Source organism: Microtus pennsylvanicus, chromosome 1, assembly GCF_037038515.1.
Source record: "Microtus pennsylvanicus isolate mMicPen1 chromosome 1, mMicPen1.hap1, whole genome shotgun sequence".
In the NCBI taxonomy this organism is placed as follows: domain Eukaryota; kingdom Metazoa; phylum Chordata; class Mammalia; order Rodentia; family Cricetidae; genus Microtus; species Microtus pennsylvanicus.
This window is the reverse complement of record NC_134579.1, coordinates 19,408,204-19,552,382: the sequence shown is the minus strand read 5'-3', so window position 1 is coordinate 19,552,382 and position 144,179 is coordinate 19,408,204.

Genomic DNA, 144,179 nt, shown 5'->3' with positions numbered 1-144,179 from the left:
TCTATTTCAGTTATATGCCGTCCTCCGACTGAAAAAGAAGATTAATGAAATCTAGCTCTGCTCTCTGAGGAAATGTAAGCTCAGGATTGGGAAAAATTATATTAGTCAATACAATACGTTGTAAATCAGAATTGCTCTTGAGTTTATTTAGTTGAAATTTATTTTAATTATGTTGAAAGAAATTGTTCCCAGCCTGTATCCAATACCGAGTTCAATCTTCTCTACAGTTAGCTTTACAGTTCAGTGGGAAATTGGATTAATTGTTACATGAATAACACATAACAATTTTAATACTAAACACATTAAAGTTAAGCTGTGGGCTTTGAAGAGTCATTTCTACAAATAGAATTGTGGTATTTAAGCATGTAACAGATAAAAATTAATATGATAAATAAAAAACTAATTACAATAGTGTATATGTCAAACAAACAATGGTGATTTGAAATAATTGTATATAATTCAGAATTATTTTTCTACTGAAAGAGGTAAAATTCATTCTTGTGGTCAATTTATATGAATTCTTAACTATATAATTCTCAAAGGGTATTCACTCCCGTTAGTGAATAATTTGCTTTCTTTTTTATTTACCTCAATAAACTGCAACATTTGAAACCCTATGGATTACTTTACACAGAAAACTGTCATCTAAGGCAGGAATATAAAGTAGTTCTGAATAATTCTTGAACTGAAAATGCATAAAACCACAAGCATGTGTGTAAATGAAGGGCTGTAAGGTGAATGATATCTCCTAACAACTTCTGAAATATTTAACTGTCGCTGGTAATAATTTATAAAGTAAGTATGTAGACATTCGCCTGATAGATCTGAGGGGCATGTTAATGGGGTCCAATGAAGACAGATAGCTTCATTCTGGTACCACTGAGCAGACAGCCGCCTCCTGAAACACTTCTCTGCCAAGGCCCATCAATCTCCCGCCTATGGCTCCTCGGATTAGACAGGGAGGCATACTTCCGTGAATCTTAAAAGGCCATTTCTGTCTCCTGTGAAGTTGTTTAACTTTGTTTTCATTTTACGCAGCCTGCCTGAGCTCTAACACACAATGGATTTGACAGATCAATCTTTATAAGATACCTAGGAGTGAATGATTTTTATGGAAGCATAAATTACTAATCTCATTGAGTAAACTTTACCTGGCACTAACTGGAGATATGATAAAATTATCTTCATTATTTATAACTTTGTTCATATATTTTTATAAGTAGATTCACATTTTTGTGACATTATTTGATTTGTTGCAATTTAAACTTTGATCTTTGTCAGTAAGAATTTTCAGAACACATGTGTAATTATTGTGAAACTATTTTATATGGTTTATGAATCACTGAAATTATTATACTCCCCAAGAAAAACACAGAACACAGTCAATAAAATCATGCATTGCCTTGCTGAATGCAGCAACCAGATCCATTCTGACATCTTTCATTCATTGTCGTCATTGACATAGCACAATGTATGGTACCTCTGATTTTCAGAATTAATTTATCACTAGGATTTATAAGCCACAACATCATAATTCAAGGTGTAAAATGTCATGGTGATACTATGTCCATGCATCATATCTGTAAGCAAGTGGAATATATTACTAAAAATCAGAGTTTCATGATTCAGCTCATATAGATAAACCACACTATATTATGTGTTTTACTATTTGGTTTGACTTAAAAACCCAATCACTTAAACTGAGTGAATATCCATTTATACATATATTCATTGTATACACACACACACACTCACACACAGACGAGCTTTAAGGCCTTTGCCTTAGATTTTAAGAAGTCTGTTTTGTTGTTATTCTTGTTTTGTTTTTTATTTGTTTTGCTGAAGAATAGCAACCAAATTTCTTAGAATTGTCTCTATTTCATAATTTCTGGTCCATAATATTTAATCAATAGCACCAGACAAACTCCTCAAGCCTCTAAGCCTCTCCACCACCCCACTCCACTTCAAACCTCATATACTAACACTTTGTGTGCCAGCTCAGGCCACTCCGAATTCCTTGTCCGTTTGTGTTGAAGGGGAGACATTTGTTAGTTCTTGGCTGCTCAGGCCCCAAATAACCACTAAGAAACTGTATTAATTAAATCACAGTTGGCCCATTAGCTCTAGCTTCTTATTGCCTAACTCATACATATTAATTTAACCCATCTCCAATAATATGTAATCTGTGTATTGCCACGTGACAGTGGCTTACCAGCAAAGTTCTAGTGTCCTTCTCTGGCAGGGCTACATGGCTTCTCTCTTACTCTTCCTTCTTTCTCCCAGCATTCAGTTTAGCTTTCCTGCCTACCTCTATTCCATGAATTTGAGGTGTGGCAACTGAAATGCTTGAAACACTCCCATTTCTCTGATTCAGAAAGGCCAGCTTTTAGATCATATCTACTTAGGAATTAGAACGCTAAGGATTATTAGTAACTGTTGTAGGGAATCTTTCAGCCAGTAGCCTTTAAGTTACACACCCACTTGGGCATGCTCTCTTATAATATAAATGCCAATGTAAAGCTGTGTTAAATTATAGATATAGATATATAGGTAGATAGATAGATAGATAGATAGATAGATAGATAGATAGATAGATAGATAGATAGATTAGATAGATAGATAGATAGATAGATAGATAGATAGATAGATAGATAGATAGATAGATAGATAGATCTCTTTCATTAGCATTAAGAAAATTTAAGGTTAATAAAGTATTATGTAATCTATCTATTTCTGGAAATATTTTTCATTCCTTTCTGTTTGTTCAGCATGTTTTTTGTAGTATGATTTGACCTTTTTATAACTGCCTGACCCGTAGGATTATTTGGTATACCTGTAATGTGCTTTATATTATAATAAGAAAAAAAGTTTCATTTTCTTAGATACATATGCTGGACCATTGTCTGTCTTTATTGGCGCTGGTATACCCATGATGGCCATAAGTGTTGTAATAGGAGTGGCGAGGCTGCATCCCCAGCACCCCGGCCGCCTGGTTAGCTTATGCCCCAAAATAACAACACGCAAATTGTATTCTTTTAAACACTGCTTGGCCCGTTATATCTAGCCTCTTCTCAGCTAACTCTCGCACCTGGACTAGCCCATTTCTAATAATCTGTTTAGCATCAGTCTTACCGGGAAATATTCAGCATGTCTAACCTGGCAGCTTGCTTCATGGCATCTGCCAGGGAGAGGGGAGCATGGCCTCTGAGCTCACTTCCTCTTCCTCCCAGCATTCTGTTCTGTTTACTCCTCCCACCTATGTTTTAACCTATGAGAACCAAAAAGTTTCTTTATTATAATTAACCAATGACCTTTCCATGAAGAAGGAAATTTCAAAGGCAGTTCAGTCACTATCTGTTGTGTCCTGCAGAATGTCTCGCAGACTCTTTCATAAGTCAGGAACCCCAAAAGATCATATCACCTTTAGGCAAGTTCAGCAGTCCTCTCTCTGTGGGTTCTCTGTGTCCAGTTTATGCAATAGTCCAGGCAAGAACAGTTTCTTGCCCAAATGGCTTTCAAACTCCATAAGGATCCTCTTTGATGCCCATCTTCCTCTTGAAGTAGATTGGTGCTGCCAGGAGCAGAATGTCTCATTGTCATGAAAAGCCCTAAGTTATTAAAACATTTAAAAATGCCATATTCTGTAGTCTTTGAAAGATATGAAAAATGTCTATCTAAAATATATCTATGTACATCTAGAAAATCTAACTAACATAACTACAAGCTTGACTATTATTGATGATTATTCATTAACAACCTATATACATTACATTTTTAAGTGAACTACACAATCACAATTCCTTAATAAAGATCAGAAATACATATACATATAACAAAATTTACCTTAAATATCTATCAATAAAGCAAAATCTATACTAATGCAAATTATTCATATCTATATCATATCCCCCTTTAAATGTAACAGAACATTTATAAACCATATTTGGGAACATGGGTGCATGTTTTTCTCTCCAAGCTGCTTCCTGCTGAATGGGGGCATCATTAATTAGGTATTTCATGGTATAACCTGTGTGCTAGTTTCATCTCAGTTGGCAGTTGAGCGAAGCAATTTTCTAAAGGTGTTCACAGCAACCCTTCAGGAGGGCGTGGTCCATCATACCATGTCGGGATAAATGCAATCCACAAGGTCTGATCCTCTGTGAAAATAAAAGAAGAATCTCTTTTCCAAAGTATCATGTCCTTAGATCCCAATTTCAAAGTCAAGGCATTTTCAAAATATCTATGTTGGATTAGTTCAGCAGCATTTATAAACAAATATCTTTTAGCAGCTGTTGCTCCTTCCTCAGCATTCAAACAATTCAAAGAGAGCATAATAGCATACAGTATTAAGATTCTTTTTGTATTTTCCATCTTTGTGTGCTTTATTTTAACCTCTATTTTGTTTATTTTTACTTTTATTTTTTTGCTTTTTGAGACAGGTTCTCTGTATCTTTGACCTGGAATAACTCTGTAGACCAGGCTGTCCTTGAACTCTCAGAGATCCCCATGGCTCTGCCTCCCAGGCATTGGGATTAAAGGTGTTTGCTACTACACCTTGAAATCACAGAGATCTGTTTGTCCCTGCCTTCTAGGCACTGGGATTAAAGTCATGTGCTACCACACCTTGAAGTCACAGAAGTCAATCTCCCTCTGCCTCCCAAGTGTTGGGATTAAAGATGTGTACTACCACACCCAACTACTCTCTTTCTTTCATTTTTTACTTTTAAGAAGTTTAACTTTTAGTTTGCATATATTTTTAACACACTGTAAATCATTTGAACATTTTCTTTGACTTTGAATCTTTCTTTTACTGTATATGTCTCTTTTTTGACCACATGAGTCTTTAATTTACCAAGCAATATTGGTAGGACTAAAGCTGTTGCTTGTTGGCTGGATCCAGCCCATTCCTTAGCTTTCCAGCCTCATGGCGGAGATACAGGCTGTCGCCATGTTTATCGCCACAACTCTATGGCATTTCAAGGTCCCTGCCAGCAAGCGAGCTTCAGCAGCCTGAGCTTGCAAACCACACAAACTGCCTGAGTAAAAGAGTCAGAGTTTTCCCTGGCAGGACAGCCCAGAAAGCTGGCATTTTTAAACAGCACAGCTGTTTTCCTGCTATGGCTGAAAACTGAAAAGCATGCATTCAGCTTTTCGTCAACACCATTTAAGTGTTTCATGGCAGGACCTCTTAATGAGCTGCAGGGTTTTGCAGCTAAAGCTGAGTCAGGAAGCCTCTCTTAGATGAGAGTGCTTGCTTGCCTCTAGCAAGCAGAGTAGACCCAAGAAATTGTTGCTACCAAGAAAACATGCTTTACTCTTTCCCAAGCTTTCTCAGGCTTTTAGTGGATTCAGTTGTGTCCTATGTTGGGTGCCATTCTATTGTAATAGGAGCAGTGGGGCTGCGTCCCCAGCACCCCGGCCGCCTGGCTAGCTTATACCCCGAAATAACAACACACAAACTGTATTCTTTTAAATACTGCTTGGCCCATTATATCTAGCCTCTTCTCGGCTAACTCTCGCACCTGGACTAGCCCATTTCTAATAATCTGTGTAGCATCAGTCTTACCGGGAAATATTCAGCATATCTGACCTGGCAGCTTGCTTCATGGCGTCTGCCAGGGAGAGGGGAGCATGGCCTCTGAGCTCACTTCCTCTTCCTCCCAGCATTCTGTTCTGTTTACTCCTCCCACCTATGTTTTAACCTGTGAGGGCCAATCAGTTTTTTTATTATAATTAACCAATGAAGTTTCTCTATCACATAACTTCCAGTAAATGTGTGAGTACCAAATCAACATTTTCTGAGCTCAAGGCAGTTGCCCATTAAAATCCTGAATACGTTTCTATGCTGTGGTGTACATATTTTAATTTACCAAATTCCATTAAGTGGAATACATCCAACAGATTTTATTCCTTTGAGTACTTTTAGAATTACTCCCTGCAGAGAATGGTGTTTGATTATAGAAAGAGCAAGTAGTACACATCTTTATAATCTTCTTAGCTTGTTGCCATATGATAAAAAACTCTTTCTTTAAACCTTGGCTATTGACCTGATGTTTTTTATGAAATTCAGAAGCCTGAAACACACTTCCAATTGATCAATTTCTGCATTACATTGAGTTAAAGGACCTGGCAGACCCATATGGGATCAGACGTGTGTTACATATATAGGACAAAGCCTATTCCTGATTATGTCTTGCATCTAGATGAATAATGAAGTCAACTCAGTATCATCTGGTATGGATTCAGCAGTTTCAATATGCAAGACAACTCTTTCTGCATACTGTGAATCAGTAACTATACTGAGTGTTTCTTTAAAATCTTTTAGCACCATAAGAATAGCATATAATTTTGCTTTCTGGTTTAGAACTCTCTTATTTAAACAAAAGGTACAGGTGCTGTTGGAAATCTTTCAGCCAGTAACCTTTAAGTTACCCACCCACTTGGGCATTCTTTTCTATACTCTAAATGCCAATGTTTAGTAACCTAAGATTAAGTGAAATACTAGGAAAGCAATAGTATTTTGTTTCATCAGCTTCATCCCAATCCATAACACCTTGTTTGAATTGACTAACTTTTTACAGAACTTAAAGTCTAACTCCTTAATTTGTGTCAGCAGTCTCTGAAGGGTATATTGAACAATGGCTCCAGGAAGTAAGTAAGTACTGCAGATGAAAGGGAAGTGAACATGGGAGCACAGCATTTTAATTTCTACCTCTTTCTCTCAACACAGTACTTAGGAATTGTCACCTAGAGAGAAATTTCAAATGGCTTCCTGATATAACTTCTGTGTATGCAACTTTCTAAAATTTCCCCATCTGTGATGATTCTGTCTGAATCTGTGCTTTTATTTAGTATCCTGAAAAGAATATTTGTTTTCTATCATAAGCATTACCATGAAGAATAATTTTACATTATTACTATGAGGATTTGTTATTTTCTGTATAAACCCAGCACTCATGTATGTTATCTTTTCCTCTATGTTATTCCCAGGATGTAGAGCACTAATTGAAATTTGATAGGTGTTCTGTGAAAATGTAGGAAGTAACAATTTTATTGAGTTTAGGAGAAATGGAGCTTCTCAAACTACTTGCTCAGTCTCTCAGGATTACACAATGAGACCCAACTTCAAAAGTAAGTAAAGTAAGCATTAATTAACAAAGCTTCTATTTATTTCAACATATCCTATTTAATAAAATTTAGGTGCTATAAATTTTTTCATAATATTGATGATATGATCTATATTACATTACAGGTAGAACTGAAAATTAAGTAAAATTTTATGTTGTTAATTTTGATATGTGTCTAAACAGCAGGGTTATTAAAAAGCAGGGATTTGACAATGCTTGTGTATGTTAAGTGTAAGAATAAATTTTTATCCATTTATGTCCCCTGAAGAGATATCAAGGTAGGTAACATTGTAAGGCACTTTAGGAAACTTGCAGTGTTTGACTGTTACCAAAAGAAGAAAAATTCAACCCTATGGAGAATTGACTGTGCCTAGGAGAGTACTCTCCATTACAATGACAGTAAATACATTTTTCTATTGAGGTTTATGTCATTCTGAATAAATTATCATGTTTTGCCTTAAGCATGGTAATGGGTGATTAAAGAACAGTGTGATAGAATATTTGAAATTGAAAGGAAAGTTCATATTTTTCTGAAGGATGGCAACACAAACTGAAACTTATAGTAAGTGCACAAATACATAAAAGATACATTTAAGTCAGTTGTTACAAATCTAGGAATTACTCCAGCTCTGTGTGTTACATACAGAATTAACTCTCTTTGAGGTCTCTCTCTCCTCTTGATTTTAAGAATGTTTTTCAAAATAAAGTTCTGCTTAAGTTCATGAACAGCAAATATTTTTACTCTTTTCAAACAAAGCTTTGGGTATAAAATAGATATACAATATTTTCATTGAATGCCATTTTAATGTAAAATTTAAGATTTCCCCAATTATATTTTTAAATTTATTTTGTAACAGTGTATTTTGGCCAAAGAATTTACATTTCCAAGAATATTATTCTCCAGATGTCCTATGGTGCTGCCAAAGTCATTTCTAATACAGATATGCAAGACCTGGCTAAGAAATTTTGACCATAACTTATCCTTAATTAATTATGCTTTCGGGTGTCTCCACACATTTAGTAACCACACAAGCCAGAAAACACATATTTCACATAAAATCAGAAATACTATTCTCAGTTTTAGCTGTATCTGAAGAAAACGATAGTGGACAAACTGAAATATTGTTTTTATCTGCTTTAAACATCTTCATTCAGAGATAATTTTATTTAACATCCTCCTCATTGTGTTTGACTATTACAACCTCTTGGCATAGTCTAATCTATAGAGTGAGTCCAGAGAAAAATCAATGTCTTGGTCAATAACTTAAATTCTTTTCTCTGGAAATATAGAATCAATTATTATTCTTCACAGTGAACTTACTTTTGCACCTGTTTCACAGCCAGAAAATTGCCTAAGAAACTGTAGCGAGTATACTGAGAAACTCCATTTCTCCTAAACTCAATATGATTGTTACTTCCTACACTTTCACAGAATACCTACCAAATTCCAATGAGTGCCCTACATCCTGGGAATAACATGGAAGAAATGATACCACACACGAGTACTGGGTTTATACAGAAGATAGCAAATCCTCATGGTAATAATGTAAAATTATTCTTCCTGGTATTGCTTATGATAGAAAACAATTATTCTGTTCATCATACTAAGGAAATGCACAGAGATTCAAACAGAGACCTCACAGATGGGAAACTTTGATTAAGTTGGGTACACAGTTAGGAAGCCATTTGAAATTTTGAAATTTCTTTATAGGCTGCTATTCCCATGTACTGAGCTGAGAGAAAGAGGAAACTTGTAACTAAACAATGGTGCATTGTGTCTGAACTCTATCATGCTAGCATGCTCTCCTACATCTATAGGACTAGCTTAGTTCCTGGAGCCATCTGAGACTGCTGAAACAAATCTAACAGACTCCAGCTTCTGTAGAGAGTTAAGCAACTCAAAACTAAGACACAAGGTGTTAGGGACAGAAATAAAAATAATGAAATGAAATATTGTTTTGATGAAGTTCAGTAGCTATAGTTTAGGGGTTTAATTTCCATTATTCTCCTTCGTTAGTAAAACTATAGTATTATTTGGATACTGAAAATCCTATAATGCTCAATTTTGTATCTTGAAGTTGGGCAGCTTACATTTTTTGTACAGGAGGTTTTTTCTAATTGTTCAAATTTGACTTTCTGAAAGCAAAAATCATTCAAACTCATGATTTCTTTACCTACCTGAATGTTATTTTGGATAATATATTTAAAATGATCTTCTTTCCATACTTTACATTATTCCTTTGTTTTACCTGTATAACCAGACAACTATCATACATTAATAAAAAAGGAGGTCTGCTTTAATACTCAACATTACTAGTCTCTCCTAACTACACTTTTAAATATTCCTTTCACCATTACTATGATCATATGATTGTAAGAACGCTACAATAATTGTATAATTATTTATTTCATAAGCATTCTTAATACTGTTATTGCTAAATTTCAAAATCAAATATGTAGAAGAGCTTAATGATATTGCATGATTTGAGCACTAAGTCACCAAAGTTTAAAAGCAGTATCAGTTCCCATAATAATTGTATTTGTCTTTAACAACAGAGATTCCTTTCTCAAGAAATTAAATTTGCAATTGCCTTTAATTTCTGTGATTCATGACAAGGTTCTTAGTAAATATCTATTGATTCCATGAGCTAACTAAGCCATTCTTATTTCATAATACTTAACTATATTATATGGCTATTGTATCCACATTTATATTTTACAGTTTTATAATTAATAATGTAATAAAATTAGAGATTGTACTAAATTCAATACTGTAGCACATATATGTCATAATTACTAGACAAAATGTTTTTGTGTTAAGCAAAATTATATAGCCAAGTTTTACTAAGAAAAATGTTCAGAATAAGAACTTCTTCTTGCAAATGAAATTTTTAAATTATCAATTTAAATTTTAATAATTAATCTTACCATGTTAAGTAAATGATGACATAAATATAAAATCTTGTGCTCAAGCTTTACAATAAATAATTCGCGTAAAACCCCCAAAAGTAAAACTTGTAAACAATGTAATGCTTAAATGTAACTAAAATAACCTAGCTTTTTGTTTGAATTTTCAGAAAAAAATGTACTATTACATTGAATCAAACAAATGCTTTGTGGTATTATTTTAACTTAAAAATATATAATAAAACTAACCTATATATCTTACATCTTTGAATTCTGCTATTTTTTGTCTCTGAAGTAGTTACAAATTATATGGCCAGCTGTAGAAAAGTATCACAAAAGCTAAAAAATGAATCTTTCTGATTACATACATCAACATTGCTTTACCTGACTAAAATATTCCACATGATTTCATACATACTAATTTCTGAAGACTTTGCCTGATAATTGAAACTTAATAGATGACAGGGATTTAACTGAATCATTTATTTGTCGACTGTTGAGTACTTTAGGCAACAAAACTTTGTAATTATTGTCACTTTTTCTACACCAGTCCTGCTACCAATTAATGGGATAATCATCATTGTCCATGTTTGTGATCTATGAATGGTTGTCACGAAATAATGAGCTATGATCAATCAAATAGTTTTTGTCACATGTAAGTAAAAAAATATGAGAAGTATGATTGCATTAACCCAAGAGGCAGGCAATACTCATTTAGAAGTGCAAATCTTTTGCCAGGTTAGGAAATCATGCTAGAAGCTATAGAACTGAGGATCGCCAATTTTATTGTTGATTGGGGATAACTGGGAAGATTAAACAAATCAAAATGAGAGCTGGAATATTCAATGCAGTCTGCTGTGTAATGACTTGAATTTCATTGTTAATCTGATTATTATAACTATTTACTAGATCATATTCAAGTTCTTTATTTTTCAGGGCAAGTACTTTGGATCACACCAATTACCAAGTAATATGAGCTAAGGTTCATTTAAGCATCACATCATTAAGAATAAGAATGATGATACAAAGTCTATAAAATCGAAAGACAGGGAGGTCTTTTGGTAAGATTAGTACAAAACTAATTTGGGCAGACTGAGGTTACAGGTGGCTCAAAGCCATCAGGTGTTTCTTTAGAATTCAAAGGCTTCTCAGAATCACAAAGTGGGTGTGCCTTCCTAAAGAGTGCCCAGCTTTCTTCAGTGTAAGAACAGTTTACTGCTGAAATGTATTGCTAAATCATTGGAAGGGTGTATTAGAATGAACATTTGTACTTTAAATGTGCAGAAAAACTTTAGTCTGAGGCCAATTGTTGATTTCTCAAATGAGAAATAGTCTCTGGTAAATTTTTTCTTATTAAAAGATCAAAATACTAAAGCACTTAGTATTTTTTTGTAAGAGGCAAATTATGAAAAGTAAACGCCCACCACGATTTATGTTAGCTCACCCTAGAGTGTGCTTCTTTGACTCTAACAAATCCTATTTATTGAGAGTGTGTGCCCTGTGATTTAAAACACACACACATGAAGAGCGGGTCAACTGCTACAGTGGATTTTATAAAAATGACTATATACTTTCCAACATTTTTCATCTCTATTAAAAAAATTGAAAGGGAATAAAGTGTCACTGGTGTGAAAGATCCTCTAGGGATAGTGATCTCACTAGAGTTTCCTAAGTTTTCCCTTCCAAATGGAGCATTTCTATTTTTATTTTTTTTCATATCCTCCAGCCATTTATATGCAAGTGTATAGTGAATGTCCATTCAAGTTCTTAAATGAGATTATAAAAGGTATCCTTAATCATATTTATTTGGTTAATTAAACATTGTCGTGTTATTTTACGACTGATTAAAACTTAAAATGTCCTTACAACTCCTCTTATTAAACTGCAGAGTCTCTTTATTTACTCCTAAATCTGCCCTGGCTTTACTTTTAATAGTTTAGATTATAACATAATTACAGCATTCCTCCTGCTTTCCATTCCCTACCCCCAAATTCTCCTATATATTCCTCCCTGTTCTCCCTCAAATTCATGGCCTCTTTTTCACTAATTATTACTTCATGTGTAGATGTATGCAATATGTGTGTGTATGTGTACATATTCCTAAATATAAGCTGTATGTTTTGTATAATGTTACTTCTATGTAAACTTTAAGGTTGACCATTTGTGATTTTCTTTATTTTTTATTTTAATATTTTTGTATTTATTTATTTTAATTACATATCAACAAAAGTTTTCCCTTCTTACTCTCCTCCATCCCCTCTCCTCTATCCCTTCCACCCCCACCAACTCTTGCACCTCTGATTTTCTTCAGAAATGGGTGTGCTTCCCATGGATATCGACCAGTCATGGAATAGCAATTTGCAGAGAACTAGGCACCTTCTCTTCTACTAAAACTGGATGAGGCAATCTGGTCAGAGAAATGGGTCCCAAAAAGCATTCAACAAAGTCAGAGACAGCCCCTGCTCCCACTGTTCGGAGTCCCACAAGCAGACAAAGCTTCACAACTGTTCCATATGTGCAGACGGTCTGGATCAGTCCTATGCAAACTCTATGGTTGTCAGTTCAGTCTCTTTGAGCCTTTCTGAGCCCAGGTTACTTGATTCTCTAGGTTTTCTTGTGGGACCCTTGACCCTACTGGCTCCTGTAATTCTTCCTTCTCCTCTGCAGGAATGGCCAAACTTTGCCAATCTAATCTTTAAACAATCTCTAATGTTTGGCTGTGGATCTCTGCATGTCTCCATCAGTTGCAGGGTGAAACCTCTCTCATGACAGGTAGTTGAGGCACCAATCACTTATAGCAGAAGAGTTTTAGAAAATCATTTTCTTGATTTTTTTTGTCTTCTGCCATTCATATTTGGTTCTATCCTAAGTCTCTGGGGTATTATGCCCCTGGGTCCTAACCCTCAGAGATGAACTTCCTCTCATGACATGGGTTTCCAGCTGGGCTTCTCATTAGTTGGTTACTCTAATTTCTCTGTTATCTTTATCCCAGAACATTTGCGGAAAGGACAAATTGTAAGTGGAAGCATTTGTGGTTGTATTGATGTCCCCATCCCTACACTGTAAGACTTGTCCGGTTAGAAAGGATGGTTGGTTCAGACTCTTTATGCCCCATTGTGACGAATTTTAGCAAGGATCACCATCGTAAATTCCTGGGAGTTTCCATTGCACTAGGTTTTTAGTTCATCCCATAAGCCCCCAGATTCTACTTGTCTTTTCCAATACTCTCTCCCTCCCTCCTCCCTCCTCAACTGATCCCTCTTGTTCCCATCCCCACCCCAGTTCACTCTCTTTCCCTTTACAGTTAGATTTGTGCTTACCCATTGAGCTCTCCTTGTTACTCAGCTTATCTAGGCCTGTGAATTGTAAAAATAGGATGTGACAGCCACTTACACTGCAGGAGTTTTAGATTCCAATCTTGTGACATTTTGTGGTTTATAACCCCATCCTTCTGCAATACTATCACAATAAATGGGCTAGATCACAAGACAGTGTCCAGACTTCTGTCATCCAACACTAATTCTAGAGTACAACATTGTATAAGAAACGAAATAAAAAAAAAAAAACGAAGTAAAAGACCAACAGAAGAACCAAGTCCATTGCTAGACGTACAACAAATAAACTGAGTTTTAGTGTATTTACAGTACACACACACACACACACAAATATGTGTGTGTGCGTGTATATTTATATGTATATAATATATAATGTATGTTTTTTTTTCAAAATAGAGAGTTTAAAACTAAACAATCTTAGTAATCTAGGCAAAGGCAGAACAGGAAAGTTATAGTAAAGGGGGATTAATATGGTCTAATCTATGAGATTTGGAGGTATACGAGGAAGCCTAACTTACTAAAAAGTCATCAATAGAAGTGATAACAACAGAAAATACTGGCATATCAAAAGCTTTGAGACAACATCATTAATTCTACATGTAATGAGTTTGTATTCATGATAGAAAACTGGGGATTAAAACACATTTCAAGGCCACAGCAATCATCTAGTATTAGAAAAGTAAGTTTTGCCTTTTCTGTGTTCCAGATTTAAGTCAGTTGACTTAATTGAAATCTTTGACCCAAAATCAATTTTATCCCAATCATTCTCTTATACATTTGTCACGGTAATTAAAAACTAACAGAGTATACAAATTGCTTTTCTAATACCGAGTGATTAACACTGGAAATCCATACTAATAATATTGTACATATTGAACAGGGAGTATTCAAGAGCAGATAGTATTATGTAGTAACCCCATTCATCTCTCTATATATGTATGAATGTATGACTGTAGCAATTAATGAAAACGAGAGGCCTTGAATTTGAAGAAGAACAAGGATGACCATCTAGGAGGGTTTAATGGAAAGAAGGAAAGAAAAAATCATGTAATTATAATCTCAAAACATGAAAGAAATTTTACATATTTGGAAATATGGTTTATATATGCTCATTAGTATTACATTGCAAAATCTTGACAAATATATTTATTTGTCAAAAGATGTATTTACACCAGTTTCTGTAAAATTTTCTGTATTTATAATTATGAATAATTATGGCTTTTTTGTTTTGGTTTTGAAGACAGGATTTTTCCATAGTTTAAGAGCCTCTCCTGGAAATTTCTTTGTATACCAGACCTCAAACTCACAGAGCTCAGCTAGTCTCTAGCTCCTAATAGCTAGGATTAGCACATGTGCCATGACCACCTAAGTATTCTTTTATAGCTTATTTTATTTCTTCTTTTTCAATGTAATCTATTTAATACTGTGCTGTAACTTCTCTGACTATTATTCTCTACATAATGTTGAGTTTAAATAATGAAATAGGAATTTTCTATTTATCATCTTTTTTTCTTACTTAGTTTTTGTTCATAATCACAAACTTAACTCTGCAATCCAGCTAGACTTGAAGGGGAATGAGGAAAATATGGAACCCAAGGGCTCTCTATCATCTTATTTTAGAAGGAAAGCATTCGTTTTTCCTGTTTAATATTGTAATTGTAAAACGGGGTGATGGTGATGCACACCTTTAATCCCAGAACTTGGGAGACAGAGACAGGCAGATTTTGTGAGTGAGGTCAGCCTGGTCTACAACAACTAGTTTCAGGACAGTTAGGGCTATTATACAGAGAAACCCCGTCTCAAAACACCAAAACCAACAGCAGCAACAACAATACTGTAATTGTCATTGAGTTAATCAATTTTGTCTGTTCCTTGGTTTGTTGAATGTTTGAATTCTTAAGAAATATTTAGACAAAGTAAACATATTTTACTTTATCTATTGAACTATTTTATAATTTATTCTACTAGTAAATTGAATTGTATTATTTGATTTTGTGGTAGGAAGATAGCATTGCATTTCTTGGATAAAGATCTCTTTTGTGATAGTTTTGCCTTTGTAGCTTATATGTATTTATAAATGAGTTTGCACATGCACCCTTATATACATGCATATAGCTTCATTTGATTTAGTATATTTTGTTAAGGAAAGATTTACGTATGTTAATAAAACCTAGGTTTATACGTCATTTCTGTTATGTTGCTATTTTTTGGTAATTATTAAAACAACAAAGTGTAGCTTGAAGTATCACCTGTTTTATACTTTAAGTTTTTTATGAGAAATTAATTCTAAGTGACCTAATTAGTGTTCTTTTGCTGTAAAGAGACACTATGACATAGTCATATCTTCTAAAGGAAAACATCCAATTGGGGCTTGTTTATAGTTTAGCCCATCATCCTCATGGCAGAGAGCATGGTGGCACTCAATCAGACATCTAACTAGGAGTGCCACATCAACAAGTAATGGGAAGACAGAGACTCAGGGCTTTGAATGGACTATTTAAAACCTCAAAGCCCATGACACACTTCTTCCAACAAGACCGAACCATCTAAACCTTTCCTAGAGCTGACTGATGACCAAGCATTCAAATATTTGAGCCTATGGGGGCTGTTCTTATTCAAACCACCACATCGCTTTCATTAAAAACAAGCAAGAGATTTTCAGGACTAGAGTCACCACTGCTTGACATTTTTTTTTTCTAATACATTTACTTGGATTGCATGCTTCTTTGTGATTTCCAAACAGACAGAAATAATTACTAACACTGCAATTATATTTAATACTGTGGTAGCACTACATATGCTTTTACAATTTCATATTTCTTTTTAAGGTAAACAACTTTTTATGGTAAAAATGAGATGATGTTCTCTAATTTCTCAATATTTTTTAATTAATGTGTATTAATCTTCTTTAAGTCAGACTATGAATATTTATCAATATTTACTTGTGCAATGAGCAAAATTAAAGATGAATTTATTATTCTCTATGTTTTCTAATTTATATGTGATTGATTTACTCATTAGTATTTATCAACTTCTTTTAACTTATTTTGATTTTAATTTACTTTTTACTGTGTAAGACAGTAAAAATTAAATTATTCATTTAGGAATGTAATAACCGAGGGTAGCATACTGATGTACATAAAATAAATTAATTTCACAATTCAAAAATACTGTAGCCCAAGATAAAATGTTAATAGAATTGATATCACAATTGCTTCTTGTCTTATACTTGCTCTCTTCATTGCTATATGTTGTAGCAACAAAACATGTGTTGCTTTTATTTGTAATTCATGACACTATAATTTTTAATATATAAAATACAAGTTTGTATTTAAGGAGCTTATGTATTAACCATCATGTTTGAGATTTTAGATTTCCTCTTTTTGAATCCTTGTCATCATTGGAAGATAATGGTTTGGGTGGGTTTTCTTTGACTCTGTCCATCAATCTGTTAAATTGCTAACAGTATATCCAGAATGCCTAGGTAGAGCTCCTGAGGTGAATGTAGTTTCTTTTTTTTCTAATATGTCTACATAGATTCTACATATTTGGATATTTGTAGTTAAGATGGTGTGAGTGTCTATAAATAACAGAAAGCAAGAATAAAGCAATGAGAAAAGGAGGTGTGGAAGGTAAGAGATGAGGTGTGAAGAAGTGGTTAGTAAAACATGTGCTATAAAACTAACGAGAGGTGACACATAGGAATGGGAGTAGGGGATGGAGGGAATGTTTTGTAAGGGGAGAAATAAGTAAAATTAATGATGCATTTAAAAGGTAGCCAATTGTTTTCTGATTGAGTGCAATACATGTCTGGTGCTATAAATTTTGTCAAAAATGCATGAGGGACCAGTGAAATGGTTTAGAGATTAAAGGAGCCTGCTATAATTCCTTAATACCTGTTTGAATTCCCAGGACCCACATGGTGTATGAATAAGAAGAACCCATATAAGTAGTCTTCTGATCTGTACATGTCACACACAAACAAACAACAATCATTAAAAGGTAATGAAAAATTAAATCTTATGGTTTGGAAAGGATATGACTATATGACAATAATTTAATATTTTCCAAAATGCTCATGTAACCAAAATTTATGTGTGTGTGTTTATATTCTATTCATAATAAAACAGTTCTCAGTCTTATTCTGAGCAGATATTTTTGTCAATGGTTTATAGTTAAGGCTGTGACTCTTAGCTGTTGAAAGTGTTAAGAACTAATGACGGTTCAGTGCTCAACACTAGTGGATGTCTATACCAAACATGGAAAGTCAAAGAAATTTCACTGAAGAGGGGATACAAAGGTTGTAAGAGTCTTAAGTTGGAGCCAATATTGGGACTTCTGTGACTGACAATTTTATGAATTTATCATGAACACTGTAGTCATGAACATGTGACCACAACCTAAACAACATACACACAAAAAAACAGACAGACTGAAACACACAAAAATATAAACAGATACACACAAACATACATAGGCATAGAAACAACCACACACAGGTACAACTACACAAACATATCTACATGGACACTAACATATACAGTCACATGGAGACACAGACACACAGACAGATGAAAACATATACACAAAGACATTTAAACAGAGATTCAGAGATACACATGGCAATACAAAGAGTCACACTCAGAGACACAGAAACATTCACTCACAGATACACAAACATAGAAATACAGACCGAGAAACACACACACACACACACACACGGTCACACACAGGATGTGTAAATATGAAGATTAATCATTTAGAAGAAGTTAGTAACCAGTCATAGGAGGAGGATAAAATAAGCAAACAATAAAAAAATTGTTTTATATAAGGTACACAGAAAATCTAACACCATTTATTCTTATGTATTTAATAGGTAAATCTTGGCTTGAAATAGAAATTAAAACCAAACCTTGGATTAATTAGAAAAGAGATTACATCATACAAAGCCTCCAATATTCTAAAATCACAAGTTTTATTCCAAAATTAGAACTAACAAGAAAATCTTTAAAAGTTCTGTTCGCTGTGCCTTGCTTTTTCATCCAAATCTCCCCCGAGTCAGCATCACTTGCGATGCTTTTCGTATTCACATATCTTATACTTCACATGAGAACTGATGATTAAGATGAGAAGAAAAAATAGTACGAAATATCTATTCATCAGAATGCTGACTGTTTATTGTGGTGGCACAAAACTAGCACAATTAAAATTCTTTAGCTATGTTTGTAACAGTGATATAAAAACAGCATGGGAAGTCAATGCAAGTATATGAACAAAGGCAACTTTCTTCCTCCGCTTTGGTTCTGGATTCAAAGAAAATGTGAGTGGAAAATTTTAAGTATATTTTAAAAATGGTGATGACATCTCTTTAGTCAGTCCTGGAATTTAAATAACAGCCTTAGGAAGCAAACGTTGTATCTCAAAACCTATGATTTAGCTGTGTCCTATCTAGTAATGGACTTCACAATAATATGACTTTCATAAATATTACAGTAATAACTTCACCTTGAAGCAGGTGGATTTAACAACTTAAGTTAATGGAGAAATGAAAAAATGCCATCGTTTTTGTATTGTGTCATGTCCACAGGGTTCAGAGTGAATGAGGTTAAAGCATTTCAAGTTCACGATATTTTGATCAACCATTACTAAGGTATTCAGCAAATATTGTCATATCCCAAATTAGATCTTACTGTTAATAGCAGAGCATTCAGTGTGTGTGTGTGTGTGTGTGTGTGTGTGTGTGTGTGTGTAGAATTAGGACTTAAGTGAGACACCAAGAGAATCTTTTCATTTTGAATACTTAAGAGTAAATATACTACTCCTGACATAATTAAAATTTAAAAAAAGAACCAAATTGAAATAAATACTCTAGGAAATACCTTAACCAAACTAGTATTTGTGGGAAAATAAGTATAACCAATAACACATTTTCTGGTATATTTAAATTTTTTGAGATTATAATTTAATTACAATATTTATCTATTACCTTCCCTCCTTCCAAACCTTCCATATAGTTCTCCCTTCTCTTTTGCAAATGCATAGGCTCTTTCTTTTGCTGGTGTTATATGTGTGTGTTTCTGTGTACATAAACATACATATATATGTATACACAAACACACACACACACACATATATATATATATATTCCTAAGTATAACACACTTTACTTCTTGTCATGTTACTTGTATGTATTTTTAACAGCATATAGCTCACTGATCCTATACACTATTATTCAAGTCAAAGATAAAATACCATTGATGTGAAATATATATATATATATATATATATATATATATATATATATTCTCATGATGGATAATATCATATTATTTTTCAAAATCTTAATATACATAAACACCTTAGGTATTCTATTGCTGTCAAGAGACACCATGACCACAGTAACTGTTAAAAAAGAAAACATTTAACTGAGTGATTTACAGTATCAGAGATTTAGTCCATTAACATCATGGTAGGAAAAAACAGCATGCTGGTAGATATGGCAATGGAGAAGGAGCTGAAAGTTGTATATCTTGCAGGAAACAGAAAGTAAACTGAGACACTTGATATGTCTTGAGCACATTGAGACATCAATAATATCCAATAAGGTCATCCCCATTCTAAAACAGTCACACCTCATAATAATACCACTCCCTTTGAGTATCATCTTCTTTCAATCCACCAAAATAAATATAAGAACAATTTAAGAAAAAGGTTACTCAAAGTAGGAAATCTGCTTGGAATCACTAAGAATCTCTCTACCCACATACACAGTTAGTAGTATCTGTCAAATATTTTTTAATTAGATTTTTGGAATTTCACAGATATAGCTGGACAATCACAAGAGAATTAACATAAATTTCAAAATTGAGCTCTGTAACTCTCATCTATATGCATATCCAATACTGGTGAAGGATTTTCCTCTGCTGTGGGAAGTCCTTATGTCAATGTGTTGGATTTATTGGTTGATTAATAAATCTGTTTTTGGCAGTGGCTTAGCAGAATAGGGCAAGGCAGGAGTTCCAAGCATATAGGAAAGAAGAGAGTAGGCAGAGTCAGGGAAAAGACATATAGTTGCTGCCAGAGACAGATGCCTCTCTGTTGGAGACTGCCAAAAGTTTGCTGGTAATCCACAGCCATGTGGTGATACACAGATTAATAGAAATGGGTTAATTTAAGATGTAAGAGTAAGCCCGAAATACATTTAAGCTATTGGCCAAACAATATTGTAAATAATATAGTTCCTAAGTGATTATTTCATGGTCTGGGCAGCCAGAAACAAACAAGCAGCCTCCAACAACAGCCCTGTGTATGCTGTGAATGTGTTTTATTGCCATTAGTTAATAAAGAAGATGCTTTGACCTATGTCAGGGCAAAATATAGCCCAACAGTAAATCTTAATTATATATATATATATATATATATATATATATATATATATATATATAGAGAGAGAGAGAGAGAGAGAGAGAGAGAGAGAGAGAGAGAGTAGGCAGAATCAAGAAGATACCAGTTAGCTGCCAAAGGAGGCAGATGCCAGAGCATTGCTGGAAACATACTAGTTGGCCACACCCTCATGGCAATACATAGATTAATAGAATTGGATTAATATAAGATTTAATAGCTAACTAGAAAAATGCCTAAGCTATTGGTCAAACATGGTTATAATTAATAGTCCTGTGTGATTATTTCGAGTATGGGCAGCTGTGAAACAAATGAGAAGCCTCTGTTTACAAAAATGGTGTACCAGCTGGGTCAACTACATCCACATAAAAACTGAGAGAACTTGGGAAGGAATTATAGATACAAAAGAACAGAGTTAAGCACTGCCTCCTGGCAGGATGAGCATCTTTTGGATATATACCCAAAAGTGATGTTACTGGGTCTCGAGGAAGGTTATTTCCTAATTTTCTAAGAAATTGCCACACTGACATTGAAAGGGGCTATACCAAGACCATTATCCCACAGCACACACACACACACACACACACACACACACACACACACACACGCCTTGAGAGATAGCCAGGTATTAAGAATGCATATTGCTTTCATAGAAAACCTGTTAAGAAACTGAGAAATTATTGTAATGTTTTCTTTTTTTGTAAAAGAAAGAAAAATGAAGTTTAGGTAAGGGAAAGTTGGGTGGGTGAAAAGAAAAGAATATTACCAAAATGTTGGAAATTGTTTAACTTTAAATAAAATAATAAATAAAAAGGGGGTGTGATAAAAATAAATAGTATGATTTATAAGAAACAAAAATTTGTCATATTTCATTTAAACAATCCTTTATTTTAATAGCTGATGGGTACAAATATAGGTGTCAATTTCTGTACTACATTACCTGAGGAGAATTAGCTCATTTCAGTTTGCATTCCAGACTGTGGCTTGGTTCAGATTCGCCCTTTACTTACTTGAACTTCTTAGGTATAAGGTGGGGAAAATGACTAAACAAGTCAATAGCTTTGAAACAAATGTCTCAAAGGTGACAACGTTTTTCAATATGTTATGACATAAATTTTCACTTTTCTCCTGTGATTTTTTGTTAAGATGGCTAAATAAAATGACTAGTGTTCAAGAGTCTATTCACTATTGCTAAAAGACTCTTTAGGGAGGATGTTCATTGTGTTCTGTGATAGGAATTCAGCTAAAAATTACTCAGAGCACTCAGGGGCTTAGATTCTATTGATATGTGTGACTATGAATAGATAATTGGACTGGTAGAAAATCTTAACAATGACATTTATGAAAGTGCTTTAATATAATCAGATTCATGAAATTTGTCTTCAGCTTCAAAAAATTTCCTCTAGGAATTTGCCTCTGAACTGGCATTATTAAGTGACTGAGAATATGTAAGAACAAGGATTGGAGTAAATTACAAGTAAATATGAAAATCAACACTTTTACTTCTATAAAATACATACCATTAGCATATGTAATGTTACTGAAATAACAAGGGTGAGAGGGAAATTGTAGAAAGGTGTGAAACAAAGTCATTTGGGGACAGCTAAAGGAGATTATCTAGCAAAACTAAGGCTGTGACAATCTCCTGACAGAAGCAGAAATGAAGTTAGTCTAAAAAAAGACAATTGGGTCTCATCCCTCCCTTTAGCTATCACAGTGTTCATTCCATGGATGCCCTAAAACTGTAATTATCTGAGGAGTCTCCTAAAGATAGAATAAAATGTCTGAAGTCTAATACCAGCCAGAGGGTGAACATGACTCCAGGAAAGAGCCTTTGCATAGTTCTGACAACTTGTAATGTCTATCTCTTTGTAGGAAAGACTAGACAATAATAGTGACCAGGGCCTCACCTTGTCAGGACTGCTTACATATGAAAATCCCTTATTTCTATTTACAATATATGGTATTATTTTTAATATTTAAAGTTAATGTTCAAAGTAATGTTCCATTGTGGTAATTTTGTACACAAATTGTTCTTATTCATCTCCTTTTTGTCTCCCGAGCTACTTATACCATCTTTTCTCCTTTCTTACAGTCTCTCCATATTTCTTGTTGTGATTACTTTTTCTTTCTTCTGCTTCTTTGACCATGTTTAAAAGTGAAAATCTTAGTGAAACCCAGTTTAAGTTTATGAACACATGTTATCTCCTCTCTCTGTCTCTCTCTGTGTTTCTGTCTCTCTCTCTCTCTCTCACACACACACACACACACTTTCTCTGTCTGTCTGTCTGTCTGTCTGTCTGTCTGTCTGTCTCTCTCTCTCTCTCTCTCTCTCTCTCTCTCTCTCTCACACACACACACACACACTTTGTCTGTCTGTCTGTCTGTCTGTCTGTCTGTCTCTCTCTCTCTCCCTCTCTCTGTCTCTCTGTCTCTCTCTCTCTCTCTCTGTCTCTCTCTCTCTCTCTCTCTCTCTCTCTCTCTCTCACACACACACAAGACAGGGTATTATTTAATGTGGTAAATATGTTTTTCTAAATTCATGCACATTCTCTTTTTCTTTTTACATTTGCTTCTTCCTTTCATTGAAAATAGTTTTTCCCCATATAATATATTCTGATATATATAATATATAAATAATTATATTTCTCCTCTGGAGTGAGGAGAAACTCCTCCCAGTTATTCCCCATCTCCTCTCCTCTTTGGACACACATCCTTACTATTTTTTTTTTCTTATAACAGAATAGGCTTCCAAGAGATAACCACCAAACATGGCAAAATAAAATAAAGCAAAAATCATCATATAGAATTTGGACACAACAAACAACCCAAAAGAAGGAAAAGAGACTTATGAGGAGGCACAGACATCAAAGACACACTCCTCACACTCAAAAGATATAAAATGCTAAGCTAATAGCTATTGTATATTTGCAGAGGAAGTAATGCAAACCAATAAAGACCAAAGGCTTTCTGCTTCAGTCTGTATGAGTTCACACACACCTTTTATTTATCGATTCAGAAAACCTAGTTGTCTAGCGCCATCCATCACCTCTGGCTCTTACACTCTTCCTGCCTCCATTTCCACTGGGTTCCGGGAACTCTGAGGGGAGGTATTTGACAGAGACACTAGTATACTCTTTCTTTCCACATAATGTCTGGTTGAAGGTCTCTGCATTTGTTCCCATCTCCTGCCAGAAGAAAGCTTTCTCTTAATTACAGAATAAGGATATGATCTGTGAGTATAGCAAAATATCATTAGTATAATTTTATTGATAATTTTTTATACAATGATAGTGTTTGATTTTGGCCTAGGTCTTTAGGCTATCTAGTCTCTGTTATTTGGTTATCCATGCAGGGTCGGGTATGGGTTCCATCTCACTGAGAGGCCAACCTTGTTTGGTTATTCTCATGAGGTCTATGCTGCCATTGATCAAGAATGTTTTGAAGATAGAACAAATTGTAAGTCAATGGCTTTGTGACTGAGTTAGCCATTGTATTTTTATGTTAGCCTGCAAATAACTTCCTGCATCAAAGACAAGAAAATATAAGGGCAATGGCTCTCTATAGGCACAAGTGTAAAAACAATTCATAGTCTTAGCCATAGCCTGTGTTGAGTTTTGTGCAAGATGATAAATGTTAAATTCTTTCCGTTCTTCTACAAGCAGACATCCAGTTTGCTCTGTACAATTTTTTGAAGATGCTGGGTTTTTTTTTTTAGTGTGTTGTATTTTGGTTTCTATATCAAAAAGTAGGTGAGTATATATGTGTGAATTTATGTGTGGGTCTTCAGTTCAATTGCATTGATCACTGTGTCTGTTAGGCCACTACAATGTAATTTTTAATAATACAGCATTGTACTATAACTTGAAATTGGAAATGGTGAGAATTCTATGCTAACACCATTTAACATTGGGATTTTACTTTATCGGGGAAGACTTTTAATAATTGCTTCTATTTCACTATGGGTCTGTTTCACTAGGTCTAATCAAATTATTTATCTGTGAAGCTCATGTCACATCTCTAAATATAAACCTAAGGGATTATTAAACCTATTTATTCTTCCTGAAGATGTAGCCACATTAGATTATAAATTTTCTGTTTTTATTATTTGTTTATTTACCTCTTAGCCTATAGGAAATCTGTGGTTAAATCTGGAGTGTTAGGTCATTCAGGTCCCAGAGCTGTCCCTAATAACTCCAAAAATAATTTGGCACTTATTATAAACATTTTTGAAACATCTTTATCCTTTTTTCTGAGTATCATTAAGGATAAAGTGTATCATCTTGGAACACACATTATTCTTACATGCTTGCGTACGTGCACATGTTTATATTCAAGTGCACAGAAGAAACCATTTCACTTATGTCTTCTAAAAGTATTTGTGTGAAAAAAAATGTCAGTATTTTAATCAACCGTTTCTATCTATGATGGAGTGAAATAAGGTGTAAAATATTACAACATGTATTGCACTGCAGAGAAGAGAGAAAATATTTTTAATGGAAAACATATTTTATTGATAAACTACTGCTATCATGTAGAGTGACCTTTGATTTATCAGGAAAACCTTCTGAAGTTGGGGGATGGAAAAAATATTTTTTTTATAATCTATTGGATTTCAGAATGAAAAGAAAGTTCAGATTTTGAATTCATTCTGATGATTTAAGATGGATTTTAGTCCCATTTATGTAAAATCCAATTTGGAAGAAAAGTTTCCTGGTGTAACACAGTTCTGTTTTCACAATAAAACATATTTCAGAATCACTTCTTTCATGAAGATGGTTCTTTCAATATGCAAACTGTGTTATCTTAAGGGCCGAGGGGGGGATCTGATGTGGTCTCAGACACAGATTTAGACAGAGCTCAGTCAAACTGTTAACTACTTACAATCTTGTCTGTGGGAAATGGATGTGTTTGCCCAAGAAATAGCACAAATGTCACGTACGCTATGAGCCACCACCTCTGTTCCCAGCCTTTTTGTGGAAAACAAGTTCTACGTATATGTCATTAAAGAGACAACCCTGTGTGTTTAACAATCATGGTCCCTATTGCAAATCAGTATTGGTGAAGATCTCTGTACTACCAACATATGACTAGTAGAAAAAGCCCTTATTAAGGTACTGCAGTGACAACATCTGTATAGATAAGAGCAAAGATAAAAGTTGAATGTAAATTTCCTTAAAATTGAGAAATTATTTCTTTCCAGTGGCAATTGGAGACTGAGGATGGAGGGTAACGAATTATATTCCAATGCACCTACATAGAGAGCATGAGATAAAAAAGCAATGTTAAAAGGCAAAGATGCAGTATAGTAAAACTGACAATTTTGAAATTTACAAATAAACAAGTTAATACAAACAAATTGTTACTTTAAGTTAAATATATGTGTATTAGTAAATGGGTATGTTAGAATGCTTAATTTTCATTACTTCACCTTTTCTTAAGCTTCTAAAAGATAAATCATTGCTATATATTCTATTGTTTCATTTTAATAATTGATGCTCACATCAAGACCTAGGGAATGTTGTGATATAAACTTCCTTACTTCCATGCCTTCTAGAGATTTTGTTCAGTCTTATTTCCAAGTCTGCTTTACTTCCCCTGCAAGGATAATCTTTTATTTTTACATTTTTGCATACTTTCCTGCTTTATTGGAGACTACTATACTCTAAACTGTGATATTTTTAAAATATGATTTTCATTGAAATAGAATAACCTCACTCCCTCCTCCATTTCCCTGTTCAGTCCCTCTTAGATATCCTTCCTTGAACCTCTCCTATGCACCCTTCTCAGGTCACTAGCCCTTTCTTTGTTTTTTATTAATGCATTCACATAAAAAGTGACATTGATAACATTTATACATAGTAAAACTCCATTCAACAAAGTTCTCTCTGCAGAATAATTTGGACATGTATCCTTATGGAGAAAATAATATTTCAATAATACACATTCATGAGTCCTATTTATATTTTAAAAAATGACCATTATAAGTAGAAAACAGGAAGAATATAAATTGTTTAAAGATCAAACTCCTGTTACCATGGTAACAGCTTTACCAGATTTAATCTAAGGTTTGTATATACTTATGGTACTGATTTTTAAGGCAATTTTCCTTTAAATGAAATATGTACATAATAAACTAATGGAAAAGCAGAAGTTATATTTCTTTTTCATTACTGTGTTCTAGAAAACTAAAAATATTTATATTAACTATCATACAAACAAAACAAGTAATATCAGATGTTAATATGAGGCTTTTTTTAGTGGTACAGATGTTTTGGTGAATACATTCTGAAAGTATTCACTATAGGGAATAACAGCAATAATATTAGAAATTATTAATGATAATATATTATTTTTTTATTTTTCTAATATAATTATATATTATAAAGGCCCATTAAACCCTGGGGAAAAGAAACATTTAAAACAGCAATTATCTTTATTAATTTTAATAATGAGGTCATACTACTTTGTAATTCTATAATCTTCAAGAAACAACATAAAAATTAATTCAAATATAATACTAGAAAATTTCTGAGACTAAGCATAGGAGACAATGAAAAACAAGAGGTGACTCTGTCAAAATATTTTGAGCTGTATTTACAGATTTTTGTGTTCAGGTACAATTGCAAGGCAACTCATTAATTCTAAAAAACACTTGTCATTAGTGAGAATAAAATTTAAAAAAAACTAGGAAAAACATCATTTTTCCACATATTCTTCTATTGTATTAAAATTTTAGTTTTACTTACTGGAATCACAATTATGCATTCCATATATATTTTAATAACAGCTGTGAAAATTCATCTGCTCAATTTTTAGGAGCAGAAACTTTTGTAAGAGCATGCAAGTTCATGCAGTTAATCTGTGATAAATACTTTGGCATATGTTAGAAATTCTAAAAGAATAATTTATATCAGATACAACAGCTGCTTAAGAAAGCAGACGTGCTAATCAAATTTCATTTACTCTTTATGTGCTCATTTGTCAGGATGGCAATAGAACGAACACCAACCTACTGTGTGGGTATGCCACCATCTGCACATAAAAAAGTTTAAATAAATAAAAATATCAATTCTTGGCCCAAATTCAAATATACTACTTTGAGTTTTATCCCTGAATACATTCTGGCATAAAAACACACAGTCAAGTAGATTTTTACTCATGGAGGCATTTGAAAGAAATGGATTTCTTAGGCATTAATAATGTGTTAGGCCCATATATGAATTTTTCCTTTCTTAATAATGAGTTTCAGAGTTTAATGCTGTTATATATTTGCAGCAAAAATTTTTTTTAATAAAATATAGTGATAGTGAACTAATATGTGTTTTGAGATGCTCAAAGACAGCAACTCTTTACATATTGAAAATTAGTCAGGGAAATATTAGTTCATACTAATCGGTACCCAACAATTACTTTTAAATAACATGTATACCCTAAACTTTGAAAATACAATCTTCATTGAAAGATTCCCTTTGGCATAATGGCTTTTATAAAACACAATTTGTTTCTTCTGCACAATTAATGAATTATAGTTTGCTGATGATTGATGCACCAGCATGGGACATGAATTTCCATGTAAGCCAAAGAAAATATTTAAAAAAGAAAGACGTCTAGACCCACAAAAATGGGAGCCAAGCATAGCTTCTTGGTAACAGCATTTTTTCAGATAGGCTCTCTTTCCAAGGGAGGTACACTAAACATGGCATGGCTTCTTTAAAAAAAAAAATATATTGGTTTTCTGGTTCACCAGCACAAACAACTCTGACTCTTTTGGGAGGTCCTGCTACAACGGAGCATTTAAATGGGGTTGGTGTACAGAATGCTACGACTAGATTCAGTGGCAGCATAGACCTGCTGTTATGCCTGAAAATGGGGCTGTGAGCATGACTCATGCTAAATAGATTTTTTTTACCCCACCATTTTCAACTGGGCAAAGCCAAAAGGCAAAACAGCCTTCCTCTTAGTAAAGATGCTTAGCCACTTAATATTTTAAGACGTGCTCCTGGACAGAAAAGGAATTTCAGATACACGATAGAATAGATTCAGACATAAAGGACTTCTAAACAAGACACAGTTCTTTTAAAAAATATGCTTAGGCTTGGGAGAGAGGAAAAAAAAGAGTAAAGAGACAGTAAATGCAATATAAAGGAATACATATAGTTATAAATAAAAATACATATAGTCAAAGATAAAAAAAATATTGAGCTTGTAGAAAAAGTAACAGAGTAAGAAAAAAAGCCGTATAAGATGAAATATATATAGAGAGAGTTTGGATTATGAATATTATTGTATTCTTTTTGAATTTTTTGACTGTGGTAAAGCTAAGTAGAGAGAGACATTTCATTGTATGGACTGCTAATCTAAACCGACATATATGTTTTAAAGGCATTTTGATTTCAGAATTTGGGTCTGAGGATATGCTACTTTGGAAAAGAGGTTCTTCTTTTGTTTTCATAGAAGATGGGAACCTATGGCTTTCTTCTAGACTAACATGGTTTAATGGGCCAAGTCCCCCTTAAATGTCACCCCCAAAATTATGTTACCCAATAAATAGCAGGAAGCAATTTGGAAAAAAAAAACTATGCCCAAGTTCCCAAATATTGTTTATAAATGTTGGTTTACATTTAAAGGGGGGTATGTTGTAGAGATTTGCATTGGTATGAATCTTGGTTTATTGATATGTATATTTCTGCTCTTGATTAAGGTATTATGTTTTTGCAACTCATTTAAAGTGTAATGTGGTCTTAATAGATAATTATCTATAATTGCCAAGCCTGTAGACATGTTGATATATATATATATATATATATATATATATATATATATATATATATATATATATATATATTTCAGTTAGATAGGTATTCTTAAAATCTTTCAGAGACCTTCAGAATATGGTATTTAAAATGTCTTAAGAGCTAAAACCTTTTTATGACAATGAGACACACAGCCATGTGGTGATACACAAATGAATAGAAATGGTTGACAAAGATATAAGAGCTAGAAATATGCTTAAGTGATTGGCCAAGCAGTGATTTGATTAATCTTGTTTTCTGTGTGATTATTTCAGGTCTGGGCAGCAGGGAATGAACAAACAGCCTTTCCCTAACACTAATGAACAGATTATTTTCCTTTGGCATGTTAAAAGGGAAAAATAATCTACAATACTTAGTTATTATTAAATATTCTCTCTTCCAGTCATTTGTGCTCCTTTGTAAACAAAATATTGGGAAATGTAAACCATCTCTTCTGGGAAATTAATGTGGTGGAAGGTTGCATTTTATCTCATGAACTCTTCACAACATGAATTTTTTGATTAAAAAATTTAAAAATACTATCATTGATGGATAGAAATGAGCCAGTCAGATACAATACTTTTCTTTTTATGAAAATAAAAATTTGTTGATGCAATAAAGAAATTGTCTAGTCTCAGACTAACTTTCTTCATGTTGCCTAGGCCAATGTAAAGGGATTAAAATATATTTCAATGGAAAAATAATTGTTATAGACATTTATTTTATCCCTAGAACTTCTTGACATGAAAAAATGGTTTTTATATAAATAATACTAATTTACACAGTCTACAAGTCATAACTTAAAAATGTTTTTAGCATTTGAAGTATATGAAAGGCAAATTTAAGCTTTTCATCAAAGCTGTCAAAGTCATTAAACAAAAAGAGAGGTTAACAATGCCACAGATAAAAACAACCTCAGAAATCAAGATAAAAAAGAAGGACCAAATATAATCTTATCCTGGATAAGTTTCTTGGAAAGGAAAAGAATATATCAGATGCAACAGAGAAAATATAAATAAATCAGAACCTTTAATTAGAGATGTTTACTCAATGTCTTATTAATTATAACAAATAGTTTCTTTGATATAAAATAGTAATAATTGAACAGGATTGACCAAAAGGTAAAATTTCAAATACTATGTAGTGTATTTTGGGAAAGGCAGTAAATATTTTTGATGGATAGAAACTACTCTTGGAGGAAAGACAAATGGGTTAACAATAGCAACAGATAAAATATTGTTTGAGAAAACATAAAAAAAACAGGGCCACACAAAAAGGTGATGATTATAAAGAAGTTATTAGTATGATTTTCTAGTTCTCTTATTAGGATTATATTCATATTTTTGATTATCAACATGATGTACACAGAAAGATGAACAGGTTTTTGGAAACAGTCCTTAAATAACACACATGATGAAGTTTCTCTGTAGGCAATTGGTTATTCATTAAAAAACCCGGAGGAGAGCATATGTTGGAGAGGATGTGATGTAAAGGGAACTCTGCTCCACTGCTGGTAGGAGGGCAGTCTTATACAGCCACTTGAAATCAATATGGCAATTTCTCAGAAAACTGACAATCTACCTCAAGACCCATCATGACCACTCTTCAGCATATACCCAAATGATACGTAATCATACCACAATGAAACCTATTCAGCAAAGTTCAGAGCAGCATTGTTTCTATTTCTAATAGCCAGAACTGGAAACAACCTAATGATGAAGGAAGAAGGAGAAAGTGAGAGAGGATTAATTGGGAGTATATTCTTTGAGTTAGTGACTTTCATTGGGAAATTGAACACATTAATATTAAGATTTATTCTTGAATTATCTGTATTTATTCCTGTCATTTTCCTGATTTTTTTTGATGTTTTCTCAGATCTCTTTAATTACTGGACCTGACATTGTATTTATAACCTGTGACCTCTAGGGTATCTGTACACTCTTCAGACAAAAATATTACTATCAATATCTTGATTAATGTTGACTTGACAGTCATAAGTCCTTTAAACGACTATGTCTTGGAAAGATTTTATTTATCTTTTAATTTTAATATATTATTTGGTATATTACTCTGGGTTAACAGGTTTGGTCTTTCTAACAGATCATAACGTAAAAGGACTGAAAAGCATTCCAAGCAAATAGAACTACAAAATAAGAATATATACAGATTCTAATACTTGGCAAAATTGACTTAAAACTATAAGTAATCAAGATATATGGGATATTATTTCATATTAATTAAAAAAGCTATATATAAAATAAGTACAACAATTACTGCTCTTTACTATTGCAAAGAAATAGAGACTAAATAAATATAAATAGGTGAATGATAAAAAAGTCAAACATATGCTCAATGAAATACGATCCAAATGTAAAAAAAATGCAAGTATGTAATTTAAGGACAAATGGATGAAATTTGAAATAATCAGGCTACTAAATTATTATTATTCCAAACCTAAAAGAAATCTCACCATCGTTTCTGTTATATGTGAATGGTTGCTTTGACTTTTAGAAATGTATTTATAAATTAAAACAGCATACTATATGGTTATATTATAGGTTAATTATATATATATATATATATATATATATATATATATATATATATGCAGATTATAAGGAAAGAGAACCTGAACTTGCAAATTGACAAAAATAGAACAGAAAGTTATCTAATGGAAATTAGGGAATGTGCAGGAAAGAGAATGTGGGGAAGACTAACACTAAAGACACTTTGAAAATTAAACATTGGGAGCTATTACCATAGAAACTCCTCAAAATAAATACATGATCATATATAAATGGAATCGTATAGAAGACCCGAATTTTAACCCACAAACCTATGATCACCTCATTTTCGATAAAGGAGCTAAAAGTATACAATGGAAGAAAGAAAGCATCTTCAACAAGTGGTGCTGGCATAACTGGATGTCAGCCTGTAGAAGAATGAAAATAGACTCATATCTATCACCATGCACAAAACTCAAGTCCAAATGGATTAAAGACCCCAATATCAGTCCGAACACATTGAACCTGATAGAAAAGAAAGTGGGAAGTACCCTACAACAGATGGGCACAGGAGATCGCTTCCTATGTATAACCCCAGCAGCACAGATATTAAGGGTGACATTGAATAAATGGGACCTACTAAAATTGAGAAGCTTCTGTAAAGCAAAGGACACTGTCACTAAGACAAAAAGGCAATCTACTGACTGGGAGAAGATCTTCACCAACCATGCAACAGACAAAGGTCTGATCTCCAAAATATATAGAGAACTCAAGAAACTAGACTTTAAAATGCTAATTAACCCAATTAAAAAATGGGGCGCTGAACTGCACAGAGATTTCTCAACAGAAGAAGTTCAAATGGCCAAAAGACACTTAAGGTCATGCTCAACCTCCTTAGCAATCAGGGACATGCAAATCAAAACAACTTTGAGATATCATCTTACACCTGTCAGAATGGCTAAAATAAAAAACTCCAATGATAGCCTTTGCTGGAGATGCTGTGGAGGAAGAGGTACCCTCATCCATTGCTGGTGGGAATGCAATCTTGTGCATTCCACTTTGGAAATCAGTGTTTCGGTTTCTCAGGAAATTCGGGATCAACTTACCCCTGGATACAGCAATACCACTCCTGGGAATATACCAAAGAGATGCCCTATCATATGACAAGAGCATTTGTTCAACTATGTTCATAGCAGTATTATTTGTAATAGCCAGAACCTGGAAACAACCTAGATGCCCTTCAATGGAAGAATGGATGAAGAAGATGTGGAATATATACACATTAGAGTACTACACTGTGGTAAAAAAACAATGACTTCTCGAATTTTGCATGCAAATGGATGGAAATAGAAAACACTATACTGAGTGAGGTAACCCAGGCCCAAAAAGATGAACATGTACTCACTCATAATTGGTTTCTAGCCATAAATAAGGGTCACAGAGTCTACAATTGGTGAACCTAAAGAAGCTAAGTAAGAAGGTGAACCCAAGGAAAAACATATAGTTAACCTCTTGGCTATGGGAAGTAGACAAAATTGTCGGGGAGAAAATTGGGATCTTGGGGGTGGGGTGGGATGGGGGTAAGGGGAAATGGGGAGAGAAAAGGGAGAAGGGGAGGATGGGGGGAACTTGGGGAAAAAGGATGATTGGGATAAAGGTGTACCGGCGCAAAATAAAGGCAATGCAGATATCAAAGAATATTTACCAGTTTATTGTTAAACTTACTGAACCAAAGTTCCAGCGTAGCACAGGTAGGGAGGAACAAAAAAGGGCCAAGCCACCTCTCCGCGCACTCTTTATTGGCAGGCTTTCGCCTGAGGCAAACCCCGCCCTCTAAAGGGAGCTGATTTAACCCCTTTATCTCCCCCTTTTGTCTAAATAAGACACAACTAAACCAAATATAACTATAACAATAATAACAAATGATAAATATAACAAACAATATTGAGAGCAAAAGTTTTGCTAAAGAGTAACTACAATTAAATAATCTTCAACTCCATCAAAGATCTGAGAAGGGAGTAAATATTACTTAACAAAAAAGAGATATCCAAAATGTGCAACAAATGACAGAGACAACTGACTGCCTGGGCAATCACCCAAAATCTCGTTTGCAATGTTGAGTCAACCAACTTTGGCTAAGGCCTAACATAACTGACATATTATTCTCAAATGCAAGGAACTTTCTTAGGATTATCCTACCCTGTCTTGGCAAGATAAGACAATCCTGTTTATATCTTAGTCAGTAGTTGAGGTATGGGTTTTTCTTAACCCAAAGGCCAGTTCTGCCAGGAAGACAAGCTCCCAGTGGAGTGTCTTTGGTGCTCAACGTTCTCTCGGGAGTAGAGTGGTGTTGCCAGGAGTAAATTGTGTCTCGATGGCACAGAATTCTAGGTTAGATTAAAGGCCATTTTCTACAGCTCTTCAAAGAGGCTGAAGATTATACTATCTATACTGAAAATAATCTCTATGTATCTAAAAAACCTGATTAACCTAAAAATAATATGACAAACATGTAATTCTCAATACCTATCTAATTTGAAAACTAAGGGAATAAACAATTGTGCAATGTATGAAGACATAAATAGGACCAGAGGTAGAAATGTACATTGTGATATGATAGATGTATCCATACAATATAAGCATACTCTTATACCAAAATAGAGGTAGGAACACTCACATTCAATATTCAATATATCAATATACAAGAAACAGTACCAACATAATTTTCTAAAAACAGTAAGTCACAAATACCAATCATCCCATCAACCCAGTTAATCCCCCTCTTTTTTTTTTTTATATATATCCCTAATTCCATACAATATCTCCCCATCCCCTCACCCCTAAACCAACCACTAAAAGATGTCCCTAACCCTGTGGGCAAACTCTGTTGGGAGAGGGGACGTCGTCCTCTTAGATTGCTTCTAGCTGACATGGGGGCGACGTTCTTCTTAGGGGCCCCTGTGAAAGCAAACGATGGTAAAATTCCCAAATTAACCTTTGACTTAAGAAGACTATAACTAGTCTCTGTGTGTTTCGAGAAGGTCCGGCCAGAGTGTTGTCAAAAATGTGCATCATATGAAATTGTCTCTTGCAATTGGTACCAAAAAACAGATCCAAAATTAGTGCTTAAAAAAAAAAATTCATGACGTCATAAAAACCAGATTGAGTTGGTGTTGTGGGGCCCCATCTTCATCCTGGAAACTTCAAAAATTACTGTAGGAAAATATGTTGCTTGTTATGGGAAATTTAAACATTAACAACAAGGACTTATACTGACATATAAAGAAAGACACAGATGTGAGGGAAGGCAAAGAAAGTTTATCAAGTATAAAATTATTCTTATTCTGTCCCATTTCATGGCTCCTGACCTGAGACAGAAACTTTGAAATATCTCTTATCAACAGGCTTGGAATTGAAGAAGGACTGAGCCATAGTCCAACTCCAAAACCAGCTCTACACATTTATAAAGAAGTGTTCAATAAAACATATAAATATAAATAAATATATATAAAACCAATACTTACGATACGTATAGAATTTTATTGTTGATGTTTAATGGGTCGTATCTATTTTCCATCCATCAGTAATTAAATATTCAGGGTCCCTCAAATTCTTTGGAGATGAATATTTTCCTGTGGAGATAAGAAAAGAACCCTGCCCCCATCCTATTAGTAATCCTTACCATCTGTATGTCGGTCATCCTTGTGAATGAATTGTTATTTATCTTTTCCAAGTGACTTCTCTTCCTCAAACCGAACCTTTATTAATTTTGACGGTATCCATAATTTTTCCTCACCTGTGGAGATAAGAGCAAAACCCCTTCCCCAACGCAGCACATCTCCTGGCTTCCATTGTGAGGTTAGTACATCCTTGAAATAAACTGGTTGATTTAGTTCAGCAGACTTTTCCATTATCCAATGTCTTTCTGCAGCCGTCGTTCCCTTCTCGTTAGCGTTGAGAAAATTCAAGGTTAACAAAGCATTATGTAACCTATTTCTAGGGGTGTTTTCCACCCCTTTCTGTTTGTTCAACATATCCTTTATAGTTCGATTTGATCTTTCTATGACTGCTTGACCTGTAGGATTGTATGGTATACCTGTAACATGCTTGATATTGTAATGATCAAAAAACCGTTTCATCTTTCTAGAGACATAAGCAGGACCATTATCTGTCTTTATTTGTGTAGGTATACCCATGATAGCCATGACTTCTAATAAATGAGTGATTACTGAATCAGCTTTTTCTGAACTTAAAGCAGTTGCCCACTGAAAGCCTGAATAAGTGTCGATGGTGTGATGAACATATTTCAATTTGCCAAATTCTGCAAAGTGGAACACATCCATCTGCCAGATTTCATTTCTATGAGTGCCCTTTGGATTAACTCCTGCTGGCAGTGGCGTTTGGTTATAGAAAGAGCAGGTAGGGCATTTCTTCACAATCTCCTTAGCTTGTTGCCATGTAATAGAAAACTCTTTCTTCAAACCTTTGCTATTAACATGATGTTTTTTATGAAATTCAGAGGCTTGAAGCACACTACCAATCAATAATTGATCAATTTCTGCATTACCTTGTGCTAGAGGACCTGGCAGACCCGTATGGGATCGGATGTGTGTTATGTACATAGGGCAAAGCCTGTTCCTGATCAAATCTTGAACCTGGATAAACAATGAGGTTAGTTCTGTATCATCAGGTATAAATTCAGCAGTTTCAATATGTAAAATAACTCTTTCTGCATATTGTGAATCAGTAACTATATTAATAGGTTCTTTAAAATCTCTTAGTACCATAAGAATGGCATATAATTCTGCCTTCTGGACAGAATCATAAGGACTTTGTTCCACCTTACCCAAGTCTTCTGATTTGTAACCTGCCTTCCCTGATTTATTGGCATCAGTATAGAATGTACGGGCTCCAGTTATTGGAGCATCACGGACTATTCGAGGAAGGATCCAAGAAGTTCTCTTTATGAAGTTGAGCCGCTTGCTTTTTGGATAGTTGTTATTAATGTCTCCCAAAAAATTAGCACAAGCTCTTTGCCATGGTTCATTATCTTCCCATAATTTCTTTAGTTCATCAGCAGTGAAAGGCACTATAATTTCTGCTGGGTCTATGCCTGCTAGTTGACGAAGTCTCAGCTTGCCTTTTATAATTAACTCAGAGACTTTTTCCACATAAGTTTTCAGTTTCTTACTTGGTTTATGTGGTAAAAAGATCCATTCCAAGATAATATCATCTCTCTGCATTAAAATTCCTGTAGGAGAAATTTTCGATGGTAATATGACGAGAATACAATCGAGCTCTGGATTCACCCTGTCCACATGTGCCTGTTGTAATTTCTCCTCAATCATTGTCAGTTCCTTTTCTGCTTCAGCTGTTAATTCTCTGGGACTATTTAAATCTTTATCACCATCCAAGGTCTTGTTCAAATGAATTATTAGATCAGGTGTTATCCCAATAGTTGGTCGTAAACTGGAAATGTCTCCTAACAGTCTTTGAAAGTCATTAAGAGTCCGTAAGCGATCTCTCCGAATTTGTGCCTTCTGTGTCTTAATTTTTTGCAAACCTATTCTATAACCTAAATAATTAACAGAATCTCCCTTCTGAATCTTTTCAGGAGCAATTTGCAATCCCCATTTAGGTAACAGTATCTGTATTTCTTCAAACAGCCTGTTCAAGGTATCTATGTTTGAATCAGATAACAATATGTCGTCCATGTAATGGTATACAATAGATTTGGGAAATTTCTTGCGTATTATTTGCAATGGTTGGTTCACAAAATATTGGCACAGGGAGGGGCTATTTAACATACCCTGGGGGAGGACGGTCCAGTGGTACCTCCTCGAAGGTTGAGAATTGTTATAAGTAGGCACTGTGAAGGCAAATTTTTCTCTATCTTCTTTTTGCAAAGGTATAGTGAAAAAACAATCCTTCAAATCAATAACTATGAGAGGCCATTCTTTTGGTAATAAAGAGGGCAACGGAATTCCAGATTGCAGAGGGCCCATAGGTTGAATAACCTTGTTGATGGCCCTGAGATCTGTCACCATTCTCCATTTACCTGATTTTTTCTTAACCACAAATACAGGAGAATTCCAAGGGCTGGTAGATTCTTCTATATGTCCAGCATCTAGTTGCTCTTGTACCAGCTGTTCTAAAGCCTGTAGCTTTTCCTCAGCTAAAGGCCATTGCTTTGTCCATATTGGTTTCTCAGTCAACCATTTTAGAGGCAAGGCTGTTGGTATTTCTGAAGGGACATCAATTGCTTGTTCCTGCACAGCCCTAATGGCCGGTTTTGTCCTTTTGTAATAACTTTTAATATTCCTTTCAGAAATATGGGCTCTAGAAGTAGCAGGAATGTTAATTTGAGTATTCCATTGTTGTAATAGGTCACGACCCCATAAATTCATTGCAATATTGGCTACATAAGGCCTTAATTTTCCTATTTGTCCCTCAGGCCCTATACATTCAACCCATCTCGTGCTCTGCCTTACTCGAGATAGGGTTCCAATTCCCAGGAGCTGAACATTTACATTCTGAAGAGGCCAATATGGATGCCAAGATTCTGGGGTAATGATACTTACATCAGCACCTGTGTCCAGTAAGCCAGTAATAAAAATGCCATTTACACACACTCTCAGCTTAGGTCTTTGATCATTTATAGAAGTTTGCCAAAACACACGTAACTCATCTTTCTGATTACTATTGCTTGTAACAGTAGGCATGTGGCTTTCTAATTGTCCTGACGAGGCATGTTCTCTGCAGAAACTGGGAATGTCTGAACCATGTTTGCCATGGGGGCCTGAGAGGCCCCCCCTCTCACGTTTCCCGTCTGTATCAGGTTGCCTTGTCTATCTCTTGTAGACCTGCATTCATTCGTCCAATGTCTGCCCTTCCCACATCTTCTACATAAACCTGAAGGCTGATTCCTTCTATTCCTGTTATTTCTAGAAGACGCATTATTATTATTTCTGAAAACCCGTTGTTTACAATTCCTTTTCATATGACCCATTTTGCCACAATTAAAACATTTGGTATTCTGGTGTCTCCTTTTACCATTGGAAATTGCTTCTTCTACCCATGCTTCAGTGCCATAGTCAAATGTGTCAACATCTAGTGTATGCAAGACCCATTCTTCCAAGGACGCTGATCTGAACATTAAAGGCCTCAAGATCCTTTTGCATTCCACATTAGCATTTTCGTAAGCCAAAGACTCAATTATTATACGTCTTGCTTCTGGGTCAGGTATCCCCATTTGTACAGCCTTAGTTAATCTTTGTAAAAAGTCACTGAAGGGTTCTCTCTGACCCTGTTTAACTGTGACAAATGATTCCATTCTCTGTCCTGGGTCTTGTACTCTGTCCCAAGCCCTTAAGGCTGCTGTAGTACACATGGAGAGTATGGTTTCATCCAAATTAGCTTGTTCCTGAGGGTCTGAAAAGAGCCCTTCACCTAGAATTTTATCTAGGGAAACGTCAATTCCCTTCGCCTTTTCCTGCTGTTCTAAAAGTCTAGCCTCTTGCCTGAATAAGCATTTCCATTTTAAGTGCGGTCCACTCTCAAGGACCGCGGAGCTCAGCTGGAGCCAGTCCAAGGGGGTTGCTTTGCTTGTTGTGGCCCAAGATTTTAGCATCTCTTTAACAAAAGGGGAGTGCATCCCAAAAGACATGATGGCCTGTTTAATTTCTTTGAGATCATTCATACGGACAGGCTCCCATGTATCTTCCTTGATGACCCTAGGGTTTCTGGAACCAACCACCTTTTCTGTTGTTATTACAGGAAAGGCATGTAGAGCTGTAGGTAGAGCTTTGTGAAAATTGTCCCGGAGGGATTTATCCACAGATGTAGTTAAAATTTGCCTTTCTACCCTTTGCTCTTCTTCTTCAGAATTTAGAAATTCCTCAATCTTTTCAATTCTATTCACCATTGCTTTTTGTAATGTCTGAATCTCCTGCCCAGAATTATGTTCTAAAGCCTTCATTGAGGATTCTAGAGTATGAAATTTGTCCAGTAGAGATAACTTGTCTTCTTTGGACATAATTTTTATGGCATAAACCGTGCCTTCTTGTATTGACAATCTTTCCGCCAATCTGTCATAAGCTTTAGACAAAATTCGATTGTCACATTCAGCAGTTTTGATTCTCTCAGTTAACGTTTCAGTTCCTACAGAAAGGGACTGCTGAAACTTACGATCTAATTCAGCTGTTCCTTCTTCCATAGTAATGAATTTCTCCTTAACATCAGAAAGGGACTGCTGAAACTTACGATCTAATTCAGCTGTTCCTTCTTCCATAGTAATGAATTTCTCCTTAACATCAACCTGTACTTTTTTTAGATTTTGCTCAGTTAACCGAGTCATGTTAAACAAAGATTTGTTTTCTTCCTGGAGAACTTCAAACTGATTCTTGAGAAGATTGTTGTCACTTTCAATATTTTTTAAACGTTCAACCTCTGCCTTAAGAGATTTGATCATTTTCCTATTATCAAACCAAATAGTGCTAAGGAAAATTAAGAATCCCAGGAATATCCATATATGTGGTGTGGTAGACACCTCTTGTAAGATCTCCCAAATGGTGCATTCAAAAGAACTATTGAAATAGGCTGCGGTCACGTTGTCAGACATTATTTAGAAAAGAAAAAGTTCTCTTACCTGTAATAACTGGTTCCTGCCAGTGGTGGCGAAAGAGCCCAGTTGAATCCACGTGTCCTAAATCTGAAATAAAAGGACTCAAAAACAAAATTGAAACAGACACCAAGCTGATAAGTATTTTTTGCCGGGGCTCTCAGGCCGCTGTCACGTGACCTGAGCGCTGGCGGCGGTGGGGGTGGGAGGGGGAGCAGACACAGGCAGCGCGCGCGCCGGCGGGCGGTTGCGCACGGGAAATCTGGCCGGGGCGGCTCGAAACAGAGGCTTAGGCGCTGTTAAAAAGGCTCTGTCGAATCAAACTCACTGCTTGATACTCTAACAAGCAGCAGGGAAAATCGAGTCGCTCTGAATCTCAGCCGTTTCAGCGTGCGCCCAGAGAGACCGCTGCAGCGGCTCGGGGTGCAAGAGACTCCAATTCGGGGCCGGTTCTCGGCAAAGCCCCACGGGGGAGGCGCCAGATGTACCGGCACAAAATAAAGGCAATGCAGATATCAAAGAATATTTACCAGTTTATTGTTAAACTTACTGAACCAAAGTTCCAGCGTAGCACAGGTAGCGAGGAACAAAAAAGGGCCGAGCCGCCTCTCGGCGCACTCTTTATTGGCAGGCTTTCGCCTGAGGCAAACCCCGCCCTCTAAAGGGAGCTGATTTAACCCCTTTATAAAGGAAGGTTGGATAGGGGAGCACGGAAGTACAACTCTTAGTTAAGAGAGCCACCTTAAGGTTGGCAAGAGTCTTGAACCTAGAGTGGCTCCCAGCAGCCCAAGGCGATGTCCCCTGTTACTTCCTTGGGCAGCTGAGGATAGGGAACCTGAAATGACCCTGATGGTCTGTGCATATATTAGATTTCTATAGCTCTGTTAAAATACTGTGATCAGAAGTAAATTGGGAATGAAAGGAAGACATGGCAGGTTATCAATGAAACAATGTGGAAGCTGGAACTGAAAGCAGAAGTCATGGAAGCTTATTGACTCTCTCTGCGTGACTTGCTCAGTCTGCTTTCTAATACAGCCAGGACCACCTGACCAGGAGCAGCACTACCCAGAGTGGACTATGTCCCACCACATCAATCATCAGTGAAGAAAACGCTCCACAGTCTCAACCTATGCACTAATCTTATGAGTTCTTTTCCTCAGTTGAAGTTCCTTCTTCTCAGACGACCTCACTTTATGCTGAATTGACAAATATACTAGCCAGAGCAGTAGGTTCCATAGCTGCTCAAAATATTGCATAATATTGTCATTGGTTTTGATTACCTTCTAGGCTCTACTGCTAAGGATACCATTTACTTATGCCATAGGACATGGAGGCATGAAGCCAGTTTTCACATGGAAGGTCCATACATATTAGTTAACTTTCATGTTGTTGGAAAATTCTATGTATTTAATTTGGAGATAAAATAATGAACGCTTTTGTCCCAATATAATCACTTCTATCTAGTATAAGAAATTGCCTAACAAGATATGACCACTGGTACAATAACAAGCATGAGTGTTATGGAATTAACCAAAAAAATTCTGATTGTACTTAAGGCATATTTCACAAATGGAGCTCATACCTTTTACTATTAACAAGGTCAAAGTTTCTTTGCTTCCTGAGTTACAGGGGGGAATGATAACATTACTTCTTTTCTGAAGAAAAGTAATGATTTAACTTGTAATTTCTTACCTTCACACCTATAAATACATTTCTCAACTGTCATCAGTAAAACATCTTTGTGCAGTAGATGGCAATTAATAAAGAGATTCGTGTCTGGCCACCATGTACAAACTAAAATATTGCAGAATGCTCAGTCATAAATGAGACATTTTATTATGTCCCAACCCCTTCTCAAGTCTTAGATGTACTTTTAGAAGATGTGGGTAAAGAAATTGAAAGATCTAGATGCATTACACCTTTCCAGAGAAATGCTATTTTCTTGATAGAACAAGTCCATTATATGTATAAAGTCAGAGAGGTTATGATTACCTGCATAAGATTTGTGCAAGATAAAACCAGTCAAAGTCCAAGAATGAATCAAAGATGTGTTTATAAGTCTAACTCCTATCTGAAAATCATCTAGTGATTGATGGTATATGGCAGAGTGATTCAGTCTTCTTTAGAGATGTGGTTTTGGAAAGGTTACACATGATTCAGAAAATGTTCCAACATCCTTGCCAATAAAAATTCCAGGTGAACTCAATGGGTTTAAAAGCAAAACACATGACTTTTGGAAAGAAGGACAATGGGGCAGGGGATTTGGAAGGGTGTGATTGGGATCTGAATATAATAAGAATACATTATATACCTATATTAAAATTTCAAACAACAAAATGAATTTACAAAACTAAGCTGTTGACAAGTTGTGGATGGAAGAATTTATTTCGTGACTCTCAATATTTTAAAATAGTTTCTTTAATAGTAAAGAAGACTATCAGAGAAAACTATGTTTTCTAAAGCCAAAGTGTAGAATACCTATAAAATATAAAAACTAAGTAACATTATAAGAAAAACATTATATAATAAATTGATGTAAACAATATTCATAAAGAACATATAGTAGTTAGTAGCAAAAAATTCAACTAGCACAAAATACATGTAGAAAAGGGAGCCAACACTAAAAATCTTTACCTGTGGTTCTGAGATTTAAAATACTGAAAATTGTGTGAAACAAATATCAATTTTAGAATCATGAATATAACAGGTTCTAAATTATCTAGGTTCTGGAACAAACATTTAGACCAGTAGTTTCTAACCTTCCTAATGCTGTGAGCCTTTAATAGAGATCCTTATGTTGTAGGGCCTCAATCATAAAACTATTTCCTGGCTACTTCATAACTGTCACTTTGCTACTGTTATGAATCATAATATAAATACCCTTGTGAAAAGGTCGCTTGAACCCCAAAGGGGCTGTGGCCCACAGGTTGAGATTTGCTGATTCAGAGGCATGAAAATTAGGCTACATATAAACCGATGTGACTGATGAATAGGTAAAATGAAGCCTAGATCCAGCAGATCCCAAAATATCACAGATCAATGGTTAAAAACAAGAAAAAAAAATGTTTTGTTGCATAATGAAGGCAGAACATATATATTCCCCTGGCAAAGAGTACTAGAACACAGTATTCCAGATGGAAGTAATATGCATGACTAAAAAAGAATTTTTAATAAAGTCAGAAGTGTTCAGTTTAGTTCTTTGGCTTTGAATATTTTATGCACTCTCAAACCCATAGTATTCATTCATCACCAGGAGTGATTTTAATATGTGAAATAAGAATTTACAAACAGAACAAAAATGTACTTGAGTGTATAATTCAGATGATAATAAATTATCTTGTCCACTAGTTTTCTGATATAATTTCACTACAAAGAATGGAAAATAGGAAGCAATCTAAATGATTTTACATAGCAACCTTTTGAATAAAAATTACATTAATTAAGTGAATTATTGTTTCTCACAGTACTGGGTGTTGACAACAATGGGAATTCTCAAATTCAGTACTGGAAAAATGATAGATATTAGAAGGTTGATTTCTTAATAGAGAAATGAATGAAACCAAATAGGCAAAAGGAGGCTAGAATATCATGTAGCACTGAATTAGAGTTGGAGATATTAGTAGGACTCAGGTTTAACAGATAAGAAGGGATATATTTAGAAGGGATATATGTTGTAATATGAGCGACGGGGATGTGTCCCGCCACCCAGCTAGCTTTACCCGAAATAATTACATGGAAACTGTATTCTTTTAAACACTGCCTGGCCCATTAGTTCCAGCCTCTTATTGGCTAGCTTTTACATATTGATCTAACCCATTTATAATAATCTGTGTAGCCCACGAGGTGGCTTACCCAGGAAGATCTTAACCTGTGTCTCTCTGGAGTGGGAGAATCATGGCGACTCTGACTCGGTTTCTTTCTCCCAGCATTCTGTTCTGTCTACTTCGCCTACCTAATTTTCTGTCCTATTAACCAAGGAGTTACTAAACTCTTAGGAGTTAAATTTCAGTTCTTCACTGTGGAACATATTAATATCTCTTGTTCAAACCATGATAAAAGAAGAAAATAGAAAACTGTAGTGGAGAAATATGGCAGAAAATATGTTAGTAAAAATATCAAGCTCACCTATGTTATATAAAATAGATACATTGATTCCTGTACCACTAGCTGATTTCACCCAGTGCTGCAACGTTTCAGGCAAGTAACAGTATTATTTCTCCATGGAAATTTGAATCACAGCATCCTTTCCTCAAGGAGGCATAGTTCCTTTTGGTAGACAATTAATGTTTCAAAATATATATGCACTAGTAGTGTTATAACATCCAGGTAAAAACAGAAGTGTAGAAATTAGCTTAATTTGGGAAATAACCAGGATAGCTAGAGGATAAAAGAATTATATTTTTATTTATTAAATGGGGAAAACTCACAAAACAAGAATGAGAATTCCAAGCTCAACTGTACCCTGTGGGAATCACATAGAGTGCACCTGGGCTGTGTACCTGTTTTTCTCCTGGTCCCAGAAAGCCACACCTTAACTTGAATTCACCTCTTAAAGACAATAAAGATAAGACTAACAAAGATTCCCCATCACAGAAGCAGTTAGTAGTATATTTAAGGTCTAAACTACACATATTCACATCAGTAATCTACAGATGTACCTATGTATGTATGTATCCATCTATATATGTATCCATCTATATCATCTATCTAATACTTGCCTGTATATATTTATCATCTACATTTACATATGCTTATCAATTGAAATTCTATTAGATCATTCTCCTGTAGTGATTGTGAAAAAAAGGTTCATAATGTAGATAAATAATATTCATAAAACAAATGGAATGAATATTCACAAAGCTGATCATAAAAATAAAAAATATTGATTTATTATCATGTTCCATGAACACAAAGAGGCATAATGATTTAAGGCAAAATGATATTTTGTACCTACTTGGAAAAGGAAAATTTTCATATTGAAGAGTACTGATTATTCAAAATCTGGAGTTAAATAGAAAGTAGGACATTATCACTGCTAATTTTGGGCTTATACATGCACTATAATAATGTCTTCAGAAAATAAAGGCATCTGCTCTTGAAATTTGATTTTCTGTTTTGATAACCCTTCTATAAATATAAATGAATTTTAGAACAAAATCTTTATTTAGTGCAGAGAGAATCATCTTTTCATATCTTATAACAGTTTTCTTCCCATGCATTCCATATTCTATATATCATAAAATGTGAAAGGTGCTTTTGAGTGGAGCAAAAAAGATAAGCTAAAAGAATTTATCTTAAGAAACACATTAGTTTTTATTTTTTTGTCAAAAATCAGGTGTTTGTAGGTATGTGGGTTGATATCCAGGTCTTTGATTCAATTCCATTGGTCCTCCTGTCTGTTTTTATGCCAATACCCAGCTGTTTTCAGTACTGTAGCTCTGTAGTAGAGTTAGATGTCAGGGATTGTGGTGCCTCCAGAAGTTCCTATATTGTACAGGATTTCTTTGGCTACCCTTGGGTTTTTACTTTTCCATATGAAGTAGAGTATTGTTCTTTTGATGTCTGTAATAAATTTTTCTGGGATTTTGATGGACATTGCATTGCATCTGTAGATTGCTTTTGGTAAGATTGCCAAATGGAAAAAAGAAAGCATATTCAACAAATGGCACTGGCACAACTGAATATCAACGTGTAGAAAAATTAAAATAGATACATATCTTTCACCATGCACAAAACTTGAATCCCAATGGATTAAAGACCTCAACATAAAACCAACCACATTGACCCCATAGAAGAGAAAGTAGAAATTACACTTGAATGCATTAGCACCAAAGACCACTTCCTAAATACAACCCCAGTAGCACAGACACTGAGAGAAACAATTAATAAGGGGACCTCCTGAAACTAAGATACTTCTGTAAAGCAAAAAACCCACTCAAAGAAAAAAATCAGCAGCCTACACAATGTGAAAAGAACTTCATCAGCCCCTCATTGGACAAAGTACTGATCTCCAAAATATGCAAAGAACTCAAAAAACTAGTCATCAAAATTCTTAGTGATCCAGTGAAAAATGTGGTACAGACCTAGACAGAGAACTCTGAACAGATGAATCGTACATTACTGAAAGACACTTAAGAAAATGTTCAACATCCTTAGCCATCAGAGAAATGCAAATCAAAACAATTCTCTAATTGTTTCACCTGCCAGAGTGACTAAAATCAAAAACACTGATGACAATTTATGCTGGAGAGGATGTGGCATAAACAGAATACTCATCCATTGCTGGTGGGAGTGCAAACTGGTACAGATATTTTAGAAATCAGTAGGATGATTTTTCAGAAAATTAAGAAACAACCTACCTCAAGACCCAGCAGTATAACTTTTTGGTATAGAGCCAAAGGACGCTCAATCATACCACAAGGACATGTGCTCAAATATGTTCTTAGCAGAACCTAGAAACAGCCTAAATGCCCCTCAAGCAAAGAATGGATAATGAAAATGTGGTACATTTACACAATGGAATACTACAAGTAAAACAGTGGTGGCATCCTGAAATTTGCAGGCAAATGGATTGATCTAGTAAACATGATATTGAGTGAGGGAACCCAGACCTAGAAAGACAAATATAGTATGTACTCACTCATAAGTAGCTTTTAGACATAAACTAAAGAAAAACTAACCTACAATTTACAATCCCAGAGAACCTAGACAACAATGAGGACCCTAAGAGAGAGATACATGGATCTAATCTACATGGGAAGTTGAAAAACACAAGATCTCCAGAGTAAATTGGGAGCATAGTTATCATGGGATGGAGTAGAACAGGAGACTGGAGGAAGGGAGAAAAGAATAGAAAAATATATAGCTCAATAAGAACAATCAAAAATTAGTTTTATTTTATTTAAAAAACATAAGGTTTGAAATAACATTTAATGTTGTTTTCATTTGCAATGGATTTTATTATTGACATACATGTTGTAGGTAAGTTCTTTGACTAGGTAAATAGAAGGCTTTTCCTAAATTTATACCCTTGATATATATATATGAATGTGCATTCCTATTGTCTTACATATTGAGAAGGTAGCTGTAGAGATCTGTTCTTGTGAAAACCAGGAGCTATGTAGAACCAAGATTACAGTCATAATAAAATCACCTTTGGGAATAAATTACCATTCTTAACTTGCTATATCACTGACAAGGTCTTTGATACAATCTTTTTCAGAAATTTTGCAAAGCCACGTCATCTTTCAGAAACTCATTATTCTCAGTCATACCTTTTCTGTGTACTTCTTTATTTTACCTCTCGAAGACACTAATGTTGGGAGGTAGTCACACAACGCATAACATCTTAGTTGTTGATAATGTAATGTGAAGCATAAAATGTGTTCCAGCGAGATAAAAGATCTAATAAGAGAAATGAGTAACTGCAGATGCGGCACTCACAGACATTGAAATTATCAGCAAACGCAGGAGACTACTTTGGAGAGAGAGAGAACAAACAGTGAAAACCCTGCCAGACATATTTTCTTACCTGTTTAATCAAAGCTCAAGTTCCCAAATCAGCTCGCAAAAGTCTAGTATGGAAGTGGCAGGAGAGTAATCTCAGAGCCACTTACTGAGTTTACAGACTTTGTTTTGCAGCTTGCTTTGGCTCACTTTCAGATGCATAATCAAACAAATCAGCACATTCGTGTTCTCTTAAATTCATGAAAGTGTAGATGGAATTTATATGATTGGAAACTTCACTTTATTCAGTTTTGCCCACCATGGTTACTCTAATATACCAAAAAGAAACCACTTTTTTTTTGGTCTTGGTAAAATATTTCTAGTTGGATGCCTTAACATATTTACATCATAAAGGTATACTTTAAAAACTATTACCACCAATAAATTTGATTCATTTTAGCTAACTGGCTATGCACTAGTAGAAAAGCTGGTGATGCTAAAGTTTCTAAAGAAATGTAAGTTAATGCAAAGTTTTCCTTAAATATCACTACCCATATGCATATATTTACTCTTAGGCATGCTGTAAAAATTGTAAAAGTTGTGTGAATGAAAGTATATACTTTAGTTTTGCATTTTCCTCTGAGAACTAGAGAAGATCAGAAGACAGATTTTGATCATTAAGAATTTTATGATGGAACAGTCAGCACAAATTCAACTTGGTAGATTACAGTTTACATGGATTATAGTTCTAGGTTCCACCAAAGCATTAATAAAGTAGTATTTTGAAGAACTAATTTTGGTACGGAAATTATTGCTTATTTCTATGGGTTTTTAGGTAACCAGATGAGGTATCCTTGTTATTTGGGTCAAGATGAACCTTTGAGTTCATCTTTATGGAGTTTGACTAATTATGGCAGAATTCTTGTACTACATAAAATGAGCTTCTGTGAGTTCAGCTAGTAGCTCAATCTTTGGAATGCTTCTGTTAGACACTAGAATATTTTTTTATTTACTTTTAGAGAAAGAATTTGAACATAATTTAATGACATAACAAATCACTTGGGAATAATTACCTCCTAAGCAATTGGAAGTTCTCACCTGAAAACATGTTCAGTCAAAAATAAATTAACCACGATAACATGAATCTAGAAAAGTTATAAATAAATAGACAAAATAATTCCATCATGGAATTCCAAACTAGCAAACTATGCTTTTATTCATTAAATACAAAAATGAAGTAATATATTATTTAAAGCAAACACCTAAGTAACAAAGTTATTATGCATTAAATAAAGTAACTAATAAAAAGTGTTTTTATTAGGAGATGATGCAGAAGAGGCAGATTTTTCTCCCTTGGAAGAAACAGTCACGTCACTGATGTTAATCACTGTCTGTAGCAGTTTTTATGCTCTCTATAGTTTAATTTTATTTTAACCTTTATTGATTTGGTTTTTTTAAAAAAAAATCCTATGGCAAAAGAATGTATTTTCTAAGTCAATACTCACTGAATTCTCCATTACAGATATTGTCCAATTAAAGGTCCCATGGTCTCATAATCATTGATAAATGGGTCCCATTAGTTCAGGCTGTAAGATGACTTCTAGCCTCTCTCTATTTAGAATGAAATAGCGAGGTTGCAGCTCTCTTAGGAGAAGAGCTTCTTCCTGCTGATATGGCTGTTGTGTATCTATGTGCTAATATCACCACATACTTATGTTCTTAGAATAAACCTATCTCTTTCCAAAATTTCAAGAAAAAAGAAGCACCAGTGTGAAATCTTATGTCTTAAATATGTCAAACCCTGAGAAGAAGTCAGAGGTTTTGACAGCCTCTTAAGATCTTACACCTCTCAACTAAAGTCATTAGATTTTGGAAATCACTATTTATTGGCTTCTATAATTTACTTCCAGTTTTTCTCATTTTTAACAGTTTTTATTAAATATGATTGTGTGGTCCTCTTTTTAATTATACATAAGCTAAAAAATGGATAACATGAAATGAAATGTTTTTTCTAAGTTATCACCAAGTTAACTGCAATGAAGAAGAATTACAATGTAGAATTAGGTAAGACAAAATTGAAATAATACATTTTAATCAGTAAAACCTAATAAATTGTCACCCATATCTGGACATTGAAATAGTATATATTTTGGGGGATACATAGTCTGCTTTTTCAGTGTTCATAAATGAGTAATTCAATTCCCAAAATATTGAAATATATATAATCATAATTAATCCACTTTCTTTTACTGTTTTTCTTTATTCTTGATAATCATATATATATATATACATATATGTATATATATATACAATTAAATATAAATAGCATCCAATTCCTTCATATTACCTCCAAATGTTCCCTTCCAGCTTCATATCTGCTAATTTGTTTTTAGTTTTTTGTTTGCTGCTTCTTTTTTCCCCTTTTTCCTTTTTTTGACAAACCACTAAGTCTGCTTAGTGTTGACTTAGTGCATGCAGTGTAGCGTGAAAACCTGTCATTCAAAACACCTCCAGGGAAGAACGATTCTCCTTCTGTATGAGCTACAATAGCTTATAGCTCCTCAGTAAGGACATAGGAAGTAGTTAGTTTCCATAGCTATAGTGGAATTTAAACAGCCTTAAAGTTGTTCAAGTTTTGTAGACATCCTTATTCATGTGACACCCTGAAATGTCAAAGGCAGCATTTCAAAGCACTCTTTCTATCCTCTGTTTTTTAGAAAAGTTTCGTCCTTCTCATCTAGAATGTTCCCTGGACTTTTTTAAATTACAGGTGTTGAGCTTTGATAAAATTATTTGTATATATCTGTGGTTTTTTTGAATAAAAATGACCCCAAAAGATTATATATAACGATGCTTAGTCTGAAGGAAATGTAACTGTTTGAAAGAACTAGAAGGAATAGGAGGTATGGCCTTGTTGGAGTTGGGTATGGCCCTTGCTAAATGAAGTGAGCCTCTGTGGGTCCCCTTGGAGGTTTCAAGAGCCCAGACAGACCCAGTCTCTTTCTCAGCTGATGGATCCAAATGTAGGTTGTCCTGCACTATCATAAGTGTCATTCATGCAGCCATGCTCCCTCCCACAATGATGGTAATGGAATTTGTAAGCAAGTCTCAAATTAAATGATTCCTTTTATAAGACTTATTTTTATCATAGTATCTCTTTACAGAAATCAAAGAGTGAATAAGGCAAGGGCTAATCACCAACTCTCTTACTTTTAGCATGCTAATTTGGGTATTAACAATTACCTACTGAAAAAGAACGTTTACTACCAAAGCTGAGAGTTACCAAGGCCTCTGAGTAGGAACACAGGTATTTATCAAGCAATTTGACACTATGCTAATTAAGCAAAATAAAAATTTCAAGCTTTTCCCTAATGCCTATGATCTTCCAAAACAAGGCCTTTGATCAAGATTACAAGAAAAAGCATGAAATTCACTCTTGTGAGCATGCTTAAATCCAATCAGTAGAGGTATGTCACATTTCACTGGTGGTGCACATTGCCTGGGAATTCAATAATGGCAGCATGCAGGGTCAATGACAGATTAAAATCTTTGCTGTCTTTTCTCCCCCCGTGAGCTGCATAGCACCTCTAGCCAACAAGGAGGATATTTACCAATTGGTTTAAAATTGATCATTGTATGCCTGCCACCTAATATACTCATTTCTTTAAAGATATATACTATTAGGTAGAATTAATTTTGTATCTTACTGATATCCAGTGTGAACAAGGGAGCTTAAAATGTCAATTTTTTTCTTTTATTTGTAGTGTTTTTATAGTACCCATTTTCATTTGGGTTTGAAAAGGTTAAAAGATTCTTTCAATAACTTGCCAGTTTATAATTACTAACATAAAATATTCTCTCCCTGTTGAATTTAAAAGAATGAAAGTGGAAAGGCTAGATGTTTCAAATATCTGAAATGCATCTATACAATAATTTTCAATAAAAATTCATGTTTCCTATAATGTGCTCATGTTAAGGATGTTGAACATTTTCTCATAGGATTCTTAGATATTTGCATTTTTTGGGGGGGTCACACTATGTTTAGCTCAGTAGCCAAATTTTAGGTGCACATGCACACACACACACACACACACACACATGCAAATTTAGTGTTCAGTTTTCAGAAAAAAAGAAATCCTTTCATCTATAACAACATGTATAATCTGGAATAAAGCAATTGTAAATGAAATGAAATATGTGAGGAATGGACAAAACACATGTACTTCATTGTATCACTTACATATATTAACTAAAGATATAAGATATAAAGAGTAGACAATAAATCATCAGGGACTGGTAAACCAGGAGTTGAAAATTGGAGAGATGATGGGTAAAGTATAAAAAAAAATGTTCATTTTGTACCCCAGAGGAAATACATTTTAGATACTACGTAGAATCTGATAAATGGCAAATAAACAGTTAATAAAACACGTTATTTTGAACTTTAACAATTGCAAAGCATGTAGATGTTAAGCATTCTTATTATAGATGTGGTGTTATAATACATGTCAACAAGTCTGCTTGAGGACCTTCTCAATTATATCAAAACATCATGTTATATAGGAGAAATAGAGAAAGATTTATCAATTAAAAAATAAAATACAAAGACAAAAAAATTTAAAGGAAGGGCAATAAAAGTTGTTATCATGAGTTGGGTGGTGTTGGTGCACACCTTTAATCCCAGAACTCAGGAGGCAGAGATTCTCTGTGAGTACAAGTCCAGCCTGATATACAAGAGCTAGCTCTATGACAGACTCCAAAGCTATGGAAAAATCCTGTCTTTAAAAAAAAAAAAAGTTGCTATCATGAAGGATAGTTTAATTCATGAAACTATATTGATTCATCTGGAAATATAAAATGAGAGCTCGAAAACAGAGATTTCAGCTTATATCATCAGTCTGCTGATCACAAGGCAGAGTCCATGTCAACAGACACATTTGCCAAAGTATGTATAGCACAACTAATAAAAACCCAGAGACGGATATTGGGGTTCAAGTTGAGAGATCAGAGAAGCAAAGCAGCTAACCACTAGAGAGCTCTTACCTCTACAAAATCTTCAGCCTGAAAAGAGCATGAGTTCCTGTCTCACCCCGCCATATGTTCCTCTCTAGTGCTGGTATTAAGGCATGCATCACCACTGCCCGGCTTCTATGGCTAACTAGTGTGACTGTTAGGATTAAAGGTATGTGCCAACACTCCCTGTATGGCTGAACAGTGTGGCTAGTTTTGCACTCTCATCTTTAGGCAACCTTTATTTCTTAGATTATAAACAAAATATCACTTTAAGTATAGAATATACAAAAATTCAAGAACATACCTTAAAGTTATATTTCACATTAAGGTTTTTAAGTGACCAGAGAAGAACAAAAGGGGAACAGATATACTTAACTTATATAGATTACATTACATTATTACACACTCCTATATCTATATTCCATGGATCCCAAGAAAGGACACTTCAGGGGAGAATATTAAATTACTCTTTAAAATATTGGTGATTTTATCCATATACCTGACAGTATTGCTGAGGATTCTTCTGCTCTATCTGAACAGAAATTTCTCCAGAAGAAAGAGGCAATGTTGGGAGCATGAGTTTCAGCTCCTGCTGAGCTAATCTTTGAGAAGGAGAGTTTCACAGTTTATGGCTTTCATAATCACCCGTCCATTGATCTAAACTTAAGTTCAAATATTTCTTGTTCTAAGATCAAGTCAACAGCTAATTGTCCAGCCTCTGAGCTATGGGTATCAGGACCCCTGTCATCTTAGTGCTGGTAACTCTGTCATGTCACTCAGACCTCCTAAGTTTGCTCTTCTTTAATTAACTTTCACCACTGCCACAGAAATTCATACCAAAGCTGTCTCTTGGAGGTTCCTGCGAGTTCTTATCTCAGACTTGTTAGTTTACCTCTGATATTTCAGCTGTAAGCCTGGGGTATCATGACCCTCGGCTCATTGGCTAACTGCACCGCTTAGAACACGCTCAGCTGCACTCACTGGTACTGTCAGGCTGAAAGCAGCAGTCTTGCCTTTGCTTCTTCAACAAAGGCAGGCTCCTTGATCTTTGATAAATGAGGGAAGTTATGGAGCCAATGTTGCAACACTATCAGGAAGCACACCTTCTGCTGAGTTACTGTGATAAAATGCTACTTGAAGCCAGAGTGGGAATAATTTCAGGGAAAATAAGACTATTTGGAATTCACCTAGACTTTTTTTCTTTTCAAAAATAGTATTTGTTTTACTTTGTATACTTTTAAAATAAAAACCAAAGGCATTACACGCCCCTTCTTTTTGTTTCCTCGCTCCTAGATCCCGGCCCTGAAACACTTTTCATGTTCTTGCTCACTGAGATTTTTGGTCCCTGAAGTCAACATCAGGAACAGAAGCCATTACATCTGTTGTGCATGAAGATGTAATGGTCTTTGGAGCTAGAATACAGCATTAAAAGTAGTTGAAATGTTAAAACTAAAATGTGGCTGGTGTTCTAAAGAAGCAATGCTTAGCTGGGAGCTCCCTAGTTCATGCCTTAAGGAATGAAAAAAAAAAATAGTTCTAACTATCCTTAGAGAGTTGTGTTATATTGTCTTGATGGTTGTTGGGACTAATTGAGTCCTGGCCTTCAGCTGCTCTTCCCTGCTAGAGCCTTCTAATTGAAGTTACTAGAAGCTGTGCCTAATTTAGAGGATCAGAGGATGGGATTTTCACCTGTTGTCCATTGACTGTGGGGTATTTACGCCTCCATGGTGCTATTAAAAAAGGAATTTTGTACCAGCGATTGGAGGTCCATGTATTGGTCTGTCTCTGCCTGTGTTTCCTCAACCTCCAGCCCCTTGCCCAAAGCTCGCTAACTGGATTCTAGCGCATAGAGCACAGACGGGGGCCGTGGTGTGCGGCAGATGGTTCGAACTATTCAATGATCTTCCAAAAGCATGAATAAGTGTGATAATATATATCATTTTATGTGAAATTTAATTGTTAATAGTGCTTAACATACCTACCTTCTAAAAATATTCAGCAAATAACACAATTCCAAACTCTAAATGCCTCATTTTGAAGACATTGTGTAGTAATTAGGACGGCGGCGGGGCTGCGTCCCCAAACACCCCAGCCGCCTGCCCGGCTAGCTTTTGCCCCGAAATAATTACACAGACACTGTATTCTTTTAAACACTGCTCTGGCCCATTTCTAATCATCTGTGTAGCGCCCCTAGGTGCGCTTACCGGGAAGATTCTAGCCTAAGTCCATCCTGGGTCGGAGCTGGGGCATGGCGTGCGTCTTCCCTGGAGCGGGTAGCATGGCGTCTCTCTGAAGGCGTCTGCTCTGGAGAGGAGAGCTGTCGAGTCTGACCTCACTTCCTCTTCCTCCTGGCATTCTGTTCTGTCTACTCCTCCCACCTATCTTCTAACCAATGAAATGGGCCGAGGCAGTTCCTTTATTGCTTAGCCAATGAAATCAACAAATTGATATATGACACTCCCACATCACTTCCCCTTTTTCTGTTTAAACAAAAAAAGCGAAGGCTTTAACCTTAACATAGCAAAATTACATATAACAAAACAGTTATCAAGTAAAAGTTACATCAGAAACATTTATACATATAACAAAATTGACCTTAAAATCCATACCAATGCAAATTATTCATACCTATATCATTTCCCCCTTTAAATGTAAAAGAACATTTATAAACTATATTTGGGAACATGGGCACAGTTTTTTCTCTCCAAACTGCTTCCTGCTGAATGGGGGCGTCGTTAATCAGATTATTTAGGGTGTAACCTGTGTGCCAGGTTTATCTCAGTTGGCAGTTGAGCAAGGCAATTTTCTGAAGATGTTCACAGCAACCCTTCAGGAGGACGTGGTCCATCATACCAAATCGGAATAGAAGAAATGAACAGGGTCTCATCCTCTGTGAAAACAAAAGAAGAATCTCTTTTCCAAAGTATCATATCCTTAGATCCAAATTCTGAAATCATACCCTCATGATATCCGTTCTGGTTCAACTTGGCAGCCCATATAATGAAATGTCTCTCTGTACTTAGCTCCTTCACAGTCAAAAATTTTAAAGAAAACACAATGTACATAATCCAGACTCTTTGTGAATTTTTCATTTTTACGCGGCTTAGTTTTACTCTATCACTTTACTTTATTCTGTCTCTTTAAAGACTTTACTTTTACTTTTTTTTTAACCATTAACTTTATTCTCTATATTCTTTTTCTTCTCTCTCCCAAGCCTACGTACATTCATCCAACAGTGTGACTCATTTAGTGGTCTGAATCTGTCCTATTGTGAATCTGCAATTTTTTACTATCCAGGAGCACTTTTGATTTGCACCTTTAAATCACTAGATGCTTAAGAATCTAAGCTGTGACATTCCTAGGTTAACTTTTTGCTTTTTGAGCGCAGATCTTTGACCTGGAATAACCCTGTAGGCTGTCTTTGAACTTTCAGAGATCCGCCTGTCTCTGCCTCCCAGGCATTGGGATTAAAGGCGTGTGCTACCACACCTTGAACTCACAGAGATCTGTTCATCTCTGCCTTCTAGGCACTGGGATTAAAGGCGTGTGCTACCACACCTTGAAGCCACAGAGGTTTACTTTAAGAATTTTAACTTTTAGTCTGTATATATTTTTAACACTGTAAATCATTTAAAATTTTTCTTTGTCTTTGAATCTCTTTACTGTATCTCTCTCTATTTTTATGACCACATGAGTCTTTAATTTACCAAGCACTATCAGTAGGACTAAAGCCGTGGCTTTGACGGCTGGATCCTTAGCTTTCCAGCCTCATGGCTGAGGTACTGGCTGTAACCAATGTTTATAGCTACAACTGGCATTTCAAGGTCCCTGCCAGCCAGCGAGCTACAACAGACAACACTCAAGTCCTCTCTCGGTAGCCGGCCCTCCTGCCTCAAACAGTCAAAGTTTGCCCTGGCAGGATGACCCAGAAAGCCGGCATTTTTAAACAGCGCAGCTTTTTTCCTGCTACGGCTGAAAACCGAAAAGCATGTGTTCAGCTTTTCGTCAACACCATTTAAATGTTTCGTGGCAGGACCTCTTAATGAGCTGCAGGGTTTTGCAGCTAAAGCTGAGTCAGGAAGTCTCTTGGGGCTACCAGGTAGGAGCGGCACTCAGCACTTTAATTCTGAGACTGAGCGTGCAGCACAGAAATTCTTTTCATCCAAGTTACATCCAAATCTGACACGCAGAGCACTACGCAGTCTGAAAACACATCTCTGTATGGCAGCAGGAATCCGCCATGCTCTTCCGCCTGCCTAAGCCTGATTCTGCCTTCTGCCCAGGAGCAGGCGGGGAGCTCTGAGTCATCGTCAAGGTCTCAGAGCACTCTCCTTCAGATCCCAAGCGGGAACACAAACATAAAGCCAGAGTTTGCACTGGCGGCACAGCCCCAGGAAGCCATGCTTTGAAATGACACAGCGTTTTTTCTGCTGCTGTTGCCGAATCAGGAAATCTCTCTACAGCACGCCACCAACAAACAGCAAAAATCTGTGTTAAACTCTCTCTCCCTTATTTTTAAGCCTTCTCAGGTTTTTTAAGTGGGTTTAGTTAGCCACACGTCTGGGCGTCATTTGTAGTAATTAGGACGGCGGCGGGGCTGCGTCCCCAAACACCCCAGCCGCCTGCCCGGCTAGCTTTTGCCCCGAAATAATTACACAGACACTGTATTCTTTTAAACACTGCTCTGGCCCATTTCTAATCATCTGTGTAGCGCCCCTAGGTGCGCTTACCGGGAAGATTCTAGCCTAAGTCCATCCTGGGTCGGAGCTGGGGCATGGCGTGCGTCTTCCCTGGAGCGGGTAGCATGGCGTCTCTCTGAAGGCGTCTGCTCTGGAGAGGAGAGCTGTCGAGTCTGACCTCACTTCCTCTTCCTCCTGGCATTCTGTTCTGTCTACTCCTCCCACCTATCTTCTAACCAATGAAATGGGCCGAGGCAGTTCCTTTATTGCTTAGCCAATGAAATCAACAAATTGATATATGACACTCCCACATCACTTCCCCTTTTTCTGTTTAAACAAAAAAAGCGAAGGCTTTAACCTTAACATAGCAAAATTACATATAACAAAACAGTTATCAAGTAAAAGTTACATCAGAAACATTTATACATATAACAAAATTGACCTTAAAATCCATACCAATGCAAATTATTCATACCTATATCATTTCCCCCTTTAAATGTAAAAGAACATTTATAAACTATATTTGGGAACATGGGCACAGTTTTTTCTCTCCAAACTGCTTCCTGCTGAATGGGGGCGTCGTTAATCAGATTATTTAGGGTGTAACCTGTGTGCCAGGTTTATCTCAGTTGGCAGTTGAGCAAGGCAATTTTCTGAAGATGTTCACAGCAACCCTTCAGGAGGACGTGGTCCATCATACCAAATCGGAATAGAAGAAATGAACAGGGTCTCATCCTCTGTGAAAACAAAAGAAGAATCTCTTTTCCAAAGTATCATATCCTTAGATCCAAATTCTGAAATCATACCCTCATGATATCCGTTCTGGTTCAACTTGGCAGCCCATATAATGAAATGTCTCTCTGTACTTAGCTCCTTCACAGTCAAAAATTTTAAAGAAAACACAATGTACATAATCCAGACTCTTTGTGAATTTTTCATTTTTACGCGGCTTAGTTTTACTCTATCACTTTACTTTATTCTGTCTCTTTAAAGACTTTACTTTTACGTTTTTTTTAACCATTAACTTTATTCTCTATATTCTTTTTCTTCTCTCTCCCAAGCCTTCATCCAACAGTGTGACATTCATCCAACAGTGTGACTCATTTAGTGGTCTGAATCTGTCCTATTGTGAATCTGCAATTTTTTACTATCCAGGAGCACTTTTGATTTGCACCTTTAAATCACTAGATGCTTAAGAATCTAAGCTGTGACATTCCTAGGTTAACTTTTTGCTTTTTGAGCGCAGATCTTTGACCTGGAATAACCCTGTAGGCTGTCTTTGAACTTTCAGAGATCCGCCTGTCTCTGCCTCCCAGGCATTGGGATTAAAGGCGTGTGCTACCACACCTTGAACTCACAGAGATCTGTTCATCTCTGCCTTCTAGGCACTGGGATTAAAGGCGTGTGCTACCACACCTTGAAGTCACAGAGGTTTACTTTAAGAATTTTAACTTTTAGTCTGTATATATTTTTAACACTGTAAATCATTTAAAATTTTTCTTTGTCTTTGAATCTCTTTACTGTATCTCTCTCTATTTTTATGACCACATGAGTCTTTAATTTACCAAGCACTATCAGTAGGACTAAAGCCGTGGCTTTGACGGCTGGATCCTTAGCTTTCCAGCCTCATGGCTGAGGTACTGGCTGTAACCAATGTTTATAGCTACAACTGGCATTTCAAGGTCCCTGCCAGCCAGCGAGCTACAACAGACAACACTCAAGTCCTCTCTCGGTAGCCGGCCCTCCTGCCTCAAACAGTCAAAGTTTGCCCTGGCAGGATGACCCAGAAAGCCGGCATTTTTAAACAGCGCAGCTTTTTTCCTGCTACGGCTGAAAACCGAAAAGCATGTGTTCAGCTTTTCGTCAACACCATTTAAATGTTTCGTGGCAGGACCTCTTAATGAGCTGCAGGGTTTTGCAGCTAAAGCTGAGTCAGGAAGTCTCTTGGGGCTACCAGGTAGGAGCGGCACTCAGCACTTTAATTCTGAGACTGAGCGTGCAGCACAGAAATTCTTTTCATCCAAGTTACATCCAAATCTGACACGCAGAGCACTACGCAGTCTGAAAACACATCTCTGTATGGCAGCAGGAATCCGCCATGCTCTTCCGCCTGCCTAAGCCTGATTCTGCCTTCTGCCCAGGAGCAGGCGGGGAGCTCTGAGTCATCGTCAAGGTCTCAGAGCACTCTCCTTCCGATCCCAAGCGGGAACACAAACATAAAGCCAGAGTTTGCACTGGCGGCACAGCCCCAGGAAGCCATGCTTTGAAATGACACAGCGTTTTTTCTGCTGCTGTTGCTGAATCAGGAAATCTCTCTACAGCACGCCACCAACAAACAGCAAAAATCTGTGTTAAACTCTCTCTCCCTTATTTTTAAGCCTTCTCAGGTTTTTTAAGTGGGTTTAGTTAGCCACACGTCTGGGCGTCATTTGTAGTAATTAGGACGGCGGCGGGGCTGCGTCCCCAAACACCCCAGCCGCCTGCCCGGCTAGCTTTTGCCCCGAAATAATTACACAGACACTGTATTCTTTTAAACACTGCTCTGGCCCATTTCTAATCATCTGTGTAGCGCCCCTAGGTGCGCTTACCGGGAAGATTCTAGCCTAAGTCCATCCTGGGTCGGAGCTGGGGCATGGCGTGCGTCTTCCCTGGAGCGGGTAGCATGGCGTCTCTCTGAAGGCGTCTGCTCTGGAGAGGAGAGCTGTCGAGTCTGACCTCACTTCCTCTTCCTCCTGGCATTCTGTTCTGTCTACTCCTCCCACCTATCTTCTAACCAATGAAATGGGCCGAGGCAGTTCCTTTATTGCTTAGCCAATGAAATCAACAAATTGATATATGACACTCCCACATCAACATTGCATTTCAGACAAAAAATCAAGAACAAAAGCAAATTTCAAAAGTAGTACTAAGAAATGATGTGAATTAGCAGAGGTATGAGATATTAGTACCTAATGACGTGCTTCTAGTATCCAATAATTCCATATCTCACAGAAGATCTTCAGTGAAACATACATTTATTTATTTATTTATTTATATATTTATTTATTTATTTATTTATGTATTTATTTGTTGGCATAGGAGAAAGTGTTGAAAGTTAAATGTATAAATAGCAGACAGTGAGATGGTAAAAAGAAAGCTATTTTAGAATGTGCTCTTGAAAAGAAAAAAAATAAATAAAAATAAGTGTGCATACTGGATCTGTGAATACTTTGATTATACACATTAAAAATGTAAATTCTGCATTCAATATTTAGTGTCTCTAATAATGAGTGCCTAAGTTGACATTTTCTTCTTAAATGCAACTTCTTTAGTAAGCAAATTAATTTCCTTTGTATTAACCATTTATGAAATGTGAAATCTCCATAAAGTATGTATGACACTTAATGATTTGTCTAAATTGCCTGAGTCTAATGTACATTCAAACTGCAACTTTCTTTGATAGAAACTTAAAGCATTTTACAGTGGAGAAACTTTGTAAATTAATAAGAATGTGTTTTATAGTTATTTGTAAACAATTAGATGCTATAGTCTTATATGAATGTATGATTCAATAAAGGACAAAAGTAAATGACTGTCAAATAATAGATGGAGCAGTTTATTTGCAAACACCTTTTGATGGATACTTAGTTGAGCTGTAATGTATATTATGACTGTGTAATAAGTAACATTTTTAGTATGATTAATAGGAAAATGTCAGTTTATATGTGTATATGAAGGTATTGCCAAATGAGTTTGATTATGATGAATTTGATAATAAGTTATATTAAGACCGTTAGCATATTATTTTATATATCATGTCGCAGTAATAAAACTTAAATATATGACTGATGGTATACATTAATAATGCAATGACAAACTAATGCATTAGGAATAGAGAGGAATTTTAGAAATCATACAATAAATAACAATGTCATTTCTCACTTTCACTAACTAGCTCCTTCCACAAAAATGCCCCCTGCACTATGTACCACTCCAGTAGCTTGAATAGATCACTCTTTCCCAGTGCCTGCCAACTCATTATCATATCATGTAGTTGCCTTTTCAAGTCATTAGACAGTGACTTCCCATTTAAAATACATTAATTCTCCTGCTCTTCTGAAACCTTTAGCCAGAGGTAGAAATTGATAACTGCTAATGCATAGTAAAAAGGAAAGGTGTGGACTAGGAATACATCTCTTAATAGAACTAATAATAGATTATACATTTTGACATGTGATTATACATGATTATCTTTTAGTCTGTCTTCTCCCTGTGTAATTAGTTTTCTTGTTAGAAGGGTTAGTTTATTTAAAACAATAATCCTTAAGAGGGAATCTGTTGATATTATCAATAGTAATGTCTTATTAGGTGTTTGTGCAGTGTTCCTCCCAATGGGCTATTTGACTATATATATGCCTCTATAATAAAACAAACTAAATCAGTTTCTATATCAGTAAAGAGTATAGTGAGATTTCCAAATTCCCCAAAGAACATTTGTGGCTGAGGCTTATCCTCACTTGAGAAGCACTGATTTTGGAACTCACCTAATACATTAAAATTATTGATTCCAGCTCCACACAAAAATAAACACTTTATATGTTTTTGAGAAGAGTAATGAAACAGAAATCACCAATAATACTTGAATATCCTATTCAGAAACATTATTTTATAAAATATGATATATTTATATTTATATATACACATACATTTATATAAATACATAATAGAAAAACACTATGATATATATGTAAGCACTATACATATATACCGAGTATATATAGAAAGACACATGTGTCTACGTGTATGTACATACATATATGCACATATAGAGTATTTGGCATTATATTACATGGGATGATAATGCTACCCCCATGATCTGCACTCTATCTAACAAATACTTCAGTTCCATGAAATTAAATGAAATTTTAATTCAAGTCATTGGTCAAAGGAGTTAGTTCTAAGAGATCCCCCAAACATTTAGGCTATATACATTACCCTTGTTGGCCTAACAGAACTATTTTTGATGGCACCACAAACTCAAAACACAGGACTTGACATGTTCAAGCTGGTATTGACCTTTAATCTTCCTCCCAAAATCTAAATATAATAGTTTGAGGAGATTCTTCATAAGCTAGGAAGAGAAAAACTAAACAATATTCCTACCCAGGTATTAATTCTATAATCCACAGCAATCACTGGCATGGAAATGTATCTACTGCAATATTAGTCACCATATGTTGAGAGCAACTAATGACTCTGTTTTAATTAAGGCCAATTCAATAGGATGCATTTGACGCCTGGTACCACAAATATGAAACCATCTACTCATGGCATGTGATCTCATATACTCTAGAGAGAAATCACAGCCATTTTTCTAAATAGCTCTCTTACTATACCTTCTAATTATTCTAAAACACTTATCCTTATAATGAAAGATAGATTTCACTCTTACCTCACCTCAAAAAACTTCTTTTTGCAGCAGATGATCTACAGAGATCCAACACTGGTCAAACTGTAGAATAAATGGGCTAAGGTTACAATCCCAATAAATGTATTTACATCATAAACTCTGCACCTAACACTAGTGGATATCATGGGAGAAGGGGTAAAAAGATTGTAAAAGCAAGAATATCAAGATGCATGCTATAAGGCAGATTCTTCTTAACATGATAGGGAGGCTGAACCTTTAAATCTAAACAATATGGCTGCCTGAACAAGACATACATGAACAAATCACCAGATGACAGGTGAACATGGATTAAAGAAATTTCACAAGGTCACACTTCTAGATGAACACTTACTAGCTATTAAAGGCTACTAAGAGATGAAAGATTCCTCCTTTCCAGAAACTAGCTCACTTTAAGTTATTGAATCCCAAGTGGTCAGCCCTAAACATATGTACATATGAGCTAAAGCAGTAAACAGGTTTGGTAAGTTCTCTGTGTGTATTTATATTACAAATAAATATTATTTGTAAATATTATTATGAAAGATGGTAATGAATCCTAGTGGGGATGGAAGACTTAAACAAGAGATAAGGAGAAGAGAAATTAAATATGTCTGTAAGTATATACATGTATTTATTAAATTATATATATGTAATATATTATAAGGAGGGCTGCTTGTTCGTTTCTGGCTGCTCAGCCCCAAAATAATCACACACAGAAACTATATTATTTAAATCACTGCTTGACCCATTAGCTCTAGCTTCTAATTGACTAACTCTTACATCTTAATTTAACCCATTTCTATTAATTTGTGTATATCCACACAATACACAGATTACCTGCTAAAGTTCCATCTGAGTCTGGCAGGGCTACATGGCTTCTCTCTGACTCTGCCCTTCTTTCTCCCAGTATTCAGCTTAGTTTTCTCCACCTAGCTCTTCTCCCCCATAGCTCTGCTATAGGCTAAAAGCAGTTCCTTTATTTATCAATGGTATCCAAGCATACAGAGGGAAAACCCACGTCGGTAATGCTTCTTGTATTTGAAAGTATACAGTACTCATGTGGACTAGTAGTAATCTAAACTACTATGAGTGTGCTGTCAATCGCTGTCACATATTCATCTACTATTGAGTTTAAAAAGATTAAATTTAATCAAAGTGAACAATCACCATTAGAATACTTATGGATTTGGTGGAGGAATTGCTCATTCTATAAACGATTTACCTGATCAGCACAAAAAGCAGAACTTGGATTTTTAGAACCTGTTAAAAAAGTTTAGCTTGGTGGCACACACCAATGCAGCTGTTAGGGAGAAAGTAGAGAAAGGAAGGTCAATTTTTATAGCTATTTACCAGTCAGTTTTCTCAACGGGTGAATTCCAGGCCCAAAATTGACCTCTGATCATAGACCCATAGTCATGCATGCACAACTACACATCTATGTGCACATGTATAAGCATGTTAAATGCATATATACTCTCACACATCTCTGTCAAATAAAAAATTATGAGTCTTTCTACACGCTATAAAATTAAAAAATAAATGATCAAAAATATACTAGCCATAACATCATCATCTTCGAGGTGAACAATCATCTCAGTAATATTTTGGTTTTGAGTTTGCAGCAAAGAAGAGACATTTCTGAATCATGTGCAAAAAGATTTTCCAAACCCTGGTACAAGGGTTTCTAATTCTATTATGTAGAATTTTAAGAAAGTCATGTTCGGAAATATAAATCAATTGGGTATTAGAAACAATTATTGATAAAATGTCAAAAGTAAAAATATGGAAAACCATTGTGAAAGAGTTGATATTTGAAAAAATGGAATCAAAGCATGTCTTCAGCTAATTTTTATTCTTCAAATAAAATGGTTTAATTATATTTTGTACAATTTAATAACAGAATAATAGCTATCATTTTCTGAGAAAACTAAACTCTGAGAGCATGGAAATACAAAAAATACATAAGTGCTTTTTATATAAGAGAGATGAGTTTGCATGCACATGTTTGTGCGTATTTGTGTGTGTGTGTGTGTGTGTGTGTGTGTAGTACAAAAGAAGTTATGACACTTTTACTGACAACACTACTCAAAAGAGATATAGACCAACAAAACTTACAGGGAAAAACATGAAAACCATCTTTTCAAGTTGTTGGTCAGTCGAGCCCAAAAGCCTTCCAAATAGGTTGCTGTATTACTAGTGGTTTGTGTTCTAGGTTGAATGTTAAATCTCTATTGCTGAAGAAGTTGTGTATTTTAGGAACAGGATTAGGAAGATCAGAAAGGATCTGACCTGAGAGATACTTTTCAAGCCACTGAAAGGTAAACAAATAATAATCTTATCAGCTGTGATACATGCACAAACCATGTGTATGAACCGCAACAATGACTAATATGGTTGCATAGTCCTAAAGGTGCAATAGTGGACCTTGTATTTTGGCAGCTCTCTAATAGAATGTATATGTATACCGCTATATGTATACAGAATGTATATGACACCTGGTACTTGAAAACCACTAAAATACCTGGATTTATTGAGGATATTGACCTAAGAGGAGAAGCAAATCTCTTACCAAACAAGCACAATTTCTAACTGCAGTCTAATACTTATGTTTATACTCAGAGAAAAGTTTAACATTTAGTCCTCATTAATGAAGGCTCTCTTTTTTTCAGATTAAGAGCACTTCAAGCATTACAACTTATCAATTTATCAAAATACAAATAAAGCTTGATCATGGGGTGGTCAGACACAATGGCTATATCTACAGCCCAACTCTCGCACACAAACTCGAGGATCAAGGAAGAAGTGACAGAAAGATTGGAAGAGCCAGAGGATCATGAAGTCTGTGGGAGATCCTGTAACCTAAAGTACAGAGAAGCTACACCTGTGATACCTCAAGAACATTGTTACCTAAATGGTCCTGAGCAATGACAACACCAAACTATGTGCTTTGATGTAAAATAAATCTCACAGGCCCCCACACCTACACAAGGAATGATAGGCAACTCAGGACTCTTGAAAAACAGATAATTTGTCTTTCCCAAGGACCAGCCTCCTAACTGATTATCTGATTCCAAGTGTTCAGCGCCAAAATTATATGTATACATGCAGTGCTAAATGAACCTATCAGATGATCTTTATGTATCTAATATTTATACATCTATGTAATAAAAACATTTACAGAAGAATACCCGTGGATTTCAGAGGAAATGTAGCATGTACTTGGAGTGGAAAGTAGGGGAGAAGTATATGGTAATATATTTTTTACTATAAAAAACATGTAGTAAATAAACAAAAAATAAATATAATTTTTTATTATATATACAGTTTCTACTGCTTCTATGAGCATGGGGTTGATGCCATCCACTTGAGCACTGGGTATCTACCACTATCCAAAACCTTAAAAGGAATAATTTACCCTCTTGCAGAAACTATCAACTACAAATAGCTCTTCACAAAATTTAAACACAAAGAGAATACTACTAAACACAATAAGATATAAAATATCATTACTAATAAACTTGGAGTCACATGAAAAACAGTAAAATCATGATCGTATTTCAGAAACAATAATCCAAAATCTTAAAAGTAAGTAGGGAACAATGACTTACTTATGTACAATAATTCTAACTAGAACCAGGTGCTGGTGGTGCACACCTTGAATCCCAGCAGAGGATGCAGAGGCAGGCAGATCTCTGTGAGTTGGAGGTCAGCCTGGTCTCCAAAGCTAGCTTCATCACAGGCTTAAAATCTACAGAGAAACCCAGTCTTAAAAAAACAAAAAGCGAAAAAAGCACTACTTATACATTAACAAAAAATTAATAAAAATATGTAAAATATACACCATAGAATAATTTTCTCCGATCAATTATAACAAATGGATGTAACAATAAAATATTATATCATGTAGAAATCAGTTAAATGCATAGTTACTGATACTACATATTCCTTCTTTTATGTCGATGCTGAAATAATCATCAGATTGTAAAATAACGATTACTGGAGCCTGAGAAAGATGAGCGTATACTGAGTGTTCAAATAGAAGGTACATACAAAAAAGAGGCAATAATTTCTCTTAGTCTACACCACAGTGATGTTCTCTGTTTATCAATTGCCTAGTATATGTTGTGTGAATAATTAGAAGACAGCTTCTGAAAGCCTCTGAACACAAAGCAAGGATAAGGACATGGAAATATTAATAATTTTGAGTTTCGCAATATATATTTTAACACTTGTATTAAAAGTTCACTTTTTATTATCAATTAAAATAATGATAATTCATATTTATGATAGTATATAACTTTTGAAAAGAACATTTAAGCAGTGAATTAGAATTTCCAGAAAACCATCCTTGAGGAGAATTTTGCTTTCTTTTATTACTGAGACTTACTCCATACTGTCTCCCTCCATATGCTAGTACAGTTAACAGCTAGTTAAAAGCAGCAGAACTCACTAGGACGGGCATAGATCTTTGTGCTCAGGATCATTTAATTTATAAGTGTTCTATTATCATATTTCAAACACACAATGATTTTAATTAAGTTTGCTTATAAGAGCATAAATGTGGTCTATTAATGAGATCTTGAACACATTTCCAATGGCTATTATTAATAATATTGCCAATACTATTGAAGAGCACCAGATTTAATTTTTATTATCAACAGGCTAATACCATTCTATTGATTAAAGTATGTGGCTTTTCTTTGCATTCTGTGAATTTCTACTCCAATCTATTACCACCCTTTTCTTTAAACCAATTTTCCAAAAGAGAACAAATTAATATAATAAGAGAAATAATTCACTCAATAAATCACTCAATAAATCAGTGATCAGCACAGAAGTGAAAGGTCCAGACAGGATAGAAATGGAGAAAGATACGGTTTCTGCCTTTCTAGCGGAGAACTGCACTTATTCTCATGAGATAATTTTTCTAACACTTATAAAAATATACAATCATAAAAGTTTTGTCAACTTTTTCAAGAAAACTTTTTATGAAAGCAAAATAGCAATAAATAAATCTCTTGCTGCAACTGAAGTTTTACCAGCACATCTTAACATCCATTTGCATAAAACAACTTTAACTCAGTAAACATTGAAACAAAAATAGTTTTCAAACTCTAATAGATCACATCTCTATAACAATTTCCAAGCCTTAGTGCCATGGGTATACTCAGATGGTAGCTTTAGATTTGTTTAATCTTGTCAGACTATGATTCCAGTGTTTGTTTATTTTGGTGTCTTACCCTTGCTTCTATTTATCTACAAACAGCACTCAATTCTGTTCTTTTTTTTATTTATTGTTTTTTTATTTTTGTTGGTTTGTTGGTTGTTTTGTTTTGATTTGATTCTTGGGAATAAAATAAGCAAAAGACTCAGAGGAATAGTCTTTATCTTACAGCATGAAGTCATCAATAGTTTTGCTGTAGAAGAATAACTGCAACCATAGATTCTATGAATAATGCTGTGCATATTAATTACAGCATTCTAGAGATGTTTAATTAACTTTGGTGCTCTGACAAGTCACAATATTTTCCACACTGTCATTCCAACTTCTGACTATCTTACAATTATCTTTCTTTGCAAAACATACCACCTATTCCAATTATCACCACCACTAACACTTTCATGGCTAACATCAGCACCATAATTTTTCTCAAAGAAATTGTTTTCTTAAAATCAGACTAAATTGGAATGATTAGAATGTTTTCATTGAAGCAAAACATTTCAGTTCTTTCAGAGATCTCTGACCTCAGCCTCTCCTATCTACTTTGTTTTGTTCCTTCCAACCCTTAAAAAAGTTATTAGGTACATTTATAGGTCAATAATATCTCCTCACTTGTAATACCTTGCTTCTAAGATGTTTTTTAAATACTTCTCCCAGTTTTATGTACTGAGAAACATTTTCATGTATAAACTTTAATGTCAAACAAAACATTTTGTTGCTATAATGATTTATAAGGAAGAATATATCAAACAATATCCTAAAATATAATTGTATTGAACTCCAATTTTAGCTTTTAGAAAATCTTTTTATTTTATATATTTTCATTTGTTTACTTACTCCAATAATTTTAAAGTCTGATTGTTTGAAAAATATACAAAGGTATCTATGAGAGAGAACATTCTCCTTTTCAAAATCATTCAAAAATATTTGAAAAGAATAAATAACTGGCCCAGTATAGAATGAGCAGTGTGTATTCTAACAGAGAACTCAGTGAGATTTTCTTGTTGAAACAATCTATGGTAGTAAGTTGAAATTTTTAACACATCCCTCAAGGGATAATAAATTTCTCAAATCAGTAGGAGTTCTTGGAGAGTGTATTTTAATAACCTTCCTACAAATGAAAGTGGCAAACTAAAAACATGTTAATGCACAGAAAATCGGAAAGAATGAAACCTATATTTAGATAAAATTATTTGTGTCCTTAAGTATTTGTAACCCAAGGCCATAAAGGAATTTCTTGTTTTAGAATATGACTTTTCTATCAAGATGATTCTTATAACTGATGCTTTTAATGAGTTTGAACCATAAAAATGACAAAAATGTATATTTTGAAAAATCCAGTTTTTCTTATGAAAAATATTATTATCGTGTGAAACCTAATGAAGTCTTCATAATATAATAAGAACATGTACATTCTAAACTTTGATGAAAATTAAATAATTTCTTGGGACAAATAATAACTATGTTAAGCATGGGTGTGAGGAAGTCCAGTATATTCCTATGAGCTTCCATAGAAAATAATATCCTAGGCATTGTGGGTCAAAACTTAGAGTATTGTGATACATTTCATGATAGTTTTGTCCTTGTAAAATGTTTAAAAGCTTCTCCAATATTTTTTTGTTTTTTAAAATATTTTAATTCTTGTGTGCTAGTTGTACAAAATAGTAGATAATTTGTCAGTTATATTATCATTCTCAAGATTTCATCTTAATTTACTAGCCACATTTGTGTCCCATTTTAAAGAACTATCACCAATGATTCCAATCTAGCCTTTATACTTGAAATAAAACTCATTATATTGATTACTGATTTTTGTGATATTTAGATAAGAAAATAGTAGCAAAAAAAAGAGAAACCACTGGGCATGTCTTGGTGTAAAAAGTATAAATTTCTTCAAAAAATATTTGCAAATCAAATTTACAACACAGCAAAGAACATACACTCTAATCAAGCAGAATTTATTCAAAGAGGAGCATCATACAGATAGAACCAAGTACAGAAATCACACAATTCTCTCCATAGATGTGGAAAAGGCCCAAAACTTCTACAATCCTTACCTCTAACATCCTCCAGGATCTCAACATAGAAAGATCGTGCCTACACTGCTAGAGAAGTGAGACTGAGCTTACACAATGTCGATTTGAGTGGAAAACATTTTAGGAACGTTTCAATTGAACTATTTTCCTGAAAACACACTCAAGTCTTTCCACAACAATGAAGATGGGGATTTAACATGCCTTTGCGTAGAAGTGGAGAATTTCTAGAAAACCACAATGTGGGAGACACTGTTTCAGTCATCTTTTGAGAATTCAGTATCTAACTTTTATAACTGAGTTTCAGGCAAACCATTCTGCTTTTTTCTATAAATGCCCTCTGTTTGAGTGTTTCTAATAAATGACTATGGAATGAATATTGATCTAAGGTGTTTGAATGACATCAGCATATAAACATCTAAAAGCATTAATGTTATTGTAACTATGTTATAAATATTATTGTCATCAAGTGAAATCACAATAGCTATCATCAGGGATCTATTAAAGAGTAACACTATGACCTGAACTAGGATGATCACCAGAATCTGACGAATTGCTTCAAACGGACTTTTGTGGATTCTTTCAAATACGTTCCAGTGAGAGAGTGAAACCTAATAATTCTCAACACTTCACAATCATAGCAGATGTACAAAATGATGATATACTGAAGGACTGATGTTCTAAACAGTGCATATACCATAAGTTTCCAAATCAATAAACTCTGAGCCATCTGAAATCATTTCATGTTGGGGATCGTTCCCCAACCTCCATGGTTATGGATGATGCTTGGTAGTGCCGCAGAAATCAGGACACAGGGGATGCAGAGTAGGAGATACAACTGCATACTTTATTGTGAAGCTAGTGTCCCTTTTATAATACTCAAATCACGATTCAAACAAGGTTTCCATAATACATTAATAGTTTCATAGACTAGTCACTTGGTTGTGACTAATTTCGAGAGCTTCGCGCCCTAGCTAATCTAAACAAAAAGCTCGGTGTTATGGGAACAACTCTTGTTTTAATATAATATGTAAAAACACCTCATCTGAAGACAAACCACAACCTAATCAGAGCCTTTGAACTACACTGCACATCTGTGTTCTCAAGGACTGACCATTGGCAAGGCACTCTACTGGTAGGAGAGGTTTGCCTCCTCCCAACTTGGTTTGCCAAGCCTATCAGCAAGAATGCTACCTCAAGTCTCCCTTGCACAGAGTTTCTATGCAGTTCAAAACCAGCCCTCTACAATTTCATTTCACCTCTCCACTTGGAAAGTCAATCTCTCTGCATTTCCTTATATTCTGTTATCATCACCTTTTCTTGAGCAGATATTTACTAACTAAAGATTCTCTGTCTGTAATAACAAAGATGCAAATTGCAATCAAGAAGTCATACAGACTTCAAATAAATTTAAATGTCTTGAGTTATAAACTACAGACAACTGTAAACCTTTATTTTACATATGTTAAAATTAATTTCTGTCTATGATTAATTATTGCAGGTTAATTTAAGGTGTGTGTTTTTAATTCTACATACATTGACAAAACTGAGATTTAAAATGTGTTTATTAAATTTTTGTCTATTTTGAATAATTAATTGTAAGGAAAAACAGAATAGAGATGATCATGGAAAGGAAAAGGTGAGAAAATGAATGATATAAGATTTAAGAGTGTTTTTCAAAAAAAATTGCAAATTTGGTGTAAATGTTATAGAATAGGAACAAGTTATTTTATAAACATGAAGACAGTTTCACATTTAGTATTAGGTATTAACATGTTAAGTTTGAAAATACTATGCAATGTTTTTCTGCAAAATCACATTTTATTTGAAGTTGCTTCAACAGCTCACCTAAATAATACACGCCATGCCATTGATCTTGGTTGCTCACTAGAACCTGATTTAAAAATTTTCTACAGCTGTGGATACTAAACAGTTTATCATAGGTAGGTCATAGAGAAATTATGCTGAAGCTGAGCTCAAAGATTCCTCCATATCTGCTAACATTCATGTTACAACAAAGAATTATCGTTTGAGGCTGCTGAGGGAGAAAAGCATAGACTATCTTTAACAGTTGTGAACCCGAAGCCTGTGAGCTATAATTATGAAATAAGAGTAAAAACTTATTTTCTGATTTAACAGTGGCACAACTGTTTACCTATTAGATTGGAAGTCTGTTCCACATGCAATGGAACCTCATGGTTGGTTCTTTACACCTGATCAAGAGCCATTGACAAAAATGATCAGAGGCCTTATAAAGGAGTTCATTACTATTCTTTTACTAAGCAATCAGGTTGTCAAACTACCTCCTAATTGCTAATGTTTATACCTATAAAATTGGTGTTACATCTAGTTGTCATAAGAGAATTTTTTTGTATTGTAGCGGGTGAAACTTAATTCTGAATTTTTAACTGGACAAAGTATCAAGACTAACTGTTGGTCGAGTAATCAAGCCTCAACACAGTCAGCTCCTATTTGATTGAAGAAGAAGGAATGGGAAGGAATGGGACGAACTTAGGTGTCCAGGATGAGTAAATGTGCAATGAAAAGATGTTTTCTGGACAGGAAATGACAATTGCACTCAACAATTCAATGCAGTCATAGTTAGCCACCCAAAATTATATTCATCAACACTTTCTCTTGAATAAGAGAGGAGACCAGCAGCCTCAACCCTTCTATAAGTATTGGTAATTCATGTTTCCTAAGTGGTAGGGTATAACTTTTAAGGTAAATAGCCTTGTTCTCCTTAAAAAACTTCATACCAAACTCAGGCAAAAACACTTGATTGCATGCAAACTAGAAGACAAGAAAATAGGAGGTGGATTTCTTGAGTAGAAAGATCACAGATCACCTATTCTTGATAAGGTGTATAGAACAGTGTGAGAGCTAGGGGTATGAGAGAAAGGAATTCAGAGGCCCAAGCTTACAAAAAATCCACTGGGAAAACTCTCAAATAAAAATAACAGGAAACAAGAGAAAGAGACTAACAAGCAAGCCATTCCTGAATTCAAATTAAACTCTCACAGAAATGCTAAAGCTTTAGAATACCATTATTTATTCAATGAATCTAAAATAAGATACCAGTAGATGAAAAAAATCAAGAAAAATGAAACAGCATAAATTAACATAGTAAGGAATAAGAATCATAGAAATGATACCACTGTGAGTGTGCAGGTACACAGCATCAGTATTTAATTCTATGTATTTTACTTCACATGTCTCAACATCCTTCCATGTTGACCATACACCACTGTGAAAAATAAAGGCGAATTCTAAGCTGGGAGACACAGTAGATACAATGTTTTGGACCACAAATTAATTGGAAAACTGTGGCAAGTAAAAATTACCTAAATTCATACATCTGATCTGCTACATTTGTTCTAACTATATTTCAGGAGAGATGCACAGAAATTCCTAATAAAGTCAGTGCAGTTGCCACCAATAGATTATTGAATAAAAGATGCTTTGACTGGCAGGTCAGGTAAATACATTGATTCATAACACTCATCATTACTTTCCCACAGATTTATAACCTAATTGCTTCACATTATTTTTAACACAAACCTTAAGTTTTATCTGTACCACTTTTATCTTTAGTATAATCAAATATAGTTTAATAATAGAGCAGCATGAGCACAAAAAAGAATGTTTTCAAATTCAGTTTGAGTTGCTATTGATCTCAAAGCAATTATTTCTTGAGGAGAAATAATAAGTTGGGGAAAGTAGGGGTACCTTTTTAGTTCCTTATCCAATCCTTTAATTTTCTTGGCCCCTCAGGGAGAAATTAATGGAAGTACATTTGTCTAATATGAATATGCACAAGGCCTTGCCTTCAATTTACAATGTTGAGAATCAAGAAACAAAAAATCACTGTCCTATGATGTTTTACTCTTGGCTTTTTGAGGGGCACACCAACCAGCTCTCAAATAAATCACATAGAGAGGCTTATATTTAATTATGAATGTCCAGTCTTAGCTTGGCTTGTTTCTTGCCAGCTTTCTTAACTAATTATCCCATTTACCCTTTGCCTCTGGGCTTTTTTATTCCTCTATTTTTGTACAACTTCTTTTACTTTTTTCTTCATGACTTTCTGTGTAGCTGCATGGCTGGCCCCTCAATGTTTTCTCATTTTTCCTCTGTCCAGATTTCTTCTCCTATTTATACTCTCTACCTGCCATTTCCACCTATTCTTGCTCCTGCCTGGCTATTAACCATTCAGCTTTTTATTACGACCATCATGTGTTTAAACCTGCAAATAATCATACCTTCACAGTTAATCAAATGTAGCACAAACCAAAGTGATATACCTGAAAATAATAATCCCCAACATAACATTGGCTTAATTGGGAAGTTTTGGTAAAGGTCCACAAACTACCAAAGGGAATATATATTTTAGACCATTGGAAGATTTTATCAAGAAAATGATGTAGGGAAAATTGTTTTGTACAGACCATCTTATTTACATAAACTTATTAACTATGATTCATGTAAAGAAATAGCTGGTGGGGACAGGACATGAAAAGCTGTAAGTACGGAGATGTATTCTGTGGCAACCTCAGATTTCCTTATAGACGTGCATTTCTGGGGAGTATAATCTCCAGCTACAGCAATTGCACTGACGTTGTTCAGTCCATTTGTGCTGAGCTCTTGCTTTAGGTCTGCTACTTCAAATCACAGACCAAGCAAGTAAGACAAAGATAGTAAAGGATGTCCATGCCTTGAGTGTGTAGTGAAACAATGAAGGGATGCTATAGCGCAGTCTCCCCCCCCCCCCAAAAAAAAAAGCTCTATGGTATACCCCAGGTCTTTGGGAACATCTGAGATATTTCGTCTTGTTCTTCTGTCCCCCTCTCTTTACTAATAATAATTACATTAAGATCGGGCAGTATTTTAGAATCTCTCAATGCATTACTTAATACACATAATAGGCATTGCCTTTGACAGAGCTCCTAAGTGAGTTATTTAGTCTGGTCTTCTATGTCTTAGAAACTATAGTCTTACTCACCGAAAGAAAACAAAAAGGTAATACGGTATAGAGCATGTTAGGTTTTGATAAGAGTAAGGGAAAAAAGGATTAAGATGGAAGAGGGAAGGCAAAATCCAACTAGTTCAGTGTTTATGGACACCAGAGCTGACAGACCTCAAGGGGTGCAGCCGGAATCATGCAGGTGCATCAGCAGGACTACATTCTTGACCCTAGATTTGACCTTTTAAATCCTGGGCTTGATGGTCCAGTTCAGTGGGAGACTACATCTAGAGGAATAAAACAGTTTTTTCTTCCTGATTCATGGAGAACTTATTTTCATTCATTTTAACCCCTGCTGGTTAAGATTCATGGGGTCATATGTGGAGTTTATTCCTTTTCACTGTTATAGAAAATGGAAAATGTATTTTTTAAACCAGACCTGGAATATCCTATAAATGATACCTATCACACTTTTACATTACTAAGTTTCTTTAGTATTCTAAGTTGTCACTTAAATAAAATTTCTCTTAATTTTACATGACTATATTCTATAAGAAAAGAAGAAAGGTCTATAGTACTGTATGAAAAAAAATTAATATTGGCTATTATTAAGTGAATAAGTTTAAAGCAGTCATGGGGAAAAAGTGCCTATTCTACAAATTATGACTACCTGAATATTTGTAGGCAGAACATTACAGCAAGTTCTTGTCTTTATAATAAAAACACTTGATTTAAGTTCTGCTGTACTTGTAATTTTACTAACTAGTCTGTTATTTGAAATGTAAAGAACCATTTGCAGTTATATTGACTTACATATAGTGGGGATGAACATTATTTTATTTTACCAAGTAATTCCTCATTTTTATTTTAGCTTTTTAATATAAAGTATTTTTTCATGCAATGTATTTTGATTAAAGTTGTTCCTCTCTCATCTTCTCCCATATGAGATGTCTCAAATCTCTGCACCAATCCAACACCAGTCCTCTTTAGATCTATCTCTGCCTCTGTTTCCATTTCTCTGTCTCTGTCTTTCTGTTTGTTTGTCTTCCTTTTCTTTCTTTAAAAAGAGGCAAATAAAAAGTAGAATAAAGCCAATCACACAAACCTAAAAATAAAAAAGAAAAAAAGCATGAGAAACATATACACACTCAGAAATACCACAGTAAACACACAACAGCAGAAAATCAGAAACTGATTTCAAGCAAAAGATCTGTCAGATAAAAGAAAATGACTAAACAATGCACTATAAGACAAAAAATCCAAAAATACCTTTGAATTCATTTCATTTTTGCTGCCTACTGCTAGCCATGGGGTCTCGCCTAGAGTGTGGTTTTTTATACACAGTGAGATTCTGTTATAGAAGACTCATTTTTCCTTTGCTGATGATTGACAGTTCAGTATAGCTTCCTGGTTAGCAATGAGACTCAAGTCTAAATCCTCTCCTAGTGCTGGAACCCCATCTGGTTCAGACATTTGCAGAGCCTGGGCATGCTGCCTCAGTCTCTTTGAGTTCATTCATTCATCACTCCTGCTGTGTCTGCAAGGCCTTGTTCCTTTGTTGTCTTCCATCTCAACTGATTTTTATGTTCTTTATGCCTCATCTTTTGAAACGTTCCCTAAGTCCTAAAAGGAGGGACTTAATGAAGAAATCCCCATTAAGTCTGAGTGTTCCATCATTTCTCACTCTCTGCATGTTTTCCAGTTGTGAGTCTCTGTTTAATTTCCCATGTACTACAGGAGGAAGTTTCTTTGATGATTACTGAGTGAGACACAAGACACTTACGTTTGAATGCAGTAGAATGTCACCACATGTCATTTTATTTCTGTGCTCCTTTAGCAAACAGTAATTTTAATTTTTTTCCATATGTCCCTAGCCTATCTTGCCTCAGGTGCTTAGCCACCTCTGTTGCGTTAGGCATAAGTTTCTTCTCATGGCATGGGCATTGCATCCTTTCAGAAAAGGGGTGGTTATACCACAACATCTGTTTATCAAGCAGGCAAGTCACCATAGTAGATCACAGTGTTTGTACCTGAGTGTGTGGTTATCTTCCTCCTCTCAGAGTATATAGAGTGTCTTTCAGTAACATGAACAACAATCAGTAAGGATGAATGCTCTTGCTAGCCACCAGCATGACTTCCTATGTTCAATGAGGTATGTAGGTGCTCTCTTCAGCAATAGGCCTTACCATCAGATTGTGGAGAACAACCATTAGCACTGGCAACACCGTGAGTCATTTGGAGGTTTCATGGGACCCATTGGCTAACAACTCAATGAGATGCAACCCACTCCTAGCACTGCAGGTTTTACTACTTGGGGTTTTGTTCCCCTACTCTCTGGTACTTCCATTCATACTTCCTTTTATTTCCTCCCTTATCACCCTCTTCCATCTTCCTCTGTTTAATCCTCTTATTCTAGTTCTCCCCCTCCCTCTCTCAATAAACACATTTTCTATTTCTCCTTCCATGCGAGATCCTTTGCTCTACCCTAGTTTCTTTTTTCTTTCTTTCTTTCTTTCTTTCTTTCTTTCTTTCTTTCTTTCTTTCTTTCTTTCTTTATATTTTTTTGGTTTTTCTAGACAGGGTTTCTCTGTGGCTTTGGAGCCTGTCCTGGAACTAGCTCTGTAGACCAGGCTGGTCTTGAAATCACAGAGATCCACCTGTTTCTGTCTCCCGAGTGCTGGGATTAAAGATGTGCGCTACCATCGCCCGGCCTCTACCCTAGTTTCTTGTTCAGTACTTAATCCTTGTGGTTTTATAGATTGGACCATGACAATAAAAGCCTTAAAATCTAATAACTATGTACAAAAAAACCCACAATAATTATCTTTTAGGGTCTGGCAACCTCAAAGGATATTTTCTCAAGTTCCATCGACTTACCTGTGAATTCCATGATTGTTTTAAATATCTGGGTAATATTCTATTGTATATGTATATACATACTGCACTATTCATTTAGTATTATTTTATGTATATGACTTCAGGACTGAGGACCTGGAAATTAGGGGATCCCTTCCTAGAAAACACTTTTTCTCCAGCTTTTACTATTCCTTAGTTTTCTATAGTTCTTTGTGTAGGGCTAATGTCCTTGAAATGACGCCCTGTAAATTTAACAGGTCAATTTCTTCTTTACTTCTCATTTTTAAAATTTAAAAATTAACATGTGGCTCAATTAGAAAAATTATCAATAATAAATGCTTCATCACTAAATTCATAAATAGAAGGATTTCACTATGGACTAAATATGAGAAAATATTTTCTAATACAAATATATTCTAATTTTCTTTATCTTACTTTTATATAAGGTATATATAAACTTACATATAGTTAAGTAGGCAGGGAAAACTAAACTGAATGCTGTGAGAAAGAAGGACGAAGTCAGAGACACCAGGTAGCCCTGCTGCATACACACACTGGTACTTTAGCAGGTAAGCTACAGCTATGTGGCCATATGCAGATTAATAGAATGGGTTAAATTCAGATGTAAGAGTTAGCCAATTAGAACTAGAGTTAATGGGCCAAGCAGTGATTTAAATAATATAGTTTCTGTGTGATTATTTCACATCTGTGGTGCTGGCCAGGAAACAAACAAGTGGTCCCTTACAACAAACTGATGATACTGTAAGACATCCCAATTAAATATTTCCTTTTATAAAAGTAGCCATTATCATAGTGTCTCTTCACAGCAATAAAAGTTATAACTAAGACAATAGGGAATAAGGGGAAAATGAAGATAAAGGAGAGGGAGGGCTTATAAGAGGAAATATAGTCAACAGCCATATCTATTTGAATTATAGTGTGCCTATTGAATATAGTATTACTTAAATGATAAAAGACTCCATGGATTTGAAAGAAAATGGTGTGGGTGGTGTATATAGGAAGATTTGGTAAAAGGAAAATGAAGGGAGAAATATATTTATTTTATCATATCAAAATTTAAAAATGCTATACTCATAAAAAAACTTGTAAAACCTAGCTTCAAAGCAAGAAAAATCCTGAGTTTAAAGGTTTGCTATATGAATTGTTGAGATTTTCATTTGGAGCCAGACTACATATCCAAATTAAGCTAAATATATAAATATTTGACGATTGTATGTCAAAGTAAAATGGCCCACCTATAAACATTAAATGAACATGTAATAATAAAGAAAAAATAGATTTTATTTTGATGATTTTTTACTAAATTTTAGTTAAAATTTCAGGAGTCTAATAAAGTACACATTAAAATCCCTTTTGCATTATATGCATTGATGAGCAAAATATGATATCATCAATGTTATCACCAAAATATAGAACTGTTATTAAGCAGGAATGAGCCTCAGATGAACTTCTTAAAGCTGCAAATGTTCTATTTCCTGATATTACTGGTTTGTAATTATACTTTGTTTCATGAAAAGCTATCTGCCTGTTCATTTTTGATTTCTTTACTGTATTTGATATAAATTAAAATGCTAGAATTTTATCTACTCTGCTATTTAGTATCATATAGGAAAGATCACACGCAAAATAAAGTATTTGTAGATACATTTTGTATTTTTTAAATGCCACATGAGTAGAATTGTTCTATCCATAAGAACATGAGCAAGTATATTAAGCTTAATTTCATGTTTAAAATTATTTTCACTTTTTGTTTGAAAAAACTTTAAATTATGCAATTTTATACAAGTTGTCAACTTTTTACTTGTTTATCATCAAGTATTTTTAGTATTTCTTTATTTGCAAGTTGTTCAAACTGCATGGAAGAAGCAAATACATAAAAACATAAATTATTGAAGCTAGGAACTGTCATGTCTAGAAATATCTTTTCTACCTCATTTGTATAGTCATTAGAGTAGTCAGTAGAAGTAATATTCAGATGCACAGTAAATTGTTACATATTCTTTCATTGTACTTACAGAGCTGTGCAATTCAACTTTTAAGGAAAAAAATCAATGTCCTAACATACTTATTACATAAGGCATAATAAATACACTGTATATATTGTTTTATATTATTAATAAGGTCTTTCTCTTTAATTATGACCTCTTTCTACCTGAACAGCAAAAGATACACATAGATTTGCTGTTTAAAAAAAAGTGTTTCAGATTGTCAAGAACATGTTTCAAAAATTTAACATGCTAACCTCAACATCTGGCATCCAAAGACAAACAAAATTGAGCATACATACATGTATGCTCATTTATAGACCATGCATACATACATTCACAAACACTATTTTGAAAAGGAACTAAAGATGTTGTACTCATTAGCTGTCTCAGCAACCAGGACATGAGAATGTGGGACAAAAGCCTTGAATGCCACAAGGGGTCAGGAAAGACCCTCCTCCTAACAGTGTTTCTCTGACTTCCACATGTGTGGTCAAATTTGTTTAACTGCAAACACACACACACATACATACTATACACATACACATACAAACAGTATAATTATAATAAACAATAGCTTAATGTCATTCATTATAATTAATAAAAAGTGAGCATAAACTTAAAGATAGGTAGCACAAAGACACTAAAAATGATTCTATGCCCCCTGTAGACCATTACTGACCTTGATATATATATACACACATACATACACATACACATACATTGCTCATGGGGGGATTGCTGTCTAGAGGGACTTTTTTCACCATCCTGAGTGGAATTTTCCAGAATTAAGTGTAAACAATTCAGTGATATATTATCAATTTCTTCATTATTTAAAAAAAAAGTCCTGAGCACAGACTTTGAAATATTTTGTATTAATTTCATAATGAAAATATAACACAGTACATAAGTATTTATTCTCTTGGTCATGTTCTCTCATACTTTCTATTCTAAATACTATGAAACTGCAGGCATACAGTACTTGATTAAGCATTCAAGTATCTATATTCCCTTTTTTCACTTTTCAGACATTGAGAGAACTATCTGATTAAATTCATAAATAAAAAACAGCACATGGCCATTTCTCTCTGAGTATAAAGGAGCAGAAAAATATCTTTCCTAAGGAAGATAAGTTGAGATAGAACTCATGGAGAAGACTGTTTAACCTATTAAGTAGGTTCAGGTAGAGGTGCCATCTACAGCAAATACATATGAAAACCAAGATATTGCCTACCTGTGAATTAAATGATTTTAAATTTTCTAAGAAAGAGGTGCTCAAAGATTTTATAAGTTCTCTTAGAGTTCTGGGTTTTAATTAGCTATTATTATTTTCAAAATTTAAATTGAAAACACAAGTTTTTTCCTTCAATTTTCTGTTTTATGTTCTTTTTATCTGTTTCCACAACATAGTAGAATGAGATATTCATATGGTAAACTTGAATAAACTATTTACTGGAAAATTAACTGTTCTTGGACATTGGAAAGATGGTTGGGTTCACCAGGGACAGAAACACAGCTCCACACTGTTGTTCTAGGCATCCTGAAGAGTTTCCATAATGTTTAGGTAAAATCTGATAGTTGTTTTGATGCAAAGGAAGAATTTGAGAACTGATAAGTATGAAGCATAAGGATGTGTGTTAAACATAGATTAAAAGAGAAAGAACTGAGGGGAAGAATAAGATTCATCCAAGAACAAGAGTATTGGCTTCTTTATTAAAGGCAATCCAAAAATTTTTGACAGCCATTAATTTTTGTTACTGCAAGTGTTTGTGTGTTCATGTATTTCTGTGTCGGTGTGGGTATATTTTTATATATGTATGTTCAGGACCTTGCAGAGGCCAGAAGAGGTTTTCAGATTCTTTGTAGCTGGAGGTAAAGTTGCTGTGGAACTCTTGGTATCCTGCTTAGATTAGTAATCAGGTTCTCATCATAAAGCAGGAAGTACTTTAACTGCTGAGTCGTATCAGCATCTCCAAAGATACCTTTAAATATATATTTTAAGACAAAATGAGACATTCAGAGAAAGAATAAGAAATACTCAAGCATGCATATGGACTTTTCAAGAATTACAAGTATCCTTAAGAAACACTCACACACCACTCTTTTCCACTTTGTTCTATAAGTAGGATTATAAAACATTTCCAGAGGTACCATAGAGGAAATTACAACCTGATACAATAAAGTGAGCAATCACTGATGTTATACAAGGAGGTGGGGACATAAACATTTACTTTAAAGGGAAAGTCTAGTGAGATTTTTCAGAAAATTATAGATTTTTTTGACTGGAAAAAGAACAAAACATTAAGCAAATACCAAAGTTTTGCAATTCTTGTTTCTCAACTGGCAAGAAACTTTATCCAGACTCCAAGGTGAGTGCAGCTTTGCCATTTTAGTAAATAAGGTTCATAATTTCCCCTTTCTGTTGACAAAGGTTTCTGTCCTGTCTGGTCCTACAGCCATTCAGTCCCAAAGAAGCAAACAGAAGCTTAAAATAATTATAAACTGGTTGGCCTATAAACTCAGGATTGTTATTAACTCTTATAACTTACATTAACCCATAATTCTTGTTTGTGTTAGTATGTGACTTGGTACCTTTTATCAGTGAGACAGTCTCATTTTTTGTCCAATGCATCTGGGTGACAACTACAGACTGGGACTTTAATCTTCCCAGAATTCTCCTGTTCTGGTCACCCCACCTATACTTCCTGCCTGGCTACTGGCCAATCAGCATTTTATTAAACCAGTACAGTGACAAAACTTTACAGTGTACAAGACCATTGTTCCACAGCACCTGTTCTTCTGTTCTGTATCACATTGTATTTTGTCCTGCTTCATATTAAATTCCCTGGGAGTATAGATATACTGTCTAAATAGATGCAATTTTCATTGTCCAAATATAGCAAGCAAAGAAGAATTAATAGCTAAAATAATGGTACAGAAAGGTGCATCAAGGAATGATTAAGAGAGATTGCTAATCTTCCAGAGGACCCAATATAATTATCAGTATTATGTTGGAAAATTCCCAAGTACCATAAATTATAGCCTTCCTCTTCCCTCTGAAGGTAGAATACACATGAGAAAAGTGTATACAGATCAAAATTACACATATTTTTAAAAATAAATGTAGTAATTCTCATTGGAGAACATAACAAATGATTTGTTTGTAGGTAAGGAGCTGCATCTTTTTGCATTTTATGTTGTTTGTATCCACAGTATTACCTGGGCACATGGATTACTTGCACTGACTTGCCTCTGTAGAGTGTAATCTTTTTAAAATCATTTTCCAACCTCATTGATTTCAAATCAGGTATGAAGAGTTGGTAGGTCACTTCTCCAGATACTTAGGTTTGGCTGTGATTGGAGAGAAAGTTGTGGTTCTAATTAGAGTAACCTAGTAAGCACGTAAATATGACTCCCAACTGTGTCTGATTGGGACCTGCAGGGGGAAGATTTTGGTCACTCAGTATACTGGGATCTTCTGTAGGTTATTCCATGTAACTCAAATCAGGCTTTTTGGGATTGTGTAGATGGCATGTAGGTGGGATGGAAGGAAATCTCTTGTCTGGAATTTTTACAAGGTTATTCTCACACCTGTGCCTGGGAAGAAACAAGCAGGAAATTATTTTGCACCTATAAAACATTTTTTTATATGTTGTATTTATGTAAACAAAGAACTAATTAAATTTTCAGGTAAAATTATTTTATGCTTCTATAACTTTATTTCTTTAATTTTTTCCTTCAGGACGTCGTTTAACAATTTTTGGTTCCTGGAGTTTAGAGATAGTATTGGCTTTCTGGAATTATCTTTACTTTCAGTCATGTGAATATATGAGTATTTGTGTGTGGGTATATGCACATGAGTGAATATGCCCACAAAAGCCAGAAGCAGATGTCATATCCCTTGGAACTAGAGTTTTATAAGGGCTTGTGAGTGAAATGTGACTGTTATGAGTGGAATTGGCATTCTCAGAGCAGTATGCACACTTATCCATTTATCTATCACTCCAGCCCTCTGGAATATTCTTTATTATAAAATAAATCTAAGGGTAATAATGTAGATAATGGAACAGAGATGTGGGATTCCCCTCTGTATGCAGTGAAGATGTTTTATTACCATTGGTTAATAAAGAAGCTACATTGGCCTATGCCAGGGCAGAATAGAGTGGAAAAACTAAACTGAATGCAGGGAGAAAGAAGGTAGAGTCAGGCACAGGCAATGTAGCTGCCAATGGAGAAAGATGCTATGTAGCCACCCAAGAAACAAGAGGCAACAAACCATGGGTCTCATTTTAAAATATAAAATAATAGAAATTGGTTAATTTGTGGTACAAGAGCTATTTAGAAATATGTCTGAACCATCAGCCAAATAGTGTTGTCATAAATACAGTTTTTATGTGATTATTCAGATCTGGGCAGCTGAGAAACAAAATACAGTATCTGTTTACATAATGGCACCCAATGTTCAATAACATATATCTACATAAAGCCTAAGAAAGTTTAGAAGGGGACTTCTAGATTCAGAAAAATAAGAGTCAATTGGATATTCTTGGTAGCCACATTTTTTTTTTCAGATAGGTTCTGTTTGCTGGTGGCTAGCAGAGATACTGCTCTTTTAAGAGAGCTACCTGGTTCCTGTTGGTGGCAGAAAGGATCATGGCTCTTTTGGGAGATCCTACTACTGATCACTTAAATGCAGTTTATGAGCAGCAGGCAACAAGTTGTTTAATGACTGTAACATAGGCTCTCTGCTTCCCTGGAGCTGGAGCAGTTAATATGGCTCACAGAACTTGCAGTAAAAGTACTTCTAACATATTGAAAGATTGAGAAAGACAGAGTCAGCATCCACGGCTGCCACAACCACAGTGCTTATCTTATTAAAGTTCTTGTCAGAAAAAGGATTTCAGATACATAATAAGACAGATTCAGACATTAAAACCTCTAAATGAAACAAACGCAGTGCGTTTAAAAAAATGTATGTAGTTTTGGGAGAAAGAGGAAAAAGAGTATAGACCGTTATAAAAAATAGTTTTTAAAAAGTAAAACAAATTCTTCAAAGAAAGAGTAAAAATAATATAAAACAAATAAACCATGAAAAAATGGAAAGTATACAGATTGTCTGGATTATGTATATTATGTTTTCTTTGAATGTCAAGACTGCAAAGAGACAGTTGATTCTGGGGCTGCTAAGATAAACCCACATATATATTTTAAAGTTATCTTGACTTCAAAGTTTGACTACAAGGATATGTTACTTTGAAAAAGAGGTTCTGGTTTTGTTTCCACAAAAGTTGAGAACCTATGTGGTTTGATGAAACAAGATTCCCTGAATGGTCTTCATAAACCTTAAAAATACTTCACCCAAAAAACAGCAGGAAGTTGTTTGGAGAAAACTATGCCCAAATTCCAAAAATAATTGTTTAAAAATATCTATTTTTATTTAAAAAGTGTTGTTTACAAATAGTTAATTGTCACAGTCAAGGTCTTTCTAAAGCAAAAAAGGTAATTTGATATGGAAATGAATACTTTACTATGGTGTGGATTTTGGTTATTGACACAAATTTAAAGTCAATTTTGTTATATGTATATTTCTACTCTTGTTTAAGATATTTTGTTTATACAGTTAATTTTAAAATATATAATTAAAAATTCCAGATAAATAAATAGTCACTTTAATAATCAAATTTGTAGTCATGTTAGTTAGGTTTTCTAAATATGAAGAGATTATGTTTCAGCTAGATAATCTTCAACACTTAAAAGACTTATGTAATATGGCATTTAAAATATTTTAAGAACTTAGACTTTTCTCTACAGTGAGACTTGCTTGCTCTTCAGCACCAATTACTTCATAGAGGTTGATGAGCATTGAAGAAACTCGTTGTGGAATTTGTCTTCAATGTGAAAAGGCAACCATTTAGGCAAGAAACCGTACTTGTCTGGACTGATTGATTGTATGCTGTATTAACTGGACATAAAGGACCCACATAACAGTGATTGCTAAATTTCTCAAAAGACAGAATGGTTTTTCAGGCTTTCTCCTTTGTAAAAATGTCTGCCAGATAGTCTATAAAACTCAAAAGAAAGTGACGAACAAACTGCCAATATAGCTGAAGCAATCTTTCAAATTTCACGTTTTATGGAAATTTTTACCAGATACTATAGTGTTGTAGGCTGAATATTGATGTCCCAATGTTACAAGAGAGCTTTGGGTGACTGTCCAGGCAGCTAGAGTTCTCTGTCAACTCTAGAGTTTGGGAAATTGCTTACAATGCACTTCCTATTTACTTATAATATTATACCTTTCTGGCATCTTTGATGGAGTTGAAGAGAAACAGGTATAGTTATAGTTTTCCTTAGTTATGATGAAACAAAGTATTTATGAAACTCTAGACTCCAAAGAAGCATTGTAACTGTAATTCTGGCTTAGGACCCATTTTGTTATATGCAATTTTATTGTTAAAATTAAAGCCTTTTTTTATTTAGATAGAAAAGTGGAGATGATGTGGGATTTCCCGTGTATGTGCAATAACTATATTTTGTTACCATTTGTTACTGAAGAAGCTCATTTGGCCAATGGCAAGGCAGAATAGAGTGGGAAAGTCAAACTCAATGCAGTGAGAAAGAAGGTAGACTCAGGCAGGCGCCATGTAGCTGCTGAAGGAGGAGAAAGATGCCATGCAACCACCCAAGAAGCAAGAGATAACAAACCATGAGCCTCATTGTAAAATATAAAATAATAGAAATGTGTTGATTTAAAATGTAAGAGCTAACTAAGAAATATGCATGAGCCCATCGACCGAACAGTTTTGTAATTAATGTAGTGTTTGTGTGATTATTTGGGTCTGGGAAGCCAGGAAATGAAGAGCAGTCTCTGTTTCCAGAATAGTACATACATTTCATCAGTCATCTTGCTGTTAATGGTGATACTATTCATTGACAGTGAATAAAATGCATGACTTAAGTGTAATGATCAGAACTGAGTCATTGCATACTGACTTAGAAGCCTGGCAGATTGAGCTAGAACTGGCCCAGTGGATAAAAGTACTTAATAATATTGCAAAGAATACATAATTCAGTTTTAACTACCTACATCATGGTTTGCAAGCATATGCGATTTTAGTATTAAGAGATTTTATGTTTTATTTTGAAGTCTGTGGGTAACAGTCATTCATACATTCATGTAAGAATTCAGAAAAGTCATACATATAACGAATAAAAACATCTAAAAACTTAAAAAAACAAAGAAGCTTGCTTGCATGTGACAACATACATGCAATTTCAATGCGGGGAAGGCAGAGACTGGGCTCTGGGTGGCAAGATGACTAACTAGAATATGACTGTGCTCAGAGATTCGCCTCAAAAATATATAGGCAAGCAGGTGATGAGGACACACATGGAACAATGCATTTAATAAGTAAATTAATTAAAAATATTGAACATATTAACCCTCAAGTTTTAGGATAAATATTTTACCTTATGTTCCATTAATTATTACACTCATTATGCCATGAAACCCCCTATTTGCTATTCTTGATCTATTCTATAAAACATCAATTTATTTCAAAAATAATATTTCTTAAAGCTACTTTATCATAAAACCTAGATATACAGTGATTGAAGATTTTATATGTGTGCTATAGTTTCTGAAAAAAAAACAAGAAATGAGAAGAACACTAATCAATTTCTTCTGCTTCCACAAAAATAAAAATAAAAAATAAAAATAAATTGAACTCAGTATTAATTTAGGAAGCTGTCAGATTGAGATATGATATCCATTGCAGAAGATGCAAGAAAATCAAATATAAATGAATATGAATGGTCAATAATGCTGAGTAAACAGACTATAAAATGGACATGTATTTCACCTGCATTTTTATTTTTATAAAAATATTAAGTATTTTATTTAGAATGCATGTGATTATAAAAGAATATGGAAACAATTCCCCACCTTAGAATTGAAATACAGATAAAATAATCATTAAAACATTTGTGTGAGATTTTTTTGCATATGAAATTATCAGTATAAAATATGGAGACTAATTTTTAAAGTGTAATCCATTTTTAGGAAATAAATTTTATATTGTGCTTAAGTAATGTAAAACTGTATAACCCAGATAACTGAATCTGAATAAAAATGGATTTCTTAGTATTGAATATTAATTTGATGGTAACCTCTCAATATTTATCAATACATATAATTTAAAATCAACTTAAAAAGCATTTTCATTGATTATACTCCTAGTCTTATATTCTCTACAAATTTGAATGTTTTTGTCAGTTAATATCCCTATTCCACTTCATTTTATTCATCTTTTTCATCATACCTTGAGCCTGTCCTTCAATCCCTTAGAGAAGTTCTGAAGTCAGCTATATGTAAAGCTATTTCAGTTCTTCTCTCTTTTTTCTGGTACAAAACATTGGTTTCATATATCACTCTTTTAGTATTTACTATTATATGATTTGAAAAATTAGAAATCTTTCTACAGCTTCATTATTAAGAAATTACACTGTTACAGTATTTCTGAGGTATCAAAAAGGCATTTAAATGAATAAAAGAATAATTCATATTCCTGCACTTTAATGATTCAACATCTTGTGTGTGTCTGAAGAACTGATAAGATTAATGATAGATTTTTCCTTTATATATCAGATCTCTTGTTTTGGATCAGAAGTGTGTATCATAATTTGTCTGAGTTAACACAGGGTCTCTATAGGGCCTTGTGTGGTTTCTGTACAAGGACCATAAGATATAAGGTATTTAGCAATTCATGAATAGAAATCTTGGAAACTTCTCTCTAAGTCTGTTTGGGAGAGTCACAGAAATATTCAGACTTTCTAAATAACAGTGCCTTATGATTCGTTTTAATGCAAGAAGACGCATTACTGGTAGTATATTTCAGATGGTAATGAAACATGTGGTATATGCTTATATGTAAAAGTATATGTAACAAGTGGAACTTGATTAAAAAGTATATACTATGACAATGACCCAAGAGTTTATATTATTTAAATGTCAAAAGAATTTTCTCACTATATGAGAGATGTGCAAATATGTTGTAGGAGATTGCAATTTGAGCTAAAATTTTGCTCAGTCCAGCTTCCTTCCTTGGACATTAATTCTTTCTTAACAAATTCTATTGTTTTACTTGGTTTTGTCCATGTATCTCTGCCCAATTCATTGTTTCTTAACTCATGTTAGAAACCATAAAGAACTGTCATTTAGTTCACAGTATTAATCAATAATGGCATGGTTACACTCTATTCCTGTACTTTCGAAGGAGCGTTTTCTTTGTTACCGTTAAGATGTTGATCATATATTTTAAGCATCTTTCCTTCCTTCCTTCTCATCTTTTCTCCCTCTGTCCTGCTTCCTTCTTTTTATTTTATTTTTCCATATGTATTTTGAGCATCCAAACTCTGATCTTCCAACATGAGTCTTAAGCTTTGTAACTCATACATCATGCCTTTCACCCTTCTCACTTTTGATATGTGAGAGATTTCCTTGTAACTTTAAGATAAGCCAAAATAGTTACAATTTTTTTGAGTTTTGATCATTTACTGTGTTTATATGTCTTTCATTCAAAATTAGCCCATTACTTTGCTTACAAAAGGCTTTTTGTAAATAAGAAGCTTTCATCTTAAAATGCTGTTTATTAATATGTAAATTTATTTTCAGTTGCGTAGTGTATATATATTTATAAGTATATATTTTATGTACGTGTAAGATATAACATATGATATGCCTATGTGTGATATATGCAACTAAGTTATACATATTGCATTGTATATATATATATATATATATATGTATGTATAATTCTTTCAGAATCCCTATTTTATAAAGAAGCAGTGTTTGTGGTAGCATCATAATTATTATTATTATCACCTTATCATTATTATTATTATTAATTTTACATACAACCACATTTTTCCCTCCATCCTCTCCTCCAAGTCTCCCTATACCTTCCCTCTGCCTCCCCTTCACATCCACTCCTTCTCTCTCTCTATTCAGAATAGGGAAGGTCTCCCATGGACATCAACAAAACAAGGCGTATCAAACTGTAGTAAGACTAAGCACCTTGCCTTGTATTAAGGCTGGGCAAGTTAACCCACTACGTGGAATAAGTTTCCCAAAGCCAGCCAAAACATTAGGGACAGCCTCCGCTCCCACTCTTAGGAAACCATACGAACACAACCTACACAAATGTCACATATATGAAGAGGGCTTAGAAATAATCCCATACAGGCTCCCCGTTTATTGTTTCAGTCTATGTGAACTCCTACAAACCCATATTAATTAATTCTGTGGAGTTCCTTGTGGTGACCGTGACCCCTCTGGCTACTATAATCCTTCCTCCCTCTACTCAGGAATATTCTTTGATCTCAACCTAATGTTTGTGGGTCTCTGCATTTGTTTCCTCCAGGTGCTGGATGAAGCCTGTCTGATGAATTCTGGTTTAGGCACCAATCTATGAGTATAGCAGAACATTTTTAGGCATCATTACAACGACATTGTTTTCCTTCAGTGTTCTTTGGTTCAATCCTGGGTCTCTGGACCATCCAGATTCTGGGTTCTGGCTTTCCATGGAGTGTCAGGAGTGGGCTCACTTCCATGCCATGGGTCTCACGGTGGACCAGTCATTGTTTGTCCACCCACAGTCTCTGGGTCACCCTTATCCCGCACATCTCATAAGCAGGAAAGAGTTTTCTAAACTTACTTCTAAAGCTATTCTTCAAAAGCCATGGTAAGACAGGCACAAGCAACGTAGACCTGAAAATGCTGCTGTTAGTAAGATTTCTTCTTTTGTGATCTGCATTGAGCACACTTGCTTTTCTTCATTGGCAGAAAGAGCCAGTGTCTGATTACTGATACCTGACCGAAACTGTCTTACAATGCCCTTATGTTATTGTCTGCTTCTCTTGACATTCCTTTGAAGTATGTTTAAATACGTTCTTAAGCTAACTAACAAGGTGAACCCAAAGAAAAACATATATTTATCCCCCTGGAAATTGGAAGTAGACAAGATAGCCAGGCAAAAGTTGGGAGCACCGGAATGGGGTGGAGGAAGGGGATATAGGGAGAGAGAAGGGAAAAGGGCAGGATTGGGGAGAGCTTGGGGGAGTTTGATGTTTGAGATGGAGGAAGGGTGGATATTGGAGCAGGGAAGAAGATATCTTAATTAAGGGAGCCATTTTAGGGTTGGCAAGAGACTTGGCTCTACAGTGGTTCCCAGGTGTCCACAGGGATGTCCCCAGCTAGGTCCTTGGGCAGCAGAGGAGAGAGTTCCTGAACTGGCCTTGCCCCATAGCCACACTGATGAATATCTTGAATATTACCATAGAACCTTCATCCAGCAACAGATGGAGATAGAGACAGAGACGCACATTGGAGCACTAGACTGAGCTCCCAAGGTCCAGATGAAGAGCAGAAGGAGGGAGAAGATGAGCAAGGAAGCCAGGCCTGCTAGGGGTGCGTCCATTCACGGAGACGACACTGATCTAATGGAGCTCACCAAGGACAGCTGGACTGGGACTGAACAAACCAGACTCTCAGAATGTAGCTGAGAGTGGGGGCTTACTGAGAAGCCAATGGTAATGGCACTGATATTTGATCCTACTGCACGTACTGGCTTTTTTGGAGCCTAGTCTCTTTGGATGCACACCTTCCTAGGCCTGGATGGAGGAGCAAGGGCCTTAGACATCTCACAGGACAGGGACCCTGACTTCCCTTAGGCCTGGAGGGGGAGGGGGAGTTGGAGGAGTGGAAGGGAAATGGGAGGAGGTGGAAATTTTTTTAATAAAATGGAGGAAAAAATAAATAAATAAGTTCTAATAATAGGTAGAATGTATATGTCTTAGAAAATTATTTTTCTGTACATAAACAAATCCTTCCTTATTTTAATTCAAATTCTTTACCTTGCATCTTTAAATGTCACCCTAATTACCAGACCTACAGCAATAGTTTTACTGTTGCTTGTTAAAATTTTATTCCTGTGTTACTTTGACCTAAATTAAAACACAAATGTAAATTTTTAATTTAAGGTGCTGAGAACTATACTTATTGGTCTATATGTGTATCTAGAAATTTAAAATTATAACAATGGGTGTTTATTTACAAATTTAGAAATTCCAGTGATATATTATTCCATTTCAATATCAATAATTTTCTATGGTGCTATTCAATCTCATATACTGAAACCAAATTATCATTCTGTATCCTGTTACAGAACATTTTTATCCACATAGCCAAATTTTCCAAAATGATAGCACAGTGACGTAAAGAGGAGAGGTATATACAGGAATTCTGACATCTTTGGGAATGATGACATCTTATTAAATATGGTTGAAAGAATGATGATTATTTGTCAGACCTACTATTGAACAAAAACTATAAAGATAAGTATCTATGGCAAGGATCAATGTGATAACCCTGACTTCAGGAATAAACACGTGGGAGACACAATAAGAGAATAATATGGAAAATTTGTAGTTCTAAAGCTTGAGTGGGAAAAATCATATAGAAAACTCACAGGTGCCAAGATTAACACATAAATGCAGTGATTACTTGGCAGCTTCTAACAATTGCATTGATCAAAAAGAAAACTGCACCTTCTCCAGCTTCTGCTATTTTAAAGAAATAGGAATAAAAGGTTGTACGGCTAGCAAATTTCTGGATTAAAACTGAAAATAATTTGCAGAAGCTACAGTGCTTTGAGCTCTTTGGCTAAATATTCAACAAGGTCATTATCACAAACTTGATTTCAATTGTGTTGACATTAAAACATGATGGGATTCTAAAGATATGTGGTACATAAGAACATGCCATAGGCCATTAATTGGCCTGGTCTTGCTTTCCTCCTGACCCTATAATTAATATTACCACATCATAGTTAGAAGACAAAAAAAACATCTAACCTGCTGTAGTGCTCAAGAAGATAGTTCACATTCAAGGTAAATTTAGTTTTGTAATTTCTGACCCAAAATAAATAATATATTTTCTCTATAAATCTTTAAGTTTCAAATATTTTATTGTAGCAAGATTCCAATTCAAATATATTGAAATGAAAGTTTTAACTTTATAAGAACCAATAGTATAACCATGTCTATGTTACAAAGAAGCTAATAATACATATTAAACAAAACATCTTAGGAGGATGTTATTAATCATTACAAACAGAAAAGAACTATGGTATCATTTAATTTTTATAGCTAATGTTTACTATGAAGCTGTGTAGGGTGAATGTCTGTGTTGTAGCCAAATGTCTCCTTGATTCTTACAATTCCATCAAGGATTATGCTGTTTGACAATGTTTTATCTCACGTAAGTCGATCCCAAACTTTTCTTAGCAGTTTGTACTTGTAACTTAGATCATTGTTGTGACCAAATAAGAAACTTTAAAATATTTAAGAATTGAGAAATTCAGTTTGGCTTCCTGTGAGAATGTACAGGGTTTGGAAACTAAATATTAATATGAGCATGGTGACAGGTTGGTATCCACAATTGGTCACCAGCAATTTGTTTTCATGTCACCCCCTTTATTCTCTCCTGTATGTGTTTTTTCATTTCTTCAGTTTAATAGCTTAGCCCTGTAGTGGGAGGCTTCTTGTTCTTTCCTGGCTGCCCAGACCTAAAATAACCACATAGAAGCTATATTAATTGCACTTCTGTTTGGCTAATAGCTTAAACGTATTTCTAGCAAGGACTAACATCTTAAATTAACCCATTCTATTAATATGTGTAACACCACATGGTAGTAGCCTACAGTAAAATTCTATCTGGTGTCTGGCGTCAGTCTCCTGCAGCAGCTACATGGATTCTCTTTGACTCTGCCTACTCTTTCCTCCTCCACCCTATTCTGTGCTGCAGTAGGCCCAAAGCAGCTTCTTTACTAACCAATACAGAGGGGGATCTCACATCACCTCCATTTTTCTGTCTAAACAAAAAGGAAGGTTTTTATCTTTAACATAGCAAGAGTACATACAGTTGAAGGCTACTTGTTCCCAGTCACCCTGACCTGAAATAACCACACAGAAACTATATTAGTTGCCATACTGCTTGGCTAGTCAGTTAGGCATATTGCTAGCTAGCACTTATATCTTAAATTAACCCATTTCTATTAATATGTGTATTGCCACATGATGTGGCTTACTGGGTAAAGTTCTGGCATCTGTCTCCATCAGTAGCTGCATGACTTTCTCTGATTCCACCTACTCTATATATCTTTTTTAGCCTGGCTATATTCTGTTAAACTATCAGCCAAATGCAGCTTCTTTATTAACCAATGGCAATAAAATATATTAACAACATACAGAGGGGAATTCCACAACAACCCCTACTTCTGCCCCAAGGCAAAATGAACCTCTCAAAGGCTTGTCCTAATTCTCCTTGATGTTTTGACATCAGAAGACATGGAGCTCTTTCAGGAGGTCTAGCCCTATGAAGCCATATTAGCATGGAAGTAGTCCATAGGCTCTCATCTTCTGTGGAAACAAAAGCAGAAACTCTTTTACAAAGCAACATATCTTTAAATTCAAATGTTGAAGTCAAGACACACACACAAAACCATTAATTGTGTCTTTGCAGTAAGCTTATTAAAGTCATAAAATTCAAAGAAAACACAATAATATGCATAAATCTGACTCATCCTACATCAGTGACAGAAATTATAAGTAAAAAAAAAAGAAAACAGAAACAGTTTGAAGTAGTTGCTGAAAACTAGTAAAAACCTCATGGACAAAGTTTATTTATTAATCATGACTTTTTGGACTTGATTTACATTGTTCTATTAATCATATCAATGTATTATAGTTTATAAAAATCATTTGATATATTCTAATAAAAAGAAACATGAAAATTATGTGAAATACCTGTAACAAGGTCAAATTATATGTCTGCTTTGTTCTTTGAAATTTTTAGCAATGGAGGTTGAATCATTTTCATATTTTTGCAGAATGGATGTCAGTTTAGATGATTTTATCTAGTTTCATTAATAATTAAAGTTAAAACTTTAATACTTAAATTTTTCATTTGCTAAGAAATTACATGTATAACATGATGTTCAAACATAGTATCTAGAAACTAACACAATTTTAATTAAAGATAAGTCTCTAAATCAACTTGTAAGAGTTAGAGGAAATGAATCTTATAAAAGATTAAAATAAGTGACCATGTTAACAATTTTACAAACTGTGTATAGTTTTATTCTATCAATTAATTTATGTAAATAAAATATGTTTAAAATGTGCATTTAGTGCAAAATATTTTCTTAAACTATTCTCCATTGATTAAGAAATTGAGGAGAAAATTCTGACAACTTATCATTATCTATAAGATAGATCAGAAATTATGTCAGTTCATGGAGCTTTTTTTATTGATTTTCATTATTTTTGTTTGCTCAACAACCTTTAGTTTTAGATGATGAATGAATCTCTATAGCTCACAATATCTTTGACAAGATTTATTCTGAGTGTCTTCTGTATCATTGGATTTTCTGTATGAGAGACAGAGGTAGCAATAAAGACTCAGAACCCAGTGGTATCCAGATTTTCTGTATCACAAAATCTGCAAATAATTAAATAATTAAAATAAAACAACACTTGATAACCTTAAACTTTTAAATTCTTTTCAAAAATAGATTTTCAATAATTTTATGAATTTTGATTTTTCATGGAGCACAACTACTGGATTCAACAATGATACACTCTCATTAATTGTAGACACGTGTCACATTTATATAGTCTTTAACACACCAGCATACAGATAAGTTGACATGAACATGTATTAAGAGAAATAAAAATATACAATAATATATAATATAAATAGCTACATAAACATATATGTCAGGCTATTTTGGTAATTGCTTTCACAATGTTGTCTTCATAGAGATGATTTTGGGGCTCTTTAAGTTTGGGCAGAGAGGTGATTTATTTTTATTTTCCTGTTTTTGTTTCTTTGAAATAAGTTGTCATTTGTAGGTTATGTTTACTATAATCTCATTTTAACATACCTTATCCCATGAAAATACCTTCCTGAGGAAGCGAAGTGCTTGGATTATAAGCATATGCCAACAAACAGTTAATTTCTGTTGTTTATTATTGAAGTATAATAATAGTTGAACAATTTAGTAGCTTAAGATTCAGTGTACATATGTGTATCTTAGAAAATTCTTCGGCACATTATGCTTTACTGAATACATTTGCAATTTTAGAAATACAGTGTTGGTTAAATTTATACTTGTCATAGGAATATTCTAGAGGCAGAATTTTATATCAGTATTTTTCTCCTCAGTTAAATTCATCATGTTAACCTGTTCTTTTCTTATTTTTGTCTTTTGTATTATATTAGGTTTTTATAGACAAAATAATACTCTATGCCTAGAGTAAGAATTCTAATTAACTTTTGATTGCAAGTTATCTATTAAACTAAGGCCCTGGAACAAAATACAAAGTGAGATTTCCATAAAGTGATTGTTAATATTAATTGCTGAATGAATATTCCTCAAGAAAAACATCTAATCATATTGACAAGGCTACATAAGGAAAAACAGTGCAATATTAAAAATCAAAGATCTGTTTCACTGCAAAACTATCTAGACAAATTTTAAACTGGTTGAGGAAGAAATTGCAAAGTCCTAATCAAATGAACGCCAAAACTACACAAATCATGTTTTTCACTTAAATTTAAACTTTAGCAAATTTTATTGTCATATTTTTCTTAAACAAATAACAAAAAAAACCAAGAGAATCAATATGATAATCCCAAAGTTGTACTTTAGAAACACTTGAGGTATATTTTATTTTGACTATCTGCAAAAGTGTAATCATATGTGCTATTTTACAAAATGTGAGCAGGAAGAAAGCTGTATATATTAACAGGATGACATTTTCACGAATTGCTAAAGTTTTTCAACAGTCTTCAGCAATACACTATAAGGAACCAAATAATACCAGCAATCCAGTACTCCAAGAAAGTTAAACATTTTTTTTTCCTGATTGTTATTGCTATTCCATTAAACATCCAAGCCAATCTTTCTGTCTCTACTTTTTTGTCATTATTAACTGAGTTTGATGGCATTTGAAACAAAACAGAACCAAAAAATCATAAAAGCTTATGGCATTTGTTATATCTGAGGAAAACATTTAAAATAATCTTTTCTGACATTTTAAAATACAGTTCCATAATCTAAACACATATATTTGTTTTGATATAATATTTATGCTTTTATTTTCCATTTTTAATGCACAAAGGATTTTGAGTTTCTTCTGTCAATAAGATTAAATACTATTTTAGTCTTATACCTTAAAGATAATACAAATATTATTTCAGGCCCACACAATAATATCTGAATTAATTTATGTAACCTCACATTAGGTCAATAATACTACATTTGTATTATAAATTATAAAAATTATATATATATGTTTTAAAAATAGTTTTATAGGTGATTTATAGCCTTTTAAAAAATCATTGAAATCCCAAGAATACATTATAAAAGTTATAAAACAAAATAATCATATAAATCCTTCTAATTTATCATTTTAGGACTTTGTAGGCATAGTTTTAAAATTCCACATTTAAAAGAAATTTTATGATACTAACATCTTAAAATTTATTTCCATTTGGCTGGAAAAATATTAAAATATTATTTTTGCTTTCGAAAGCCTAATCACTATTCTTTTTTGAATAACACTTGATTTCATCTTAATAATTTCAAAGAAATTGTTCTTTTGGTTTTACAAGAACAATACACACATATGGTCACTAGAGACTTGGTGTAGGTGTTCCTTCTGTTTGTGTGTTGCTTTCATTGGATAATGAATAAAGAAACTGCCTTGGCCTATTTGATACAATGGAACTTAGGGAGGCGGAGAAGACAGAACTGAATTCTGAAAGAAAGAAAGAAAACAGAGTGAGAACTGCCATGGAGCCGCCTGAATCAGACATGCTGAATCTTTCCTGGTATGCTCGACTTCATGATGATAAACAGATTAATAGATATGGGTTAAATCAAGATGTGAGAGTTAGCCAATAAGAGGTTAGAGGAAATGGGCCAGGTAGTGATTTAGTTAAAACTATTTCTGTGTGGCTATTTCGGGTGTAAGTTACACGGGTGGCTGGGACCAACAAAGGGCCACCCTCTCTGTGCAAGGGAGACTCTGATTAAAACCAAAAGTACATTTACTTGCTTGATTTGAAATTTTAAATATATGAAAATTTATCTGTGACTTTTGCTGTAAAGTGTTTCTGTGTTCTTATAATTATGCTGTATTAAAGTTATGAATTACAATCATAAAACACTTTTTTCAATATCACCACATTTTATAAAAATGGAAGAATTATCACCTCTGCTTTTTGTTTGCTTTTCCAAGACCATTTATTCTCTGTCTTTATTTACTTAATTACACATTGAGTAAAATTGAGCTCTACCAGAATATCCTCTATTCCCTGATACTTGACTTTTTTTAGTCAATGTAGCCCTCAATTAAGGAGGTACTGTATTGGAGAATGCTGGAATAGAGGCTTTGTTGTTGTTGTTGCTGAGTAGTTAAATGTACTCCCTTTCTTTAGGTTCTTCTTTTAAGAAACAACATCAACAAACAACATGATGAATGGACAATAAGCCATGCATATTTATGAATCATATTACTGCATTAAAAAGAAAACATGGAGCCTGGGCATGAGGGAAATGCCATTAAGTCCAATGCTGTGGAGGCATATAGATCAAAGAGTTTCTGTGTACAGAGTTTCAGTATAGTAAGAGAATAAATCAAAAAAAAATGAAAAAAAGCATAAAGTTTTCATTTCAGTACTTCCACCATATAAGATCAGAAGAGAAAATCATGACTGTGTGCTAAAACATTCGATCCAAGCAAATTTTCCACCTTAAACTTCTCAGCTCATAACGTTTAGAAAGTACAGGATGTTGTTTAGAAGGTATTCCCATTATGTATATACTGTCATAGCTGATTCAATGCCATCATAGAGACTTTTAATTCACTGAATATTAAGACAGAAAACAGAAATAAACACTTACCTGTTAAGCTACTGAGATGTTGATTATAATTAGCATTCTACAATGCAATATTCACATGATTAAAGCTGTCTAAAATGACCCTAGGATTTTGGAATATTTTCTAGCCAGTGTGAGCTTTCAGAATCATGATCACAGATAAGAAAATATAAACATGAAACTTCTACTAATAATGCCAGAAGAAAGGCCTTGATGTTTTATTTACACAGAGAGAAACTTTAAAAGAGAGACATATTTTGTCCCTTTTCATTTATTTTCTTGGAATAGTTTACTTAGCCTGCCATTTTTTCTGACTGCAGATCAGTATGCCTTGGTATAAAGCAAGTATTAATAGAAAGATGACAGATGTATAGAACAAAGAAAATATGGTATACTGAAGAGCAGAAAACAGTCAAAGTTCCAGGAGAAAACAAAGTGTTTACTAAGAATTGAGCAGACTGAGGAGAAAATTAATCTGATGAACTTGTAATGTCTGCAATCTGTAACTCAGCTGTACCATCTGGATTCATCCTTAAGCTCTGATCAATCATGGTTTCAAACTATTGCTGGCTTAGAGCCCATTTTCTATGTTGGTTTTAAAATATTTGTGCTGTGCCCTTTCCCTATATAAACTAAGACCTTAAAATCAGTAACCTACACATTTGATCTTATAATCATATATACAAAACTTTCTCTTCTAGGGTTGGTAGGAAATCTTTTATCAAATAGTTTCAAAATAGGTTACCCTCTAGGACCACCCATCATTCCCAAATCAGTACCCCTCAAGTGGACAGTGTAAGAAGCTATAACAAGCAAAATCTGTTTACATGCATTAAATAAGGTCAAGATGCTCTCAGCAAAACAGCCAATTTTAAATAAAATAATTTCTCTACCATATGTAGAAGGATATTTTGGTTCTACAATTAGAAATAGGTTAGGATGCATAATTCACAGATTATTGTAATTAATAAAAGAATAGACTTGAATAATTAAGCTGAACTGCTGATAACAAAAGACAAAACAAAATTGTTAAATAAAACACAAAACAGAAATTAGTATTTACATCTTCCTCTTTTGCCTTTCATGCATTATTAAAATCTTTGCATATCTTATATCTAGAGATCCTAAAGGGTGACTGTTAATTAAGGGAGTCTCATAGGTCACCTTATCAAACATCAAGAAAAGAAAGATTAAAGTAAAAAGTAATGAATTGTTAAAATACTTGATTAAATTATGTTGCAAAATTTATGAGTTTTATGTCAATGTAAAATAGGGAGAAGGGTCAGTGTTTCCCATACATTAATAGACCCTCCCTATCCACATTCTCCATTATCATATCATCCCTGACAAGACTGACAAACCTCTATTGAAAGTTTATCGTTAAATAAATTGATTGTTGTGTTAAGATTTATTCCTGATATTTAAATTCCATGGAATTATTCAAACATAAATTTTATCCACTATTATGACATTGCAAAGGATGTTTTTCTTATTATGAAAATAATGTCTTGTTGAACACAGTTCTCACATCTCATGAAGAAAATGTCTACCCACTGACAGAGATTGATATTCTCATCCACACTGTCAAAATGCAGACCATCAGTCACCATAGTGTTCCCAGTCCTAGCTGAAACATTTACAAAATAAACTCTATTCATAAGGTCCTGAGAAAGTCACATAAGAGGAGTTGAATCAAAGTAAGGACCACAGCCTCAGAGTGCTTTCTGTGATTCTGTTTTTTTTATAAAGGACAGAAATACTGCATCCATGAAATCTCAGCTGTGTCAATTATTGAACAAGATCTGAAAAATAATACCACCACCAACTGACAAGCCAAAGTGAATGGGTAAAACCTTCACTAGGGCTTATACCTATAAGACCTTTCAGTAATCAATGGTTACTGAGGTGAAGAAAATGAATTTTCTCTAAGGACATACATCCTGGTTAGCTTTTCAGTGGTCAACCCCAAATACATGTACAAGCAATAAGCATTAACTTGATTTAGGAGGTTTTATCTATCTATCTATCTGTCTGTCTGCCTATCCATTTATCTGTCTGTCTGTCTATCATCTATTATCTACCTGTCTGTCTGTATATCATCTATCTATCTATCTATCTATCTATCTATCTATCTATCTATCTATCTATCTATCTATCTATCTATCTATCATCTATCTATTTATTTATATCCATCTATCCATCAATCCTATCTATCTATCTAGAGTGTTCAATTAATATACACATATTTGTGGATGTATAAATGTGTTTGTGTGTAGCAATGATAATTACAGAAAAATATGTGGGCTTGAGGGGACACAACAGAAGTTCTAGTTAAAGACGGAACATTGAAATTGATGTAAATATAATATCCTCACATATAATGTTCTCAAAAATACAAACATTATTTTTAAAAAATGGTGTCCCAGTACATTTGGTTGTTTTAAAAAAAATTATTACATGTTACATGTTTCGTATCTTCATCTCATCTCATTACTTATACAGCAGGAGCTAGGAATATTCTTCTATGTCGATTGTTTTATTATATACTCATATGTAATCTTTATTGCAAAGACATGTTCACTCACATTTCCAATGTTAAAATAAAAGAAAAGAGCTGGAGGGGTAGCTCAGCTAAAAAAGCTACTTCACAACCAAAGATAAAATATAAAATAAAGGAAGCACACATTGAACAAAATTTTCAGAGTAATTCAGTTTCAGAAAATGTATATTGAAGAAACAAAATTAAGATAATCTCTGTAGCCCGGTGGTGGTGGCACATGCCTTTAATCTCAGCACTTGGGAGGCAGAATCAGATGTAGGCAGATCTCTGCAAGTTTAAGGTCAGCTTGTTCTAAAAAAGCTAGTTCCAGGACAGGCAGCAAAGCTCCACAGCTACACAGAAAACCATGTCTAGAAAAAAAAAAAGAAATAATAAAAGACCAATTCAAAATTTAAAATGGAAAGAATATGTTTAAAAAGTGTAGTTTGAATGTTTCATAAAATAGCATAGATATTTTCAGATAAATTTGGAAGCTTCAATTTTCAAAAATGTATTTTCTTTTTGTTCAGATTTTCTTTTTCATCGGTTGATTGCATAGAAATACTGTCAAAAATTCCATTCATTACATCGTATCATTTAAACAAAGTATTTGCATTGTAGTAATTGGACAGCAAATATGCTTTTAACATATCCATGTTGAAATGTGCAGCTGAATCTAATTACTGCCATATAAGAGCAAAAGATCAAACCCACCTGCAGAAGTTTCCAAATCCTATTAAATCATCCCAAAAATGCCCTGAAAGGTCTTGACAGATAGCTAGTTTATATGAGCCTTTTCTATGACATTTGATTATATATTATGGTAGTTATTTTATCCATGTGGAGAGCTAATTTTTGATATTAACTCTAATATCAACTGCTGGATGCCTATGCTTTAAAAGAATGTTTATAGATAGTGAAAGAAAGCACATCAGCTTTGGAGCACATGAGGAAATAACTTTTTCTGAAGATCAGGAACCCTGAGTTTAAAGGGATATTAGTTTCTACCTTAAGTATGTCCTTCAACTTCAAGTGTTTTTGGTTTATATATTCATCCTTTTAAATCTTTCCAATATGCATCTGCCAAAATTTTTGGGACTCCACTACTTACAATGGATAGAAACAATGAGCTTTTAAACTATGACATTCTATATATGAAGGAATAGCTCCTTCAGAATTCCAAGTTCATTATGTTTATCAAGAATTTTAATCTTTTCAATCAGACAGAAATAATGAATTCTTTGAATAGAAGTCAGGAAATATGCGACATCTTTCTGATATCTCTAACTAGCCTCTCGGCAAATGAATGTTGCTGTAAGATAATTTATATAGGCTGGGGGAAATGAACAGAACCCCTGATTTCAGTAAAGCAAGCCTTAAATTCTGTACTCGCGATGTAATAATATTTTATTACATGAAAATCTTTTTCTTTACTCAGTAGACCATACTTTATTTTGTGGCATATTTGCTGCATTCTCTTAGCAAGGTTAGAATAGCAAACAATGTGATCCCTGACTCTGGTTCTTACAGCCACTTCAGCATTGAAGCTTTGAAAGTATTTCTTGAGCTTCCTTTATGCCGTTTGTCACAGTAGCTATTCATAAGACTTCTAGCAATAGCACAGAAGAAAAACACCATGTAAGCTCAGGTGCCCAGTGTTCTCATTCCAGAAATATTTTTAGTGAAAGTCCTTCAGCTAGGCATCCACAATGGTATCTAGCCTTGGTCTTATTTATTATGACACAAGTATACTCTTGTCAGAAAAAAAATAACCTACATTTTATATATTTGAAAGAGTCCTTTACAGGTGTTCCTGGCTTCATGCTGAGTTCTCTTGTATAGATTGCAGGTATAGTCCTTACAGCTTTCCTGTCTTCAGAAATACTGTTAAACAGATAATAATATAAAGATTATCTAAGTATGTTAAGAAAACTAATGCATGATCTTCAGTTTACATTGTAAGCAATGCAATGCTGTGCATAATATATTATTAGTTTTTTAAAAAAATTTCAGTATATTTCTTAAAATTAATAAGGCCAAATTTTGTTGTGAATTTGAGATATTCTGTGCATATACACAGTATTTTTCTTCTAAATATCATTTATTGTGTTTATATTTTCTAAAGTCAGTAGGGTATTGAAGTTTTAATAATAACAAAAGTTCCAAATACATCAACAGTATCTATATTCTGTGGCTTGGTAATCACTCAAATCATATTAGGTAAGAGATTGAGAAAATTATTATTTTACCTTATTACATTTTTAATTTTTATAGTATTCTATAAGAGTGTTTTCATTTCTTTATGAACTATAATTGTTTTAGACTAAGATTACCTAATTTCTTCCTTCCTAAGTAGATGATATCAAGAGTAATTGATGAAGATGTTGACATTCTTTGGGTTATGCAATGTTGTGCCATCTTTCATGGTTCTTTTAAAACAATCATGAAATATTTTACTTAGTGGCGATTTATTCCAAATTAATATTAATTAAATCTTTTATTATTGTTACTTACTCCAAGAACATTTAGGAAAAAAGGAAAAGTGAACATGTTTATGCTTTCAGTTGTTATCTGGAAAAAAGTTTTACACCAATTATATATAGAGATGTTCAAGTAAATACTTTTTCTTTAAGTTGTCCAAAAGTAGTAATTATATTGATAAAATGCATTATTTAATGAATATAATAGACTTAGAAACATGAGAATTTTTAAAAGAGTTTTTCAAAAGAAGTAAGAACTAAAACAAAGAAAATGAAATGGCACAGAAATATCAAGGACCTTTGGGGACTATTGCATCAATAGTATCTGATAGATGATGTGACTGTATATGCTACTGAGTTTATGTAAGAAAAGATATAGATTAATCTGTATTTCTGGGAAAAAGCTACTTGATCATTTAAGGATTTGAGCATGCTACTCTCTATTGTCTATTCTGTCTATCTAGATGATTCAGTTTATAGTACTGATAATATTCAAGAAAACTATTTAAAATGTAACAAAAATAATGTAACTCAGGATTAGTGACCAGTGTTGGCATTTGGGCTTACACTTTTATATATCAAGTTTAAATATTCACAGTAGAAACTGAAAGAGTGGTGAGGAGTGTTTATGTGCAATGTTCATGACTGTGCTTCTAGGGGAAACAGGCAGCATTTGCACAAAAAGTATTTTTACATGGTGATCATTAAGAAGTATCTCCTTACAATTTCAACTTAAGCCAAAATGCATTATTAGCAATATGGTCAAACATACCTGCAATATGTTAAATAAAATTTCTGCAAGGAGAAACATCAATATTGGTCCTGAATACAAAGAACATACAATTGGTGTGGAACACAGTACAAGATATTTTCATCCTGATATACACTATTTAAGAACAAAGTCAGACCACTGAAAATTAAACTAAAAATGGAAGTGGTTTTAAATATCAAATTCAGTGAGAATATATCATTATGTCACATTTCTCCAGTACTATGATGATATTTTCTTTATTACTATGTATTTACCTAACCTCATGCATTAAGAACTTTGCTATGTATAAGTGTTACTAAGCCATTGAAAGACATATTCTTTGTATTTTTTCTCAAATGGAAGCTAGTTTCACTGTTAACTGTAGGCTACAAGACTCATTGTAAGGGGCCACAGAGTCAATGTAAGGATTAAAAGTGATACGTTTTGTAGTGGGATTCTAATACTAAATATTTGATTGAGAAATGTCTACACAGACTGGTTATACCTCCATGTGTAATCCTAGAGAAGGCTGGCTTAAAGAAGCTCTACTCTGAATATGGGTAGTAACATTACATAGGCTGAGATCCTGAATTAAATTAAAAAGAAAAAGGTATGAACCCTATAGTCTTTCTTATCTGTTTTCCAGTCTGCCCCAAAGCAAGAAATAAGTCCCATAGGCCTGCTGCCTCTGCTAAGAGCTCCAGTAACTGTATGCTCAGACTAGGAGCAGGGAAATCCTTGTTTGAATATAGCTCTTGTCAGCTAGTTTGTCACAACAATGAGGAAGGAAAAAAATACTGAGAGGATCAAGGCAGACAAATCAGAGGGAAATAAGTCTCAAGTCAGCTGGAAGAAGAATTTCTAGTGTCTCATTACACAGCATGGTGAGTAACGTGAGAATGACTATTTTAAAGTGGGTAAAATTTTTAAAGGTTCTATTCATAAATAAAAGACATGAATTTAGTGGACACTGATAGACAATCACATCATAATGAATACACAAATCAAAACAATCTATTACATCTCAGAGAAAGAGAAAACATAAAAGAAAAATTGTTTCTGTATTCATTTACTGCTTAGATTACAGAACCAATCTAAAGTATTATCCTTACCAAAGGTAAGTGTTATCTAAATCATACCCAGAGAGCATTATAAGAGGAAACACTGTCTCCTAGGAGAGAAAACACTAACTTCTTGCAGCACCAGAATTTTCTTGAGGTGACCAGCTGTCATTTTGCTTCTTAAAACAGTGGACTCTTGAGGACATGAGCATCTTATGAACATTTGTTTTGTAATCCATGGGGTCACTGTCTCCCACAGCTATAATTCTGGCCCCTCTCTCTCTCTTACTTTGTTAGACTTGCTGGGAAATAAGTTACCTCTCTTTTCTGTGCTACTGTTAAGGTCATGTATGTTCATCATCAAACTCATCATTCCATGTGACCATAACTCAACTAAGGAAACAGAACTTCCAAGGACAAAGTATAATGAGCAGGTGCTTGTAGATGTCACACCTGGAGATGTGGTTTTTTTGTTGTTGTTAGTTTGTTTTGAAGGGTTAAGTTGTCATCAGTAAAAAAAGGAGGGTTGGCAGCAAATAGGGTTTTAAGACAATAGCTTTTCATTTGTTTAAATCCAAATTATGTCAGAAGAGTAAAGGTTGCAAGTTGTCAACAATTAGAAGTCTTATTCCATTTTCCCAAACGTTATGTTTAATTTTTCCTATTCTTATACAGGAAGCTTTATTATACCTAAGAGGAAAAGGAATGTTTAGTGTAGCATTTGTCACATAGAAAATTACAAAATTAATTCATATCTATTATAAAAGTTATTTTTTAATAAAGAGTTATAAAGTTAAACTGAAGTTGTGATATTATTAAAATATTAAAATTGTATTTTAAGCAGAAGAAACATGACTCTAAGAGGAAATGTAAGAGTTCATATTTAATTAATTGCAAAAGAATTATAATATATAATTATTAATAATATAGCTGAATAAAAACAGCACAAATAAATTACAATTTATAGACAAATAAAATTAAATTTTTCATAAATTTTAGATGGAATTCATTAATTTTTAATATTTAAAATTAATTGACTCACCAGAAAGCCTAGGGAAAGGAGAGAACAAACTGCCAAAAGCTGTTTTCTGACCTGTCCATGTAAAAGGATGAGCATACACATACATGCATATGCTTGTACATACACAGAGAGAGTCTTATAATAAATTAACAAAATAGAGATTATTAATTTGCATTTAACAAAGTCTAGCTCTTACTTTAAAGAAATGTGTACACTAATATTAATAGAGGGGTCATATGTTTTCAAATATTGATTAATTCTAAGGAAGTAATGGAGGAGAGAAAAATATAAAGAACTGAAGTGCTTAGAAAACAAAATGAAAGCCAATGGACATGGGATAAAATACTTGTGGGTCACTGAAAAGCTAGAATTATGTCATCAGTGATAAGATTGATGGAATAAAAGATTATTAGGCTGCATAATCAAGACATAGAAGGACTTGTTTTATTATTTTATTTAAAACTAAATTTAGAAAAATATTTGGTCATATATATATATGTATGTTATATGTTTAATACAAAATAAAAGTAAATTCACTTTAAATAAGTACATTTTAATGAATAAAATATTCTACAAGAAAAAAAATTGTGTGTGTACATGTGTGTGTGTAACAGGGGGACAAATATAAATACTTGTAGTGGACTATCCATTTATCTTTACAAACAACCTCTTCTTGATTGCAGGTGTTTGATTCTCTCTGTACAGATTTCTGAAGATAAGACATTCACTGAAATTCTTTACATTAATAGTTATATATTTTTGATGGAAATTTAAGTAACTTTATATCAACTGGTTTGTGAATAGTCGGAATTATAATACTGAGTTGACATCAATGCTGTTGGTTGTTTTCTTTAGCTCTGAGTAATCCGAATGACAGAATAAGAAGCACATTAGGATAAAGACAATTTTTGCAGTGGAGAAAATATTATTTTGTTTTTTGAAAAAGTCTTTGAAGAGATTTTAAGAGTTATAGATAAGATTTTTAGATCAGTGCAGTTAAACCTTCTTATAAATGACACAGTCAGTAGAAATAAAGTCATCCCTACTTAATTAAGTCAGATGTCTGTTTGTTTAATAAAACAGATGATTTTTCTTAATAGCAAATTGTGTAGGTGATTGGGGTTTTAGCACAATTTTATAAATCTAAAGTAAATTAATTGAACCATTAATAACAACTGTCTTTAGTGTTCCTAGAATAGGAGACAAATGATACACAGTTTAACATAAAGGAAGTTTGAGAACCAAGCAAGAAAAATGTCAAGCATTCATTCAAGTTGTTTGCATATATAAAGAAAAGTATCATTTATATACAGTTAGGTTTGCTGATTCACTCTCTTAACCCAGAACACGAGTAGATAAAACAGATAAGGATTAGTTTAAGACTAGAGGAAAAGAAACCACTACTTTAAAGCCCCATGCCAAGCCAATTAAAAATTAAAATTAAGAAGAAAACTCATCTTAGTTCCATTGGCTAAAACAAAATACCATCTAAAAATAAACCTAAAACAAAACACCATCCAAAATAAGCCTAACTTCATCATTCTGAGATTTTGGTGATGAATAGTGGAGCAAAGATTCTGTGGAAAGAATATCCTGGGGATCATGCAGTTTTATTTCTTTTATAATACTTTCAAAATTAGCACACATGGTCATGAGTTTTATTATAGCATTTTCCTATACATTGAAGTTTGATTGCTCCTTTGTCCCTTGAACTCTTCCATCGCCTGTGTCTCCATGCACCCATTTGTCTCTAGCATTAACCTTCATAAACCAAGTGCAAAATGTATTCAACAAGAAAGACCCTCTTTTTCTCCACCTCATAATACCTTTCTAATTTACCTGTCATCGCTGCTCTATAAATACAGGTATACAATAACTGAAAGGTAGCCTCTGCATATTGGAGAGAACATTTGTCTTTCTGAGGCTGGCTCATTTCACAAATTTTGTTTTTGTCAATCATTTTGTTCTTAAAGTCTGTAGAGTCATAAATAAGGAAGCATCTTTCAATGACACTTCTTCTTCGGACTTGTTGAGCCAATGACATGAATCAGTCTTGAACATAAACCAGTATTTATCCAATGTCTTAAAAGATTTTACAATTTTTCATTTTCTAGTAAAAAAAATACTTTTATCATATGGAGTTATACAAAGTCCATTATGCAGTCATGGTTGTTACTAGGATTTTGCTCCACCTTCCTAAGATATTGCTACCAATAATATAGTTGGCAATGTTTATAGGCGGTGAGATAGGGGAAGGGCGGATATAGGAGCAGGGAAGAAGATATCTACAATAAGGGATCCATTTTAGGGTTGGCAAGAGACTTGGATCTAGAGGGGATCACAGGTGTCCACGGGATGTCTCCAGCTAGGTCCTTGGACAGCAGAGGCGAGGGTGCCTGAACTGTCCTTGCCCCACTATCACGCTAATGTTTATCTCAAATATGACTATCACCATAGAATCTTCATCTGGTGACGGATGGAGATAGAGACAGAGACCCTCAAAAGAGCAACGGGCTGAGCTCCCAAGGACCAGTTGAAAGGCAGAAGGAGGGAGAAGATGAGCAAGGAAGTCAGGACTGCGAGGGGTTGGTCCATCAACTGAGGCAGTGTGCCTGTTCAAATGGGAGCTGAACAAGTCCAGCTGGACCTGTCTGAATGAGCATGTGATCAAACCGGTCTCTCTGATTGTGTCTGACAATGGGGGCTAACTGAGAAGCCATTGAAAAAGGCACTGGGACTTGTTTTTATAGCGTGTTCTGGCTTTTTGGGACCTTAGCCTATAAGGATGCACAGCTTCCTAGGCCTGGATGTAGTGGGGAGGGCCTTGGACTTCCCACAGGGCTGGATTCCTGGCCCTCTCTTAAGGAGGGCAGGAGAGGAAGGAGGGGGTGTGGGGAGCAGGAGGGAATTGGAAGTAGGGAAGGAAATGTAAACAATTGAATGGAAAAATAAAAATAAAAAAAATAACACTCAATATCTTATAGAAGAGTTCAAAGAGAATACACGGTGATAAGATATACCTGTATTTAAAACAAGATACTGTCCAACTCTTTTTAACAGTTACATTGTTCATTAATCTTTAGATTGTGAGTTACCAAACTATATAGAATACCATATATTTAACCACTATGATTTAGAATGTTTGATTATCACAGAATTTCTGCTGTTACACTGAAAAAGACCATAGTCTGTGTCTATTCATCACAGCTTTATATATATATATATATATATATATTGTTGTAGCTATTTTTTTAATATTGATTTTCTTCTTTTTCCTTCCCACACTACTAGTCACATGTTCCAGGGATGCCTTCGTCTATGTGGACAGGTCATTTGAAGATAAGAATGAGACTGTCCACTACTCCCTTTGATGCTTCTGTTGTGGTTCCCACAATAACTTCATTTCAGTATAACCGCCTTTCCTAAACTCAGCAGATGAATTTGGTTGCTCTCACCCAATCAGAAAGTTTTCCTGGATTCTATCCCTTAAGTTACACTTTTTTTCTCAATTTTAAGTAATGTACATTAAATGTCATTTTTCATTTGGAATCAAGATATAATTGCGACACAGAATAAAGACATTAATTCCCCACTGGGGAATTTTTGGACCAATTTGAAAATTTTTAAATTAGAAGGTGAAATAGTATAAAAACCATAAAGTAGAGATATCGTCCTGTGTGTCAGAAGGATTTACACAGGTGGGTTTTAGAGAAAAAAAAAAGAGTTTGTTGAAATTTAGAATGTATAAGTTTAGCTCTTCTAACTTTATTTATTATGCTGCAATTTTGCAAATTTTCATCTTTATTTATTTCATTTGAGAGGGAAGACGATAAAAGTGACACCCATTTAAATGGTGCTATTCTAGCTTCTAAAAGTCATTCACTTGAGATTTCAGTCCGGTGCTACAATGTGGGTCTCTGTCTCTGTCTCCTTCCATTGCCTGATGAAGGTTAATATTCAGGAGGATGCCTATATGTTTGTCCTTGGGTTCACCTTCTTATTTAGCTTCTCTAGGATCACTAATTATAGGCTCAATGTCCTTTATTTATGGCTAGAAACCAAATATGAGTGAGTACATCCATGTTCCTCTTTTTGGGTCTGGCTTACCTCACTCAGGATAGTGTTTTCTATTTCCATCCATTTGTATGCAAAATTCAAGAAATCTCAAGGTCCAAATCAGGAGCAGAAGGAGAAAGAGCATGAGCAAGGAACTCAGGACCGGGAGGGGTGCACCCACACACTGAGACAATGGGGATGTTCTATCGGGAACTCACCAAGGCCAGCTGGCCTGGGTCTGAAAAAGCATAGGATAAAACCGGACTTGCTGAACATAGTGGACAATGAGGACTACTGAGAACTCAAGAACAATGGCATTGGGTTTTTGATCCTACTGCACGTACTGGCTTTGTGGGAGCCTAGGCAGTTTGGATGCTCACCTTACTAGACCTGGATGGAGGTGGGTGGTCCTTGGACTTCCCACAGGTCAACGAACCCTGACTGCTCTTCAAGCTGATGAGGGAGGGGGACTTGATGGAGGAGGGGGAGGGAAATGGGAGGCGGTGGCGGGGAGGAGGGAGAAATCTTTAATAAATAAATAAATTAAAAATAAAAATTAAAAGGAAACATGATCCAAAAAAAACAAATATTTAAACTTGTATTAATAAAAAAAATAAAGGCATTCACTTAATCTTGCTTGGAAAATGGAATGGGTGTCACAGTAGAATGGAGTAGGAGTTTTTGTTTTACTTTGTTTCCTTTTTAAGATAAATAAAAAAATTAGTGGCAAAGGAGAATAAAAGTGCTTCAATGCACGATCCCCCAGTTTTAAACCTTCATTGTATTATTATGTTATTGTAAACAGAGAAAAAATTAACTAGGAACTTTCAACTATATATTTGCTTATTTTTGTACTCAGTTCAAAGGAGTAAAGAAGCTGAAGAAGGTAGAGTGAGTTTGTTAGTAGAGACCCTTTATTTCATCGGACAGTTGCTTTGGAGGCTAAAAAGCATGCCTTTGGGCACTAAACTTATTCTGTGACCTTTGCTGAAAACTCAGTGAATGACCAGATATAATAAAAAAGGAAAAATCTTAATGGAAGAAGTAATAGCCTTAGGCACAGTATGGGTTCCCTGGAGATCCCATATACCTGTAAACACCTGACAGGGCTGTCAACGACTTTTATGTCTGTGTTTGTCGGCACCTGAAGATTGTCATCAATTCAACACTTAATCATAGTAGTGTGGTTGTGTTGACGCCTATCATGAAGGAAGGTTTCTTCCTCTTTCTCTCTTTCCCAAAACGAACATAAGTTTTCTTTCTTCTGAATTGATGGATTATTACAGAATGCCTTGCCAATCTCTACATTTCTTCAGTTTTTTTTTTTTTTACAGTTTTGGAATTGGAAAGTAATTAAGAAAAGTACATTACTAATTTTTTTAAAATATAGTAGAAATTATTCTCTTTTTATCTATGATTTGTTTGAAAGACTGCCAAATAGTGAGGTTTTTTGATTTTAAGGACCTTTTTCCTTAGAGAGTGAAATATGTGCTGATTGATGGTGTATCTTTGTTTGTTCATAATATACTGGAATACTGCTCATCCCCTTCAGTTGGCACTTTTCTGAGATTACAAAAAGCTTTATTCCTGCAAGAAATATTTTCTACAAAATATATTATTCATGAATTTTCGATCTATATTTTCACTGATATTTGCTTTGCAATGCATTTTTTATTTTTTTCTTACTAAATGCTTCTATATTTTGATTTTAGTAAAATCTGTGTGATTGAATTGATAATATATTATATATGTACTTGGGTGCATGCCTATATTAATCTAGAGGAAACACATCCTTTATTAATGTGAAGACTGAACATGTTCATTAAACATCCCTAATCAAGTATATTCATTTCATATTTATTCTTCAATTTCCCCTCCTGAGACTCAAATTATAATGACAAATCTCTAAAATTGTTTTTTTCTGATATTAGGCAAATATTTACAGGCATATTCATCTTTATTTTTATTTATTTATGTATTAAAGATTTCTGTCTCTTCCCCGCCACTGCCTCCCATTTCCCTCCCCCTCCCCCAATCAAGTCCCTCTCCCTCATCAGCCCAAAGAGCAATCAGGGTTCCCTGCCCTGTGGGAAGTCCAAGGACCACTCACCTCCATCCAGGTCTAGTAGGGTGGACATCCAAACTGCCTCGGCTGCCACAAAGCCAGTACGTGCAGTGGGATCAAAAACCCAATGCCATTGATCTTGAGTTCTCAGTAGTCCTCATCGTCCACTACGTTCAGCGAGTCCAGTTTTGACAGAGACTAATGTGTAGATCTGCCCACATTTTTGATCATTTTATCAGTCAGCTATGCTTCTAAATTTTCCATTCTATAATATGCTTATCTAAATTGTAGACATAGATTTTGTTCTATACTCTGTGGTACAGGTACAGTGCACTTGTGTGCATGTTCAGTGTATACAGGGGTCAATTTTTCTATTTGTTTGTGTGAATGAATGAATGGTTGTACTGGTGGCACCCAAAAGTTGAGACTGGCTTTTTTTCTATCACTTTCCAACTTATATTTTGAAAACAGGTCTCTGACCTAACTGATTGAAATAGGCTGGCTAGTCAGCAAATCCTATGGAGTACTCCTGTGGCTGGCTTCCTTAATGGGTTTGTAAGTGCACTCTACTCTATTTGACTTGTTTTGAAGAAAGGTGCTTAGGATTAAACTGAGTTATTTATGCTTGCACAACAAGTTCGTCATTGACTGAGCATTGCTCTAGCTTCTCTAGATACGCACCTGCATGATACAATCATCGTTATTCTTTTCAATCAGGTGAGTAGTAACATTGTCTTTTTGATTTTTAATTTGGCAACTTAACTATTCTTAATTTTCTCCTGGTTCTTTTAACTAAAGATTCATTATACTTGCAGAATTTTTTAGAAATGAACTGTTTCAATTATTTTTTTCTCCTTCGTGTGTTTCTATTCTCCATTTTACTACTGCAGGAATCTTTACTGCTGTATCCTCCCTTCATTTTCTGGTGATCTTTTGTTTGTGCTCTAACAAATAAATCTTGCCTGAAGATCAGAGTGCAGAGCTAAACACACTAGTTAGCCATAGAGGCCAGTGGTGGCACACACCTTTAATCCCAGCACTAGAGAGGACGTCAATCTCTTTGCAATCAAGGCCACTCTCGGCTACACGAGAGTGAATCTGCCTAAAGGAGAAACAGAGCCTAGCAGTGGTGACTCACACCTTTAATCCCAGTCTTTAGGAGTCACACACCTTTAATCCTATTACTAGAGAGGTGGAGATATGAGGGATATGATTGGGCAGAGAGAGGACTATAAGGCAGGAGGAGAAGGAAGCTCGGCATTCCATCTGAGGATTTCAGAGACAGGATACCCCTCACATTCACTCTGAGGTTTTTGTAGAGGTAAGAAATAGTAGCTGGCTGTTCTGCTTTTTTGATCTTTCAGCTTTCACCCCTAATATATGACACTGGGAATATATAATTAAGATCAATTAGAAATTGTGCTACATCCCTTCCTTTGTTTTGTTGTTTTGTTTATTTTGTGTTTGTTTTTTTGTTTTTGAGACAGGGTTGCTCTGTAGCCCTTTTTTGTTTTTTAGCTTTCAGGTGAAAATCAGCTCAGTTAATTCAAAATCATTCTGCCTTTTCAACATAGACATTTAACAGTAATTAATTTCCATCTTAGCTCCAATTAAATGCATATCTTACCATTTCAATACACAGTCTTTATACGTTCATCATAAAGTATCTTTAATTACTGTTATAATTATCTTCTGGTATCAACATGAAGTGTCAGTCTAGTCTTTTCTAGCTGAAAACATGAAAAACATGTTTTATTTTATTTTATTCATTCTTCTTTTCTTTGCACATACTATTTTATGATATGACACTGTTTTTCAGGACAATGAAGGCTATTACTTTTGATGATGGTGTGCCATATATATATGTGTGTGTGTGTATACACTTATTATTTTTTAATATATACATGTATATATGTATATTTAAGCATATATACATATGTGTGATTATATTTTATATTGTGTATATGCATATATTATGAGTATATATATATATTTATGAGTATATACACATGCCTATCTATATGTAAACCTTATCTATAATTTTTATGTATCTTAAAAAGTAGAAGTCCCATTGTTAAAACAGTTTCTCTTGGATCTATCTAGTATTTTTCTCTCCATAGTCTTTTTTGTCTGATATTATTATAGCTATAAAAGCATTCTTCTATGTTTGTATAATATATTTTACATGAATTTTCCAACAATTTCAAAATTTATTCTACAATTCATCTAATGTAGACCACACAACTCAATACATTATACGTATTTTTATTGTTTTTAAATAATTTCTATTAGTAAATATCCTCTCTCCAGTGGCAGTAAGATTTAAGTTGGAGGACAGTTTGGTTTATACCTGTCTCAGTATACTATGAAAAACTTGTAGACTTCCATATCTTTCACTAATATTTCAAGTGAACTACCTCTTTCTACAATACATATATATTGATACATATTCATGAATTGAGGAAGCTGTCTGTAAAGAACAATGATAACATGCATGGGATTAAACATGAACACCTGGGAGTCACTGTCTTTTCTACTACATTTGTACATTGACCTCTCAGTTTTAACATCTATTACAAGTATTGCATTATCTGACACACCTACAAATTACTTCATTAATACTTATGGCAAGGTTTGTGTTTTCTTACTCTGAAACTGTAAGAGTTTCCAGCCAATCTCAAATAACAAAATATAAAAATAATAAAAACAAATTAGTACACTGGGAAATATGAGTGAACAAGCTAACTTTGAACATATCACTATTCTTTCACCTTTATTGACAAGTAACAGACATAGGTGTATGCATTAATGCTCACTCCAGAATGCCCAACATTCACTAAGCTATTATAATGAATCAGTTTTGTTCACTTTTAAAACCTTGAGGTAATAACAAAAAACTTGCAAATAAATAAGAAGACCACATATTTAAATAAAACACAACCAAAGTCTGTACAGCTTAATAAACTTATATACTGTGATAATTGGATTTAAGCAAGAAGTTGTCAAGCTTCACATTGTGTTACTTTCTCATCACCAAAACAAAATGCAAAAAAATAAAATGCTGACAGAATTAGAAAATCAATAGCTCTGTCACAACTTTAGGTTTTCTTGTTCTGTTCTAAATCCCCAGCAAGAGTGAATGAAGATCCCTTCACTCCACATCCTTTCCAACTTGCGTTATCCGGTTTGTTCATAATAATTGTCCAGTAGCTCTAACTAGGTACCTCAAAGTAGTTTAATTTTTCATTCCTGTGATTTTGAGGGATACTTAAGAGTTGTTAAAGATGTTATTGACTACTGCCCATTTGATATTTATTGATTGAATTATTTGATTGATTATTTATGTTGACTGATAACCTTATTTTCTTGATATTCAGTTTCTGTAGTTCTTCATGAACTTTGGACATTAGCCTCTTTTCTGATTTGAAACTATGAAATATTTTTTCCCATTCTGCAAGCTATATGTTTTCTCGGATGACTGTTTCCTTTGTTGTACAGATTTTTTTTTTTTTTAATTTTAACGCAACCCCATCTGTTCAGACTGCTGTTATTTCTGGTAATGTTGGTATTTTGGTTGAAAAGTTCTTTCCTGTAACAAGTCTCACATTGGAACAAGGTCCTAGCATTCGTTAATCTAGTATAATAAATCAACTCTGGTCACATCTTATGTACTACTTTGACTAGATTTTTCCTCGTTATATCTTGTGTTTCATCTTCTTTGCACATTGCTAACTTCAGAGTAACTAGAAATAGTGTTTTATCAGATGATCAGCAATCTGAGTTATATCATCCCATGCCACCTGCTGGGGGCAGCCTGCTTGTTATTAATAGCAATTTTGCTTTTGGTTATGACTGAACTATACATTCTACCTTCTGGTAGCCAGTACTTTCTGGGAAGGCAAGCTGTGTGGTTTTCCATAAGCAATGAACACTGCATTAACATTGATGCCTCTCTTTGTCACCTCTTCTTTAACAGCAAGGTCATTTTTCTGAACCCAATTTATTTAGGTAACTCTTGACAATGAAAACGTGTGAAGAAATTCAACCTTAACCTTCTTTGCACTCCTCTTATGCCCCTTCCAAAATAAACACTGAAGTTCTGTTGGAAGTCATTTCAGTAGTTGCAGTCATAAATAAATGACTTCGGGTTAAAACTAATAAAAGACTGGAGCATAATAGGCTGAAAGAAAGAATATTATCAGATCGAATTTGAGTGAATTTGAAAATGGGATCCAGAGAGTGCAGAGACTACTTCTCCCATGCAAGTCCTATTGGGTTTAAATATGTCCTGACTTATTTTTCATAGCACATTCTAATGCATCATATTGTTTGTTTAATTTTTAGTCATACAATTAAGATTAATTTAGTCTTTAAGTTTTGTCAGGTTCATGTTTGGTCCACATATGAAACAATATTTAATAATGGATCAATGTCATATTAAAATTATTTAAAAATCTTAATGAAAACAACTTGCTATTATATTTTTTAGTATGTTCCTAGTTTACAGCCACATGTTATCAAGGAAGATATTTTTATATAAAATGTTTCGTAACTGAAATCAATTATTAGTAAAATAGAACTTCGAATACTAGTCTTTTTTATCTGAGTCACCAATATTTAGTATATTCATTGGGAAATCACTGCTGTTTGGATAGTATTTAGATAATAAAGTCTTTGAGTCTCACCAAAGTAAGGCACAAATAAAATTGCCAACAGTTTTCAGCTAATGTAGCACATTTAATATTATAATCATTATTATCCCAAAAAAGTAACCCCAGAGCTGCCACATGATAGAAAAAAAAATATATAATTTTTTAAAAACCCAGTTTCGAAACCAAACAGTTCCCAAAATTGACATGCTGATCTCCCATTACAATCCATTCTCTTCCTTCTCCTACTAAGAGTTTGACTCAACAAATCAACACTGGCAAAGGCTACTAAGCATATTTCATCGTAATTGTTTTACCTTTGTACAGATACATTTCTTTTTCCCAATGCCACCTTGGCAGGTCACTTGTCTCATCCATCACATAGGCATAACTATGCTCATTAAGCAACCATCAGAGAAAATCAATATTAAGCATTATGCCCCTTGCATTACACAAATGAATGTGACAAAGAACTAAGTAACCAGGAGCTCGATTTCCTGACCTTACCTAGAAAGGAAAGGCAGGCTTCTTCGGCATTGGGATGTAGCAGGTTTCTCGTTGCCCTCATCTTTATTCTTGGCTCCGAATCTCTGCCTGTCTGTCACCTTTTCATATTTGTCATGCATTCCTGGTGCTTGACATAGCAATAAGTGGTTTGAGATTTATAGCTTTTATTTGCTCTTTGCCCTTTAAAAGCAGTTTAATGGGATGAACAAATGCAGGCAAATAGATTATATTACTAGGTTCATATGGTTAGATGAAGTAAATATATAAGATCAAAACCAAAAAAAACCCCACATTTACACAATAAAGATTATAATTGGTTAAGGGTTGTTTCTAATATCTGAAATATCTAGGTAAAAGAAATGAACAGGAGGTTGACATTGTAAAGAAGTCTTCCATCACACAAGGCATTTCACTCATATTCTTCATAAATGAAGCAGTAGAGGACTGAAAGCATCCTTCTATATTTAGTTTGCTATTGAAAACTAAACAATTTGTACTAAGATAGCAATAATACAAAACTCTAAAATTTAAAAATTTGATTTCTTCATCTTTTATCTTAAGTTCCCAAATTGTAAAAATAAAGAAACTTAAGATATCTCAAATCTGAAACGAATCTCTGTCTTGAATGAACTTTGTAAATTTAGTGTACTTCTCATACATTCGAAGATAAAGTTGACTTTAGTAGAAAGAAAGAAGCAAGAAGAGTGATGGTCAACAACTTCCTATAACACATTTTATAAATCTTTCAAAGCTTCCAAGAATGTGTGTGTTTGTATATATATGCAATTTGTATTCCATTAAAAAATAATCTATGAGTAGAGACAAACAGACCTGATTCAGAATGAACCTACTGCACACTTCTTATGTGACTCTATAAAAACTACTGAAGTTCTCAGGTTTTGTTATCTTATCTGTAACAAAATAATATTCAGAAAAAAATTCTTAATTTTTTCCCTTTCAGAAATAAATTTATCAATTTCAATAAATGGAGTAAAATAGTATTTAGTATCTAATAAGTTCTGAATAAGCATTTCCAACTCATATCCCCATTTTTGACAAATCTGAGTATCTCTGTGTCACAACATGGTGCCATAGGTATGCAATCATTGACATGTAATATGAGAGAATTCATTAATTATACCATTCACCAATAGGTATTTTTTAGAAAGGTATAATATATTATAAGGCAATATGATAGCAAACAAAATTATAGAAATAATTCAGACATGAGATTCATAAACATAAGATATTTCCAGGTTAATTTGTAATACCCTATATCTGGGTGTTACTTTTGAAGTAATTTGAATTCTGTGCTCAACTGCAAAAATATTGAGAATTTTGCCATGACAGCTTATAGGTTATAGAAAATTGAAACTACTATGTGTCAAATATTGAATATTAACAAAATGTATGTATATGACAACATAACTTTCATACTGTCTATTATTAATAACCATAAATTATTTGCTTAAATTCCCTCTTAGGGAAAGTGAAGCTCATGAAAAGTGTTACAGTGTGTACCAAGAAGTCGATCTTTGATGTGGGATTTCCCTTTTTATATTTGAATAGCGTTAATGAATAAAGAAGCTGCTTTGTTCCTATAGGAGGGCAGAATTTAGGTAGGAGGGAAAGACAGAATTGAATTCTGGGAGAAAGAAGGATGGAGTCCAAGAGACACCATGGATCTGCTGGAGATAGATGTGCTGAAACTTTGCTGGTAGATTAATAGAAATGGATTAAATTAATATGTAAGAGTTAGCCAATAAGAAGCTAGAGCTAATGGGCCAATCAGTGATTTAATTAATATAGTTTCTGTGTGATTATTCTGCTCTAAGCTAGTTGGGCGGCCGGGAACCAACAAGCAGCCTCATTCTAAAATTGAGTCCTCTTCTATTTTGAACATACACATACATGGTAGTGTATGTTCACAATTTTAGGTACTGAGTGATCTTATAGGAAAAGGGATCAGGAGTTCAATTCATCTTTAGCTACATAATAAATATGAGAGTAACCTGAGCCACCTGAGACCATGTATTTAAAAAGAAGAAGCTAGAAACTTCCAAAGTCCAAGGCTCCCAATTAATAGTGTTTTCCGTCAGTGGATCCCTACTTATTTCACATTGTTTGTTCAATGTTTCTTTATTCCTAATCTTGCGTATGCCTCGGTTTTGCACTCAAATATTTTTTCTCTTACATCATTAAATAAGCATATCTAGCACATTGCCATTTTTGCCTAGATGTCCAAAGAAGTTTATGACCTGCATGAAATTATATTGATTGCAGAATGAGATAAACCCCTACTATTACTGAGTACAATGGATTTGATATCCACTCTATTTAAAAAAAATGCCTCCCTGTATAGATAATCATTCATTTTACTGTTGTATGAGGTTGATTATTTGTTCCCAATGCTACACCCTGAAATAATCACACAGAAACCATATTATTTGCAATACTGTTAGGCCAATAGCTTAAGCATATTTCTGGCAAACTCATATCTTATATTAACCCATCTCCATTAATCTGTGCATTGCTACAAGGCTGTGGCTTACCAGTTAAAGTTCTGGCATCTCTCTCTAGCAGAGCTACATGGCTTCTCCTTGACTTTACCTTCTTTCTCCTGACATTCAGTTTAGTTTTCCCAGTTTAGTTCTGCTCTACCCTATCATAGTCCCAAATCTGTTTCTTTATTAACCAATGGTATTCATGACATGCAGAGGGGAATCCCACATCATTTTATGGCTAATAATAGGTAAAATTCCATTGTATAGAGGAAAAACAAATATTCAAAAATACTTAAAATCAATTGCCTTCTTTATGGAGGAAGGTCATTGGCTAATAAAGGAACTGCCTTGGCCCATTTTATTGGTTAGAACATAGGTAGGTGGAGTAAACAGAACAGAACGCTGGGAGGAAGAGGAACTGAGATCAGATTCCACAGCTCTCCTCTCGGGAGCAGATGCCTCAGAGAGACGCCATGCTCCCTGCTCCCGGGAAGATGCACGTGATGAAGCTCCGACCCAGGATGGACATAGGCTAGAATCTTCCTGGTAAGAGCAGTGCGACACAGATGATCAGATATGGGCTAGTCCAGGTGCAAGAGTTAGCCTAGAAGAGGCTAGATAGAAATGGGCCAAGCAGTGATTAAATGAATACAGTTTGTGTGTTGTTATTTCGGCCATAAGCTAGCAGGCGGCTGGGGTGTTGGGGACGCAGCCCCGCCGCCCATATTACTAAACCTTCTAGTATAGAAGAACATTCACATTACATCATGAATGTAAATCATTCCAGAGGGCTTTTCAAGTAAATCATACGTAAAATAGGAACTATACTAATTTTATAAATAAAATAACCATATTGCCAAAGACCAGTAAAGCAAGGGATTTTTTATTGCTGTTGTTATTTTGTTTTATTTTTTAATCAAGATGATAATTTTGTGTATCCCCTTTTATATTTCTATGTATTTTAATAGATGTATTGTTTTGTAATACTAATATGTTTTAACAGTGGTGGGGGAGGTATGCCTTTGTTGGAGGAGGTACATCACTGAGGACTGGCTTTGAGTTTCAAAATCCATGTCATCCCAAGTCTTCTCTGTCTGCTCCCTGCCCCAGCTCCTACTTGTGACTAAGCATGTGAGCTCTCAGATAAGTCTCCAGCACCATGCCTGCTTGAATCATGCCATGCTCCTGTCGTGATGATCAGGGACTTGCATCTGAAACATTAAGAAACTCTTGTTTCTTGTGGTGCCTTCATCATGGTGCTTTGTTAGAACAACTGAAGAATAATTTGGATAGCTAAAGTACAGTGAAAACAGTGTAGGATCCACAACTCTGTTTGCCTTCTCCATGTGTGTGCATGAGTGCATGTGTGTGTGTCTGTGTGTGTTTCTCTGAGTGTGTTTCTGTCTATGTATGTATATGTGTGTGTGTGTTTCTGTGTGTATCTGTGTGTGTCTGTGTGTCTGGGTATGTATTTGTGTGTGTGTTTCTGTTTGTCTATGTGTGTGCCTATGTATGTGTTTCTGTCTCTCTATGTGTACCTGTGTGTGTGTCTCTGTGTATGTGTTTCTGTCTGTCTCTCTGTGTGTACATGTGTGTGTGCCATATGTGTCTGTGTATCTCTGTGTGTGTTTCTGTTTGTGTGTGTGCATGTGTGTGTCTGTGTGTATGATTATTTTACTAAAATACAGAAATAAAATTAAATTTACTTGGGCCAAAGCTAGATAGTACAATCAACTGTTGTTGAACATAAAAGGCATACTTGGTAGTTGAAAGTGAAAGTGGGTGATAGGGAGAAAATTATTATTAATATTTATCATATTCCAGTTTGCTTGGCTTGATATAGTGTTTTATTCACAATATGTCATTTTTTCTAATGAAAATTTAAACTTTCTTTATGCAGTACAAAGAGAAGAACCACTGAAATAAAACAGAGAATTCTCCAGAATATAAGGTATCAGATAAATGCTGCTACAATGGCTCGGGTGAGGTGGTAGAGAAGAGGTTCAAGTTTGGATATATTGAATTCAGTTTCTAAGAAGATATGTTTTGTCATTATCCAAACATCTATTCAATTTCACATTGAACGATTTCTCTATAAGAGTGAGATCTGCTTATTCAGTCTTCAGAATTCTTCCTGGAGCAGAAGTAGAATTATATTTACTCTAAGAAAGATTATCCTCAGGTCACTATTTCTTATCAAAATTCTAACAACAATCAAACTAGAAAGCCTTAGGTGAGGAAAAAAAAACAAGCATTGGCAGCTGTATAGAAATAAAGTCATATTTAAATGTTCAGAATTGCAATTTCAGAAGGAAAGTGCAGTTATTACATTGTGATGTACTTATTCATACAGAGGGTTTTTGCTTGTGTGTGTGTTTCTGTTTGTTCATGTGTTCCATATGTATGCTTACAGATGTCAAAAGTGGTGGTCAGGTACCTTCTACTTCTGTCTGCATTGTTTCTGTGGATGTGATGTGTAAGTGTGCATAAGTGTATGTGTTTTTCTTGCTATGTCACTGTGTACAGAGGCCACAAACTAATGTCACACATCTTCCTGTATTAGCGTCTGTCTTATTTTCTGAGACTTGATTACTCATTGATCCTGGTGTGGTTTCAGCTAGGCTGGTGGGCCCACTATCCTCAGGGGTCCTCCTATTTCTGCTTCCTCACAATGTGATTTCAGAGCCATACCACCATACCCAGTTTTTACAGTGGTTTCACGCTGCCCAGCTCTTATCACATATTTATGCTAGAGGCATGCCTCAGTTTATAAAGTTTTTGTCACATAAGAATAAGGACATGAATTCAGATTCCCAGCAATCACGTAAAAAGCCAGGTACTGCAGTGTGTAACAGTACTCTCAGCAGTGGTGAAGTAGATAGGAGAGTGTCTTGGATGTTGGCAAAATAGATTTGAATTATGAACTCCAGGTAAAGCTAAACATTCTGATTCAAAAGGTAGTAGAGGGAAGTTGATGGTGGTACATAACATTGACCACAGTTTTCTACTTGCATGTGAACACATATGTGTGTCCTCATATCACACAAGCACACACAGAAAGATAAACGGGGGCAGGACACAAACACACACACACACATACACAGACACACACACTAAAAATGGTTGTTTCTATCTTGAAAATGAATCACAGATAGCAAAGGGAAAGAATTACTTTCTTTTCATTTATGTTTTCATTTAAGCTTGGAGTCAATGCAGTGTTACTTTATTTTGCTTAGGTTTCAGTTTTTTGGGCTTCTTTCTTTGCTTCTCATTTTTGAAGTATCAAAAGACAGTGAAAAAGTCAATTAGATAGCTGAGAAAAAATATCTTCTTTAATATTGCAAGAGCACATGGAGGAATGTAGGCAAAATGACTTTAAAATTATTTTCATTTTATTTATCAGGTAGGAATGGATTTATTAAAAAAGCAAAAGCTTCAGACTTATTGCAAGACACTTTGGAGTCTACAATCCAAAGGCTATTTACATTCTGACAGTGTTTCAGAGCACTGAACAGAGAGTCTGGGAAACAAACAAATAAATCTCTAATAATTGAGTTCAGAGACCATAACTGGTCGCAAGGCATAAATTTGGGGCAGTTGGCCTTCCCAGCGCCATAAAATTGCAGCACGCAGATGGATGCTGGATTCTGCCTACTAAGGTCACTGTTAATAGCAGGATGGGGCTCAGCCCATAAGTTAACACAATAGTTGCGGGGTGTTGGAAGTCATTTTCAGAGAGGTGTTTAGAACAATTATTCTTCATTCGGGTTTAGTAATATGATAACGTGTAAAATATCCCCATTAGTGGATATCCAGGGAGTTTCTCTGTAAGGAACTAAAGTTAACAGTATTATCTTGGAAAGTCTTTTATAATATATCAAATGACACAGAAAATTCTAGATTAGAATGTTTACAACAAATATGAAACATCACCATGTTTTAACTCATAATATTAGTATATTTTTCTATTCCCTTCAAATATTAAATTAGCTTTAAAGATAAAACTTTTTGCCCTTGGTGAAGCTCTGAAGCTAGAAAAATCTTATTATTTCAAAAGCAATTGCTTGAAATATTTTCTCTATAACCTTAAGTTCTTACTTCTTAATTAGTCATAAATTGTTAGAAATAAAGTTCAAGACAAAATTGAAATCCAGTGTGAAACTGTAGGTATGAAAACATAGGAAAAGTCGGCTTACATTTAATCATATTGAAGTAATGAGCTTAGCAGAGAGACAAAATGCTCATCATCCCCTTGCATTGTTAACTGGAAGAGCATTGCCATGTGTTTGGAAAGGATCTGTTGAACCGCTTAAAATAAAATGTAAAAGTAAATCAATAAATAATGTAACAACTTCTATGTGTCTAAAAAAACGTAAATTAATCATTAAAAGAAAAGCTTCTAACACAGAAGCTTGTAATTACTTTCACACAAAAAGTTCAAACTCCCTTCAGTTTTCCAAATTATTTTTATCTACCCCCCAAATTATAGGTATTGACCATACATAAGAAAAGAAAGTCAGATAACACAGAGAATCTTTAATATTTAATTCATTTTCACAAATAATAAAGGCTCTTTTTTCATTTCATTTAGTAGAAAGCAGGATTGAAATGGTGAGATTTCTTTATCTCTTAGATCTATAGCTTCTTTTGTGAAGTGAGTCTAATAACAGCATTTATGGTGACTCATGAGGTTCAAATGAGAGAACATGTGTAAGAAGTTTAATGTCCATTAATTAGTTCATCGACTGCCAATGGATACAAAATGCTAAGAGATGTTGAAACACATTTCTGTTTTCCTGAAACATGCGTATATAGCTGCTGCTGCTACTTGGGAATTATATCTTCATATGTGGAGACCTGTCTTCTAGTTAAAAATAAATATATGAGCTGGGCGGTGGTGGCACACGACTTTAATCCCAGCAATCAGGAGGCAGAGGCAGGCAGATCTCTGTGAGTTCGAGGCCAGCCTGGTCTACAAGAGCTAGTTCCAGGACAGGAACCAAAAGCTACGGAGAAACCCTGCCTCGAAAAATCCAAATAAAATATATATATATATATATATATATATATATATATATATATATATATATATATACTGAGCCATAGGAAATCACTGAGTCTTCACTCAACATCTTTCACGGGGAGAGCCACTATTCCTTACTGTTGAGACTCCATGGTGATAACTCTGCAGTTGTTTTAGGAGTCCTAATTAAGGATTTAGGCTGTGTGAAGTAATTCAGCTTTTTCCTCCCAAAATAACTTAGTACTTAGGGTCCCAATATTTTTCAAGCATAAACCTCCCAGCTAAGTACTCCAACTCTAGGGTCAATTACAAAATAAGTTAGTTGTGGTTTTGCATGCAGATAGATTTTTCTGAAGAGGCAGGAGAAAAAATGAGGAGGAGGAGTAAAGAGAATACCAAGGCATTTCTTCTAGGCCCTTCAAACACTGAGATGGTTTAAAGGCTCCGGTGTCCAAAGTCAAGGGTTCCACCGATTTGATAGATGGTGAGCATAGTCCTTTCTGCAACCAAGATGGAAACTGAGTGCTTTACTTGCTTCAAAGGAAAAATTTGTATCAATTCAAATCCAGGGTTTTGTAGGACACCAAAATTCTAATGATTTACTGTTACCCAAAGTATAGTTATCCAAATTAATGGACACACCTCCCATTAGGTAAATATGTAGAAAAAAATCTTCAAATTTGCTTGTGCCATTCTTACAATCTGTGATATGATAATATATTTAAGCTGTGTCTGTTCTAGTAAGGTCTTTCCTCAAAAAATCTTGGCTCTCCCTTCATTCAAAGAGTTCTAAATGTGTAAACTGCCTAAAGTATGAACCCTGATTGAGTGATCATGAGTCTATTGCTACAACTAAAGATCACCATTCCTTAATGTAATTGTAATTGTTATGCTTCGAGAAACAGGGCAAAACTTATGAGTTTCTCTATTTCTTTAATCCTTGGGAACACTATGATTCCTTAGTCAGTGCCAAAGACATCAGAGTCAAGGCATTGTAATATTAATGCCTGACATATCTTCCGGGCCTTTTCTCTTTGGAGGATAATTTTTTAATTTATTTAGTTAGTTAATAAGCTAGTCATTCATATTTACTTTCCATTTAACCTCTCCAATTTCCTTGCGTATGATGGAACACTTATGGATTGAGAGTAGAAGAAAAACAAACAAAATTTATATCTATTTGATAGAATATGCTCTATGTAGTTCTCTGTAGCAAGTAGAGCATAAATTGACTCTTGGGGATTTCAATGCTCCTTTGAATGATCTTAAATTCATTATCATAGGTAATGTTTACAATGATAGAAACAGAAATAAAGAAGGTTTACTGTGATCAAGGAAGACAAATTCCAGTACATCTGTTATCATGATACAGATGTCTGTTATTATCTTGATTCATCCCAGGTTATTTTTAATCCTCTCTCCTTATAGTTTAAGATGAACCACTCAACATTTTCGGAGTGTATCCAAAATAATTTTCTTTGGACAGGATGAAACTTCATCATGAAAATGCTTGTGAAAAACTAAAGGATGTTCAGAAATTCTCAGCAAGTTACATTGCAGATATTCAAAAGGCAATCAGTGATTCCAATTATCAAATTTGATACTAGTAAGGCTCAGTGTTTACAGAGAAGTCTAAATTATATCATTTGTCCACCGATACAGAACAAGTCAATCACCACACAGAAACTTTTTTGAAATTAATGTGCTTAAGGATGGAGCCAGCCTTCGTAATTTAAATCTGATTTTAAAGAGATGTATAAAATTTTAAATTCCTATTTTGCATAAAATTGCCATTGGTATTGTGGTGATTTTAATGAAAATTGTGGTAGTGCTTGGTGGAGGAAGTATGCCACAGAGACCAGACAGTGAGAGTTCATAGAGTTTTCTCACTTTAGTGCCTGGCACAATCTCTTTCCTTCCTATTCCTGCCACTCGGCCAACTGCTTTTTGTCATGTGCTTGATTCTTATTTCCCTGGAACTTTAAGCCAAATTATATTCTTTCATCCACAAGGTGCTATTTTTAAGCACAGCAGAAGAGTAACACATTTTCCTCCATAGTACTATTTCCAATTAATTGAACTTACTATAAAAATGCAGTAATCCATTCTTCCATTGAGGGGCATCTAGGTTGTTTCCAGGTTCTGGCTATTACAAATAATACTGCTATGAACATAGTTGAACAAATGCTTTTGTAGTATGATTGGACATCACTTGGGTATATTCCCAAGAGTGGTATTGCTGGATCCTGAGGTAGGTAGATTCCCAATTCCCTGAGAAACTGCCAGACTAATTTCTAAAGTGGTTGTACAAGTTTGCATTCCCACCAACAATGGATGAGTGTTCCCCTTACTTCACATCCTCTCCAGCAAAGGCTATCATCAGTGTTTTTGATTTTGGCCATTCTGGCAGGTGTAAGATGGTATCTCAAAGTTGTTTTGATTTGCACTTCCCTGACTGCTAAGGAAGTTGAACATGACCGTAAGTGTCTTTTGACCATTTGAACTTCTTCTGTTGAGAATTCTCTGTTCAGTTCAGTACCCTATTTTTAATTGGGTTAATTAGAATTTTAAAGTCTAATTTCTTGAGTTCTTTATATATTTTGGAGATCAGACCTTTGTCTGATGCGGGGTTGGTGAAGATCTTCTTCCTTTCAGTAGGTTGCCTTTTTGTCTTAATGACTGTGTTCTTTGCTTTACAGAAGCTTCCCAGTTTCCGAAGGTCCTATTTATTCATTGTTCCTCTTATTGTCTGTGCTAATGGGGTTATACATAGGAAGTGGTCTCCTATGCCCATGTATTGCAGGTTACTTCCCACTTTCTCTTCTATCAGATTCAGTGTGGTCGGATTTATATTGAGGTCTTTGATCCATTTGGACTTGAGTTTTGTGCATGGTGATAGATATGGATCTATTTTCATTCTTCTCCAGGTTGACATAGAGCTATGCCAGCACCATCTATTAAAGATGCTTTCTTTCTTCCATTGTATACTTTTAACTCCTTTGTCAAAAATCAGGTGTTCATAGGTTTGTGGGTTAATATCCGGGTCTTTGATTCAATTCCATTGGCCAACGTCTCTGTTTTTATGCCAATACCAAGCTGTTTTCATTACTGTAGTTCTGAACAGAGTTTGAAGTCAGGGATGGTAACACCTCCAGAAGTTCCTTTATTGTATAGTATTGTTTTAGCTATCCTGGGTTTTTTGTTTTTTCATATAAAGTTGATTATTGTTCTCTCAAGGTCTGTGAAGAATTTTGTTGTGTGCCTGATCTAATGGGAGCTTACCAAAGCCAGCTGGACTGGGACTGAATGAGCATGTGATCAAACCAGACTCTCTGAATGTGGCTGACAATGGGGGCTGACTTGAGAAGCCATTGATAATGACACTGGGATTTGATTCTACTGCATGTACTGGCTTTTCGGGATCCTACTCTGTTTGAATGCACACCTTCCTAGGCCTGGATGGAGGGGCTAGGGCCTTGGACTTCCCGCAGTCAGGGTACTCTGTCCTCTCTTAGGACAGGACAGGGGGGAGGATGAGTGGGGGAGTGGGAGAAAAATGGGAGGAGGGGAGGAAGTGGAAATTTTGAATGGTATTATTTATGATGCAATAATTTAAAAAAAATGAAAAGAAAAATGTGCAGTAATAATTACCACTGAACAGTAATCTGTTGGGAGCAGGGAGACCCCAGATCCTGAATTTCTTGTAATCCCCTGATCTGAGTGCCTACAGCTGCTCTGAGCACGAGACCTTCAGGAGTTCCTGAAGGCAGGAGAGTGGTTTCTGGTGGGTTTAGCTGGGGCGTGACTCTCTATATATAATCTGCCCCTGAACACAATAAAGGGGGCATTCTTGGGGAATTCAAGGATGCCCCGTGTCGCTGTCTTTCTGTCTTCGTGTGTTTGTGTATTTTAACCTCCAGCCCCCTTGCCCGAAGCTTGCGAACTAGGTGCCAGCGCACAGAGCGCAGACACGGGTGTGTGGCAGTAATCCATGATCATTGTAGATATTTTCATTTACAAAACTTCATTTTACTTATAAACCCAGTTCTTTCTCCCGCTCCTACTTTTCCCTTTCCTCCATCCCACTCTTCCCTCTCCTCCTCAGAGGGGGTAAGGCCTCCCCCAGGAGTCAATGAAGTTTGGTATACAAAGTGAAGGCATGGCCAAGACTCTCTTCCCTCTATCAAGGCTGAGCAAGGTATTTCACCACAGGGAATAGATTCCAAAAAGCCAATTCATACACTCTGGATAAGGCTTGGTCCCACTGCCAGGGGCCCTACAACAGGTCAAGCAACATAAGTGTCACCCACCTTCAGAGGGTCGAGTTCGTTTTTATGGAGGGTTCCTCAGCAGTCAGTCCAGAGTTTATGAGCTCCCTCTATCATGGGTCAGCTGTCATTGTAGGATTTTTAATCATTATGTGCTAAGATTTACTAATATTATAGCTACTACTGTATTTTGACATTGCCATAGTTACTATTGTGATTTATTTCCAAAAGTTCTTTGTGGAAAGAATACAGATATTTTTTAAATCTTTTCTGCTTATTATGAAAAGATTTAAACAACTTCTACAATATAAATTATTTTGTTAACAATATTCAAAATAATTTGCTGTGTTTAAAATTTTGGCGCATGCCTTTAACCCCAACACTTCAGAGGCAGTACCAGGCAGATCTCTGTGCGTTTGAGGCCAGCCTGATCTACAAGAGCTAGTTCCAGGACAGGCTCCAAAGCCACAAGAGAATCCCTGTCTTGAAAAAGCAACAAAACAAGTTTCATTCTTGCTGTGCAACTTGGCATTCCCACTTCAACTGAAAAAAATTGTACAGTTGTGAGCAACAGCAGTTCTACTGTAAGCATGTAGCAGTCATGATCAAACACAAATTATTCACAGAATAGCCAAAGATATATATATATATATATATATATATATATATATATATATATATATATGTATGTATGTATTTGAAGTACAAGATAGGCAGAGCCCTAAATTTTCTAAAAACTTGATTTTAACCAACCAATACATAATATTTTAACAAAGTGTGTTTTATACATATTGGAACTGATTTGAAGAAAGTCTATGGGAGTCTGAAATTATTCTCAAATACACACCCTGCATCCACCACATATCATCTTGAAAATGAAAATGAACCATTCCTATCAAATATTGTCATTAAAATGAAAAGGGGGTATATCTTCTATTTCTCTCTCTCTCTCTCTCTCTCTCTCTCTCTCTCTCTCTCTCTCTCTCTCCTTCTCTCTCTCTCTCCCTCTCTTTTTCCCCTATCCAGTCCCTTTCTACTTCTCTCTGCACTTTCTAGAATGTTTCTAATAAAGTCATCTGGAATTTACACATATGTCTCAAGAAACATAATGGTCCCAAAGAGAAACAGAAACATGGTGTAGTGGTATATTTTATCATAATAAAAACATATTATTTTTTTAGTAATAAAATAATTTCTAAGAGGGACTTGTGAACTTTATTAAATCTTAAAGAAGAGTAATAGATGCGTATACTATTATAATCAATTCTATGATAAATGCATATGTTTACACACATATAATGAAGGTGGCTTTTATCTGTATTGTAGTTAGGAAATTCTGACTTTCATTAAGAATGAAGCAGTTCCTAGTCTCATCATTTAGTGCTATTAAAAAGTTAGCAAAATTATCATTTCTTCTATTGTATATGAGAATTCGAAGAGAGCTGTGATAAATGTGATAAGTTATGGTAACCTAAAATACCTGCCTATCTGAGTTTCGAGAATACTCGATTTCCAAACTATGTTTCTCCATAATGTGGAAAAGCCTGCAGCTAATTAAATCACTTATCAGCTCAAACATTCTGTGAATATGTCATAATACAGAGAGAACTAAGAGTAACTGAAAAACCCCATAAAAAGGATATAAAGAAATCATAAATTTCTCTATAAATGCATGCTTTTCCATTTTTATTAGCAATTTGTCTTTAAATTACAATGGCCATATATTCTAAAGTCCAATTGCAGATATAAGTAACTCTATCATAATGGTATATTCCAGACAGATATTTCTATTTCTTGTAAGTTTTAACATTAAAATGGGAGAAAATTTTACTTTGTTTGATACTCTTAATTGGCTGATTTAAAATGAATTAGCTAATCATGCGTTATGCTCATAGGAATAAAAATATTAATAAGCATAGAGTTTTAACAAACTTCAGGAAGTATGATTCTAACCTTTCATACATCTAATTAGACTGCTACTTCTCTGGAGTCCACTCTGGCTCTACAGTTATTGTGATTGAATTGTACTTTGGAAACAAACAATAAATCCCCAAAGCTTATACTACATCAATTCGATATAATTTAATAAGAGAATATACACATTTGTGATGGAAGTACTCAATTTTACTATCTAATTTTCTTTAATTTCACTTGAATAAGTTTTTACCCACTAGGATAAACTAATTCAACCACTTCCAACTTTCATTTTCTCATAATCTCAATATATCCTATTTCTGCTGTTAACATTGTCAGAAGGGAAAATTAAGGAAAAAATTTTCAAGAGCGAAATGGTATTTCAATTCACATAGAAGCAGTTTTAAAAAGAGAAAATATACCTAGGAAACAGGAAAGCCTCTTTAAGGTGACTTTTCAATAAAGAAAACACAGTTCCAAGTCATACACTGTATTAAAATTATGCCATTCTTAAAAGTTGATATAGTCTGCTTTCAAAGAATGAACTTATGCCTTCATGTCATGAACATTTAAAACTTTTGTCCCTCGGTATTTTGGAGGATTTTATGTGAACAATGATGTTTCTTTCCTCATACATTGTTGCAAAGCACAAATAAGCTAGCACCGTGTATGCTTGTAAAACCAAGCTACACTTATCTTAAACATCTGCAAAAAATGAATTACTGTAAATTAGTTATGGATATTAAATTTTAATTTATATTTAAATCATTACTAATTTATTCATCTAAATCTTATTAAAAATTTATTAATAAATTTATGCTTCACCAGGACCCTAACACAAAGTTTCACACACGTGCATATTCATGCACACACATGCACACACACATACACACAAACACACACACACATAAAAGAAAGAAAGACAAAGAATGGGACAGAAAAGAGAAACAAAAGTGCAAAATGCATACCTTGATATAATTAAAGTAATCTGATGCAATATATGTACATATTTTGGGAATTATTTGAGGTGAATAAAATTCGAATTGTGTAATTTACTGAAGACTGTGCTACTTTTATTCATACTGTTATTTGTTCCAGAAATGATCTAATGTTCATGAATAGAACAGTTGGCAGTGTTCTTTATTTCTTGAATATGTATCTCTAAGAGGTAACAAAAAAAAAGAAAAAGAAAAAAGAAAAAGAAAAAAGATTACATCCCCTTTAAGCCCTAACATGACATTATCACACAAGGAGCCTCCAAAGATGTCATTGAGTTCATTTTCTATTGGCTGTCTACTGGTGGGCACTTAGCCTACCCTTAGGAGTAGTTTGTTTCCCCCGCGAGATTTCCTTGGAGGAAACTGAATTATCAACTGGAGACTAAGTCTGGGTTAGGGACAGGGACATGTATACACTTCTTTCAGCTCTAGAGCCCTATGTGGTGCACACTCATGCAATCTCTGAGCAGGCTGCCTGAGCCTCTGTGAATTCATACATAAGTCAATCCTGTTGCTTTCTAGGGCCGCCTTATTTCCTTGGTGTCATGCATTCCCCCCCACCCCACCTCCGACGCCAGGGCTCTTACATTCATTCTGCCTCCTCTTCTGCTGCGTTCCTTGAGAGCTGAAGAACATGCAAGAGACATCCCATTGAGGGTTGACTGTCCCAAAGTCTCAGTCTCTGCATATCGTCCAGCTGTGGGTCTCAGAATTTGTTCCCATCTGCTGCTGGAGGAGGCTTCTCTGATGATGGCTGAGCAAGGCACTGAGCTACTCCCTGCTGGAGTGGAGGTGCTTTCTCGCCATTTTTATTTCTTTAATGAGAACTCTCTAGTCCACTTTTTAAACTGGATCATTTGCTTTCCTGACTCTGTTGCTGGAACTCTTTGCATGTTCTAGATAGTAATCCTCTGTCAAAAAGACTCTCTCCCACTCTGTAGGGTTCTTCTCCACCTGAGCGTTTCCTTCTCTTGAATTCAGAAACATTCTTATTTGAGGTTGGTCTTAATTCCTGAACAAATAGAGCCTCATTTAGAAACTCCTTTCTTAACCCTGTGTCTTATAGGATCCTGCATACATTTCCTTGTAGCAGTTTTAGCAATTCAGTTTACAAACTCAGGTCTTTTATCCACTTGGATCTAATTTTGTGTGCGATGATAGATATGGGTCTAATATTATACCTCTGCATGTACACACACAATTTTTGCATAATTTATTGAAGATGCTGTCAGTTTCTTCATTGTATGCTCTTGACTTCTGTTGCGGGAGATCCTTCCACTCCTCCAGCCTATAGCCGCTGAGATACCAGCCCATTGGGGCGTGGTCTCTCTCCCTTTAAAAAAGCTGCTACTTTCCTTCTCGTTCTCTTTGCTTCCTGCTCCGTTTCCGGCGACTAGACTCCTTCCTGATTGTGCAGAGGGCTGTTGTCTGGGGCAGTTATCTGTAAGTTTTTTTCCACTTTAAATAAATACCACCCTATTAATCATAAAAAAAAGACATGTGTGGTGTCATGAGGTTAATCAAGAATGAACATAGAGAGCCACCAGAGTGAATAAATGTGGTCCATGTGGAATTTGAAAAAAAATGATATGGAGAAATATTAATGGAGTGGTAATAGAATACACCAGTATTGAAGCAATATGGGCTTCTAAAACACTATGGGTCTAGGAAAGAATGCTAAAGATGTTACACAGATACATTCATATTATATACTTATTAAATATGTAAAACCATGTAACATGCAAATATCAGTAATTCCAAAGTTTTTTTTAAATCAAGCTTATACTTGGTTATAACTAATTGTTCATTTTATTTTATTGCCAATTTTTATAAATCATAATGCCAACATGCTTTTTGTTCTTTTTTCAAGACAGAGTTTCTATGTAGTTTTGGAGCCTATTCTGGCACTAGCTCTTGTAGACATGGCTGGCTTGGAACTCACAGATACCCGTCTGCCTTTAGAGTATTAGAATTAAAGGTGTTCACCATCACCACCTGGCTTCCAATATGATTTTTAAATAAAGAAAATTTACTGACTATACAATGAAAGTATTATATTTGACTTTCCTATCATTAAACTACAGTATTTTATATTGTCATTTAACTTTTACTGCATTCTTTTAATAGGTTATAGAAACTAATGTTAAAATTATGGATTTCTATGAATTTTCCAATATTTACATCTTCACCTAACATCACATGCACCATGGGTAGAATTTATAATGAATTCAAGCAGTTTATTTTGTACTCCGCTCTTTACATTATCACAGGAAAATATAAGACAATACAGGGAAGCTCTCCACTAGTAGTTTTTCCCAGGAAGATCACCTATTTATGGCTTTCTTTCTTTGTTCTTTACTCTGTTGGCTTTGATTTAAACTTGCAACATGTACATATTTTCAATAAGTGTATGTCTACTGTCTGCATAAAAGCTGGGACAGTTACATTCACAAACACGTTGGAATGCTGGGCAGATTGTTGCAAAGAACCACCACTTGGTTGTTTTAGAAAGTATATTTCTAATGTTCACCTTTTCTTCTCTAGTATTTATTTTTCTTCACTTTTCATTTTTTAGTTAATTTTTCTAATAATTTAGTTTAGCTTTTCATACTATGGAAAACAATATGGAAGTGCAAATAATAAGGCTTTAAGACATGGGATTTTTGAGCATTCCAATGTCTAGACACAAAGTCATGACAGAGATTAGAATAATAACATAAACTTTTTATATTGTTCTGTAAAGGCAAAGTAAGTAAAAGAGATTTGTTCATGTCTCTTTCCTGCACTAGCCATTCCAATTATCAGATGAGAAGCAATGCCAGAAAATGAGTGGATTTCAGAAGGTAGGAAAGAGAACACTTCAATATGCAGCCTCAAGAAGGTGATACATAGATTATGCCATCTTGTATCACAGTGACTCTTATGCTCGTCAGAGGGAGACAAGGAAAGCCATTGTAAGGAGAGAATTAATATAACAGACACTGATCCAATGTTAGCCTTAAAGGGGAGTATTGTTGAAAATATGTAGAATACCAACTGGTGTGAATTTCCCTGGATAAGCCCGTTTCTCCAACTTTGAGCATTTATTAGTTGTTTGTTTATATTTGTATAAGATTGTGTAGTATAATATTATTTTAAAATTTGTTATGTTTTTATGCTGTGGAACATTTGTTTAATGATGTAAAGATGTGTTGCTTTAGTTTTAATACATTTGTTTAACTCTGTAAAGCCTATCTAAAACACCTGATTGTCTAATTAAGGGCTGAATGGCCAATAGCAGGATGGGGGAACAGATAGGCAGACCTGGAAGGCAGAAATAATAAATAGGAGGAGAAATTTTGGAAGAAAACAGAGGACCAGAAAGCTGTAAATTTTTATGATTAAGAGAAACTCATATTGTTTAAATCCCTAAGCCATTGGATTCTTCCTGGCATAAAATAAATCAGTTTTATCTGTCTGTTCTAAGAAAACATTTTTTTTTAAATTTTATGCATGTTTTGTTCATATGAAACCTCTTCCTGAACTTTTACCTTGTCTTCTATTCAACTGATTTCTTTTTATTTTTAAATCTTTAAGACCAATTTGTGCTGCCCAAATATTCTCAATGTGCAGTCTGCTGTGTTAAAGCTGTTCTTTTACCAAGACTAAAATTCTAGAACAAGTGTTCTCTTCCTGTCTGAATAGCTACCTATTCCCAATAGCTCCATGGTTAGGAGAGGAACTGTATACCCAAATTTTTTCTCCATGCTAAAATTTGCGCTAATGTGGGCCTATATGGATTCAGAACATGTTGCCGCAACCGTTGTGGAGTGTTCTTAAATTCTACCACCTCTATTTCAATTATTCATCTGAGTATAAACCACAGCATTTTGACTGTAGTCAAATCCACTTACATAGATCAAATAACAGAGCTGAAAAGATTCCTAAGTGGCTGGAGAGATGGTTCTGCTGTGGGACAATGGTCTTTTACCCTGTAAAGATTTGTTACTTGTATTTTAATAAAATGCTGATTGGTCAGCAGGAAGTCTAGGCGGGGTGACATGAGCAAGAGAATTTTGCAAAACAGGAAAGCCTCAGTCTGTAGTTATCACCCAGACACAGAGGAAGCAAGATAAGAAGACCTCGCTGATAAAAAGTACAAAGCCACAGACAAGAATTATTGGTTACTGTAGGATGTAAGAGTTAATAAAAAGCCTGAGCTACTAGGCCAACCAATTAATAATTAAGGTTTCTTTGGAACTGAATGGCTGAGGGACCAGGCAGGACAGAAACCTCTATCAACATCGTTAACTGTTCAAAAGCATTTGTTACTCTTGTAGACAACCCTACTTCAGTTTCGAGCACCCACATGGTGACTCATACTCCATAAATTCAGTAAAGGAGCATACAAAGCCTGTATCACCTCAGCTGTCCCAGATACATATGTGTCATGTGTACATGCAGGCAAAATGATCATGTACAGAAAATAAAACAAATAAATCTAAAAATATATTTTAAAAGGTATGAACCACTAGCAATGGTGGATTTTACAGGACAGTACAATATGACAAAGTATTCATAGAGTAAGGAAAATCACAGTGAATATCAAGAGATCTAGAACATAAGTCCATATCAGTTTTGGACATTTTAATTTTGACACCCTTTAATGATTTTTCTGAATTATATTTTCAATATTATTAATGATTATCATATAGTTCCCTAAAATAGTTTTCTTAAATAATTTAGCATAACAATTACTTTCATTATGTCTAAAATTGGAGGCTTGATTTTCTAGTAGACTGTATTCTATTTATTATAAACCACAGAAAATTAAGCATGTTGTAATTATAACTTTTAACATATTTTCCCATTTAGTTATTAGTATGATCTTATATTAAGAAGTTATTAAGTGTGTTTTCTTTTGTTTGAATTTATTTACACATTGAAAAGTAAAGAATAATTGAATTTCTCATTAAAAAAGCCATACAAAGAGCTTTTATTTTAAATATAAGTTCATAGTTTACATCTCACCTGCTTTGTAACAACTCTATTTTCAAAAGATGAACAACAATGAAAAGAACATCAGAAATTCACATTGCTTGCCAAATCATAAGTAAATAAGTCTTCAACATTGATGCGTAGAATCCCATGCGTGCTTTCACCATTGTTTCCGAGGTGGTAAGCCAATATCTCTGCTGAGTAGAGTAAAAATTAATCTCAATTAAAATTTTTTAATCAGTCATTGACATACAAAATCATTTCTAGTAATATTACTCTTTTTTACAGAAAATTCTTTTGTTTATTTGAATAATTAAAGAATAATGAAAGAATTCTTTTAAAATAAGAATTCATATTTTCTTTTTAATTTTCTCTTTGCTAAAACATTCCACCCATATGAAAGTAGAACATGTGATGAGCTGTGAACAGTGATATGACGGAATTTCAAAATAAATATGAAGCTAGTGATATAATTAACTGTGACAAAGTTTAATCTATACATTTGAGACTTAAGTCTTTTGGTTATACAGTTTTGAAAACTCATGGTTATACAGTTTTCAAAACTCAAATATTTTAATCCACTAGTGAATGATTGTCTGGATTCAAGTCTAGTTGACTGAATTTCCTTAACATGCATAACTACTGGTTATATTGTTGTATTTTAAGATAGATGAAGGATTAACATCTGGGTAAGATGCTTCTGAAATACTCAAGCATTTTTTAGATTCAAACATTATATTTTTACTTTAAAAAGAGCTTGGAAAATGATATAAGTAAAGGCAGCAAGGTAACTAAAGGAAATGATGAAAGGTTCAATACACTTTAGACTTGTGGTCTTTTCAATTCAAAAGGGGTTTATTGAGTTGTAACTGCACTGTCAATTTAGAATTAAATTGCTAGTACACTATAACTCAAAAGTGAAGGTCAAGTAAGAATGGATTCATTACAGAAAATGGTACAATATAGAAATCATAGACATTTGAAATAAACAGACAAATCTTCATCAGAAAAAAAATGCTATTAAAGCCAAAAAAGTAGAATACAAGGGGCACAATATCCTAAAACAAAAACTTCGTTAGACAGTTCACCTTGTGAAGAGTTAAACATCAAAGATAAATATGCAAATTCAAAACCAGAAACTAACAAATTAAAGCTACACCGCACAAAAAAAATTAGAGATGGTATCAGGGCAAAGTACTCAGCTAATTCTTTCAAAACGTGAATATGTCTTTTGTCTTTAAGAAATAATTGTTTTTCCTAATTTATATAACTGCTTTAGTTCCAAAACATCTGATGAATGCTTCGCTCTAACAGTACAAAAATAAAAAAATAAAAAAATAAATCAAGAGATTTTACTCAAAAAATAAAGAAAAAAATCATTGCAAGGACCATCAAGGTCACTTCAAAAGCAGCAGAAAATGTAAAAAATAAAAATTAAGAACCTACATAATCTCTTAAATTTAAAAAAGTTTCACCTGTTATTTTCACATGTTGTTCTCTGTGTTTTTCTCTTCTTTATGATCTCCTACAATGAGTGTTATGAATGTTTCATTTCTTTTTGGTGTTGTTTTGTTTTCTGTTTTATTTTGAAATTAAAATTTCTTTCATACCATACATCCTGTGCACAGTTTCTCCTCCCTCCACTCCTCCTAATCACCCACGTCTCTCCAACCCCACCCAGATCCATCCCCCTGAGGTAACATATGTAGAAACTCTGATACAGACTTATGCAGTTCCTGTGCTTGCAATTTCAGCGTCTATGATCCATGTGAGTTTGCATACTAGGTTCCATGGGCCAGGTTCTCTAGCTGTCCTCCACCCCCTCTGATTTCTACACTTTTTCTCCTCTTCTTCCACAGGATTCTCTAATCTCTAAGCAAATGGATCTGATGGAGACTTCCAACCTAGACTCTTTCTCTGCCTAATGTCTGGTTGTGGGTCTCTGCACTCACACTCATTTGCCACCAGAAGAAGCCTCTTTGACTATGACTGGACAATGAACCAATCTATGAGTATAGTAGAATATCATTATGAATTATTTCATTGATTTCTCTCTGACAATTCTATTTTCTTCTACACTACATCTCTGGGATACCCAGTCTCCTGTTTCTTGCCATCCTGGTAGTATAGGGCATGGGCTCCTTTCATGTGCTGTCCCTCAAGTTAAACCAAACATTGGTTGGCCACTCCACATATACTTCGCAGCCATTGCTTCAGCACATCTTGCTGGCAGGACAAATTGTAGGTGGAAGTTTCGGTGGCTTGTTTGGAAGAGAAACCTGGACACCAATCTAGCTACAATTAATGGTTTAGTGTCTTTGAAAATGCCCCTGAAGTCTTTACAAATCAATTCACATTGGTCCCAAGTCTTCTCACATAGTAAAAATCCATACTATTTTACATTGCATTTTCACAATTTTTATATTTTGGTTTCTATTGTCTGAGTTTTATGTAATCTAAACATTTCTCTAAATTTCAGTTATGGTAAAATTAAAGTCTATTCTTTGCCTTACCTTTATTTTTATGTTTTAAATCTATTAATATTTTGATCTGTTCACATCATCCTGGCTTAGTTATATTTTCCTTTGGATCTTTAATGCAGTTTTTTAATTCTTTGCATAATACAGTTACATTAAAGCCATTTAGAATTTAACTTTTCCTTTCAAGGCTACAAAACTTCCATGTTTATTTTGTAATTCTTTTTTCTTTTTTTTTTCTTGACAAAACTTTCGTGTTTTATTTTATGATTTTCTTTTTTGTTTTACTTCCTTTTTTGAAAGAAATTTTCAGTATCTACAGATACAGGAGCTCTAGAAATCAAACCACAAGCCTGAGAGTTTGCTTTGTTATTCTTATTGCTTCCTGGGAGGGATGTCTACTGTTTCTTCGCTGTGTAATAATTAATGTTTGGGGTTTTTCTTGGGCATTCATCATTGCTTTATAAATTTTCTTGGACAGTGGGTGCCAACAAGAGTACTGAATTCTGAAATTTCCCAGAAATTGATTCACTCAGAAATGGATATATGATGATAATATTCACCTGTATCTTGGTGTGAATGTCTGATATTAGTAAACATTAATCAAACCCAAAGTGTGTAATATTTATAAGACAGGACCTTTACTCCATCTTGACTATAAGCTTCACATAACATCTTGAACTTCACCATCCTCATCAGACCTATGGTTGAAATATTCATTGCTTCTTTAATGTCAAAAGCAGATTTCATAGATGTTCAAAAAGGTTTACCATCCAAGCCCTCTCACAGACATTGGAAACATTACAGATTCCTATTTTACATAGTATTTATGGATTATGTCACTCTGATTGCCTTATGCTTTCTATACCATCTGGTCAGATTCCTCCCAAAACCAAAGTTTAAATGAATGTTTTTTTTAAGATTTTGTTTTAAAGTTTGTGTTTTGTTTTATTGACCAATGCTTTACTGAGTAAAGATAATTGAGCACATATTTCATTCATTCATGTCACTATATTGTACAATAGTAATTAATTATATGCTATACAATACATATTCACTTAAGTAACCATTCCTATAGTTGACTATCAGTTCTTACTCACCATGTCTCTAAATATGCTTTTCTCCTCTGCAGGAAGCTAAATAGTATAAGTTTATAAAAATGTCAGCAGACTTCATTTTCAGGGTTTAGTTTTCCATTTCAAAATATATCTTCATGGTTTTGTGTTACCCTTTCTTATTTGTGCTTTGTTTTACTCTCTAAATATGTCTATTTTGTGTAGAGTATCCACAGAGTTTAGGTACCTAATAAGGGACAAGAATGGAAAGGGGGTTTTCCAAGAAAAAAGAAATAAAATGCAATGTTAAAAGAGATAAAGGGGAAACTAGGGCATGAGAATTAAACGGAGTGGGGTGAGAGGGAATATGGAAAAGAAGAACTAAAAATAATGGCCTTTTAAAGACCTTCTGCTTCAGAAGTTTCTTAAAATAAATACAACTATCAAAGTGTAGGGATAAGTCCCGCCCCTTAGGGGGCGTGTTCGCCTCGGGCTAATGTCTGCCTATAAATTTGGCGAGCGTGCTCCGAGCTGTCGCTTCTACTCTCCTGGTCTCCGCGGGAACGGTGGTTCTGTAAGTCTATTTCTACATTAAAACTATACATATTTACAAACTGTCTGCATTCGTTTATGCCGCTACATCAAAGAATTTAAATGAAGTAACTATCTACAGGGGAAAACAATGACCAAACTAAAAATATGTTACCATGCAAACTGACTAGTAATACAATGGTTGATATCTTTTTGTGCCATTAGCTAGAGTGATCCATACAGACCGCCATCCCAAAACAACCATTATACCCCATAGTTAGTGTTATTAGCTATCCCACACAATGTGATGATAAGACACAATTGCTGCAAATACCATGCACTAATGTCATACAAAAATAAAGAAATCTAGTTGGTAATCAACTGGAAGACTCACCGTTACTGGCTAGTGTTCATCCTGCAGGAATTTTCTAGACATACAAAGGATGTAGAAACGAAATAACCAATATCAACAAATTAGAAACTCTCTGGGCTTCCACAATAACAAACTACCTAAAAGGTGTGCTCACTAGTACAGGAGAACGGTGAATAATAAGAAAACACTTTTTTTTTAAAGTTATATCTACTGTTCACTCTGTGAGATGGAACCATTATGGAACCACAAACATAAGACTAGATAGTTTTGGACCCAGGGCATAACCTACATTCTAATTGGGGTAGACAAACTGGGGGGAAAATGAACTCTAATGAAATATTTCTATATGAATACATCATTGTATTGCTTAACTATCATCAGAAAAACTTCTTGCAATTGATTTTGATTAATACATCGACCTGCAATGGAAAAAATGCAGAGAGTGAAGGACATGTGTTTAGCCTGGAATCAGACATCTTTATCACACTTTTCCACTCAAGTCTTAGAGATCTATGAGGAAGAGGGAGCAAAAAGATTTTAAGGGCCAGAGTTGGTTAAAATTTTATATAAAACAGCATTTTGCAGACAGAATAGGGCAAATATTCAAGCAATCTCACAGGGAAAGTGACAGGAATATGACAATATACACAAAGCCTTATACATAAACAGCCAGACAGCATTCTCATCATGAAGAAGGAAGGATGTGAACAAGATCCCACCTCTTGCTTTTTGAAAAGATATTTGGTGGGAGAGGTAAAAAGCAGTTTTCTTTAGCTGAGTAGAACTGAGTATATCAACTACTCCACAGCTCATGCTCAGGAGCAACTGAACAACACAAACAAAAATCCACTGATGTGAGATTTTCCACTGCATTCTGTGAATACCATTAAAGAATAAAGAGAGCTGGCTTGAGCCTATAGCAGAGAAGGACAGAACAGAGTTAGGCATGGAAAACTAAACTGAATGCTGGGAGAAAAAGAGGCAGAGTCCAAGACAAGCCATGTAGTCTTTCTGGTAACAGACACTGAAACTTTTCCCAGTAAGCCACAGCCTCATGGTGATATGTATATAAAGATTAATATAAGTGGGTTAAATTAATATATGAGTTAGCCAATAAGAAGCTGGAGCTAATGGACCAAGCATTGATTTAATTAACACAGTATGTGTGTAGTTATTTTGGGTATGGGAGGCCAGGACAAACAAGCAATCTCCTGACAATACTCCACTGTTTGGTGCTTTTCTTCTTTTTCTTTATTAGAAAAAGAAAGTACAAAAAGTTGGGTGGTTGGGAGCATGGAGGAGCTGGGTAGAGTGGGAAAACAGAAAAGACTATGGTAAAATATACTGCATGAAATTTTCAAAAACATTTTTAAAAGGATAAAAAAGAAAATCAATCGTTTTACCTGAGATATTTTCCAACATTTCCTTTTCTGTTGTTAGTAATAATCATTGACAAAGAAAAACGATATCAAAACATAATAGATACATGGATCCCTTTGCATGTGATTTTTGTTTCACCTCTACTACAGCATTTATTCAACAAATTCCTTTCAATTTGTTTCAAATAATTAGTCTCTGTGGTACATGCA